Source organism: Ipomoea nil, unplaced genomic scaffold, assembly GCF_001879475.1.
Source record: "Ipomoea nil cultivar Tokyo-kokei standard unplaced genomic scaffold, Asagao_1.1 scaffold1848, whole genome shotgun sequence".
NCBI lineage: Eukaryota > Viridiplantae > Streptophyta > Magnoliopsida > Solanales > Convolvulaceae > Ipomoea > Ipomoea nil.
Window position 1 is genome coordinate 163,200 of NW_017618276.1, and position 144,179 is coordinate 307,378.

The window sequence follows — 144,179 nt, forward strand, 5'->3', positions numbered from 1 at the left end:
TGGTGCCCACATGGCCGAAACTACCATGTTTCGGCCATTATGGCCACAAGGTCGAACTTGTGGCATGTTGGAAAATGATACCGAAGTTTGACATAACTTAGCCCACAAGGCCAGCCAATTTCCGGACGACATTCGTGCGCCCAGGTGCTGGCGCGCACGAGCTCGGGCTTGAATCAAGCCTTTTTCAATCTCGTCTAGTTGGAATTTGATTTGCACCCCCCCCCCCCCCCCGCGCGCGAGAGAGCCTCTATGCTATACAATTCTACAAGCTTCAAAAGAGCTCTTGTATATAAGGGGGGCAAATCCTCTTTCGAAACCAATGTGTGACAAAAGCTCACTTTTTCCCTTCATTTTCCAACTCAAATGTGTCTACTTTGAGAATCAATATCTCATTCACCCCCTAGCCCTGGGTCGAGCCCTAAGCCTTGGGTCAGGCCTTGAGCCCCGGGCTGAGCCCCACCCCCTAGCCCGGGGTCGAACCCCCGAGTCTTGGGCGAAGCCACCCCCCACCCCGAACCCTGGGTCGAAGCCACCCCGAGCCCTGGGTCGAAACCCCCCCAAGCCCTGGGTCGAAGCCTGAGCCTTGAGCCTCCGCCCTGAGCCATGAGCCTCCCCGGTACCTTGGGTTGTATCATACCTTGTACCATGAGCCTCCCCAGCACCTCGGGTCTCCTTGTACCATGAGCCTCCCCAGTACCTCGGGTCTGTACCATGAGCCTCCCCATTACCTCGGGTCTGTACCACAAGCCAAACCCCAAGCCTTGAGCCTACCCCAATCGAAAGCCATGAGCCTGCCCTGAGCCCTGTGCCCTGTGCCATGAGCCTGCCCTGAGCCCTGTGCCCTGTGCCATGAGCCTGCCCTGAGCCTTGTGCCCTGTGCCATGAGCCTGCCTTGAGCCCTGAGCCTTTGACCCTGCTGAGCCTTGAACCCTTGAACATGGATCATAATAAGAAACCGGTCCTGGGTCCTTGAAAGTCCGAAATAAATGAAAAAAAAAACAAAAACAACAAAAAAAAAATTAAAAACAAAAAAAAACAAAAAAAAAAAAGAAAAAACAAAAAAAAATATATATAAAAAAAATATCTCATTCACCCATTATCCGTTTTGAGCGTACAATATATCGATCTCTTCGTCTCACTACGAAGAATCCGAATCCACTTTGACCCGACCCAAATCGAAAGTGGACCCCGCTGATAATTGTACCACAAAATAGCCACTTAACATGCCATTTTAAGCTATTTTTTCCCAACATAATACACCAAACAAGCGGACTCCGTTAACTATAACGGCGGGCCGTTTCTTTACTTAAAGAAACGACGCCGTTTTTGACCGCGGTGCATGTGCACTGCGGTCTATGATATAACGATTGATAATTTGTCCTGTAGGGCGAGGTAGGCCCACTACATAGCGAGAGTCTAGAGTACGATAGCATGCCCTTTCACCTTCCGGGGTGTTTGGTTGGGAGGAATGAATTAGGAATGAAATGAATTACAATTCGGTGGGAAAGAATAAGATAGGAATAATGTAGGAATTCAAATTACATTGTCTGGTAGGACGAATTGAATTATTGGGGATGATAAGAAAAAAAGTGATATAAAGACTAAAATGTCATCGTGTAATAAGAAAAATAACAATCATCAAGGGTATTTTTGACATTTCATCCATTTTTTCCTTTCCCAAAAGCATTGAATTGCAATTCATGGGGGTTATTATACACACTATATAATAACTACAGTTTAATTTGATAATATACACTCAATATGTGAGACTTGTTATTCAGTTTTGTTTTTTTTTTTTAATATATATACTGTAGTTTCATTTCAGCACAACTAAATATAATTTCAATTCAATTACAGTTTTATTTGACAATATACACTCAAAATGTGAGACATGTTATTCTGTTTTATTTTATACATACTGAGTTTCATTTCAACACAACAAAAGTATCATTTCAATTCAATTACAGTTTCATTTGATAATATGAATATAATATGTGAGACAAGTTATTAAATTTCATTATAAATACACTCTAATTTCATTTTGTTCTGAGCATACCAAAAATACGAGATTTGTTATGTATAACGACTACTGTTTCTTTATTTAAATAAACAACACTGTTTTCGAAACATGGTCCACATAGCTCCACCGTATAACAATTCTCTACACTCATCATATGTTGTTTACTCTCCTTGTGTTTTGTCTTTCATTTGCTTAGCTTTAATTTCTTGTTAATTGGCTCTGCAGATATTGATGAGTGTGAGGTTCGACAGAAGAACAATTGCTCCAAAAATTCTATTTGCACAAATACTGAAGGTGGTTATGAGTGCTCTTGTGAGAAGGGTTACGAAGGTAATCCATATCTCCACCCAGGTTGCCTAGGTACGTATATAAGCTTTACACTTTTATATGTACAATGTCTTTCTTCTTTGCCCTACCGGTCCCTTTAATTTACCTTTCTTGTTCATTGGCTCTACAGATATTGATGAATGCGAAAATGGACAAAACAATTGTTCTGAAAACTTCACTTGTAAGAATAAACCAGGCGGTTTTTCGTGTCATTGCAAGGATGGTTACGACAATGATGGGAAAGGTGGCTGCAAATTACCCAGTATACATGCAAACAATGTGCACATGATTGCTTTGGGTAAGCATCTTTTGCCATTTAACAACACTTCAAGTGATAGATACTACCATCAATACTTGTTTAAGTAATTAAAAAATGTTTGATTGCAGCCGATTTTTGAATTTTTGTGACCCCATTCTTGTAAATAAATGAGGCACTACCAAAAGTATAAGTGCAATATTTAAAATCAAACCATAAAAATCCTACTAACCTACTCTCTCCAAGTCCAAACAGACAAAAAAATTTTGTTTTAAAAAGTAAAACTACTTGGCTAGTGATTACTTGCTAGGCTGCCGCTATCGTTTGGAATGCAAGTAGAACGATCTATTAGGGGAAATAAGCATCTTTTGCCATTTAACAACACTTCAAGTGGGAAATAAGCATCTTTTGCCATTTAACAACACTTCAAGTGATTGATACATACTACCATCAACACATGTTTAAGTAATTAAGAAATATTGATTGCAGGTGCGGCTTTAGGTGCTATAATGCTGTTGATGGCCATTTGTTTTTCTCTGTACTTGGCATATCGACAAAGGAAATCAGTACAGATGAGAGAGAAGTTCTTTAGAGACAATGGAGGAATGATTCTGCAACAAAGAATTGCCCAAGGTGGTGAATTCTTTGGCGAAACAAGAATTTTTACTGCCGAGGAGCTTGAAAAAGCCACCAACAACTACGACCAAACTACAATTATTGGTCAAGGTTTTGGGATTGTATATAGAGGACACCTTCTTGATGGAAGAATAGTAGCAATTAAAAAGGCAAAGATGATGGACCCAACTCAAGTTGAGCAGTTCATCAATGAGGTAATTGTGCTCTCCCAAATCAGTCACAGAAACATTGTCAAACTCTATGGGTGTTGTTTAGAGACAGAAATTCCGTTGTTGGTTTACGAGTTCATAAGCAACGGGACGTTGTCCGAACATCTACACAACAAAGACAAGGCATCGGCATTACCTTGGTCGACCCGTTTAAGAATAGCAACAGAAACAGCTAAGGTCCTCTCTTATTTGCATTCTGTAGCTTATCCTCCAATCATCCACAGAGATGTTAAATCTGTAAATATTCTCCTTGATGAAGACTTCACCGCCAGGGTATCAGATTTTGGTGCGTCGAGATTAGTCCCTCAAGATCAAACTCAATTGACAACAATGGTGCAAGGAACATTTGGTTATCTAGATCCCGAGTACTTGCAAACCAACCATTTAACAGAAAAGAGTAATGTCTATAGTTTTGGAGTTATCCTCGTAGAGTTGCTTACGAGTAGAAGGGCTCTATCTTCTAATGGTCACGAGGAAGAGAGACTTCTATCTCAATATTTCCTTTCATTGTTGAAAGAGAATCAGTTGTTCCGAATTCTTGATGACAACATTATATGTGAGGGCAACACTGAAGAGTTACAAGAGACTGCCTTGCTTGCGAAAAGATGTTTAAATGTGAAGGGAGAGGATAGGCCAACAATGAAGGAAGTTGCTACAGAACTAAGTGGATTGAGGAGAGCAGAAACACATCCATTGACCAATAATCTAGAGACTTCTGTGGAGCAATAATCCACAGACTTCTATGGAATCAAAGGCACTACTTACTGAATAACCAATCCCTCTAATTACTGTATTTCAAATTTATATTATGTTGGATCATAATTTGAATATAATTCCATATTTGCTTATAATTCCATATTTGCTTATAATTCCATATTTGCTTTTGAACTTCAACTTTTTCTTTTATTAAATTAAACTATGAGTGCAATAATGTTATTACAAGCTTCTTATACATCGACAACAATCAATTGCAACTAATTTTTATATTTTAAATATTTGGAATAAGGTCCAAATTGGCCCCTGAACGAAACGTGAAAGTCCAATTAGGTCCCTGAACGTTAAAAAAAAAGTGCAATTACCCCCCTCAACACCTCAAATATGTGCAATTTGACCTGATAGCAGGTTAACATCCTATCTAGCAAGTTGCATGTGTGACATGGAAGATGACTTGGCGTTTTTTTTTTTTTTTTGGAAAGATGACTTGGCATTTTTTTTTATTTCCTTTCATTTCCTTCTTTTGTCTTCTTCTTTACAAAACAACTAACTCTATCAGTTGTAATATTCCACCGTCGATATCTTCTCTCCAATTTACAAGCAGGATAAATTTCATGAAAAAATATTCAATTTTACACAATTATATTCAGTGAAAAAGATAGACCAAAAACAATAAATATTCATTTTATATAACTAATACAATGAAAAAGATGGACCAAAAGCAGTAAATATTCAATTTATATAAGAAATATAAGATGTTAATACTTTTAAAATGAAAGATGATCCCCTTCAAAGTGCACTTCCTATCATTACAATCTGCCAAAAAGTTGCTGTTGTACCTAGTTCTTTTGTATGAACATACACCTAAAATTTAATATCCAGGAAGCACAATATTTTACAATGTAATCACAAGTTTCCACAGTTGGATCAAAATATAATTACAAAAATAATAGGTCACAAGTTTTTCCACTACTGATTCCAAATATAGACCAAAACATTCTAAATTGTTCCACTACTTATTATTCTTGCCCAATGCAGTTGCATTCCTTCTAACAGATAGCACTTGTTGTCCTTCTTGTCCAGGCTACATAATGCATAAAACGTAAAACATTAGTCATACTAATTAAAACATCTAAAACTATATTAGTTTAACATTATGATTCACTTACATTTAATATTTGTGCTCCACTGTTTGGGTTGATGTACACACCAAAGCCACCATACCTTTTTCTATTTTTAGTTGTCCTAGAACCGGAACCTGAAGCTGAAGCAGAACCAGCAACTGAAGCAGAACCAGAAACTGATGCAGAACTAGCAACTGAAGCAAAACCAGAAGCAGGTATAGAACTCTTAGCAGGACAAACTTTCTTTTGGTATCCCTTTTGTTTACAAATGGAACATGTCATAATTCGACCTTGCCTTGAAATTTTTCCAACTGGAGGTTCATTAGGTTCACGGGTTCTTTTTTTCTTTGGCCTACCAGTCATTGGCCTTGGTAAAGGGGCTAATATTTCTTCACTATTAGTCCTAAGCCAGCTGATGTCACCATTAAGTGGTTGGATAGTGTGACTGTAAATGTTCTTGTAAACATTCTTTGAGTAACATTCATGAATATACTGTTCTGGATATTGGCCTTTATCAAATATGGCACACAATGCACGGGCACAAGGTATACCTGTTAGATCCCAAGATCTACATGAGCACGTTCTCCTTTCCAACTTCACTTTGAATTGTTGCCTTCCCTTCTTGATCTCATATCCATAATCACCATTGAAGTCAACATGCAAACTATGTTCACATCTAGCTTTTTCATTATTCTAGGTCCAAAGTTACCGGGCCATTTCTCTACCTCTTTCCTACATCTTGCAACCCTTGTCATGGTAGCAACCCTTATATCTTCTAACATCTTGACTATTGGTTTGCTTCTTGCCTTGACAATTGTTCCATTAAATGCTTCACACATGTTGTTATCTACAGAATCCCATTTAACTTCGGCTCTCATAAATGCCTTGCACCAGAACTTTGCAGGATAATTGGCCAAATCAACTTTAGCTTGTGCATCTTTCAAACCCAATTGTTCAACCATATCATTGAAATGCTCTTCAGTTGTTGCATTTGCACACATCCAAAAGTACCTCTTCAATACCTTGCCTCTGTGTTTCTTGCTCCAATTAACATGTATATGTCTAGCACAGTTTCTATGTTCAACATTGGGTAGAAGTTCATGGATCACATTGACTAAACCCTGCACAAACAAAAATAGACTAAGTCAAACACAAATTGCCTGTTTTTTTTTTAAAAAAAATTGTGTATTTAGAGTTACCATTTTCAAATTGTATTTAGAGTTGCACCTATGCTCAAGTATGCATGTTTTCAGCAGCAAACATCTATATCTTTCTTCCCAACTACAATGACAAACAAAAGGACACCCCTCAACACATTTCACCCTCACCCTCATACTCTCATTTTTGCATAAGTATATATCTCTTTTAAAGTGCACTGCATACTTTATCATGGCAGTCTTAAATTGTTTTGCATCCTCAAATAACATCCCTGGTTCTAGCTCTGGAAAATCACATAATGGATTATAAGATGGAATGTTAAATTTCCTTGATAGAGGTTTTGCATCTTTTGAACCTTCTTCTTCTTCTGACTCACATGTTGGTGGGTCTGCCGAGTCATAATAATAATTATCACTACATACCTCACTCTCATCTTTTTTCTTTTACTTTTTTCTGGGTTCATATTAGTGCCCTTAGCCCTGACAATCTTAACCTTGCCCTTATACTTAACCTCATTTCCCTTACTCTTACCCTTACACTTAACATTACCATCATCTTCTCATTCATACTGCAACTCCACATTAATCTGTGTTTCATCCTCTTGTGTAATCCCTCCAATATCTTTCTCAAAGTCATTATCTTGACTATCTACCTCATCTACATCATAAAAATCATAGTCTTCTTCATCACCTTCATTTCCATCACCCTCATTTGTTTTCTCATTTCCCTCATCATTCCTGACACGTACATCTACATCACCCTCATCATTCCCTCCACATCCAGGTAAAAAATAGGTTGGAATTAATTCAGCATCATTTAATCCATGATCCACATATATATCACATGATCTAAATTTCATTGCTAGTGCAGTTAGGTCTAGGGTACTTGCATCATTCCACAAAACTCTTAGTTGTTCCAATGGCTCATGGGCTGCTTTATAATACAATGTCTCAAGTTTTCCATATTGACCTTCTTGGATGAACTTCACTAAATGTGGGTATGAAAGTAAATCTGGGTCAATGTTTACAGACCAAACATCCCCATGTATGTACTGCAAATCTTTTTCTTTAACAAAATTTCCCCCATGGTGTATTATTAGTTCTACACTGGTACACATGACTGAAAAACATAACAATAAACACTTCAGTCTAGGCAATTCAATTAAATAGAACATTATCAATTCAGTTAAATAGATGTATAGAACACTATATACACTAGTACAATAGCACCGTATCAATTCTAACAAATAGGTCATCTATAACAAAGTAACATTATACATACCCCACTAAACCCAAAGCAAACTAAGACATACAGAAGCAAATGCATCATACATAGAAATTATAAAGGCCACAGAAAATCCAGCATTCATGATTCATGTCTAATGCACCTAATTAGTATATGTTTAAACAAATTTATTTTATTCCCTGCCCATCTATCTAAAGCTCAAACAACCCTTAATTAAAACATTCAAAATTCATTCCAATGCAGGAAATGTATTTCTTTTGGGCATTTCATCAAACAGCATGGGGGAACACTCAATGTTCCATTCAACAAATAAGCAATTTTATTCTTTTTCCTTAGGGTTTTGGGACCACATGGCTGACTCAATGTTCCATTAAACAATGAAGCAATTTTCTTCTTTTTTTCTTATTTAGGGACCACAAGTGAGAGTCAAAGTTCAATAAAGACATACGACAAGCATGGACCACCATGTATAAAAACAAAGCAGAGATGTCGTGGTTTCAGATTACACCCAACACCCAACAGAACACATACTATAAAATAGAATGAAATTAGTGGAAAACACATACCCTAAGAAATTGAAAGTGCGAACTGATGAAGCTATGAACTGATGCAGGTACAAACTGCTGAAACCAAGAAGCAACAACGAACAAGTTAATAGCTTTCACGTGGTTTAGGAATTTATGATGCAGGTACACTGTGAATGGAATTTCTGATGCAGGTTTTGGAATTTCTGATGCGTGGTTTGGGAATTTCTTATTCAAGCTTTGCGTTATACACGGTGGGGTGAATGGAAGAAAGAGTAAAGGAAGGAAAGGAAAATAGGAAATAAAAGGAAATAAAAAAATAAAAAGAATCCAAGTCAGCATACACATCAACATATAACCGGTTGGATGGAATGTTAACCTATTATCAGGTTAAATTGCACATATTTGATGTGTTGAAAGGGGTAATTGTACTTTTTTTTTACGTTCAGGGACCTAATTGCCATTTCACGTTTCGTTCAGGGGTCAATTTGGACCTTATTCCTTAAATTAATGAATACATTATATACACTTAAAATATACTCTCTTTGTATCATTTTATGTGCTATCCTTTATATAATAAAGCTATATGGTTTGAGAAATAATTAATGTTACAATTAATACCACAACATCCTTTATTATAAAAAAAAAAAAAAAAACAAAAAAAAAAACAAAAAAAAACACAACATTTAAAAAATAAAATAGCTATATATTATATAATCATATAAAAAATATACTTTTGAAAAATAAAATAGCTATATATTATATAATCATATAAAAAATGTGTTCAATTAGAGTTTAAATTTACACATACAAAATTTGAAATTTGCTTTCCAAATGTAATTATCTTAGTTATTATCGTATTGTGAAAATTATAATATAGATGAAATACAATTAAGAATAAATCAATGTAATTATGTAAATTATCTCTATAAGTTTATTTGAATATGCACATAATTAGAGATTATATTAACCATACAAAATTATAATTTTAATTTTAATTTTAATTGTAATTTTGTATTCTATAAAAATAATAAATACTTGACCAATGGAAGTTCAAAAATATTATTATATTAAATAATTTAAAATATTTTAGTTTTTCTATTTTTTATTTATATTTATAATAACATAATTTTTTTCCGTGCATCGCGCGGGTGAATTACTAGTTATAATTAACAAAGATTGACTCAAATTATTTATAATTTAATTTTTGTATCATTTTGTTTAATATTAATATATAACATTTATATAGAAATCACATCAAATGTACTTTTAAGTACAAAATTTTGTTAGGCGACGGTTTTGAGGGTCGAGTCCAACATCCTACATTCCTACAATTGAAACGTGGTGCTGACTATTATGCAAGTTTAATAAATAAAGTTGTGTCTTCGCTTTTAGTATAGTACTTAGACGTGTCAATCGAGTCAGCCCGTTTAGTTTCGGCCAAATCGATTTTTTTTAGTTGGGTTCAAAATTCTTAGCCCTAACCCTAAAAATTTTCAACCAAACACTAACTACGATTTTGATTCCCATTCCTGGGGTGTAAACTCATGAATCAAACACACCCTTATTTTGTTTCGGTGACAAGAGAAACCCAGCTAGTCACTACAATCAAATGGTGCACATTGGGATAATCGTGCCTTCTAACCCTAGTCAGTAAATGATTATAAGGAGGTAAATTAGTCTAAACCAACTCAAACTAAAAAAAGCAAATAGGTCATCGAACAGGTTCGGGAAATTAGTTTAGTTATTTTGCAATAAAGTTTAGAAAATTATTAGTACCTACCATAGCATTAACAAAGTACACAAAGACATTAAAGGTGGTCGCTACTAGTGTAATATGCAAGCTGGCAGACTGTTACGGCGTATTGAACAATATTCCAAGTGGTGCATTTTGGAGCCACTCATTAATATGTGAGGGTTTTATTGGGACCGAGTCCATCATAAACTGGGTATAGAAATATAAAACGGGGGTAGGCAAATAATAACTTTATTACCCGGGGCGCTAGGCCCAAAATAGTACGTACAAGCCCGAGGTACAGGCCCAAATACAAAGAATGCGACCCAAGGAATTGAATAGGGACCAAAACAATAACTAAACAAGTTAAGGGAACTAATAAATGAAATAAATCTAAATATTTTATTGATACAACTCGTACTCTGGTGTGCCAACAGGGGGTTGAAGACTCAGACCAATAGACCGGGAGGGGTTTGGTGAACCAAGGGGTGCTTTTAAAATGGAGGGAATTGTGCCTATTTATACTGTTGAGTGATTCACGGATGGTTGACAAATGGACGGCATCTGGCAGCCTCCATTCTGGACCACACACGTGTCACCCCACTACCTTGTTTTTAGTGCATTCCCCTACCTAAGTGGAGCTTCCCACCCTTTAACACACAAGATCTTGATTGGCTTGGTGGTTTGGGACTTATGCTGTTATGCTTGAAGTCGTGGGTCCGATACCCTGTAGTAATAATTCTAATAATATTTTGTTCCAAGCTTCCTTCTTTCCTTAGCCCGATAGAATTCCATTAATCTTGTTGGGCCAACACATCACCCATAAAGATGACACCCCGTTAGGGCGGTTGGGTCGACTTTCCCAATAAAATGGCCCCCTGGGGTCCCATATCGCCATCACAAGTCCCCTACTTTCTTTAGGCATCTCGATGCCTGAAGGAAGTATAATTCAATACCACCACCTCCTCCCTTTTCCAAACTCAACTTCTAGTTCCAAATTTTCCAGATATTTTTCGTTCCCCCACCATCGTACGTTGCTACCACACGCCACGCCATTACCGCGCGTCGCTATCGCACGGCCCTGACGGCCATTGACTCATTACTTGCTTCATCGCCTCGCCTTCAGGATCTGGTTTTCTGGACACACTTCTTGCATTGGATATCTTCCATGCTAGTTAGTACACGGCTTCTTTTGAATATTTTGTTGTTTTACACTGTTCTCCCTTGCTGCTTAGTCCTGCGTTTGTTGATTTCTCCATGCTGCACGTGCATGCTTCTTTCGAATAATCACTGGATGTCTTTGCTCCTTCTCCATGCTGTACCTGCACGCACCTTTTTTTTAATCGATGAATATAACCGATGGTTGCAGGATGGGGTAGTGTGGGTGGCGATAACCCACATGCCCCATCCGCCAAAAACCATGCGGCTTGCCGAGGGCAAGTCCGCGCATGTGGGTTGCGATAACCCACACGCCCCATCTGCCAAAAACCATGCAGCTTTCCAGGGGCAAGTCTGCGCATGTGGGTAGCGATAACCCACACGCCCCATCTGCAAAAAACCATGCAGATTGCCGAGGGCAAGTCTGCGCATGTGGGTTGCGATAACCCACACACCCCATCCACCAAAAACCATGCTGCTTGCCGGGGGGAAGTCCGCGCATGTGGGTTGCGATAACCCACACGCCACATTTGCCAAAACCATGCGGCTTGCCGGGGGCAAGTCTGCGCATGTGGGTTGCGATAACCCAACGCCCCATCCGCCAAAACCATGCAGCTTGCTAGGGGCAAGTCCGCGCATGTGAGTTGCGATAACCCACACGCCCCATCCGCTAAAACCATGCGGCTTGCCACGGGAAAGTCCGCGCATGTGGGTTGCGATAACCCACACGCCCCATCCGGCAAAACCATGCGACTTGCCGGGGGCAAGTCCGCGCATGTGGGTTGCGATAACCCACACGCCCCATCCGCCAAAACCATTCGGCTTTTCGGGGGAAAGTCCGCCCATGTGGGTTGCGATAACCCACATGCCCCAGCCACCAAATGTACACGGACTGCCTACCTTGCCATGCAAGTCTGGTACTCGAGCATCCCAATGGCCGTAGGGCCAACATGCATAGCACACAGGAGCACATATGAGCACATAGTTGAGGTGGTCGTGGGCCAAGCATGCATTGCACATAGGAGTACATAGGAACACATAGTTGAGGTGACCGTATGCCAGGCATGCATAGCATATAGGAGCACATAGTTGAGGTGGTCGTAGGCCAAGCATGCATAGCACATAGGAGCACATAGTCCAGGAAAATAAACATAATCTTTACTTAACAAAGTGTAAAAGTGCACTCACCAGGGTAGAGTTTCAATGTGTTAAGTGTGTTACCTCGTAGGGTAGCTCATCATGCGAATCAGTCATTTGGGTATTACCTCGGAATCTTGCTCAAATAATAGAGACTACAAACACGGTTTAATCTTAGCGATCCCCACAGACGGCGCCAATGATGGTTTTATTGGGACCGGAGGCACCATAAACCAGGTATAGAAATATAGAACGGGAGGTAGGCAAATAATAACTTTATTACCAGGGGGGCTAGGCCCAAAATGGTACGTACAAGCCCAAGTACAGGCCCAAATGGCAGCCCAAATACAAAGAACGCGGCCCAAGGAATTGAATAGGCCCAAAATAATAACTAAACAAGTTAAGGGAACTAATAAATTAAATAAAACTAAATATGTTACCAATAGGACTCGAACCCTGGTGTGCGAACAGGGGGTTGAAGACTCAGACCAATGGACCGGGAGGGGTTTGGGGGGCCAAGGGGTGCCTTTAAAAGGGAGGGAATGGTGCATATTTATACCGTTGAGGGATTCACGGATGGTTGACAAATGGACGGCATCTGGCAGCCTCCATTCTGGACCACACACGTGCCACCCCACTACCTTGCTTCTAGCGCATTCCCCTGCCTAAGTGGAGCTTCCTACCCTATAGCACAGAGGATCTTGATTGGCTTGGTGGTTTGGGACTTGTGTTGTTATGCTTGATCGAGGTCGTGGGTTTGATACCCTATAGTAATAATTCTAATAATATTTTTCTCCAAGCTTCCTTCTTTCCTTAGCCCGATAGAATTTCATTTTTCTTGTTGGGCCAACACATCAACCATAAAGATGGACACCCCGTTAGGGTGGTTGGGCCGACTTTCCCAACAAAATGGCCCCACGGGGTCCCATTATTGGTCAGTTAGATTATAAAGAGTGTGTTAGAGCTTATTGTGTAACTGTTAGCTACTTATCTGCTAGACTCCTGTGTATAAATACCTTTGTATATTTCCCTATTAATTTTTCAATACATTCTATTCCTCAATCTGGTATTAGTTTGCTGTTTCGATCCTATGGCCACTGATGAGAACCCCTCCCCTACCCCCGACTCTACCGATGGCTCGACCGCGGTGGCTGCCGGCTCCGACCACCGCTCTCCTAACTTGTTATAACAAGCCCACCACTACGTCTTCGTCTCCTCCCATCCACCACTCCTGTTGTGCATGCGTTTTCTAACTCGGACTGGATAGGATGCTCCGTTGACCGCAAGTCCATATGTATGAAGAGAACACCACTTATTTGAGATGTGACTTGTTGATATTATAATACACATAATATTATTATACTTTAAATAAAATCCAAAGAGTGAAGAAAAGTCTCCTAGCTAATTAATTGCGTGAATAAGCTGTGGTCCAATTCTTATACCTTGAACCAGAGTTTACACTCCGTGAATCCTGATACAAAAATTATGTACTTTCCGTTAACATATTTTGTACATACAGTTAACAGTTTATTTACATATAAACAAATAATTTCTAATTGTTGACACATAATATGATAGTTACAGGTACAAAAACTATCAACTGCAAGTGTGTCAATTAGTATAAATATAGAGTCCTGAAAATTATTTTTGAACCAGAATCTATAATGAAGGTAGACCCCGATCCATAATATAATTTGCCGCTTTGGTCTTGGTTGTCTTGGGTGACTTGGTCTTTTGTTTTGAGCATGGTTGAAAAAATTGCTAGGCGCTCATCGGACGCCCGAGGAGTGCCTAGCGCCTACCGCGCCTAGACGACGATTAATCGGCGCCTAAGCGCTCGTGTATTTTTTAATTTATTATTTCTTTTTTAAAAATTTGTTTTAATTTTTTTAATTTTTTAAGACTTGATAATTAAAAAATATTTAATATTTTAATAGCTAATACTAAAATATTAAATATTAACCTAAAAACATCTAGAGTTTGAACAATTCACTACTGGAAATTATGGAATTTCCGACCACCTGAAAGTGATCTTAAATCAAGTCGAAAGCCTTGTTCCGACCACTTTTGGTATCCGGAAAAACCTTTGGTGCTATTTTCGCCCACTTTTTGCTTTCGACTTGATTTAAGATCACTTTCAAGTGATTGGAAATTCAATAATTTCCAGTAGTGAATTTCGAATTATTTTGCTCAAACTGATGTCGTTTTGAGTGAAATAATCAATTTTAAAAAAAGGGATCAATAGCTAACTGATCGACTAGGCGACCTAAACAGCGCCTAGGCGACTTAGTCGGTGCCTAGAAGGCCTAGGCAGTCAGCGTCTAGGCGTCCTAGGCGGCGCTTAGGTAGCCTAGTCAGCCGCCTAGCCGGCCAACTGCCTAGAACACCGATTATGGTGATACGCTAGGCGGCCGGCTAGCGCCTAGCGCCTACACGCCGATTAATCGGTGCCTAGGTGGGATATTTGCAACACTGATTTTGAGATTTGAGAGGGCAGGCCATACTACATATATAATATATATAGTAGCTGGAAAGCATGATACAGATCTAACACAAACCAAAACCAATCATTTATTATCATTATCATTTCGAAACTGTATAGTCCATCCAGTCCAGTCCAACAACATGAGCCGCAGCTTCCTTGTACTACTCCCACTTGTGTTATGGGCAGTACTAGGTTGTTTTGCACCTACCTATATGGCCGCGGCCACATCAAAAACAAATTATCCCATAGCCAAACCTAACTGCGTTGATCATTGTGGGAACGTAAGCATCCCATTCCCCTTTGGGTTGACGGAAGATTGTTATCTAAACGAGAACTTCCACATCAACTGCAGCACTACAGGCACTAATGGTAGTTCTCCTAAGCCATTTTTAAGGCAGAGTAATATTGATATAACAACAATATCAGTTGAAGGGAAATTGAGCATTATGAACTTGATAGCTCAAACTTGTGATAAAGACGACCCATCCGACTGGGCATCGTTCTCACTCTTGAAATTCTACATCAACCAGACCGCCAATAAGTTCGTGGCCGTGGGTTGCAACAATATAGCAACTATCTCTGGAGAGGAGGGTGAAAAGTCGTACCAAACAGGCTGTATAGCATCCTGTAACTGCCTCCAAGATGTCGTGACCAGTGTTGAGCATATAACCATTAATGTGCAATCCAACTATCAGCTTATGCTTTTAGTTGAGATGGGGCACATGCTTCAATTTGGTATTGAGAATTTAACCCAATTAATGGAACTTGCAATGGAATCGGGTGTTGTCAGACGACAGACATGCTTATCCTGGCGAGTAATTTTAATTTGATGTTGCAAAACATGACGAGAAATGATCAGTATATAGAAGAAGAAGAAGAAGAAGATGGGGTTTATTGCAGCTACGCGTTCGCGGTGAAAAAGGATGAGTTCAACTTCTCCTCGGATATGCTAACCAAGAAATGGGAAATAGAGGAGCTGCCGTTGGTAATTGATTGGATGGTCAGCAAGGAGAAGTGCAATAGCAGTAGCGTATGCTGTTAAAGATTCAGAATTTGAGAGACCTGGCGGGTGGAGAATATCCACCACCCGCCAGTAAGGCGGAAGCAATATATGTGATAACCAAAGAACAAGAGAATAGATTATATTGAAATAATACAATAGATTGTCTCTCTCTCTCTCTTCTATACTTCTATGGACCTCTATATATACTAAACTAGATACTAAATTAGTCTAGGAAACTACTAATTAATAAGAATAGGAAAGGAAGAGAATAGGAAAGTAAGACAACTTTTCTAATATTCAACACTTGTGATTTCTTTCCTTAACACCCCCCCTCAAGTTGGAGCATGTAACAGATAAATGCCCAACTTGGGAATAAGAGACTTTTGATTGAAGGCACCAAGGGTAAAGATCAACACGAACACCATCACAGCAACATAAGCACCCTAGGATAGATGGCTTCAAAAGAGATTGCGCTATGTCTGACCCTTCATTGGGAAGACGAAGGCACCAATAATGGAGCTGAACACAATCCCGGGATATCACTGGGAGAAAAATCATATGGAGAGATACGACGACGACGTACCATCGTGACATCGTCGTCGTTGTTGCCAGCGTCCCTCTTGTCGGCGTCGACGACCTCTGTGTCTAAATCTCTAAGACTGCCTAATCTATAGAGATTCCAAATATTATATTTATATTCCATAACATTACAAATATATCACATGAGCCATAGGACTTCACATCTAGATTCATAACCTTCGAGATCAACACCCATGTCTCGAACCACTTGATCAATCTTCAAACCACGTTGTGCCAAATCAGTCCACTGTTGAATTTGTTGCACTAACTAAGCTTCCACGAAGCCAAAAAACAGGCCAAACACCACAGCGCACCTGCCACTCACACCCCACACCGTTATCAACACTGCCTAACACCACAGCGCTCTTGCCTCTCGCACCACAAATCATCATTAGCGCTGCCCAACACAGTGTTTTCCTGTTTTTCTGGTGCACACAATTGGTTCATCCCGAACCAATTGTTCTTCAACCATCGGCCTCCCATAACTGCCGTGGCATATGCCAGGTCCACATCCCTCCTAGCATCCGTGCTGCCCATCACTGCAGCACCCTGACAATTGGTTCATCCCAAATCAATTCTTCTTCAACCATCGGCCTCCCATAACTGCCGTGGCATATGCCAGGTCCGCATCCCTCCTAGCATCCGTGCTGCCCATCACTGCAGCACCTTGACAATTGGTTCATCCCGAAACCAATTCTTCTTCAACCATCGGCCTCCCATAACTTCCGTGGCATATGCCAGGTCCGCATCCCTCCTAGAATCCGTGCTGCCCATCACTGCAGCACCCTGACAATTGGTTCATCCCGAACCAATTCTTCTTCAACCATCGGCTTCCCATAACTGTCGTGGCTCTGATACCATGTTAAAGATTCAGAATTTGAGAGACCTGGCGGGTGGAGAATATCCACCACCTGCCAGTAAGGCGAAAGCAAGATATGTGAGAACCAAAGAACAAGAGAATAGATTATATTGAAAGAATACAATAGATTGTCTCTCTCTCTCTTCTATACTTCTATGGACCTCTATATATACTAAACTAGATACTAAATTAGTCTAGGAAACTACTAATTAATAAGAATAGGAAAGTAAGACAACTTTCCTAATATTCAACACTTGTGATTACTTTCCTTAACATGTGATTTCTGTGATTTCTTTCCTTAACATATGCAAAGGTAACACCACATGTGAAAATTATCCGGGTCCTGATGGTGGATACCGATGCTATTGTAAGAAGGGTTACCAAGGTAATCCATATCTTGATCCAGGTTGCCTAGGTACGTACCTATTGTCGGATAGTTATGCTGTGCATCCGTATGCACCATGCATGGTGCATACGGATGCAAAAACGACGTTGTTTTATTAAAAACGCGCATCCCACTTAAAAGAAAATTCAGTTTCGATTCCCCTCAACAGCATTATGTTGTTCATAGATTCTGGAATTTTAGTTCATAGATTCTGGAATTTTAGTTCATAGATTCTGGAATTTTAGTTCATAGATTCTGGATTTTTAGTTCATTGATTCTGAATTTGTAGTTCATCGATTATGGAATTTTAGTTCATCGATTATGGAATTTTAGTTCATAGATTTTGGAATTTTAGTTCATTCATTTTGGGATTTTAGTTCATAGATTCTGGAATTTTAGTTAATCGATTCTGAAATTTTAGTTCATCGATTCTAGAATTTTAGTTCATCAATTCTGGAAATTTAGTTCAAATTATGCACAATATAATGTTATTGTCGGGAATCGAAACTGATTTTTTTTTTAAAGTGAGACGCGCGTTTTTAATAAAACGACGTCGTTTTTGCATCCGTATGTACCATGCATGGTGCATACAGATGCACAGCATAATTTGCCCCTATTGTTTGCACCAGCCACTTTAATTATATGTGCCATTTCATTTTTTAGTTGATTGAATAAGTATCCGTAATCAGCGTGCACTCTCATTCTTTAAGAGAGGTCGGAAATTTGAACCCCTCTCGAATAGAAAAATCAATTTGGCCAACACTTTGTCACTTAATTGGGCCGGCCCAGTACGAATGAGAATTACTCTTAGTATGGTACAGGCGTAAATGTGCCTCCTATAGTTAGGTCTGCTCAGGCCACCTATTAGCCTAACAAAAAAAATAATAATAACAATAAGTGTGTGTTGAAAAAAAATGACATGACATTTTAAGCAGCTAGGGTATAGTTATTTAGGGGAATAAATATATGTAAGGTCCACTACCGATTTAGGTCACACATTGAAAAAGAAATGAATTTATACCATTATATATACAATACCCTTTTTAAAAAATTTAAATTTTGTAATTTAGAAGCTCTCTCGCACGCAAGGAGGTGCAAATTAAATCCTAGAATTAGAATGAGCTATACGATTCAAGCTTATAAAACTAGCTTCCTTTCATTCCTTGTGTGTTAAAGACAACTTTTAGCAAATTCTTTATTTTAATTTTTAAAATATGTTTTTTAAATAATTTTTAACTAAACCATCTCAAATCCCATTTTGCATGCTAAATCACAGACTAATTACCCAAAAAAAAAAAAAAAAATTTGTAGGCTTACACATAAAAAATGAACATTACACTTTTTTAAAAAAAAAAATCTTTTGATGTAATTGACATGTTCTAAATTTGATGATTTGTACAAATTAATAAATTTAATGACAATTTGACACTTATTTCATTCCTTATTTATTTACTTAGCTTTATTGATTATTGACTATGCAGATATTGATGAATGTGCAAATGGACAAAACAACTGCTCCAAAAACGACACTTGCTTGAATACACCAGGCAGTTACAAGTGCCCTCGCAAGGAACATTTCCAAGAAGATGGGAATGGAGGCTGCCAATTACCTATTAAAGATGAATGCAAAGAAAATGGAAAAGGATGTCATTCGTCTAACAGAGTGAACATGATTGCTTTGGGTAAGCATCTTTTGCCATTTAGGGCGTGTTTAGAAATCTGAAAAATGATTTATCAAAATTATTTTTCAAATTTTCAGTGTTTTCACGTGAAAGATATTACCATAAACACTTGTTTAAGTAATTAAAAAATGTTTGATTGCAGGTGCGACTTTAGGTACTGTAATGTTGCAGGTCATTTGTTTTTCTCTGTACTTGACATATAGACAGAGGAAATCTTTACAGATGAGAGAGAAGTTTTTCAGGGACAATGGAGGAATGATTCTGCAACAAAGGATTGCTCAAGGTGGTGCATCCTCTGGCACAACAAGAATTTTCACTATTGATGAGCTTAAAAAAGCCACCAACAACCAGTGGCGGACCCAGAAAAATTTTTGAGTAGGGGCAAAACATTATAGTGTGAAAAATAATGAAACACTTACGAAATATAGTCATAAATATTGTTGGATATAAACGAAAAAAAAAACATATTAAAATTTTATAAAAATATTCATAACAAAATATGAAATATAATTAATTTGATAAAATAATTCAAATAAAGAACACATTATAAATTACACATCTCATTATTAATATAAAAAAAAATTATATATTATATATATAAGAAGAAATTAAGAAGCTCAGTTGCAAAATAAGAAATTAATTAATTTGATAAAATAAGCAGCAGTTAAAAAACAAGGTATATTGGGAGACAAAGGATTCAAACCAATGACCTTTTCTAAAGTCAAACACGGCTCAACCAACTCAACCAATTCAGCTATTGTTTACATCTTTTAGTTTTCTTATATTTATATGTAAAACATGTACTATATATACATACATACATACATATATATATATATATATATATATATATATATATATATATATATATAAGGGCTATATATGGGGTGGGGTGGGGTGAGTGTGGGCAGGTGCCCCCACTGCCCCTACACTAGGTCCGCCACTGCCAACAACTATGACCAAACTAGAATCATTGGTCAAGGAGGTTTTGGCATTGTCTATAGAGGAAACCTTCTTGACGGAAGAATAGTAGCAGTTAAAAAGCCAAGATGATGGACCCAACACAAGTTGAGCAGTTCATCAATGAGGTAATTGTGCTGTCCCAAATCAATCGCAGAAACATTGTCAAACTCTTTGGGTGTTGTTTAGATACAGAAATTCCATTGTTGGTTTACGAGTTCATAAGCAACGGGACGTTGTCTGAACATCTACACAACAAAGACAAGGCATCAACACTACCCTGGTCGACCCGTTTAAGAATAGCAACAGAAACAACTGAGGTCCTCTCTTATTTACACTCTGCAGCTTCTCCTCCCATCATCCATAGAGATGTTAAATCTGTAAATATTCTCTTAGATGATGACTGCACTGCCAGAGTATCAGATTTTGGTGCATCCAGATTAGTCCCTCAAGATCAAACTCAATTGACAACAATGGTGCAAGGAACATTTGGCTATCTAGATCCTGAGTACTTGCAAACTAATCATTTAACGGAAAAGAGTGATGTTTATAGTCTCGGAGTTGTCCTATTGGAATTGCTAACGAGTAGGAGGGCTCTATCTTTTGATGGTCCAGAGAAAGAGAGACATCTATCTCAGTATTTCCATTCATTGTTGAAAGAGAATCAGCTGTTCAAAATTCTTGATGCCAAAATTGTATGTGAGGAAAACACTGAAGAGTTACAAGAGGTTGCCTTGCTTGTGAAAAGGTGTTTGAAAGTGAAGGGGGAGGATAGGCCGATCATGAAAGAAGTTGCAGTTGAACTATGTGGATTGCTGAGAAGAGCAGCAAAACATCCATATATGGACCAATAATTCGACTTCAATTGAATCAGAGGCTCTACTTATTGAGCAACAAATCCCCTTTGGATATGATGCTACTTTTAGTATAACAACAACTGAATATGATAGTTTAAAACATCATAAGGAGCTTCCCGTGGCTGCCGAAAGATAAACAACTACAACTAATAATTGTCGAGCATATATATAATATAGAGAAAAGGGTCAAATAGGCCCCTAAACTTTACCCTAAAGGTCAATTAGGCCCCTAAACTTTAAAAAAGTTCAATTAAACACTCAAACATATCAAATTGGGTCAATGAAGCCCAAAAACTGGTAAATGACCTGTTATTACAGGTCATTTTAATTCCGACGACGAATTCCGGCAACTATTGACATTTTCCGGCCACCGGCGACAATTTCCGGCCACCGATGACATTTTCTGGTCGTCCAGTCGTCTTCCACCGGAGAAGACGACCTGACAGCCGCCTTCTCCATTGGAGAAGCCAGCAGGCGGCCGTCTGCCGCCTTCTCCATTGGAGAAGACGACCGGAAAATGTCGCCGGTGATCAGAATCCGTCGCCGAAATTGAAATGTCCTGTAGTAACAGGTCATTTACCGGTTTTTGGGCTTCATTGACCCAATTTGACATGTTTGAGTGTTTAATTTAACTTTTTAAAGTTTAGGAGCCTGATTGACCTTTGGCGTAAAGTTTAGGGGCCTATTTGACCCTTTTCTCTATAATATATAAAAATAAATGTGTGGTCTAACTTTTAGTTGAGACAAACACATGCAAAATGTCAATATGTTTGTACTCCTACTTAAGGAAACTTTCATTTTAATATATGTCACAAATTAATTTCAAAACTTGTATTCATACTAAATTAAAGTCCATTTATAAATAACATCATAAATGTTATGATTAGCATGCATTCAATAAAAGACTAGTTTAATAAAATATTTTCAGTTTCAATCACATTACAATTTTTTGGAGTCAATATATGATCATATTAATAATTTTAAATTTATTTATTTTGTCATTTAAAATTTTTCAATTAAAATGTAAAAAATCCACAATTATATTCCATTAATCTAAGTTGTTATACCATGCTAGTCCTAAACGACATACAAATTGTGTATGTATTGGAATTGTGAACTTCTAGAATATAAATTGTGTTTATAAGTTAAAACACATAACAACTGTAGAACGAAATTTGTGAATGATAATCTATATATTCCTTTTTTTTTTTGACGAATAAAACGTGTAGTTATAATTTGAGAGTGTGCATTGTATAAGCATTCTTGTGTAATAGTTTTCAAACTATACAGAATAATTAAATCACACTAAGAAGGCCATGTGAGACGAGCTCAACCGAGAAGGTGTTAGGAAGAATATGATGGAATGGTTCAGTACATGAAGAGAAATGCAGGAAGCTTTATTACTGATGAGCTTTGTTACAGAGGGAAAGAATGAGAGCTTGAGTGTTTATGAATCTGTTCTTACAACTGAGCGGGAAGAAGACAAGAAGCTTTAAGTACAAATCAAGATACAAAAACGGTTATAACTTTGGTATAAAAGACATAAAAGCCCTCTTGACTTGTAGAATGTGATTCTCCTGAGCTTAAGAGAAGAAGAGGAGAGATGGTCAGGCTTCTTCTTACTTCATCACCCCCCCTCCCCCCCGTAAGTTGGAGCGTGGAGGCCCTGCAAGCCCAGCTTAACATGAAAAGCATCAAATGAGGGTTTTGGTAAAGCTTTTGTGAATCCATCTGCAGTTTGGTTTTGAGAAGTAATGCTTAGGAGTTTGATTACCCCTTCAAGAAACTTTTGCCAGACCAAATGACAATCTATTTCGATGTGCTTAGTACGCTCATGAAACACGATTCTCCCATATTGCAACAACAGAATTGTTATCGCAAAACAATGCCACAGGCTTGTGTACTTCTACCCTCAGATCTGCTAGTAAGTATAATAGCCACTGTATTTCACAGGTTGTTGAAGCCTAAGCCCTGTACTCTGCCTCTGAAGAAGACCTTGACACAGTTGCATGCTTCTTAGTTTTCCATGAAATCAAAGAATTCCCAAGGTAGACACAGTAGCCAGTTATGGATTTTCTAGTTTCACTGCAGGTTGCCAATCTGAATAAGAGAAGCCCTGCAGTTTAATGTGGTTGTTTGAAGGATAAAACAGGCCTTTTCCAGGTGACCCTTTAAGATACCTCAACACGTACCCTGTGGGCTGCAACCAAATGATTGTCCCTTGGCTTGTCTACAAACTGACTCAGCTGCTGGACTACATATGTTATACCTAATCTAGTGTTGGTTAGGTATAGGAGTTTGCCAACCAACCTTCTATAATCTTCAAGATGTTCAAGGAGAATCCCCTCAAGGGAAGTGAGCTTCTGACCAGGAACAGATGGAGTTTTTGCAGATTTTGCCTCTAAGAATTTATTTTCTTGGAGGATTTTAAGTGTGTATTTCCTTTGGCAAAGATTGATGCCCTTGGGGGTTCTAAAAGCTTCAATACCCAAGAAATAATTCAGATCACCAAGATCCTTGATCTTGAAGGATCTGTCCAACAGCTGTTTTAACTCTGTGATTTTGTTTGAATATGTCCCTGCAACAAGAATGCCATCTACATATACCAATAGGGCAGTAACAGATTTTTTTGTATGCTTAGTGAACAAAGATGGATCTGCTGAGGATTGAAGAAAACCATTGTCCTGCAAGGCTTTGGTTAAATTGGCATTCCACTGTTTATAGGCTTGCCTCAATCCATATAAAGATCTCATTAATTTGCAGATTTGGTTAGGCTTTATGGTTTGAAAACCTGGTGGCAGTAACATGTAAACCTCCTCTTCTAAATCTCCATGGAGGAATGCATTGTTAATGTCAAGTTGTTGGATTGTCCATCCTTTTGCAACAGCCACTGCTGAAAAGGTCTTGATTGTAGTCATTCTAGCCATATGTGAAAAAGTCTTGATGTAGTCCACACCTAGTTGTTGGGTGTAGCCTTTGGCAACCAATCTAGCCTTATATCTCTCTATAGAACCATCTGCTCTATGCTTGATTTTATACACCCATTTGCAGCCAATGGGAGTCTTACCTGCTGGCAGTTCTGTCAAGGTCCATGTATTATTGTGAACCAAAGCCTCTATCTCAGCTTCCATGGCCTGCCTCCATTCTACATTTTTGACAGCTTCTTTATATGACTTGGGCTCATGAACAGAAGCTATAGAGGATGCACAAATCCTATGATTAGGAGACAAATGATCATAGGAAATGACCTTACTAAGGGAATGTGGTGATGTCCTGGGACAGTTATTTTATATCATCTCAGAATGGCATAGGTAGTCCAGGAGTTTGGAGGGAACTGTCCTTGCTCTTGTTGACCTTCTGGGTTGAGGCTGATCAACCTGGTCCATTGGCAAGTGAATTTGAAGATGTTGTTGTTGACTATGAACAGAATCTTCTCCAGGAGATGATTGAGCAGTGGAATCCCTTGGAGAATTCCTCATAGTTGTCTCAGTACTATGATTCTGACTTTCTTCACTAGTTTTTCTATCTGTTTGTTCCAGTATGGCTATTTCAGTGGATATGGGAACCAGAGGCAAAGAAGGATTGAACTTCTCTGGTATGTCGTTGTTGCAATTGTTTCCAGGAACTTCATCTAGATAAGGAAAAACCCGTTCATAGAAGGCAACATCTCTAGACACAAAGGTAACCTTGTCAGCCAAATCATATAATATATAACCTTTTATAGCAGCTGGAAATCCCAAGAAGATACTCTTCCTGGCCCTTGACTGCATCTTGTTCCTCCCTTGTGAGATGGTAGCAGCAAAACATAAACAACCAAAAGATTTAAGCTGATTATAATCCACATCTTTCCCAAACAATACTTGAAAGGGACTGCTACCATGAAGAACCTCAGTAGGTAACCTGTTTATCAAAAAAGAAGCATGCAAAACACAGTGACCCCAAAAAACATCTGACAAACCAGACTGAAATTTCAATGCCCTGGTAGTGTTTAGAATATGTTGGTGCTTCCTCTCAGCCACCCCATTCTGTTGGGGTGTGTAAGCACAGGACTTTTGATGGATAATACCCCTTTCTTGGAACAAGCTGCTTAGCATGAATTCACCCCCATTGTCTGTTCTGAACACCTTAACTTTGGCTGTGAATTGAGTCCAAACATAGTTATAAAAATTCTGGAAGATGCTTCTCACTTCTGATTTATGTTTCATTAGGTGTAACCATGTGAACCTACTATGATCATCTACAATAGTTAAAAAATAATGATCCCCTTGCAAGGAAGGCACCGCAAATGGTCCCCAGACATCCATATGGATTAAGTCAAAATTTTATCAGCTTTGGTCATGCTAGTAGGAAAGCTAGACCTCTTATGTTTGGCAAAGTGGCAAGTGTCACATACAAGATCAAGGTGTTTATGAGAAGGAGCAAACTTTATTCCTTTCAACAATTGTATTTTGTTCACAGGATAATGACCTAGTATATTATGCCATAGTTCTATAGAGAGATTATTCCAAGAAGAGCTTAAAACTGCACAGGAAGGACATGTCCTCTTCTTGATAGGAGGGTTGGTGATTAGGTACAAGCCATCTTTTTCATTAGCAAAACCATCCTTTATCCCAAAGTGCCCCTATAGGGTACAAGAGTCAGCTTTCACAATAATCTCATAATTGGATTCCCTTGTCAATTTACTTGTAGAGATAATATTGAAGGTAAAAGATGGGATGAACAACACATTCTTCAGTATTAGGTCCATGTGTAGTTTGATTTCTCCTATGTGTGTAACTTGTACTGTGTCTCCATTTGGCAATTTAACCAACACTCCTTGAACATTATGAAAAGCATCAAAATAATCCAAAGAACACACAATGTGATATGTTGCTCCTGAGTCTAGGATCCAAACATTAGGAGAATTTAGGACAGTATTAACATAGGAGTTAGGAATGAACCTGCCTTCATTGGCTTCATTTGAGTTCCTGAAGTATGATTTGAGTCCAGGGCTATTCATTGTCACAGATGCACTGGTTGAGGCATGACCAACTTGATTTTGAGCTTGCAGCAGAGTTAAGAGCCTTTGGAACTGTTCAGTAGAAAGTCCTACATCACCAATTTGATTGACAGAGGCATTAAAGTTCTGGTGAGTGTCCTGATTCTGCTTGTTCTTAGCTTTGTAACCTGGGATCCAACCAGGAGGATATCCATGTTTCTTATAGCATTTTTCAATTGTATGACCTAGCATCCCACAAAATGTGCATTTAGGTACATTCCTTCCTGAACCTTTGCTGAATTTTTTTCTATTATTTGAAGCTGCTGCTGCCACCATGAGCTGGTCTTCTGTGCAATTATGCTGGTCATTCTGCACAGCATTAGCCTGAGCTAGATCACTGCATTTAATGTTAATTGAACTTTTGAGTTTCCTTTCGATTTTTAGGGTCATGTTTAACACATTTTCAATAACTGGCAAAGGCTCCATGACAAGAATTCCAGATTTGATGTTCTCATACTCCTCATTCAGGCCTTCTAGGAACCTAATAATCTGGTCTTCTTCCTTTTCCTTTTGAATCTTGCTCACAAGAGTGCACGAGCACTTGGGAACGCATTCACAGACAGGTATAGGACGCATAGCATTCTATTACATCTCCTCCAGATTGGATACCTAGAATCAATTTCTGCTGGTTTCACGATGCTTCCATCGACAAAACCATACTTGTTCTTGACCTCCAGTGCCATTTTCATCGATCCACTCCAAGAAGCGTAATTGATTTCTGACAGGAGTGGGGAAACGAGAACTAGATTCGGATTCTCAGTTATGTGTAGATTTTAAGGATCTTCTGATTCATCTGAACGCTGGATAGGGTTAGAGTTCGCCGGATTCTGATTCAAGTAGCTACCTCTTGGCTGTCCAGTGGTGTTTCCTACACCGTCTTCCGCCATTACCGTTGCAGCATAGCTACGATGCAGCTCTGATACCATGATGGAATGGTTCAGTACATGAAGATAAATGCAGGAAGCTTTATTACTGATGAGCTTTGTTACAGAGGGAAAAAATGAGAGCTTGAGTGTTTATGAATCTGTTCTTACAACTGAGCGGGAAGAAGACAAGAAGCTTTAAGTACAAATCAAGATACAAAAACGGTTATAACTAACTTTGGTAGAAAAGACATAAAAAGCCCTCTTGACTTGTTGACTGTGATTCCCCTGAGCTTAAGAGAAGAAGAGGAGAGATGGTGAGGCTTCTTCTTACTTCATCAAAATTGTCAGAACTAATTTTAATTTAGAACCACAGCAAAAAGAATATTATTATTATTAAAATAAAACTAAAATTAATGTATATTTGTCCATTAACTTTAATTTTAATGTTTTGATAATTCATTATAGTTTTTAAGTATATGTTTTAACTATTAAATAATAACAACAAAAACTATTAATATTAAACTATAATTTGTATTTGTAAGGTTATCTTTATTCCTATAATTCTCCCTCACTTTAAAAGGTGTCTTACTTTTATATCATCAAATTTACTATTTCATCGTAATTTTTTCTACATTCATGCAACTCCAAGTCACTTTCAAAATTGGATCCCAATTTCACACCACATTAAGATATTATTATCTTTTCTTAATAAATACTATTTTCCCTCCACAATTATTCTTTTGGTGCTTTTCTGAATATTTGACAGAGTTCTCATCTAATGTATCTTTTGTACAACAAAAATGTACCATTACGCTTGTTGTACAAATTGAGGGAGAAAGGAAATTACCAATATATATCAGACTTGTGCTTTGGGAATTAAAGCTATCATATTCAGTGATTTAGAATAATATTTAGTCTCCCTTAAGTGAACAATATTATAATTAGTTGTAGTCAATTGTTGTTACTTGGTGGTGTATACAAAGATTTTGTATTTAAAATTTTCAGTTTAATAATGTTTTTGTAAACATTATTACACTCGCAGAATAAATAAGACAAAAAAAAAACAAATAAAACTGAAATAACTAAAGAAAATCAAACGTTATTTCAATTGAATTACAATACATTTTTTTTTATTCGAAGGAATAATGGAAACAAATCACTATTTATAAGCAATTATCTTCCTGCAGCTACTGGTAATTTCATATGATGTTTTAAGCTATCATATTCAGTTGTTGTTATACTAAAAGTGACATCATATTCAAAGGGGATTGGTGGGTTAATAAGTAGAGCATCTGATTCCATAGAAGTTTCTGAATTATTATTAATCCATGGATGTTTTGCTACTCTCCTCAATCCACCTAGTTCAACTGCAACTTCCTTCATGGTTGGCCTATCTTCCCCCTTCACATTTAAACACCTTTTTGCAAGCAAAGCAACTTCTTGTAACTCTTCAGTGTTTCCTTCACATACAACGTTGTCATCAAGAATCATGGACAATCGATTCGCCTTCAACGACGAAAGGAAATGCAGAGATAAATTTCTTTCCTCCTCTGGACCATCATAAAATACTGCCCTCCTACCCGTTAACAACTCCACTAAGACAACTCCGAAACTGTAAACGTCACTCTTTTCTGTTAGTTGGTGGGTCTGCATGTATTCTGGATCGAGATAACCCCATGTTCCTTGCACCATGGTTATCAATTGAGTTTGATCTTGAAGAACTAATCTTGACGCACCGAAATCAGATACCTTAGCAGTGTAGTCGCTATCCAGGAGAATATTTGCTGGTTTAACATCTCTGTGGATGATGGGAGGAGAAGCTGCAGAGTGCAAATAAGAGAGAACCTCAGCGGTTTCCGAAGCTATTTTTAAACGGGTCAACCAAGGTAATTTTGATGCCTTCTCTTTGTTGTGTAGATGCTCGGACAATGTTCCGTTACTTATGAACTCATAAACCAACAACGGGATTTCTGTCTCTAAACAGCAACCAAAGAGTTTGACAATGTTTCTGTGATTGATTTGGGAGAGCACAATTACCTCATTGACAAACTGCTCGACTTGGGTTGGGTCCATCATCTTGGCCTTTTTAACGGCCACGATTCGGCCATCAAGAAGGTGTCCTTTGTAGACAATGCCAAAGCCTCCTTGACCAATGATTCTAGCTTGATCATAATTGTTGGTCGCTTTTTTAAGCTCCTCGGCAGTGAAAATTCTTGTCGTGCCAGAAGATACACCACCTTGAGCAATCCTTTGTTGCAGAATGAATCCTCCATTTTCCCTAAAGAATTTCTCTTTTATCTGTACTGATTTCCTCCGTCGATATCCCAAGTATAAACAAAAACTAGTGATCAACAACATTATAGTGCCTAAAGAAACACTCAAAACAATCACGTTCACATTTTTTTTATGTTTACTAGGTAATTGGCAACCACCTTCCCCATCTTCCTCGTAACCTTCCTTGCAATGGCATGAAAACCCGCCTAATTTATTCTCACAAATGGCGTTTTCAGAGCAGTTGTTCTTTCCCTTTTCACATTCATCAATATCTGTACAGCAGATAAATAACATATTAAAACTAATAAGTAAATAAATAAATGAAATTGTACATGATAGATATATTGCATTGGCAAATTATACCATAGACTAGGTCCACCTTACATTATGGACTCTTGTTCAAAAGGAATTCAAGGAAATTCAGATTATGTGTCTGCAGTTAACATATTATATGTCTTCTGTTAATAGATTATGTGTCTGTAAATAAATTAAAGACACATATTATGCTAACTACAAACACATAATATATTAACTACATACACAATATAATAATATTTTAATGACATGAACATAATATGAAATTAACACATTAGTCCGCATATATGTTAACATATTATTGTATGCTTCCAATTTATTTACAAACACATAATTTGTTAATTACAGACACATCATTTTTGGATCAATATCCACAATACAAGGTGGATCATGGTCCATGATATAACAAATTGAGATATATTGTAGTTAACCCAAGGCATATGTGGCCCACGACCTGACGGCACAAGAATAAGAGGGTGCTCCAAAGAAAGTTCTAAGGATCGGGGGACACGACGCAATATGACGAAACCCGAGCTGGGGGCAAAAGGCCTCGGGGCAGGCAACCAATTTTGCCCCAGAGCACGTCTCTGGGCTCGAAATGGTGGGGCTTGACCTAGTCTCTTGGCCCACCACATTTGAAGAATATTATTGGGCTTTACTTTGAATAAATTAGCTTGTGTAGGCCAAAGCACAATCATGTAAAACTAAATAAATAAAGGAATGAAATTGTACATATAGACCCTATTGGTAAAATAGTTAGCCTATCAGCTAATTTTGGCTTGTTTGGCCACTATTAGCTATGTTAGACTTGGTTAAACAACTAATATAGATGTTTGATTAATTAGTTTTTCTATCAGCTTATTGATTCAAAACACAAAATTCAAAATACTGCTCAAAACAACTTTTTCCATTAATATTTTTAAAAAGTCATTCTGTATGTAATCAGATATAGTTAATTTACGAGACATTATTCTACAATCATGCTACAAATAACTTGTCAAATCCACCAACTCAATCAGCTAATAGCAATTTACCAAACACCTATAAAATGTATACTAGACAATACTTACCTAGGCAACCTGGATGGAGATATGGATTCCCTTCATAACCCTTCTCACAAGCACATCTGTATCCATTATCAGGGCCTTCAAAAGGGACACAGGTGGTGTTACCTTGGCAAGTACTGCTAGAATTACTGCACGTATCGTTGAAGATGACCCAGTCAATCACCATCGGCAATCGTCTGACTTTCCATTTCTTGGTAAGCAAATCGGAGGAAAATTCAAACTCATCCTTTTTCACCACCGCCGCATAGCTGCAATTCGTAGCCCCTTCCGTACTCCGATTCCTCGCCAACCTTTGCAACGTGAAATTAACGTTGCTGGCCAAGATAGGAATGTCGGTGGTCTGGCAACACCCGATCCCCGAGCAAGCCCCATTCGCCGCATCTTGGAAGCGGTTACACGACGCTATACAGCCTGTTGTTAAATAAATGCGAAAGCACAATTAACAATGAATCACATGTAAATCAAATCAATAAACTAAACAGTTTTCATCACTAGTGAAAATTATGAAATTTTCGATCACCTAAAAGTGATCTTAAATCAATTCGAAAGCAAAAAGTTGTCAGAAATAGCAATAAAGGTTTTTTCGGATACCAAAGTGGTCGAAAAAAGACTTTTAACTTGATTTAAGATAGGAAATTCCATAATTTCCAGCAGTGCATGATCATGAATTTGTAATTAAATTGAAGTAGAAATAATTATTTCCTAACACCTGTCTGGTACGACAGTCCTTTGTCGGTCCCGGAGACCGTGGCGATGGTGTTGCAACCGACGGCGATGAATTTATTGGCGGTTTGGTTGACGTAGAATCTTGATAATCTCAGCGATGCCCATCCGACATCTTGGTCGCAAGTTTCAGCTACGCGGCTCAAAACGCTCAACTGCCCTTCAACTGATATTTGGTTGATCTCTATGTTAGTGCTCCTTGCAAATGGCTTAGGAGAGCCATCAATGGAAGTACTTGTGGTGCAATTGATGAAGAAGTCCTTGTTTAGGTAACAATCTGGGGTCAACCCAAAGGGGAATGGGATGCTTATGTTCCCACAATGATCGGCGCAGTTGGGTTTGGCTATGGGATGATTGGTTTTTGAGGTGGCGGTGGGGGCAAAACATCCTAGTACTGCCCACAACACAAGTATGAGTACAAGGAAGCAGTTCATGTTGTTGGATTGAACAGGCCGGCCGGCATTGAAATGGGATTCGATCATGAATGGTTTCCAACTACATATTATATATGATTATTGAATGGCCTGCTACCTGCTCCCCTCTGCCCTCTTCAAACAAAAGACCAAGTCACCCGGCCAAGACAGCCAATTTAGTCCAAAGGTTATATATATAAAAACTATATTAAGACAATTCCTTATACCATGGAACAATTCACATTGCATTGTAGACCATGGTACATGTGTATGTGTCTTATTGTATCTTATGTTGTGAAATTTTGTACTTGAAATATGAATTCTATACCTGAAACAAATTTGTAATTGTGTCTTATGTTATGAATTTTTGTGTCGTTGTGTTGTGAATTCTATGTCTATATACACAAATTATGTACCTAAATCATATTTTAAAAATAAATAAATATATAAGTATATAACATGTGTATGTGTCTTGTGTTGTAATTTTTTATATCTTGTATTATGTAATTCTGCACCTTGTGAATGTGAATTCGATCTGTACCTCATCGTTTTGATTCAAGGATTATAATGCTATGGCCCCTCGTTCATGATATAAATCGTCATAATAAGAACATCCGGCCAATTTGACAAATTTTGCATATTTAATTAAATTTCCGACAATGTCTGATCCATAATATAATATTACATTATATATGCTTGATTTCTTCAAAGTCTCCCCCAGCTATATACTACAACCGTACCGGTGGGATAAAAACAAGAAAAGGTATACACTGCGATGGGACGGCTGTCACGGCACACAAATGAAAACATTATATATTGAAATAGATTCGTGTGTCCTAATACAAGTTGAAACTTGATTTTAATTAGCAAATTAACTTACCATTAATTAAATTATTTTTTGAAAAGAGAAAAAAATAAATTAAAAGATAAGAAAGCAGAACCAGGGACACATCAATTGTTTATCCAGTTTGGAGCTAAACTCCTACGTTTGCGGGGCAACTCATGCCAGCTATGTTAAGAACAAGTGTACTTAGATTTTGATGATACTAATCTTGCTAGGATCGTAGACCTCTTTTCTTTTTTTTTTTTCTTTTTTTTTCTTTATCATAGAACTTTCGTGTTAGACGAAAGCAATAGCAACTCACCATGTGATTCGGTCAAGTAGCATACAACACGAATCTGAGTTGTGTTTAGTAGTTTAAGTCTATGAGAAGAAGTGAAGAAGAAGAGAAGACCGAGAGAACAACGTACACCAAAAGAAGATGGAAGGGTCTAGCTCTCGTTTAAACATCAAATGATAAAGAAAGTCATTTGATCAGCGAAGACAACGAAAGATAAAGACAATCTTTCGTGTAGCTCCCCTGGGACCATCCATTAAGTCTAAGACAGACTTAAAGAGACAAATTCAATACACGAGCAAAGAGAATGTTGTCTATGTCTCACAGTTGGGCAAACATCCTAGACAAAAGGAGTCCTAGGAATGATATTCACAAAATCAAGGAGCATTAAATTATTAGTACTTCCTGTCAGAGAAAAAGGACAAAAGCCACAATGCTTTTTGACACCAACGGCTACACAGTACAGCCGCAATAAATGCTCCATGCCCAATGGTTTTTACACACTGGTTAATAGGTTTGAAATTCATCTCCCTCCAACAGATTAATTTTTCTTCACCTATAAATACCTCTCTTCACCACTGAAGAAGGGGCTGGTTGTTCAACTAATTCAATCTAAGAAAAGCAGTTCAAACAAAGATCATCCTAAAAGCATTTCATAACCAATGTTTGTGATTGTGAAGTTTTCAAAGAATTCATCCAGATTCATTTTTCACAATCCTCAAAGAAGTCTTGCATCTGTATAAGAAGATTCATCTGATCATCAAGTCAAGACTTTAAACTCTAGGAGTTGAAAAACCTTCCAAGTAGCTGTCCGGCTTAGTGATCAAGGAAGCTAGCTTGAGTAGTTTGTACTAGGAGTGATGATGCAAACCTTTTCACGATTTGTGAAAGAAGAGTGGAGTAGCTTTGTTAATATCCGAACCACTATAAAAATTGCTCTCTCTATGTCTCCTTACTTTTGTGCAACTTTTTATCTGGCATTGCATGCATATGGACTACATACTAAACTTTCATAACAAAATCATGCAAATTTCATCTTAAAACAAACATTCGATTTCCGTTGTGCATAACCCCGAAAGGAGTTAATTTGAAAAATCGATTAGAGTCTATTCACCCCCCCCCCCTTCTCTAGACTCTCTTTCGACCCTAACGGGACCTACAAAAGGCCTCAATCACATAAACCATCTTAATCTTCAAAACATCTATCGTTGGAAGGAACGTGCATGCCGAAATACACCATCACGATTCTATCACACTGAACTTGCTTCAGGAAGATTCGCTGAACTTGCTTCAGGAAGATTCGCTAAACTTGCTTCAGGAAGATTCGCAGAACTTACTTCAGGAAGATAGCCACGAAGATATCACCATCTTAATACATGTTAATAACCTGAAATAGTCTGTTTAAAATAGAGAGATAGTCCTTCTAATTATAGCTTGGGAAATCCATGAATAAGAAGACCAAAAACCTTCACTCTTATACTCAAAAGTGTCTAACCAACTTCCCTCAAATAAGCTGACTAGAAATCCAATAAATAATGATCACCACCCATTCAAATTCAGACTGAAAACTAGTTCAACACAACTGAATTATGTTAGAGAATATTGCTGAGATGCGCTGACACTGATTCAGACGAAGAATGAATGAAATCCCGAGACAACAACCTAAAATAGATCCAGATAGGGGTACAGTCGAAAAATATTATAACTAGATTATAACCTAGCTAAGATTTGTCAAATAAATTAGTCAATAAAATTAAGGTAAAATGTTTATCATTTGTACACTTATATTTATATATATATATATATATATATATATATATATATATATATATATATAAATAAATAGAGTTAGTACTCAACTATAGTGATTTTTTTTCTATTTAGTCTTAGACGATTTTTTGTGCTTAATTAGATCCTAGACTTTCATTATTTTACCTAATTGAGTTCTCGATTATTAGAATCATGAACTAAATCGAGAAAAATCGTTATAGCTGATGACTAAATTGGGTAAAATCACTATAATCAAAGACCAGCTTTTTGTAAAACTACTATACTAAATTAGCCATTAGCCTATTAATAGAGGTGAAATTACAAAGCTATATTAACAAAGATCGAATTCAATTGTTAAAACCATCAAAGTTCAGGACCTAATTAAGCAAATAAAGTTGTTTTTAGAACTAAATAAAAAAATCACTTTAAGTCGCATTTTGTTGTCTCAATTATTTCAAATATCATTAATTTGATAATTTAGTAATTTATAGTACAGTGGTTGGCTTTCCGTAATCAAAGAAATTAGTAATAATATATTTTTGTATGATATCAAAGCAAGTAAGTAGTCATTATCAAAATATATTTTAATATAATTGACAGACATTAAAAATAAATTGTTATCAAGTTATGATAAAAAAAAAATTACTTTGTTGAGACCTATTTAAAAAGACTTAACATTAAAATAATTAATGTATGTATATGTATAAAAAGATTAAGGAGCTCCAGGGAATGGTGTAATTGATAATAATACAAATAAAATGACAAGCCACCCAAGCTGACCACAATTTCAATTGTTTTTTTCTTTAAATATAATGGATAAGTGTCAAATAAGTCATCAAACTTATCTAAAAATATAATACAATTAATCCTTTGAATTATTTTTAAAAAGTGTAATTTAAATTTTTTTTTTTTTTTTTGGATGCTATTGGCTCTATTACAATGTCATATACTTTCTTAACCTACTGAAACACAAAGAACTAATAACACCTCCACTGAGGCTCGAATTTATAACCTTCCAAATTAAAATCCAATCCGAGTGCCATTAAACCACATAGTCCTGGTAGTGTAATTTAATTCATTTTACCTTCTATTACAAATAACAAAAGGTATGTAATTGCTAAGTTGACGTTACTTTTTTTTTTTTTTTACTTTTCTTTTGTGACGAGAGAAACTCGAAACCAATATTTAAGAATGTGTATTGAATAAATAACTTCTTGTAACTCTAGTTGGCAGCCACTTCATTTTCTTGTTGATTTGGATGCCAAGAGGAAAAAAATTATCCCACCCTCTTAAAGGGAATACAAATAAAATGTCAAGCCACCCAATTAAGACGACCAAGACCAAAAATTATATATTTCTATCAACACGTCCAAAATTTAAAAATCACCTATTTGGCTACATGCACACATCCCAATCGTTATATCGTGGACTATGATCTAAAACTGCAGACGTTTCTTTAAATAGAGAAACGACTGTCGTTACATATTAACGTAACTCGTATTTTTAGTGTGTTAATTACAAAATGTAACTACATTGTATCTAAAATGAAACTGTCTCACATATTGTTTTTATATTATCAAATGAAACTGTAATTGAAATGAAATGTAGTTGTGTTGAAATGAAACTGTAGTGTATATAAAATGAAATCGAATAACAATTTCACATATTTAAGTGTATATTGTCCAATGAAACTATAGTTATATCGAAATGATACTGTAGTTGTGTTGTAATGAAACTATAGTGTATATAAAATAAAACTGAATAACAGTTTCACATATTTGAGTATATACCACTTGTTGGTCCCGGTGGGGTAGAAAGAGAGTCTAGAGGGGGGGGGGGGTGAATAGACTCTAATCGATTTTTCAAAGTTACTCATTTCGGAGTGATGCACAGCAGAATAAGGTTTTGTCTTAGTTATACTTTGCACACTTTCGTTAGAAGCTTTTAGCATTTGGTCGATATGATATGCAATGCACGAAAGATAAAGAGCAGTATTTAAAGAGATATGGAGAGAGAGATTTTTATAGTGGTTCGGCTGTTAACAAAGCCTACTCCACTCTTCTTTCACAACTTGTGAAAGGGTTTGCACTATCACTCCTAGTATAAACTACTTCAAGCTGGCTTCCTTGATCACTAAGCTAGACAGCTACTTGATAGGTTTTTCAACTCCTCGAGTTTACTCCGCCTCGATCAACTTCTTCCTAAGAGTTGAGTGTTGGAAAGATGATGTTGTGTTTCTCCAACAGGTTGAAGCCTTGTCTTGATATCTGGATGAATCTTCACGTGAAAATATGCAAGACTTCTTCAAATTTTGTGAAGTGTGGATGATGAATGAGCCTTTTGAAAACATCACAAATACACTGGTTATCAAAAGCTTTAAGAGATGAAACTGTTTGAAGAGCTTTTCGTTGGATAGCAATAGTTGAATAACCAGCACCTTCTTCAATGGTGAAGAGTGGTATTTATAGGTGGGGAAAAATTCATCCGTTGGAAGGAGATGAAGATTTCAAACCTAATAACCAGTGTGTATTGACCATTGGGCACCGAGCATTTATTGCGCTTGTACTATGTAGTCGTTGGTGTCAAAAAGGATTATGGGTTTTGTCCTTGCTCTCTTACAAGATGGTACAAGTCTTTTAATGCTCCTTGTCTTTTGTGAAAATCATTCCTATGACACTTTTGTCCCGAATGATTGCCCATTTATGAGTCATAGACAACATTCTTATTGCTTCACTTAATGAAGGTTGTCCTTACAAGTTTGACTTAAACTTGTTTTCTCGGAGAAGATCTTCGAAAGATTGTCTTTATCTTTCGACTTTTCACTTAGACGAGAGATCCTCTTTGTCAAATGATGCCTATTCGAGAGTTGGTCATTTCATCTTTTGTCTACAATGATCTTTCATCTGTCTTGTTGTCTTCATGTCTTCAAGTAGACATATTTTGCTAATCGCAACATGATTCGTACACTACATAGTGTGAATCATTTGTTGAGTTACAACAACTTTCGTTTGTAACAAAAGTCCTAACTACGAAAGGAAAAATAGGGGTCTACAATCCTAGAGAGTTTGGTATCATCAAAATCTAATTACACTTGTTCCTAACATAATGTTGAAATAAACTGTAGTTATATCGAAATGAAACTGCAGTGTATATTGTCTAATGAAATTGTAGTTATATCGAAATGATACTGTAGTTGTGTTGTAATGAAACTATAGTGTATATGAAATGAAATTGAATAACAATTTTACATATTTGTGTGTATAATGTTGAATGAAACTGTAGTTATATTGAAATGAAACTGTAGTTGTGTTGAAATGAAACTGTAGTGTATATAAAATGAAACTGAATATGTTATACAAACAGAGCTACTTTATGCGGAACAGCGCGGAACGGGTGCCGTTTCTTTTCATTAGAAGAAACGACGTCATTTTGGACCATGCTCCACAATGCTTTGTTGTCCGCGATCCACGATATAATTTGCCCACACATCCTACCATGTCAATTTGGCAATTTTTCTTTATTTTCATCAATAACGTAACCTGGGTGTGATTTAATGAAAGGGACACATCCATCCTTAACCAAATTCGAAGAGTTCGATCCTTGGCTTGGGTATGGAACAACCTTAAATCTCCATGTCAGCTGTCTCACCCAATAGAGGTGCCTACAATTAAGCGAGAGAATTAGTCATTATGTCTGACAATAAAAATCCTGAACTACACCAAAAAAAAAAAAAAAATCAATAATTGCGAATATGACTTTATTCTAGATTTCTTAAGACTTCCGTGTTCGACAACCCATTGGATAAAAACAAGAAAATGTCATAGGTACCCATTAAACGGGCAAAAAAGTACAATTAAATCACAATCTTAAATATTTAGCAGGTGATCGCAAACTAAACTCTTACATGTACTATAATTCAAATGCAGCAATGATTTAGCATAAATTGAACAGTTATGCACAAAATATTTTTAAAAATAATATAAAATGTTAGATAGGCATAGCCACGGCTATCTATGGCTGTCTTCATCTAACACCATAGCTAAAGTTGATGATGGCCGCTCCTCATCTTAGTGTGGAAAAGGGTGGTGTTGGTTTTTCTCGTCTTTGAATTGACAATCAAGATAGCTAATAGCTGTCCAACGGTACGGTATTTGACAAAGACAACCATATGATGTTTTATTATTTATTATTTCAAATTTTTTAATGACATTATTCCATTTATGTTAAGTCACCATTGAAAGAATAGTATTTCATGACTATAGTAGTTGTTACATATTAGAACAAAAAATAAAAGTCAAATCACTATTTTGTTTACAGAATTGAACATGGCTAATTGGCTGATCAAGCTGAAGTGGTTGTACTTATCTTCCGGTAGCTACTGATAATTCCATATGATGTTTTAGACTATCATATGCAGTTGTTATACTAAAAGTAGCATCATTGCCGGTGGAGATAGGTGGCTCAATAAGTAGTGATTGTGACTCCATATAAGTTTCTGAATTATTAACCCATGGATGTTTTGATGCTCTCAGTAACCCACTTAGTTCTACTGCAACTTCCTTCATCGTCGGTCTATCCTCCCCCTTGACATTTAAACACCTCTCTGCAAGCAAGGAAACCTCCATTAACTCTTCAGTGTTTCCCTCACATACAACGTTGTCATCAAAAATCCTGAATAGCCGATTCTCTTTGAGCGAGGAAAGGAAATATAGTGATAGGTTTCTCTCCTCCTCTGGACCATTGTAAAATATTGCCCTCCTACCTGTTAACAACTCCACTAGAACAACTCCGAAGCTGTAAACATCACTCTTTTCTGTTAATTGGTGGGTTTGCATGTATTCTGGGTCGAGATAACCCAGTGTTCCTTGCACCATAGTTATCAATTGAGTTTGATCGTGCGGAACTAATCTTGATGTACCAAAATCAGATACCCTAGCAGTATAGTCATTATCCAGGAGAATATTTGCGGGTTTAACATCTCTATGGATTATGGGAGGAGAAGCTGCAGTGTGCAAATAAGAGAGGACCTCAGCTGTTTCTGTAGCTATTCTTAAACGGATCGACCAAGGTATTTTAGATGCTTTGTTTTGGCCATGTAGATGATCAGACAATGTTCCATTATCTATGAATTCATAAACCAGGAATGGAACTTCTGTCTCTAAACAGCAACCAAAGAGTTTGACTATGTTTTTGTGATTGATTTGGGAGAGCACAATTACCTCATTGATGAACTGTTCAACCTGGGTTGTGTCCATCATTTTGGGTTTTTTAACAGCTACTGTTTGGCCATCAAGAAGGTGTCCTCTATAAACAATGCCAAAACCTCCTTCACCAACTATTAATGTTTGGTCATAGTTGTTGGTTGCTTTTTTAAGCTCTCCAGCTGTGAAAATTCTTGTTGTTCCAGAAGATGCAGTGCCTTGGACAATCCTTTGTTGCAGAATCAATCCTCCATTTTCCCTAAAGAATTTCTCTTTTATCTGCACTGATTTCATCCGTCGATATCCCAAGTACGCACAAAAACCACTTATCAAAAGCGTTATAGTGCCCAACGAAACACCTGCAACCAACATTTCTCGAATTCTTTAGTAACTATTGATGAGTGATGAAAATATCAATCATATAAAAAGAGTTAATTAATAGCAAAGAGTGTTTACCCAAAACAATTGCATTCACATTGACTTCTTTTCCATCTTTACTAGGTAAGTGGCAGCCACCTTTCGCCTTATCTTCTTGGAAACCTTCCTTGCAATGGCACGAAAACCCCTGCAGTTTATTCTCGCAAATGGCGTTTATGGAGCAGTTGCTCTGCCCATTTTCACATTCATCTATATCTGCAAAGCCATCAATAAACAAGAAATCTAAATAAATGACAAACAAAAACACCCTAGCCTGATTGAAACAAATTAGTCAGGCTGATTTATAATCACAAGATTACAAGTTCAACTTCTAACAAAAGTGCAACCAATTGACCTTTTTGATCGATTTGAGAAGGTCAACTATGGTCAACCTAAGATGATTTATCTCTGTGTGATACTTTGTGGGTTAGGATAACACACTACCAGAAAAATGGTCATAGGCAACAATTAAACACCATTGTCTATTAGATAAATTTTTTGTTATTGAAACTAATGTTGTTGTAAGTCCCGCGCAAAAAACAACATTTTTTTAATCGTTGTCTTAAATAGAAAAGACAACGGTTAAAAACCATTGTCTATTGAGTGTTGTTGAAAGTCACGCTCATAGACAACGGTTTTTAACCGTTGTCTTTTTTTTATTTAAGACAACGGTTCAAAAGCGTTGTCTATTGAGTGTTGTTGAAAGTTACTCACATAGACAACAGTTAAAAATAATTGACTATTGAATGTTGTTAAAACTTTTGTTGTTGAAAGTTATGTGTATAAACCGTTGTCTTTAACTTGTTTTATTTTGAAGTATAATATAATAATAACAATTTATCAAAACATCATAAATACAAAAGTATCAATTCATTAGTACAATCGATCATCTTCTACAAAATAATCATGTAAAAAATAACCATGCATGGCCATTTATAATTAAAAAGGCACAACAAGACAATGAACTTTTAAACCCGTTGTCGTAGAAGTGTTGTGCATTCAAGGTGTGTTTAAAGACAACACACTGACAACAACGGATAAATAAAATTATCATCCTTTTTTAAAAAATACTTTTAATAAAAACCGCATAAATACAACATTTTTTAAAAAAAAAAAATCGTTGTCTTTTTATAAAAATGCACAAAGACAACATTGAAATGTTATATATTGAGTGAGCGTCTGTTTAAAGAGAACACACTAATGAAAACAAATTAAATAAGATTGTTGTCTTTATTTAAACAACGCACAAAGACAACTTGACTTTTAAAACCTTGTTGTTGAAGTGTTGTACTCAAAGTACCCTTAAAAACAACACATCAACAACAACGGATAAATAAAATCGTTGTAAGGTAAAAAATGCACATAGACAAACACACTAAAAACAACATTTTGATAAAAACGAGTTGCTGCTATAGAATAACGAGGTGAGATTTACCCCACTCTAATAGTGGCTACGAATTTCACTCTTTGTCATTCAAAAAACATGTAGATCATACGTACCTAGGCAACCTGGATGGAGATATGGATTGCCTTCATAGCCCTTGTCACAAGCGCATCTGTATCCATAATCAGGACCTTCAAAAGGGACACAGGTGGTGTTACCTTGGCATGTACTGCCAGAGTTACTGCACGTATCGTTGAAGATGACCCAGTCAATTACCATTGGCATTCTCTTCTCTTTTTGCCATTCTTGGGTAAGCATATCGGAGGAGAAGTTGAACTCATCCTTTTTCACCACAAACGCGTAGCTACAATTAGTAATATTGCCATCTGCATTCGTCGCCATGGTTTTCGATGTAAAATTCACGTTCCTGGCCACGATAGGAATGTTATTCATCTGGCAACACCCGATTCCCGAGCAAGTCCCATTCGCCACATCTTCCAAGCGGTTACAGGTGGCTTTACAACCAGTTTGGTACGACCATTCATTGTCTTCTCCCCAGAAAGTGGCAGTAGTGTTGCAGCCGACAGCGACGAACTTATTGGCGGTCTGGTTGACGTACATTTTTGATAATTTGATCCATGATGTATCGGCCTGTGGTGTGTTAACTTGATCGCAATTTTTAGCTATGAGTTTCATGACGATCAACTGCCCTTCAACTGATATCCTTCTTACCCGTATATTACTGTGCCCTAAAAGTGGCATAGGAGAACCATCAATGGAAGTGGTGCAATTGATGAAGAAATCTGAGTTTATAGAACAATCTTGGGTCAAACCAAAGGGAAATGGGATGCTTACGTTCCCACAATGATCAACACAGTTGGGTTTGGCTATGGGATAATCACTTTTTGATGTAGCGGTAGAAGCAAAACTCAGTACTGCCGACAACACAAGAACTACTACAAGGAAGCTCATGTTGTTCGACAACAATACAAAGTACAAACGGTTGGTCTGTGTTGGATGTGTAACTTTCTTAATTTACAGCTACTATATATGCAAGTCCATGCACTCTAATCTTGAGGGAATACAAACCAAAAATACCAAATCACCTAGACCTAGTCCAAAACAACACGTTAAGAGACTTTTTTTTTTTTTTTTTTTTTTTTTTTTTTTAAAGATGTCCAAAGACTATTTGTAGTGAGAATATGAAAGCAATAGTCCCAATTAAATTGAGCAATCAAAACATGTCAAATCATGAATAGGACTTAGGAGTACATGTAGAATTACTCATTTAACTCCTAGGGGACCAGCCTATTAGGCTCTTGTTTTGAGTCAAACAGCTTTTGATTTGAACCTATCAATTATGGTCAATTTAGGTTAGTTTACCACTTGTGATCTTTTGACAACTAGGATTACAAGGTTAGATTTGCTTGATACACATCTTTAAGTCCTGATTGTAGATTTTTCATGTCATTAAAAAAAAAAAAAAAAAAAAGCCAAGGCAACCAAGTCCAAAGGTTTTATGTATAAACCATAATAAGAACACCCAATTTGACACTATTTTACTTGTTTCCGTCAATGTCTTGATCCGTAATGTTACGTTATATATGCTTGATTTCTTCTAAGTCTCCCCCCAACTATATACGACAACCCATGGGTTAAAATTTAAAAACAAGAAAAGGTATACATTGTGATGGGACAGCACACAAATAAAAACATTATATAAAAAAAGTCTAATTTTTATTTCTCGATTATTTCAAATATTATTAATTTGGTAATTTTGATCTTTCGGGTAGCGAGCTATCGGAAAATTAGAGAAATGATTAATAATATATTTTGTGTGATATCAAAGCAAGTAAACAGTCATCATCAAAATATATTTTAATATTTGGCACGCATTAGGAAAATAATAATATTTCTGAAAATTTATTTCTTAACACCGACTTAAAAAGACTTTTAACATAAAAATAAATAATCCATGTATATCGTTATCATGGACTAAAATTTTAATAAAATGAAGTAAATATCTCAATGTATAAAAAAGATGGAGCCAAAGCGCAATACTCTAAGGGATGAGAAATTTAGAAGTCTTATTTAAAACCTATTTCTAGCAATAGGGTGGGTTTTTTTTTTTTTTTTTTTTTAACTGATTTTTTTATTATTATTATAAAGAAGAGGATACCCTACACAATAGGGTGAGTTTCATTCTTAGTTTGGATTGGACTAATTATTAAGGGTGTTAGGCTGTTAGCGAATATAGCTTTCGACAAACTACTTGTGTTCGTGTTCGCTAAGCTAAGTGTTCGTTTATTAAGGTAAACGAACATAATGAACCAATTTTATAGCTCGGTTCATAAACGAACAGAGTCTAAACAGTTGTAGGCGCATTTGCTAAGAGCTCGTAATCAAGCTCGTTTGTTCTCGGTTAATAATTTTCATGGACAAGCTCGTTTAGTCCGTATGGTTTTTGGTGGATGGGGCATGTGGGTTATCGCAACCCACATGTGCGAACTCCCATGACTAGGTAATCCGCATAACTTTTGGTGGATGGGTCATGTGGGTTCTCGCAACCCACATGCGCGGACTTTCCAGACTCGGCAGTCCGCATGGCTTTTGGTGGATGAGGCATGTAGGTTATCGCAACCCACATGCGCGAACTTGTCGGACTCGGCAATCCGCATGGATATTGGTGAATGGGGCATGTGAGTTATCGCAACCAACATGCGCGGACTCACCGCACACCGGCAGACCGCATGGTTTTTTTCTGGATCGGGCATCTGGGTTAACGCAACCCACATGCGCGGACTTGCCAGACTCGGCAGTCTGCATGGCTTTTGTTGGATGAGGCATGTGGGTTATCGCAACCCACATGCGCTGACTCGGCAGTCCGCTTGGCTTTTGGTGGATGGGGCATGTGGGTTATCGCAACCCACATGCGCGGATTTTCCAGACTTGGCTGTCCGCATGGCTTTTGGTAGAGGGGGCATGTGGGTTATCGCAACCCACATGCGCGGATTTGCCAGACTTGGTTGTCCGCATGGCTTTTGGTGGATGGAGCATGTGGGTTATCGCAAACCCAAATGCGCGAACTCGCCAGACCTGGTAGTCCGTATGGTTTTTGGTGGATGGGGCATGTGGGTTATCGCAACCCACATGTGCGAACTCCCCAGACTCGGTAATCCGCATTACTTTTGGTGGATGGGGCATGTGGGTTCTCGCAACCCACATGCGCGGACTTTCCAGACTCGACAGTCCGCATGGCTTTTGGTGGATGGGGCATGTAGGTTATCGCAACCCACATGCGCGAACTTGTCGGACTCGGCAATCCGCATGGCTTTTGGTGAATGGGGCAAGTGAGTTATCGCAACCAACATGCGCGGACTTGCCAGACACGGCAGACCGCATGGCTTTTTGGTGGATGGGGCATCTGGGTTAACGCAACCCACATGCGCGGACTTGCCAGACTCGGCAGTCCGCATGGCTTTTGTTGGATGGGGCATGTGGGTTATCGCAACCCACATGCACGGACTCGCTAGACTCGGCAGTCCAAATGGCTTTTGGTGGATGGGGCATGTGGGTTATCGCAACCCACATGCGCGGATTTTCCAGACATGGCTTCCGCATGGCTTTTGGTGGATGGGGCATGTGGGTTATCGCAACCCACATGCGCGAACTCGCCAGACTCGGTAGTCCGCATGACTTTTGGTGGATGGGGCATGTGGGTTGTCTCAACCCACATGCGCGAACTCGCCAGACACGGTAGTCCGCATGACTTTTGGTGGATGGGGCATGTGGGTTCTTGCAACCCACATGCGCGGACTTGCCAGACTCGGCAATCCACATGGCTTTTGGTGGATGGGGCTTGTGGGTTATCGTAACCCACATGCGCGGACTTGCCAGACTTGGAAGTCCGCATGCCTTTTGGTGGATGGGGGATGTGAGTTATTGCAACCTACATGCGCGGACTTGCCTGACTTGGTAGTCCGCATGCCTTTTGGTGGATGGGGCATGTGGGTTATCGCAACCCACATGCGCAGACTTGCCAGACTTGGCAGCTCGCATGGCTTTTGGTCAGGGGCGGAGCCAGAAAACCTGAGTTGGGGGACCAATGTAGTAAAAAAAATTTACAATGTTAGTCGACAATAAAATTAATCGTACCATATTATTATATATACCATACATTCACTACAAGAACAAAGACATTTAGTGACAATTTTTTTGTGACGCTTCATAATTTAGTCACAAATAATACACTATTTGTGACCAAAAAAATAATTCAACACTATTGTGTGGTGTAATTGTGTTAACTTTTTTTTGTTCATAGATAATATGGTAATTGTGACAAGTAAGTATTTGTTACGAATAAGTTGTCACTGCTATTAGAATAATTGTGTCGTAACATGCGTTGTCACTAAATGTATGTTTATTTTGGCGGCATTATAATTAAGGCGGGAACGAATGTAATTGTGACAAAAAACAATGTTGACACGTGGACAACCAAAGGGGTTGGGGGGCCTGCTATAAATAGAGGCACTATATCTTTGGCTAAGGGCAACTCGAACACTATCAGCACTATGGTCTAGTGGTCTTGATCTCTTATTCTCAACCCAGCCACCTGGATTCGATTCCTATTGGTAATAGTTAGCAATAGCCCACCCCGTGGGCCTTGTTCTTTGTATTTGGGCATGTACGTTCTATTTTGGGGAATAACGTCCCGGGTAATAAACCCAATGTTTTCTACCCCCGTCTTGTGTCTCTATACCGGATTTATGGTGGATCAGGTCCCAATAAAACCATCAATTCCAATGTGAATTTAATTGCCAAAAATTAAGTTTTGTATTGTCTTCATGTGAACTTGGTTATGAATTGGATGAAATTGAGTGGAATCTTTCATAGTTATGGCCAAATTATGCAAGAGATATTCGGAATTAGTGATTCACCTATGAGAATAGGGCTAAACCATAGCCTAGATGAGATTCAAGGCGTTGAAACGAAAATGCCCACCATATGTGTTTCATCCTTAGGACGTCATCAGTGCCTTTTACGGGGGATTAACTGACGAGAATAAGACGTTGTTAAATTCATCGTCAAAGGGGGCATTTGTGTCCTCATTGCCAGAAGAAGCTGAGAAATTGATTGAGACTATTTCAATCAACACTTCTTGTTGGTATAACAAAAGGGACTCTAAGTTCGGATTATATGAGGTGAGTAACAGTACAGCTTCTGATGCCAGAGTTGAAGCAATGGGGTATGAAATCTTGAGGCTTCAAGCAAAGATTGAGAAAATGGGTAAGCAACCACAATAGGGAAATCCGTGTATGTCACTAGCTCTTTACTGTGACATATGTGGTGGACCCCGTGAGACCCAAGAGTGCACTTCTACATATGATGATCCCGGTTATGAACAAGTTAGTGTTGTGGGTTACCAAAAGCCTCAAAACTTCAATTCATATGGTAAAAACAACCAAAACTGGAGGCAAGGTCAAGAGTGGCAACGATGAATGCGATGAATTCAATTAACCGTAACAGAATGAATTACAGATAGTATATCAGAAGTCTACACTAAAGACTCCTAACTATTAGGCTAGTAGAATTAGACTTAATCTCCTACCACAAACTAATATACTATAGACATAACAATAATAATAATAATAATAATATAAACCATACTAACACACCCCCTCAAGCACAAGGTGGGTGAAGCACAACATTGAGCTTGTCCCGTAGTAGTGTGAACCTCGGTCCTGGTAGCGGTTTGGTGAGAACATCTGCTAGCTGATCTTTGGTAGATATGAAGTTAACCAGTAAGTCCCCCGAAGCAACTTTGTCACGGACGAAATGGTAATCAATCTCCACATGTTTCGTCTTAGCATGGAACACCGGATTAGCGCAGAGATATGTAGCACCCAAGTTATCACACCATAAAGTAGACGGTTGTCCAGAGTGCAGCCCTAGCTCACGAAGTAGAGATACAATCCATGTGACTTTAGCTGCAACTTCTGCTAGAGCTTTATACTCGGCTTCAGTAGAGGAGCGGGCTACCGTGAGTTGTTTCCGAGAGAGCCAGGAAACAAGGTTAGTCCCTAGGAAAACAGCAAACCCACTTGTACTCTTTCTGTCAACAGGACAACCGGCCCAATCCGAGTCTAAATAAGCATGAATGGCTGTAGTCGAGGATGGTGATAGCCGTAACCCATAATCAATAGTTCCCTTGATGTATCGTAACACACGTTTGACCATAGCTCAGTGCTCCGTAGTGGGTGAATGCATAAACTGACAGAGGCGGTTTACTGCATAGGAGAGATCAGGACGTGTGATAGTAAGGTACTGCAGTGCCCCTACTATACGCTGATACTGTGTGGGATTATCAAACGGTTCATCTGACGGAGATACAACATGAGTTACAGAGGCTGGTGCCGCAAGTGGTTTGCAATCCAACATCCCGGAGCGATTTAATAAGTCATTCATATAGCGCCGCTGTGACAGAACCATGCCCGAGTCTGAGTGTACTGTTTCAATCCCCAAGAAGAAACCTGGTCTTCCGAGGTCCCGGATCTTGAAGACAGAAGCTAGACGCTGGAGCAAGGAGTTGATTAAGACTGCATCACTGCCCATCATAATTATGTCGTCAACGTACACTAACAGATAAACCTGTGAAGTAGACGTGGTGTAGTAAAAAAGCGAGACATCGGTTTTGGATGACGAAAAACCGACTGAAATTAGGAAATCATGCAGCCGTTTAAACCAAGCCCTCGGAGCCTGTTTGAGGCCATATAGAGAGTGCTGTAAGAGGCACACATGGCCTGGGTGTGCCAGATCTTCATACCCTGGAGACTGCTTCATATATACTGTTTCAGCTAGATGCCCGTTTAGGAAGGCATTATGGACATCCAGCTGCCGTAATGCCCAGTTGTTCGTTATAGCCATAGAGAAAAGGATACGAACCGTGGTTGGTTTGACAACCGGGCTAAAGGTGTCAAAAAAATCTTCACCAGCCACCTGATTAAACCCTTTGGCTACGAGTCGCGCTTTGTAACGCTCGACCGAGCCGTCTGCTTTCCGCTTAGTGCGGAAGACCCACTTGCACCCAATGATGTTCATAGTTGGATCCGGTGGCACTAGACGCCAAGTGTTGTTATGGAGTAGAGCATTGAACTCTTGGTCCATAGCGTCACGCCACTGTGGATGTCCAACTGCTTGGGAGTAGCACGTTGGATCAGTCGTTGCAGTTAGGGCCTGAAACGACTCAGCAGTTCCTTTTGTCATGTGATGAAGGCGCATGACATGCCCTCTATCTTGAGGATGTGTCCGCCTTACTCGTTTACGAGGCCGAACTGGTGGTGCGGCGGGCCCAATAGCCAACATAGGTGCCTCTTGAGCCAAAGGAATAGGCTCAGCTATTGGGGGCACAGTCCCTGTAGGTATAATGGGACTAGAAGCCCACAACATAGCTATCGGTGTTGCAACTGTTTGTTGAGAACCTGTAGCAAAAGGGAAAACAGATTCGTTAAACCGCACATGGCAACAGATATAGGTTTTCCCGCTGGTTAGGTACATGCACCTGTATCCCCTATAAGAAGGTGGGTAACCTAAGAAGACACAAGGTGTTGAGCGATAATCCATCTTATGCCGATTATATGGTCGTAGATGGGGAAAACACTCACACCCAAAAACCCGGAGAAATTGATAAGGTGGGGGCTTTTTATAGAGACGGTAGTAGGGACTTTCATAATTTAGGACAGAGGATGGAAGATAATTTATTAAACACGTGACAGCTTCAAAGGCGTAGTCCCAATATTGTTGTGGGACGGACCCTTGAGCGAGGAGAGCCAAGCCCGTTTCGACAACATGCCTGTTTCGGCGCTCAACACTCCCGTTTTGTTCATGCGTGTAGGTACATGATTGCCGGTGATTAATTCCCAAGTTTTGAAACGTGGTGTGTAGTTTTCTGTATTCACCCCCTAGGTCCGACTGTATAGATTTGATAGAGCGCGAAAATTGTCGCTTTACCAAGACGCGAAAAGAATCAAACGTTTTATAAATGTCAGATTTTACCCGTAATGGGTAAAACCAGCAGTAGCGGGAGAAATCATCAACAAATGATAAAAAGTACCGAAAACCACTAGAAGAGATTATCGGGGCAGGCCCCCAGATATCTGTATATAATAGATCCAGTACATTTTCACTATTGTTATTTACTCTATCTAGCTTGAAACGTGATGATTTGCTAAGGTGGCAAGCTGAACATGATCCGACTGCGTGGCTATTTGACGTGACCGAAACATGTGGCATGATTTTATTTTGCACCATATTGTGAGGATGACCAAGCCTGCGGTGCCACACGGCCGGCGTAGCTCGAGACGAGACAAAAGCGAACGGACTCCAGGAAACAGATAATGCATATAGACCTCCCGAGGCGGGACCCTTAAGCAGAACTTCCTTGGTTTTGGAATCCTTCACAAATAAGCAATTGTCATGAAACTCAAAAAATACTCGATTTTCTTTAGCAAACTTTTGAACGGACAATAATGGTACGGTTAATTTCGGTACATATAAGACATTAGACATATGTAAGAGTTTTGACACGGAATGAATGGATACACGACCAACCCGCGAGATAACCAAACCTGTACCATTTCCCACGCGCAGGGTGTCCGGGCCACCATATTCATCAGAGTTAGACAGCATGTTCACGTCAGGCGTTGCATGTGACGAGGCCCCGGAGTCCGGGTACCACGCATCCGGAGGCGGTGCGGCTGCCGTAGTGTCGCCGGAGACAGCGACGTTGGCTTGGGCGGGCGGTTGGGTGGTGTAGCGCTTGTAGCAATAAATCGCCGAGTGACCGTGAGACCTACAGATTTGGCATCTTGGAGATCCCCGGCCACCATTTCGTCCACCACGGTTGTTATTCCGACCACCATTGCGACCGCGGCGACCACCATCCGCATTCTGATTGCCATTGCTACGCCCACGCCCTGCATACATGGCAGTATGGTTGCTGCCACTGCCGATATCCGCCGGAGCAGCGAGGTCGTCACCCAGAATGAAATCTGCCGCCTGCAGACAATCCGAGAGGGTGGGCAGACCGACTGGAGCGTTGGCAGTAAGAGATGCGACGTAGGACCTGTACTCCGGGCGCAGACCACGCAGAACATATAAGTTCTGTTCGGCCAGGGAGAGGGGTGAGCCGGCTTGCGCAAGAGCTTCCACTAAAATCTCCGCACGCCCGAGATAGTCCGCAGGAGATGCGTTGCCCTGCCGGAGCGCTTGGAACTGACCAAGCAAATTCATGCATCTCGCCTGAGTGTTGGAGCCTAGAGCCGTAGTGATCGACCGCCACACGTCCGCCGCCGTATTCCGGCCAACCGCCAAATGGAGCACCTCATCTGACATTGAGGAGATAAGGAGGGAGAGGATCGACTGATCCTGTTGCATCCATGCCTTATACGCCAGATTAGGAGTAGGCTCGGCGGTGGGGATTACCGAACTGGATTCGCCGGCGGAGGAAGTGACCATGGCCGCCGGACAGGGATGACTCCCGTCGATGAACCCGATGAGATCATGGCTACGCAAAAAGGGGAGCAACTGGGTACGCCAGAAGAGGAAATTGCGTTGCGTGAGCTTCATTGAGATAAAATGATGAGCTCCGGCAAGTGGGTTGACGCCGGCCGGGGAGGAGCCACCGGCGGCGGAGGGGGTTCTTTCGGAGGAGTTGGAAGACATGATCGGAGTCGGAGGGGGTTGCGGATAATTTGGAGAGAGGATCGTTTAGTTAGGCTGATACCAGATGAATGCGATGAATTCAATTAACCGTAACAGAATGAATTACAGATAGTATATCAGAAGTCTACCACTAAAGACTCCTAACTATTAGGCTAGTAGAATTAGACTTAATCTCCTACCACAAACTAATATACTATAGACATAACAATAATAATAATAATATAAACCATACTAACAGCAACAACACCCACCTTAGAGCCAAGGGTGGCAAAACCAGTGGCAAGGAGGAAATCAGGGTGGAAATTCTTCTTACAACACCTACAGAGGTAACTTTCACATTCAAAACCCACCTCAAAGAGGGGGGGCCCTATAGACCACCGCCCACACAGCAAGTGGGAGGTTATCCTCCTAGAGATGAGCCACCGAGGGAGAATTTTGAAGAGAAAATGGTAAGAATGATGTCTGAAATTAAGCAAGACATGGGACACATGATGCAAGAATGGAAACGAAGACATAAGCAAGAAGTTTCTGCTGTGAGACAAGAGGTCTCAAACTACAGGCAAGAGTCCACTTCATAAATTCGCAATCTGGAGACTCAGCTAGCCCAAGTTACTAAAACAATGGCAGAGAGGCCTCGGGGAACACTTCCTAGTACCACAAAGAATAACCCTCGAGAGAGAGTGCAAGCCATTATCTTGAGAAGTGGCAAAGAGCTTCCAGATCCTGTTTTGCAAAAGGGCTCAATTTCAAATGGCCCAATTGAGGAAGCAAATTTGAAGGACCCTATTGAGACAATCATTATTGCATGGACCATGGTCCACACAATTGTATATTATTTAAGGGTATATTATTTATGTACGTAAATAAAAAATATATTTTTAATATACTAAGGGTATATTATTTATGTACGTAAGGTACATTTTTTGAAAATACATTTCTAATATACTAAGGTTACATTATTTTATATAATGTACCTTCAGTACAAAAATATTGTACTTTTAATATATTAAAAATATACCTGATATTCATGGTCCACACAGTTCATGTAATAATTTGCCATCATTATTGTATGGACCATATTTTGTATACTATAAAATAATGTATATTTAATTCAAAAATATTATACTTTTAGTATATTAAAAATGTACTTTCTTTTATGATCCATACAACACTAGGTAAACCATGATCCACACAATAATCTACCCCCTCTACTACATGTACTTTGATCTAAGAATTTAGGACAACTTTTACTAGAAGTGAGAAAATAATTCATTCGGTTAATTGTCAATTGACCTTTTCCTAAACTGATTTTACCTAAATTCTAAATATTCTAAACATTAAATAAAAATTTCATTTAAACTACAGTAATTGTTACATATTAGAACAAAAAATAAAAATCAAATCGTTATTTTGTTTACAGAATTGAACATAGCTAATTTGCTGACCAAGCTGAAGTGATTGTACTTATCTTCCAGTAGCTACTGATAATTCCATATGATGTTTTAAACTATCATATGCAGTTGTTATACTAAAAGTAGCATCATAGCCGGTCGAGATAGGTGGCTCAATAAGTAGAGCTTGTGATTCCATATAAGTTTCTGAATTATTAACCCATGGATGTTTTGATGCTCTCATTAATCCACCTAGTTCTACTGCAACTTCCTTCATCGTCGGTCTATCCTCCCCCTTGACATTTAAACACCTCTCTGCAAGCAAGGAAACCTCCATTAACTCTTCAGTGTTTCCCTCACATACAACGTTGTCATCAAAAATCCTGAATAGCCGATTCTCTTTGAGCGAGGAAAGGAAATATAGTGATAGGTTTCTCTCCTCCTCTGGACCATTGTAAAATATTGCCCTCCTACCTGTTAACAACTCCACCAGAACAACTCCGAAACTGTAAACATCACTCTTTTCTGTTAGTTGGTGGGTTTGCATGTATTCTGGGTCAAGATAACCCAGTGTTCCTTGCACCATAGTTATCAATTGAGTTTGATCTTGCAGAACTAATCTTGACGTACCAAAATCAGATACCTTAGCAGTGTAGTCATTATCCAGGAGAATATTTGCGGGTTTAACATCTCTATGGATGATGGGAGGAGAAGCTGCAGTGTGCAAATAAGAGAGGACCTCAGCTGTTTCTGTTGCTATTCTTAAACGGATCGACCAAGGTATTTTAGATGCTTTGTTTTTGTCATGTAGATGATCAGACAATGTTCCATTATCTATGAATTCATAAACCAGGAATGGAACTTTTGTCTCTAAACAGCAACCAAAGAGTTTGACTATGTTTCTGTGATTGATTTGGGAGAGCACAATTACCTCATTGATGAACTGTTCAACCTGGGTTGGGTCCATCATTTTTGGTTTTTTAACAGCTACAGTTTGGCCATCAAGAAGGTGTCCTCTGTAAACAATACCAAAACCTCCTTCACCAACGATTCTAGTTTGGTCATAGTTGTTGGTTGCTTTTTTAAGCTCTTCAGCTGTGAATATTTTTGTTGTTCCAGAAGATGAAGTGCCTTGAGCAATCTTTTGTTGCAGAATCAATCCTCCATTTTCCCTAAAGCATTTCTCTTTCATCCGTACTGATTTCCTCCGTCGATATCCAAAGTACACACAAAAACCACTTATCAACAACGTTATAGTACCTAAAGAAACACCTGCATATATGCAACAAACATTTCATGATTTCTTTAATAAGTGTTTATGAGTGATGACAATATCAATCATATAGCAAAGGCTGCTTACCCAAACCAATCACGTTGACTTTGTTTCCATCTTTACTAGGTAACTGGCAGCCACCTTTCCCATCTTCACGGTAACCTTCCTTGCAATGGCACGAAAAACCACCTGGTTTATTCTTGCAAGTGGCATTTTCAGAACAGTTGTTCTGTCCATTTGCACATTCATCAATATCTGCAGATCGAGCCATCAATAAACAAAAAATCTAAATAAATGACAAACAAAATAAAGGGTCAAAGTCAAACAATTGGTAGTTAAAAGGATTGTTAGGCGGAGGCTGGTGAAAGGCCAAGTCCAGCACCTAGTCTCTAGAAAATGCACTTTAGCTAATAGCTATAGTTTTTGGCCACTGGCAAAGGCTTATCCTAATGTAATGTTTTCCTATAATTATTATTATAAGTTTAAGATAAGTTATGATAATATTAAGTTGTAGATCATACGTACCTAGGCAACCTGGATGGAGATATGGATTGCCTTCATAACCCTTCTCACAAGCGCATCTGTATCCCCCATCAGGACCTTCAAAAGGGACACAGGTCGTATTACCTTTGCATGTGCTCCCAGACTTACTACACGTATCATTGGAGATGATCCAGTCAATTACTATAGGAAGTTTCTCCACTTCCCACTTTCTGGTAAGTATATCGCTGGAGAAGTTAAACTCATCCTTTTTCACCACAAAAGCATAGCTGCAGTTAACAACACCTTTTGTGTACCGATTCGCCGCCATTCTATCCAACGTAAAATTAACGTTCTTGGCCAAGATAGGAATGTCTGTCATCTGGCAACACCCGATCCCCGAGCAGGTCCCGTTCACGACATCCTTGAAGCGGTTACAGGAGGCAATACAACCTGTTTCATAGGACCGTTCATCCTCGTACCCTGAGACAGTGGCGACAGTGTTGCAACCCACGGCGACGAACTTGTTGGCGGTCTGGTTAACGTAGAATTTGCTTAAGGTGATCCACGCCACGTCCGATGAGACATCTTCGTCAAGTGGCCTGAAAAGTACTCTGACTTCTTCAACACACTTTCGAGCTATGCCCTTCATAACGCTCAACTGCCCTTCAACTGAAACTGATCTCACCTCTATATCGCTGCGCCTTAACAATGGCTTAGGAGAACCATCAGGGCCAGTGGTGCAATTGATGAAGAAGTCTTGGTTTAGATAACAATCTTCATTCAAACCAAAGGGAAACGGGAGGCTTACGTTCCCACAATGGTCATCGCAGTTGGGTTTGGCTATGGGATAATTAGTTTTTGATGTGGTGGTGGAAGGAGCGAAAACCAGTATTGCTGACAACACAAGTAGTACTAGGAACCTCATCTTCATCTTCTGCTATACATTGAATTGGTTTGTGTTGAATTGGATGTGATCTGAAACTTGGTTTAATTTTCTGTTTTCAGCCACTATATATAAATAAAAGATGAAGTCACCAAGACGACCAAGACAAAAGGTGAATCTAAACCACGTCCAAATTTTAAAAGTCACCCTTTTGGCTATTTAATTCCAAAAATCCTACCAAGTACCAAGTCAATTTGACAATTTTCTTTATTTTCGTCAATGTCTGCAATATGATGTTATTCTTGATTTCTTAATTCTCCTCCAAGTTCTAGGAACCAACTGGAAAAAAAAAAAATAAAAACGGGAAAAGTTATACAATGTGATGCGATGGGTCCCAGTTGGTTTTTAAAGCTTTAAATAATCCTTCTTTTTTCTCTGCTTTTAGTTTATTAGTGGATGATATTAAAAAATTAGCATCCTTGATAAATGATGTTGAGTTTCGTTTTGTGAAGCGATCTGCGAATCGTGCCGTCCACACTGTTGCTAGGGATCGGAGGCTGTTTCTATGTCAGGTTGCGGAGAGTGATTTGACACCCCTCTTCCTTTCCTTGTGAACTGTCTTATTGCTGATTTAATGAATTAATCTTTTATCTCCAAAAAAAAAAAGATGGGGTTGCTTAGAGAGGAAACGGACGTTTCATTACTACTAGAAGCTTACCCTGGGGTGTTAAGCCTATATGTGGCTTGTTGTAACCTATTAGCTCAAACATGATTGATTGATCAAAGAAACTGCAGAGAGTGAAAGTAAGAGACAAGGCCAAGAGGATATTCTTATTCATTCATATCTGTGTTTTCCATATTACATCCAACCACAACATATATAATACACAAATGTAACGGAAGATATAATGTAGTCATAAATCTCCTGACCGTTACATAATCAATACTAATATGGCCACACTAAATACATATTTATAACACTCTCCCTTGGACATTATTTGGCCACGATCTTGCCTCATTAAAAACTTGCTAGGAAAACCCTGTGGGAAAAACCTAGACAATAAGAGAGTACAATAGAAAATAGATTCATGCCTCATTAAAAACTTCACTAGGAAAACCACGTGGGAAAAAAACCTAGTTGAAGAAAAGAGTACTTGGGGTTATAGCCAGCTTTGGCTAGAAACTTATAAGCGTTAGGGTCGAAACCCTCAGTACGTTTAGCGGGGAATATTTGGCCCACTTTATCACCACCTTTCTCTTCGGATGATTTTGCTGCATTTACTTTGAGTGTATCAATCCTTGCAAGCGGGAAGATGAGTTTCGTGTTGTGTTGATCTCCCTCTACAACTTGTTTTCCCTTTGACTTTGATTGGGAACACTACAAAAAATTAGATATTTAGCGACATATATTTAATGGCGGTTATATATAACCGCCACTAAATATTTATTTAGTGGCAGTTTGAACGACCGCTACTATTTTTTTAATGAAACATCACTTCTAAATGTTATTGGCGAATACCGATGGTTTACCGCGATTTGTTAATCTATTTTAGTGGCTATCGGACTAATATATTTTGCAATGAACATCAAAATCCCTTCTCTAGTTTCTTCTCCAAACTCGATCTTCTCAACCTAATTTTCTTTCGCCAGTCTCTCTCATCCAAATCTCTGTTGGTTTATGAGATATAAAGAAGTACTTCGTAATAGCCATTGAGTCATTCATTTAAAGGAAGAAGAGGGGAGGGAGCGAGAGATGAAGGCTGTTTCAAGACCTAGCGAGAATGGCGAAAATGGAGAAAATTTTATGTCAGAACATGTCAAAGAAGATGAAAGTGAATTTTTCAAAGCCGTGATTTTGTGGATCTGAATGCCATGTGTGTAAACATCAGTTTGCTGATAGAGGTACTATTATGAAACTGCTTATTGTTATTTTTTCTTGAAATTTATGCTCTCGGGGATTGTAGATATCTAATGGAGTGATAAACTGAATGATAATGAGCTTTCTTTTTTGGTCTGTGTAGTCATAAGGCTAATAATTTGTTGGAATTATTGTTTTTTCATTTGTTTGTTTGTTTGTTTTTTTCAGTGAAAAAAGGAATCTAAAAGAGTTTTGGTAGATACTCCTTAAATACTTTCTGTAATGTCGGCATTGATAGTAGATAGAGCCATAAACGTAAAAAAAACCGCCGCTAAATGTCTGATTTGGTGTAGTGGAAGGTGGATCGTCATTGCTTTCCTTAATATCTTCAACAATAACTTGCCTTTTAATGTAGAACTTTGCGTCTGCAAAGTAAGACTCAGCCTCTGTGAAAGGGCTTTCATCGGCGACAACCTTTTCAACTACGTCGTTTCTTTCAAACATGAGGCATTGACGCCAAGAAGAGGGTACCACCCCATTTTCATGTATCCACGGTCTTCCAAGTAACAAGTTATAAGATGTCCTTGTATCTATGACATGGCAGAGGACACCGGAACTTAGGCTTCCAATTCTTAAGTCAAGTCAGATGATGCCGATTGCTCTTTGCCCTCCCTGGTTGAAGCCTTGTATCATTAGACGCCTTTAGGCAAGCTCATCTGTAGATATACCAAGGTCCTTCACAGCTCTAAGGGATAGGATGTTGACAGCTGAGCCTTGATCAACCATAATTCTTTTGAGCTTTTGCCCACGGGTATAGCCTTCAACAAATAGTGGGCGATTGTGTGGCGTGCCTCCAAGTAACAAGTTTTCATCCTTGAAGGTAATTTCTGTGGAGTAGGAAGTAGCCTTATGCATTAACATTTCCTCATCCTCGATGTGTTTAGAAGATGAACATTCACCTCCATCTTTTGTCTTGTCATTTGTATTTAGGCAGGAGCTAGAAGTGCCTGCCCCTTGAAGATCAAATCCCTTTGGCATATATTGAGCCAAAGGAACTGGTGCACGTGGCTGTTTGACATGCCCCTTCGTCTTTGATTTGCGGGCATGGGTATTTTTTGAGGTTTTCTCAACCCAACTTTTCACTATGTGCTTTTGATGCTTCACAGGCTCGAATTTCTTCTTTCTATGAGTGACAATCACCCATTTACCTTCGGATGCGTTATTATTCCGCTGTGGTTCTGAACTTTGACTGACAACGTGCTTAACAATGAAGGGGAGTGGACGCTTCCGTTGTTTCCCATCTTCCTTTTCAGTACACAGCGGAGCGAACCATTCGGGTGTAATCGAGATTTGATTTGAGCTCGCTTTGGCATCGGCAAGCTCAATTTTTCCATCTCTGGCCAGTGCCATTACTTTATCTTTGAAGATAAAACACTTCTCAATCGGATGACCAAGAAGACGATGGTACTTGCAATAGTGTGGATCATCCACCCTTGATGCTTCCTCAGGATGTTTCATTTCTGGCAACTCAATGAGTCTAAGTTTGAGTAGCTCATCAAACATGGGAGATACATCGGAATCCATGAAAGGATAAGTCTTCTCCTGCCTTTCTTCAATTGTCGGCCTTCTACCACCCCTTGACGGGCCAGAAAATGGTCTTGGCCTAGGCCTTTCAGTTGCCTTAGTGAAGACTTTCATAGGATTAGCCGTCACATTCATCACTTCTTTCTTTTCTTGCTTTGGAAAAGGTTTGTTCCACTTTTTAACTTCTTGTTTTCCAGGTGCATTGGAGGAGCTAGGGAAGTTCAATATGTTTAGCCCTCCGCTAGCTTCTATGCTCAATTCCATGTCGTGAGCACGACTGGATAACTCCTCAAAGGACTTTGGCTTAATCCCTTGTAGGATATAGGAGAGTTCAAAGTGCATGCCTTGGATGCACATCTCAATTGCAGAAATTTGAGATATTCTTTCTTTGCAATTCAGGCATAGTTCCCTCCACCTTTCGATGTAGGCACCGGCGCGTTCACCCTTCCATTGGTGAGTAGTGGTGAGTTCCAAGAAGCTAACCGTTCTCCTCGTGCTATAGAAACGGGTTAAGAACTCACGTTCCATATCATGCCAGCTATCAATGCAGCCGGGCGCGATGTCAGTGTACCAATCAAACGCAGTTCCCTTTAATGAACGGACAAACTGCTTTACCAACAGATCACCATAAGTCCCGGCATCATAGCATGTCTCCACAAAGTGGGCAATGTGCTGTCGAGGGTTTCCCTTACCATCGAATTGTTGGAACATAGGAGGTTGATAGCCGTATGGCATTTTCAACTCCTCAATTCTTTGTGTATAGGGTTTAGCATATGAATATGAGGGCTGGCCGTCATCCAACTTGCCTTTGATAGCCCCCATTGTGTAGTCTTTCAACTGATCCACCGGTATCATGCCTTCAGTGACTGGTATAGATTTCTCAGTTACGGGTAAGTGGGAAGCAGCTTCTCCTACCACATGGCTAACATAAGGTGGTGGTGATTGCTGACCAACCTCTTCTTGCCCTTCAGGTTGCTTTCCTGGAGCACGACTTCCTTGTCCCTACATGATGCTTCCTACCCTATTATCGAGGGTGTTAAGCCGTTTCTCTTGATTTTGGAGAGCGACAGCCATTCCTTCCAAAGACTTAGCAATTCTAGCTAATTTCTCCTCCACAGACTCTGTGTTTGTCGCCATGGCCGGCATGACATTGTAGACATGCGACCACTCAGGTGCAGCCTTCCATAATGGATGTGGCGGGGTTACAGGGGAAGTGCTCCCGCTACTAGCGCTCCCTTGCATGGAAGTTGGACTAACACCATCGGTAGCTCCCTTAGGAGAGGGTGGACCTCCAGCATGAACATTTGCCTTTGAGGTGGTAGGGGCCTTGTCTAGCCTTCGAACTACCCGTCGTGCCATGGACTGAGGTTCAGGCACTTGGACCCCCAAATCCTTTGCGCGGTTCCTTGTCAGCGGACCATGCATTTTTGGGGTAGTGCCAGAGCTAGCTACAGGCCTAGACTTGGACTTGGTAGCTTGGGCATAGGTCCTCCTGAACATGGGATTGTTCGATGCCATTTGATGCACAGGTAGAGATATAGTAGTAGTATAGAGATGAGAGGCAGAGCTATCCCACTGGGCGTGCCAAAATATGTAAACGCGAAAAACTCGAATTGTATATATTCAAAATTCAAAGTATCGGTTACAAGTAGTATCAAGTATATATCAATCAAGAAGGGGTACAATCTCTGTATACGAGAAGTCCTCTGATTCTCTACTAGAAGTATGCCTGTTGGAAGTGTGCCAAATTCGGAGTATGCCGAATTGGAAGTGTGCTGAGTTCGGGAGTGTGCCGAACTTGAAGTAGTTCCTTGCCGGAAGTATGCCGAGCTGGAAGTATGCCGAGTTTGGGAGTGCGCCGAACTGGAAGTATGCCAAGTTCGGGAGTGTGCCGAATTGGAAGTATGCCGAGTTCAAAGTATGTTGAACTGGAAGTATGCCAAGTTCGGGAATATGCCGAACTGGGAGTAGTTCCTTACTGAAGGGCCTCCGGGGTTATGTAGCTTGTTCTTCAATGAAGGGCTAATATGCAGCTTGATCTTCAAAGAAGGGCTTCCGGTGTTCAAATGGCGTATTCCTCAGCGCAATATACGCAGTATATATAACTGCGGGCGTGTTCCAGACGATATCCCGACGAGATTTCGGCAGAGCTTCGATATGCAGATTTCCAGAGCTTCCTTCTTTGAAAATGAAACCACTATTTATAGTGGTGAGGGTGAGGGAAAATCTCCAACCAACTCTTAATTCCCAATTTAATTTAATTATTTTAATTAAATTAAGGAACGTATCGGGACACCATTGCGTCCAGGTTCATGATTTCATTAAATTTCCAAATAATATCAAATATTCAAATTTCCTAAAATTATATAATCCACATATAATTTTGATGGGCCAAGACCAAGTCAAACCCGCTAATTAGGCAACCCAATTCATCCAATCAGCTTGGTCCAACTCGATTAAATATTTCATCATCTCGGGCCGAACAATCCATCATTCAATTACATTTAATTAAGTAATTAAACTAATTAATTATTCAATGGGTCATTTAATTAACCCAATTAAATAAATATTAGTCCAATTAGCCTAATTAAAGTAATTAATTTAATGACCAATTATCCATCACGGTCCAACAATATTATTTAAATTTTCAATGCTTACAATGATTAGCATGCATTCAATAAAAGACTAGTTTAATAAAACATTTTCAGTTTCAAACACATTACAATATTTTTGGAGTCAATATATCTAAGATCATATTAATAATTTTAAATTAATTTATTTTGTCATTTAAATTTTTTCAATAAAAATATAAAAAATCCACAATTCCATTATTAATCTAAGTTGTTATACCATGATGGTCCTAAATGACATATAAATCGTGTATGTTTAGTATTGGAATTGTGAACTTTTAGAATATATAAATTGTGTTTCTAAGTCAAAACACATAACAGCGGTAGAAAGAAATTTGTGAATGATAATCTATATATACCTTTTTTTTTATGACGAATAAAATGTGCAGTTATTATTTGAGAGTGTGCATTGTATAAACATTAGTCTTGTGTAATAGTTTGCAAAGTATATAGAAAATTTAAATCACACTAAGAAGACCCCCTGTAATCAGACGAGCTCAACCGAGAAGATGTTAGGAAGAATCATCAGAACTAATTTTAATTTAGAACAACAGCAAAAAGAATATTATTATATTATTATTAAAATAAAACTTACAAAATTAATGTATATTTGTCCATTAACTTTAATTTTAATGTTTTGATAATTCATTATAGTTTTTAAGTATATGTTTTAACTATATTAAATAATAACAACAAAAACTATTAATATTAAACTATAATTTTTGTATTTGTAAGATTATCTTTATTCCTACAATTCTCCCTCGCTTTAAAAGGTGTCCAACTTTTATATCATCAAATTTACTATTTCATCATTTTTTTTCTACATCCATGTAACTCCAAATCACTTTCAAAATTGGTCACACCACATTAAGGTATTATTATCTTTTCTTTAAAAAAATAAATAAATAAGTCAAACGTTATTTCAATTGAATTACAATACATTTTTTTTATTCCAAAGGAATAATGGAAACAAATCATTATTTATAAGCAATTATCTTTCTGCAACTACTGGTAACTTCATATGATGTTTTAAACTATCATATTCAGTTGTTGTTATACTAAAAATGACATCATATTCAAAGGGGATTGGTGGGTTAATAAGTACGTAAAGCATGTGATTCCATGGAAGTTTCTGAATTATTATTAATCCATGGATGTTTTGCTGCTCTCCTCAATCCACCTAATTCAACTGCAACATTCTTCATGATTGGCCTATCTCCTCCCTTCACATTTAAACACCTTTCTGCAAGCAAACCAACTTCTTGTAACTCTTCAGTGTTTCCTTCGCATACAACGTTGTCATCAACAATCATGAACAATCGATTAGCCTTCAAGGATGAAAGGAAATGCAGAGATAAATTTCTCTCCTCCTCTGGACCATCATAAAATACTGCCCTCCTACTCGTTAACAACTCCACTAAGACAACCCCAAAGCTGTAAACATCACTCTTTTCCATTAATTGGTGGGTCTACATGTATTATGGATCGAGATAACCCCATGTTCCTTGCACCATGGTTATCAATTGCGTTTGATCTTGTAGCACTAATCTTGACGAACCAAAATTAGATACCTTAGCAGTGTAGCCGCTATCCAGGAGAATATTTGCTGGTTTAACATCTCTGTGGATGATGGGAGGAGAGGCTGCAGGTGCAAATAAAAGAGAACTTCAGCGGTTTCCAAAGCTATTTTTAAACGGGTCAACCAAGGAATTTTTTATGCCTTCTCTTTGTTGTGCAGATGCTCAGACAATGTTCCGGTACTTATGAACTCGTAAACCAACAACGGGATTTCTGTCTCAAAAGAGCAACCAAAGAGTTTAACAATGTTTCTGTGATTGATTTGGGAGAGCACAATTACCTCATTGACGAACGGCTCGACTTGGGTTGGGTCCATCATCGTGGCCTTTTTGACGGCCACGATTCGGCCATCAAGAAGGTGTCCTTTGTAGACAATGCCAAAGCCTCCTTGACCAATGATTCTAACTTGATCATAATTGTTGGTGGCTCTTTTAAGCTCATCCGTGATGAAAATTCTTGTCGTGCCAGAATATATACCACCTTGAACAATCCTTTGTTGCAGAATGAATCCTCCATTTTCCCTAAAGAATTTCTCTTATCTGTACTGATTTCCTCCGTCGATATCCCAAGTATAGTCAAAAACTAGTGATCAACAACATTATATGCCTAAAGCAACACCCAAAACAATCACGTTCACATTTTTTTTTTATGTTTACTAGGTAATTGGCAACCACCTTCCCCATCTTCCTGGTAACCTTCCTTGCAATGGTATGAAAACCCGCCTGGTTTATTCTCACAATCTTCTTTCAAACCAAAGGGAAACGGGAGGCTTATGTTCCCACAATGGTCATCGCAGTTGGGTTTGGCTATGGGATAATTAGTTTTTGATGTGGTGGTGGAAGGAGCGAAAACCAGTATTGCTGACAGCACAAGTAGTACTAGGAACCTCATCTTCATCTTCTGCTATACATTGAATTATGGTTTGTGTTGAATTGGATGTGATCTGTAACTTGGTTTAATTTTCTGTTTTCAGCTACTATATATAAATAAAAGATGAAGTCACTAAGACGACCAAGACAAAAGGCTAATCTAAACCACGTCAAAATTTTAAAAGTCACCCTTTTGGCTATTTCCAAACATCACCAAGTCAATTTACAATTTATTCCCCTATTGAACCAAATACTAGAATATTATTCCTATTATATTCCGTACTTAATCCAATTCCGCAAGGTCAGTTCTGGTCATGTGCTGCCAAGGCAATGGCATAGGGTCACAAATTTTGAGGGTCTAATTTTTTTTTTTTTAAATATTTTATATATATAGTCTTTTATTTTTTTTTTTTTTGAACTTGATAATGTGTTTTTAAAATCTATAGATTAGTCTTAATTGTAACGGGACAATAGACGTTTCATTGCTATTAGAACCTTACATTGGGAGGGTGTGTTCCAGTCTAAGGAGACTAAAGCTAGGGGGTTAGGGAGGTTCTCAATTTTCTTAAAGAGATGAACAGAGATTATGTCTAAGTAGAAATTGATGTCCTTCAGTTTTTCCAGGATATTCATTTGACTTCTACGATATCACCTTCTAGCATTAATGGCTTTCCAAGACTAAAGGCCGGTACTCTAATAAGAACACGTCCAAATTTTTAAAAAATCACCCATTTGGCTATTTCCAAACATCCTACCAAGTACCAAGTCAATTTGGCAATTTTTCTTTATTTTCGTCAATGTCGATCTCCAATATGATGTTATTCTAGCTTGATTTCTTAATTCTCTTCCAAGTATTAACATATTTTATTATACATTTATACAAACTAACGATTTCAATCTCGATTGACTTTTGGATTCTTGACATTTCAATTTTACGAGGTAATTAATGGTTTTGATCCCTCATTTCACAATGTGTCAATTTTGATAGTTCTGGGTGCTTGACCAATTAACGATTTAGAATTGCAAATTACAATTTTAACTTTATGTTGACTAATAGCTTGCACATGTAATTTAAAAGTGACAAACTTTAACTATCCATGTTGATGTCGCCTTACAAACAATTGGAAAGTCAATAATGCTAACTTCAACAATTGAGAGATTGGAATTGTTATTCCATCTACTATCTATTATACATCTAATAAAAGCTAATGAAGTTAGGCCTATGACGAGAAATTAAAAAAATATTGATTCAATTGTTTGTTGAAATGAATAGTACATATTATTTTGATTTTAGTATTTTTTTTAAATTATTTTTTTTAACTTTACCCTCTAATATTATTTACTTTTCCTAAATACATATGCATTCCGTCGGTGTAAACTTTTAGTAATCAAATATTCCCCAATCAGAGTTGACATAATTATTGAACATATACTATCAATAGGTTAGAATATATTAAAAAAATACAATATAAAATGTAACATAAACTTTGATCAATTAATTACTCAGATTATATAAATGGCATTCAAAATTGAGCATAAAAAATTACAAATAAGAAACTTTGAAAATCATTTTCTTGCATTTAATAAAAAAAAAATCTAGGTTAAGTTGTTTTTTTTTTTTTCGTTTGAATTGGTCAAAGGTGCAATCACTAAAATTAATGGTCTTTAGAATTTTAAAGGGAGGATGATACATAAAAATGGAAGGAAATATTAGGAGAATAAATTCAAAAAAAAAAAAAAAAAAACCATTGGATTGCAAAAATAATTTAGAAATCTACAACTATTATTACTCCCTGGCCGACTCAGGTACGGTACCTTACTCGTTTGGGAGTAAGAGAGCTGGTGATAGGATAATTGGTCTCAAATTCGAAATAGAGAACTGAGCCAAAAGATCAAGTGTAACGGATGTCTGATATTATTACATTGAGCATCATTGGAGCCATTGTATATATACTCATTTAGTACTCAGAACTAAACAATACAAACTTCTTTCCAAATATGTTTTGGGTAACATTATTATTGTCAAATACAAATAACAGGATAAACACTTAATACAATTTATACCACGAACACAATTTTATTTCAATTAAGCACTAACATCATTGACTCTTATTAAATTTTAGATTACAGATTTAGATATTAGATATATGTTGCAGTGCAATAAAAAGTTATTTCTGATGGGGTGTAAGTCTGACAGGAAGGCCATTTACCGGACTCGGCGCTGCATTATTATATACTATCTTCTCATCCGGCATCAGTTTCTCCATTTTGAAATTGGTGACAACGTTGTGCATGAACACAAGTATTTCCAGTCGGGCATACTCTTTTCCGGGACACATTCTCGGCCCGCTGCCAAATGGCACAAAGGTAAAGGGTGCCGGTCCACTTCCTTCGAACCTTGACGGATCAAACTTCTCTGGTTCTGTGAAATATTTGGGATTCTTGTGTGTTGAATACACATTCCAAAACGTCTGTACAAATGTCATTCAAAAAAAAAGTTATAAGTTTAGACTTATTTTTGAAGTCAAGTGGTAGAAAATTAATTATTGGTAATATGGTATAATGGCACATTAACCCATGGTTAAAAAATTTCAGTTTATCACGAAAACTTATCAGAAACAATGTTTTTTTTTTTTTAATATCAAAAGTGGCATATCGTCTGACCATATTAGGGATCTAATGAAAAAAAATATTCCATTGCTATTATTTTTTACCATCAATCAAAAGTGTGCCTATAACACCAATCACTGCACCAGTAACGATAAGAGGCTAAAAAATTTGGACGAATATACTAACCAAGACAACTAGTGATAGCAAACAATTTTTGACAATTGTGTTGTCGAAAATTTAAAAAAAAATAAAAATAAATAAATAGATTAGCGCCATGGTCAAGCATGGCTATGCACAGCTAATTTGCAATGTTGCAAAATACGCTAAGCGCTTGTCGGGCGTTAGAGGCTCGCCTAGCATCTAGGCGGAGTCTAAGAAAAAGGATTGTGTGTGTGTGTGTGTGTGTGTGTATATATATATATATATATATAATATTGGATCAAATGAAAAAAAGTTCTTAAAAAAAATAAAGAACTAAATATGGAAAAATCAAACGGATCAGATCAAATTTTTTTTAAAAAAATATGATGATATTTTCATAATTATCACCATATTTACTATGCAATATAGAACATTGTACAATGCACTTTTTAAAATTTTTCAGGAATGCACATTTAGTTGTTACAAAGTGTATGTTTGAACAAAGTGCATGTTTAGTATTAAAAAATTCTACTTGCAAAAGTGCATTGCACTTACGTTTGGATTTTAGAGTTTATGATTGAGTTTTTTAATTTTATTTGATTTAGGGGTTCACTTTTTATTGCTCAGGGTTTGACATTAACCATTTAGATTTAAATTTTAGTTTTTTTTTTAATTGAGTTTTTAAAAGTTATCTAGGAATGCACATTTAGTTGTTACAAAGTGTATAGTACTATACGGGGTGTGTGTGTATATATATATATATATATATATATATATATATATATATATATATATATATATATATATATATATATATATTATTTGGGCCGTTTGGGCCAATATCTCGGGATTTGTACATACCTTTTTGGGCCTAGAGCCCCGAGCAATAAAACTATTATTTTCCTATCCCGTTTTGTACTTCCATACTCGGTTTATGATGAACATGGTCCTAACAAAACCTACATTGGCTCCGTCTTTGATGAACACTACGAAAAGGAAGTTTATCGGCCGTCAAGTTGAAAAGGCGGTGAAAATCCTAATTGGGCCTGCATGGAGGGAAGACAGCCCAACAGGTCCGCATGTAGGGTAGGCGGCTAAAAATCAATCCTTGTACTATGGACCAGGGTTCACACTGCACTATGGACTATGATTCATGTGTATGTGTTTTGTGTTATGATTTTTTTGTGTCATACGTTATGAAATTTTGTACCTTAAGAGTATGAGTTATGTACTTGGAACAAATTAGTGATTATGTATGTAATGAATTTTTGTGTCTTGTGTTGTGAAATTATGTCCCTATGAACAAAAATTATGTACCTAAATCATATTTGAAAAATATGTAAATACGAAGTATATAACATGTGTATGTGTCTTGTGTTGTGAATTTTTGCGTTTTGTGTATGAAATTCTGTATCCTACGAGTTTGAATTTTATATCTCGTCGTTTCAATCCAAGGTCCATATATGTGTCTTGTGTTGTGATTTTTTGTGTTTTGTGTATGAAATTCTATGCCTTAAGAATATGCATTTTGTACCTTGTCGTTTCAATCTAGGGTCTATAATGCTATGTGGACTCTTGTCCATGGTATAAATTACTATGAAAAATCTTAGTTGGGCCTGCGTGGAGGAAAGACAGCCCAACAGGTTCGCATGTAGGGAATGTAGTGAAAAATCCTAGTTGGGCCTGCATGGAGGGAAGGCAACCCAACAGGTTCGCATGTTGGGAAGGCGGTAAAAATCCTCGTTGGGCCCACACGGAGGGAAGGCGGTGAAAAAATCCTAATTCGGCCTGCATGAAGGGAAGGCAACCCAACAAGTTTGCACGGGGGGAAGGCGGTGAAAGATCTTAGTTGGGCCCGCACAAAGGGATGGCGGCCCAACGAGCCTGCAAGTAGTGATGGCAACAAAAATCTTTTTTCTTTTTTTTTTTTTTTTTTTTTTTTTTTTTTTACATTCATGGTACGTGCGAGAGTTAAATCATCTTGATGTGACCTCAGGGTCTATTTTATTTGGAAAATTTTGACCCAAAAACATAGCATAATGTAAATGTCACCGCATTTTTTTTTAAATTTATCTGATTATATATATGTGGCATATCTATAATCTATGATGTTGATGACTAACCTTCCATCCTTTTGGAATAGTAAATCCAGCGTAGGTAAACTCACTGACAGTCTCTCTAAAGCCACCTTGTCCTGGTGGGAATAGCCTTAGTGCTTCACATACTACATTCCATGAATATTTCATCTTTTGAACGTCTTCCCAACTCAATCTCTCATTTGGTCCCTTCGACTTGGCAATTTCAATTTGTTCTGCAGAAAAATATTAGCAAAGATCAAACTCGTAATCTTCATATGCAAAAATGATATTTCGATCACCTACTTAACTATGATTTGTAAAAATTATAGATGATTATTTGAACGCCAAGTACGCGGTAAGGAGGTAATTTGCTACAATTGTCTCAAAACAAGAAAATAGAATATCATGAATCAAAATATAAATACAATTAAAATGTAATATTTGCTAGGAATATAATCATAGAAAAGTATTACGGAGTACATTTTAATTTTTTAAAATATCACAAAAGATGTTATTTATTTACCTTTGTAGACTTGTTGATAAATATGGGGAAGTTCAGCAAGAAACTTCAATACAAAGGTTATGGCGGCACTGATAGAATGGTAGGTGGGAAGGAGAATTCCGATAATATAATGGTAAATCTCGAACTCGTTCAAGTGTTGTCCCTCCTCATCGGTGAGGTTAAGGAGGCGACCCAACACGTCTCGCCCCTCGTTCTCCACCTTACCTGAACTACTCATCATGGCCTCTGCCTTCCTCTCCTTAATCACCTCCAGGAGCTGACGGCGCACCATGCTACCGCCTTTCATGGCGCGATTGTAGGCAGTGCCGGGGAAGTTGAGCGGCAAGCTGAACATGCCGGAGCTAACGATGATTATTGGGTCTAATAGCCTTTTAACCTCGTCGCGGCCCTCAATGCTCAAGAACAGCTTACACGCCAGCGTGAAGGTGTAACATTTGGAGAGAGCATAAACCTTGACTTCTCTGAATGGGGCCCACTCCTCGGCGATATGTTCCTTGTGTAAGCACATAAACCATTTTAGTTAGCATGAGTGTCTACCGACTTTCAGAGAAGTCCCTTTAATTACGTTGATCTGGTGTGAATAGAAATTAGTTGCATACAAATTTTAAGGTGCTTACTATAGTTGACTTACTCAAAATTTCTCGAGGTCTAACTATTTAAAAAAAAAAAAAAAAAGATAACTCTACTAATCTCGAGAAAATTAAGAACCCTCATACCAATTATAGTCTACAAATCTACAAATATAATAAGAGCCAATAAAGTTAGGCCCTTAACCGGAGCTAAAAAATATTTGTGTAATTGTTGGTTGAAATTAATGGTTCATATTATTTTTATTTTAATATTTTTTTTTAAAAGAAAATGGTCAAATAGACCCTTAAACTTTCTTCAAAAAGACAATTAGGCCATTGAACTTTACAGAAGTGCAATCACACGCTCGAACTTGTCATTTTGAGGCATATAACCCCAGTAACCGGTTATTCACCTGGAATAACCAGTCATTCAAGATTCCGACAACATTCCGACTGGCACAATTTTTTTTTAAAAAAAATCAGATGGTCTTAACCGGAGAAGAAGACCTCCGGTGGAGAAGGAAACCAGATATGATCGTCTCCTCCTTTGGAGATTGTGACCTCTGGTCGTCCTCTCCAATCGAGAAGACGACCAGATATGGTCGTCTTCCCCAACGTAGAGGGCTACCAAAGAGGTCTGGTCGCCCTCTCCAATAGAGAAGGCGACCAAATTTGGTCGCCTTCTCCACTGGAGAAGACGGCCAGATCTGGTCATCTTCTCCAGTGGTTGGAGAAGAAGACCAATCCGGTCATCTTCTCCAGTGGAGAAGACGACCAGTCCGGTCATCTTCTCCGATAGAAATGGTCACCGGAATTTTTTTTTTTTTTTTTTTTTGTTTTGAACGGCGGTGAATAGTAATTAGTGACGGTCAACTACGACGAACATCAATAATTTACCGGTAACCTGTTGGTTACCGGTAAATTAGACTTATTTGACTCATTTTCACAAGTTCGAGTGTGTAATTGCACTTTTGTAAAGTTCAAAGGCCTAATTGCCATTTTGAAGAAAGTTCAACAGTCTATTTAACCATTTTCTCTTTTTCTTTTTTTTCTTTTTTTTTTTTATAATATTTTTCCTATTTTGCCCTCTACCATATCATTTACTTTTTCCTAAATACTCGTGTATTCCGTTAGTGTAAACTTTAGTAACGGAGTATTCTGTTAACTATTTATATTCTTAACTTACCCATTGATTTTCATAAGAATGATCGTCGTCTTAGGTTCGAACCCCATCCAAATAAAAATTGACATAATTGTTAAACATATATTATGAATATGTTAGAGTATATTAAAAAACTACAATATAAAATTTAACATGAACTTTGGTTAATTAATTAGAATCACCCACGGGGCATTGATGAAACGGTGCACCTAATTTATAGTATATATTTAATACAGATGAGAAACTATGTCTATTATCATGGTCTTTTTGAAAAATAAGGATTTGATTCTGTTTTTGAAAGATGCATTGTGCCAAAGTACTAAAATTGTAGTAAAGCACATTAGGGGACTACATGTCTACATCAAATCAAGAATTCATTTCTAGTGGATGTGGCAAGAAGAGGAATGATGGATCACACCAATTAATAAGATTTTGTGTTGCAAAATCTATACTTAGGGTATCCTAGTGAGGTTGCTTTCCCTTAAAATTGCTATTGCAGCACTTAATCCAACATTTCTGCCAAAGGTTATAGTTATACATTCAGCTAAAATACACATTAAACATCAACAATATATTAATACTAATTGCAAATTAAAATGTTATACCTTGGCCATGGAATCTATGGTGGGGATGTAGTGTTTGAGATTCTCCGGTTTGAAAATCTCGTGGATGTTGTTCCGGTTGAGAGTCGAGATCTTTCGGAGGGTGTTTTGGGTGGGGAACATCAGCGGCTTTATCACCGACTGCGGCCACCACGTAGTCAGGAGGGTGTTCTCGTTGGTGAACAAGAACTTGTTCCCGGCGGCGCCGCAGAACACCGCCACTTTCTCCCCAAGTATCGAGGTCTTGAAAACCTCCGACGAATACTTCTTCATCCTGTCGGATATGTATTTATCCGGCACCATCAGGTCAATGCTTTCTCCGATCACCGGCCAGCCGGTGGAGCCTGGCGGGAGGTTGGGTTTTGAGGTATTGGCCTTAGTGATGAAGTAAATGATGGAAAGGGACACGTAAAGGACTGAAAAGAAAAGTGAGTAAAGGAGAAAAGTATCCATATTTTCAGTTGTCTTCTTCAATCAATCACAGATAGTGAGATAGATATACGAAGAAGACGAAGAGAATGGTTCTCAGTGTACTCTTTTTGCCTCTTTAGGAGCCTATTTATAAGGCTGAAGTTACCCTGCAAATATGGTATTGATAAAGTGAGGTGGAAGATGACATGGAATATGATATTAATTTTCTTTTGTTTTAATGCTAATTTTGCAAGTCAGTCTTTTGGCAGTTTTTGCTTGGCAAAAGCATTTTGCAAGCCAATTGCTTGGTGAAAATTATGGAATTTTTGACTACTTGAAAGTGATCTTAAATCAAGTCAAAAGTTCACTTTTGGTATCTGAAAAAATTTTTGTTGTTATTTCCGACCACTTTTTGCTTTCGACTTAATTTAAGATCACTTTCAGGTGGTCAGAAATTTCATAATTTTTAGCAGTGGCAACATTTGCTCCGAGCAGTTGACTTTTTTTTTCTTTTATTACTATTTTATTATTATATTTATAATATAATATGAATGTGGGACCCATTTTTGGGAGTGAGATGAATTTGTAAGAATGTAGTGTAAATAGTAGATAATTTGCAAATGAGATGATGTGGAAGTGAGATCCATTTTTGAGAGTGAGAGAGATTTGCAAGGATAATGTTAGTGTAAGTCCTCAGAAACCACAATAATAGGGAAAAGGGTGAAATGAGTTATACTAGGACTCCCAAATTTTACTGCATCAATTATACTTCATTATGTAGCAAGTATTTATAGGACATTTTCATTTTGTGGTCTAGAAAAAATTGTTTACCTTCAAAATTTGTAAGTAAAAATTGGTGAGGCACTTAGACCATTTTTGAGATTTCAACAACTGTTGTCGCTAGCATCTTGACCTTACTTTTCAGTAAATTTGTTAAAAATGCACGTTGATGTGTATAAAAATGTGCTTATTTTGTATGCAGCAGGATAAAACAAATTATATAAGTCTAAAATAATGCACAAACAAATCCTCAATAGTTTGCACAATTAATGATAAATGTTTGCACATTTAATAGTCAATGTTTGTATAGTTAGGAGACCATGTTTTTAGATGTAATGGTAAATGTTTGCACACTTTTAGTTGTCAATGTTTGCATACTTAGTTGTCAACTTGAGCGCTACGTACGTTTGTAAGAATCCCGTGTTTCACTCACGAATGAGGCATCTAGTCTTGGATTGCTTCTTTGTTCGGGATATGGTTGCAAATGGTACGCTGGTAGTCCAGCACGTTTAGTCTTCGGCTCAATTGGTTGATCTTCTCACCAAGTCACTGGGTCGTCGCCTTTTTCTTCAGCTTCGGTCTAAGATTGGAGTCTCCGACGGATCCTGCACCTTGCGGGGGCGTGTTAAGCCTATATGTGGCTAGAATGATATTCAGTTATTATTTGTTCTATTTATGTTATTTTAGACTAGTTATGTTTGAATAGTGGTTACAACTCCTTGCTATTTACTCTCTTGTATGTACTATTGATGTGAGCCTAATTGTGCATATTTTTAGTATTGATTTAATTATATTTGTTAGGCTTGGGTCCATAATTTTGGTATTTAATTGCATAATTCATTGTTTTTATTATTTAATTATGGTTCACACTTGTTTTGAATGTTTTACGATGTTTGTTAGTGTTTTGGAACCATTATAGGGCAAGTGCAAAAGCAAGGAAAATTCTAAGACGAGTTTGTAGCCAAAACAAAGTCAAGGTGAAGCTAAGGAGGTGGCTAAAATGCTCTAAAGAGAGACAAATGGTGGTACTTCTAATGGATTTGATCACAAGAACCAAACAAGGGAAAAGTGGAGAAAAAAACCAAAGAGTTGTAATTCCCGCTTAATTCGGCGGCAGCTTAGTATTTTGATCATATCTCATGCTAGCCAAGCATGGCTAAATTATTAGGTGATTCTTGCACCATGGGAAAGAAGGCTCGAAGGGATACAATCTGGTATGCAGCGCAAAACTCGACGCGTCAAGGTCCAGACTCGACGTATCAAAAATTTCCAGTGAAGTTTCATCAGTAAAAGTTTTTGCAAAGATTGGCGACAGTTCGGTTTTTAGACCATATCTTAGCCTAGGAATGTCCGATTCAGGTCATTCTTGCGCCATTGGAAAGACGACTCGAAGAGATACAACTCTTATCAAGACATAGAACTCCAAAACGGACGGGAAAATGGTCAAAATAAGCCTGCAAATCGGACCTATGTCCTGGGCGAGAATTTAAGTTACGGAAATTTCCTATTTTATCCTTATTGGGCTCCCACTATAAAAAGCCATCTTCCCTCAACCCTAGGAGGATTCCTATTCTCTCCGGGTTTGGTTCCAACTATAAAGTCTCACCTTCCTCAACCCTAAAATTATTCAGAGATCTTTGGAGACACGAAAGTGGAGAAAATCAAGAGCCACAAGTTATCTTGGGAATCAAGAAGAAGACTAGGGAAATTTGAGAAAATTGTCTGGTTCATTCTTGTACTCTTTTGATAATTTGTATTTCATTTATTATTATTTGCTATGTATAATTTAGTCATGCTTGGCTAAATTCAATTAGAGATTCTTGGGTAAAAGTGTTTATGAACCTATGTGTCTAAGCTCTCAGATTCTTTAATATACTACGGAGTATTATTTGGGTTTAATATCTGTGTTGCAATTGTGATTTTATTGTTTGTTGCTTGTAATTAGTGGTCATAATTACTTGCTTTGGTTGCTTTCTTTGTGTCACAACGAGAGTTGGACATAATTTAGGGCACACATAATTGCACCTAATTGTTGCACCTTGAGAAAGAGTAATTTATTTATGGAGTTTAATTCTTGATTATTGCACATCGAGAGATGATAGTAGTTAGGAATTTATGATGCTTGATCTTGTTTTATTGGGTGTTTAAGCCACAAGAGTGGAAATTCACTAGCGTTAGTGACTACGAGAGTAGCTCTATACCACCTTGCATTCTCACAGTCGTATGAACCCAGATTTAATATTACATAAGGTTAGGCACTAGGGGACTAAACAATTGAATCCCAGGAATCTCAATCTCTCTATTTTGTTTTTAAAACCCTGAATCACCGCTTTATTTTATTTATTTAATGCAACCATCCAAGTCTATCATTAGGATTATCTTTAATGAATAAATTAGTAACTAGTGCGTAATACAACCACTTCTTGTGGATCGATTACCCGATACTCCGGGTATTATTTGTTTGCAAATATACTGCAATCAAATTGGCGCCGTTGCCGAGGAAGTGACGTTTAGTGTTAATATTAGTGAAGGTTTTATTCTAGGAGTCTAATCCATTATTTTTATTTATTTATTTTATTTATTTGCTTTTTATCTTTATTAACAATTTTTTTTTTAGTTTATGGATGGATATGAATTCCAAGGAACCATGCCACCATTCTAGCTACCCTCATTCTCTGGATTATGAGATGAGTTGGAATACGAATCATGAATATGGAGGATTGGAACAATAATTCTCTTTCTCAAATTTTGCCAACTCAAGTCAGGGATATTTTCAAGAAAGTTCATCTCATGCATCCATATCCCAACCCTAATGGTGCTCTTTTATGGTGGGAATCACTTTGTGGAGAATTGCTACATATTCCACAACATCCTCCCCACCAACCATGTTCCTCAATGTTGGTCCCGGTAGGGTCAAACGAGAGTCTAGAGGGGGGGGGGGTGTTGCATAGACTCTAATCGATTTTTCAAAGTAACTCATTTCGGAGCTATGCACAGCAGAAATTACGATTCGTCTTAGATACACTTTGCACACTTTCGTTATGAAGTTTTAGCGTTTGGTCGATATGATATGTAATGCACGAAAGTAAACAGATATGGAGAGAGAGATTTTTATAGTGGTTCGGCTATTAACGAAGCTTACTCCACTCTTCTTTCACAACTCGTGAAAGGGTTTGCACTATCACTCCTAGTACAAACTACTTCAAGCTGGCTTCCTTGATCACTAAGCCGGACAGCCACTTGATAGATTTTTCAACTCCTCAAGTTTACTTCGCCTCTATCAACTTCTTCCTATGTTGAGATGTTGGAAGGATAATCTGGTGTTTCTCCAACTGGTTGAAGCCTTGTCTTGAGATCTGGATGAATCTTCACTTGAAAATATGCAAGACTGCTTCGAGTTGTGAAGTATGGAAATGGATGAGCCTTTGAAAAGCTTCACAAGATCAGTGGTTATGAAAAGCTTTTGAAGATGGAACTATTTTAAGAGCTTTTCTTTAGATAGCAAGAGTGAAAATAACCAGCACCTTCTTCAATGGTGAAGAGAGGTATTTATAGGTGGAAAAATCCATCCGTTGGAGGGGGATGAAGATTTCAAACTTAATAACCAGTGTGTATTAACCATTGGACATCAAGCATTTAATGCACTTGTACTGTGTAGCCGTTGGAGCCAAAAGTGTTTTAACTTTTGTTCTTGTTCTCTGACAAGATGGTACAAGTCTTTTAATGCTTCTTGTCTTTTGTGAAGATCATTCCTAGGACACTTTTTGTACGAATGATTTGCCCATCTAAGTCATAGACAACGTTCTCATTGCTTCACTTAAATGAATATTTTCTTTTACAAGTCTGTCTTTGACTTGTTTACTCAGAGATGATGATCGAAAGATTAACTTTATCTTTCATCATTTCTCTTTGACGAGAGATCCTTTTTGTCAAAAGAGATCTGTCTGAGACTTGCTCAATCCATCTTTCACCTGGAAGCATCTTTCGATCATCTTTTCGTCTTCAAGTCTTCATATAGACCTATTATGCTAGGCTCGAGTAAGATTCGTACACCTCATGGTGTGAATCAAACGTTGAGTTACAGTAACTTTCGTTTGTCACAAGAGACCTATCCACGAAAGGAAAAATAGGGGTCTACAATCCTAGACAGTTTGATATCATCAAAATCTAATTATTATACACTTGTTCCTAACACTCAACAACCTACTCAAGGATTTTGTGCCAATATGAGTCAAGCTACTTATCAAGGAGGAACATAACCGACTTCGCAACCCTTATGGTGTTTCATATGTGGAGGACCTCATGAGGCGGAGAATTGCTTCATCTTGGATCCCAATTATCAAATTTTTGGGAACGAGTTTAGGCAAATGTACTCTAAATTAACGGAGCAAAATGCTCAAGTAGATAACAAGATAGCTCAATGGAAATATTTTGACAATTCAAGAGCCACTTCAAGATTCATTTAATGGAGAGGTTCTAGAAGAGCTGCTTTTGCCAAATGAAGGTCATGAGGTTAATAAGAAGGATGGTGAGGACCTTGAAAACGATGATGATGAGGTTATTGATGAATGCATTGAGATGGATGCACCAAGTTGAGAAGAAAGTGTAGAGTTGCAAGGTAATGCAAGCAATGAACACATGGATAGTTGCCCATTAGATGAGGAAGTTTTTGATGGAGCACATGATTTGAATGGGGATGTCTCACCAATGGAGAACACTTCCCTTGGAGAGAACTTTAAAGAAATTTTGAATTTGGGAGGCATTGGAGTTCTTAAGAATGATGGCACACAACTGCCTATTTATATATCTAATGACTCCCAATTCTTGTTGATTCAAGTGGATGACCCGAGACTCTCATCACTTTTTGAACAAGAGGATGTTGAGAATGGAAGCATAATTCTTGACTTGGGTGAATGTGGTTCCTTACATGATGATATGAAGAATTCAAGCTTAAGCGAGTTTATAGATGGATATCACTTGAAGAAATATTTGGAAGAGAAAGTTGATGGAAAGAGAGAGATTTTCAATTTCAGATCTTTTGATGGCTAGTACTTGAGAGGTAATGTCGAGCTAGCGACGTTAAATTTAGCGCTTCATGGGAGGCACCCCATGTTATCTTTTATTGCTTTCAAGCTTAGTTTTATTGCTTTTTAGTTTCGTATTATTTTAGTTTTATTGCTTTTTAGTTCGGGTTATTTTCTTTTTTCTTTCTCTTTTCTCTTGTTCTCCTTTCTTTTGTTTTGCATCAGGGACGATGCAAATTTTTAAGTGTGGGAGAGGGGTCAATAATTGGGGATAATTTTAAAATTTTTACTTTTGCTTGGATGACTCATATGCTATTTTTGGTGAATAAGTTACTTGTCTCAGCATGCAATTGCAATTACTCTCTCTTGTTGGTTTGTGGTTTGTTTTAGTGGTACTTGCTGCATCTCAATTTGTGATTGATGATTTGAGGTGTAACACATAATTGATCTATTCCCTTGACAATAGATTTGTTAACCACTCAATAATTGGATTAATTCTTGATCTTGTGTGTTATGCATTGCTAGTGAAGGCTTATGAGAGATTTCGGTCATGGGTGTTTTGCTAGAACTTGCCTCATTACTCCCTAAGTGAAGTTTAAGTTTTGCATGTTTTGAAGTGATTTAGGCCAATTTTGTTTAGCCATAGCCTTTAAACCTGTCCTTACATATGTTTTTATCCTTTGTGTCCCCATTGTACCTCTCATTTGTTTAAATAAGTGCTAAGCATTTATCTGCTCATTGTGATTGTTTTTCTTTGATTTATCCTCGTTATTATAACCCTTAGACCTTGGCCAAATGTTTCACTTCCACCCTTTGAGAGAATGAAACTTTTATCTTTATTATTTCTGTAAAAAGAGTTTTATAGAGTTCTGCCAAAAAGCACCTGATATCACAAATGTTCAAGTGTGGGGGTCATGAATGAATGGATTTAAATTATCTTGCTGAATCCAAAAGAAATCCAAAGAAAATAAAAGAAAAGAATGGAAAAAAAAGATTGAAATTTTTTGAGTTTGGACCCCCACTTTACCAAAGAGTTGTTTTGTTCTTAAAAGAAATTTGCTCCTTGAATTATGATTGTCTCATCTCTTCCAAATTTTGAAAAGATAGATAATTGTGACATTCTCTCTTTTTGATTAATTTTTCCATACCACTTCTTTGTTAGCCATCACCCGTAACCCCATTACAAGCTAAATAAAGTCCTATTTGATCTTAGCATGCATTCTTAGATCTAAACTAGGGGAGTATGAAGGGCAAGCCTATGAGATCTCATTCATGAGCAGTGTTTTGCATTGTCTCAACTAAGTATTTGTGCACACTTGATCCTCACATACTTTAATAATTCTTGGTGCTTGGTTATTGGCTTGAGAATGGGTCTTATGTGCCAAACCGATTTGATTCTTGAAACTTGTTGTCTTGTAGCGAAGTTGGTTGGTGGTATGAACGGTTGTGCAAGAGATAGTAGGAGTAATTTGTGTGTTTTAACTTGTGATTTATTTCATGTTTTTGCTTGAGGACAAGCAAAGGCTTAAGTGTGAGGGAGTTGATGTGAGCCTAATTGTGCATATTTTTAGTATTGATTTAATTATGTTTGTTAGGCTTGGGTCCATAATTTTGGTATTTAATGGTATAATTTCTTGTTTTATTATTTAATTATGGTTCACACTTGTTTTGAATGTTTTACGGTATTTGTTAGTGTTTTGAAACCATTATTGGTCAAGTGCAAAAGCAAGGAAAATTCTAGGACGAGTTTGTAGCCAAAACAAAGTCAATGTGAAACTAAGGAGGTGGCTAAAATGCTTCAAAGAGAGCCAAAGGGTGGTACTTTCAATGAATTTGATCACAAGAACCAAACAAGGGAAAAGTGGAGAAAAAGACCAAAGAGTTGTAATTCCCGCTGAATTCGGCGACAGCTTAGTATTTTGATCATATCTCATGCTAGGAATGTCCAATTTAGGTGATTCTTGCGCCATTGGAAAGAAGAATCGAAGGTCTACAATCTGGTATGCAGCACCAAACTCGACGCGTCGAAAATTTCTAGTGAAGTTTCATCAGTAAAAGTTTTCGCATATATTGGCGACAATTTGGGTTTTGGACCATATCTCAGCCTATGAATGTCTGATTCAGGTGATTCTTGCGCTATTGGAAAGAAGACTCGAAGGGATACAACTTTTATCAAAACATCAAAGTCCAAATCGGAGGGTAAAATTGTCAAAATAAGCCTGCAAATCGGATCTATATCCTGGGCGAGAATTTAAGTTGCGGAAATTTCCTATTTTACACCTATTGGGCTCCCACTATAAAAAGTCCATCTTCCCTCAACCCCAGGAGGATTCCTATTCTCTCCGGGTTTGGTTCCAACTATAAAATGTCACCTTCCTTAACCCTAAAATTATTCAGAGATCTTTGGAGACACGAAAGTGGAGAAAATAAAGAGTCACAAGTTATCTTGGGAATCAAGAAGAAGACTAGGGAAATTTGAGAGAATTGTCTGGTTCATTCTTGTACTCTTTTGATAATTTGTATTTCATTTATTATTATTTGCTATGTATAATTTAGCCATGCTTGGCTAAATTCAATTAGAAATTCTTGGGTAAAGGTGTTTATGAACCTATGTGCCTGAACTCTCAGATTCTTTAATATATTATTATTTGGGTTTAATACCTGTGTTGCAATTGTAATTTTATTGTTTGTTGCTTGTAATTAGTGGCTATAGTTACTTGCTTCGTTCGCTTTCTTTGTGTCACAACGAGAGTTGGGCACAATTTAGAGCACACATAATTACATCTAATTATTGCACCTTGAGAAATGGTAATTTATTTAGGGAGTTTAATTCTTGATTGTTGCACATCGAGTGATGGTAGTAGTTAGGAATTTATGATGCTTGATCTTGTTTTATTGGATGTTTAAGCCACGAGAGTGGAAATTCACCAGTGTTAGTGACTACGAGAGTAGCTCTATACCACCTTGCATTCTCACAGTCGTATGAACCCAGATTTAATATTACATAAGGTTAGGCAGTATGAGATTAAACACTTGAATCTCAGGAATCTCAATCTCTCTATTTTGTTTTCAAAACCTTGAATCACTGCTTTATTTTATTTATTTAATACAACCATCCAAGTCTATCGTTAGGATTAGCTTTAATGAATAAATTAGTAACTAGTGCTTAATAAAACCACTTCCATGTGGATCGATTACCCGATAATCCAGGTATTATTTGTTTGCAAATATACTACAATCAACTATATATAGATGATAGTTTACATCAATAAAGGTACAGTTAATTCCCTCTCTCTCTCTCTCTCTCTCACACACACACACACACACACATCAGGTGCGGGAGGGACTTCCCGTGCGGTTGGACGCACATTAAGCATTAACTGGCGCATTTTAAGTAAACAACACACGCACATTAAGCACATAAACAAAACACCTTTAGAACACAAACCCGCGCACATTAAGTACAAAACTCACTCATGTAAATCACCAGCCTCACACATGTTAAGCACAAGCCTCACGCACAGAACTCAGACACCTTTTAAGTTTCAACAACTACTAACATTAAGCATAAACCCACACACGTTAAGCAAAAAACTCACGCATGTTAAGCACAAAACTCACGCACCGTAAGCACAAAACTCATGCACTTAAGTACAAAACTCATGCACTTAAGCACAAAACTCACTCACTTAAGTTTCAACAACAACTCACATTAAGCACATACCCACGCACATTAAGCACAAACCTCACGCACATTAAGCACAAGACTCACGCACTTGAAGTACAAAACTGAAGCACGTTAAAACCGCACAACCGCACGGGAAACATTTAAATGCACTGGAACTTAATATTATATATATATATATATATATATATATATATATATATATATATATATATATATATATGAGGGTTCCAATGAGAACACTTGCTTAGGTGAGAACGTGAGAACAAATTGTGTGCATCCGTCTAATATTTTTTAATGGTCTAGATTAGATTAAGTGTGTGCGAACACGGATTAAATGTGTGCAAACGCGAATTAAGTGCGTTTGCACACATCTAATTCACGTTCGCACACACTTAATCTAATCTAGATCACCAATAAAAAATATTATATGGATGCACACGATTTGTTCTCACGTTCTCACCTAAGCAAGTGTTTTCATATGATCATAAATAAATATATATATATATATATATATATATATATATATATATATATATATATATATATATATATATATATATATATATATATATATATATATAGAGAGAGAGAGAGAGAGGGGGGAGGGGGGGAAGGGATCAGGTGCATTTGAGGTTTTTCGTGCAGTTGTGCGGGTGGACGCACATTAAGCATTAATCTGACGCACTTAAAGTACACAACACACGCACATTAAGCACACAAACAAAAACACCTTCAGAACACAATCTCACGCATGTTAAGCACAAGCCTCACGCATATTAAGTACAATTCTTACGCATGTTAAGCATAAACCTCACGCATTTTAAGCATAAAAACACACGCACCTTAAGTTTTAAAAACAACTCACATTAAGTACACACTCAGGCACATTAAGTATAAAACTCAGCACCTTAAGCACACGACTCACGCACATTAAGCACAAAACTCACGCACATTAAACATAAAACTCATGCACTTGAAAGTTTCAACAACAACTCACATTAATTACACACTCACACACATTAAGCACAAAACTCACGCACATTACGCACAAGACTCACGCACATTAAGTACAAAACTCACACACATTAAACATTACACACTCATGCATATTAAACACAAATCCCACGCACATTAAGCACAAGACTCACGCGCATTAAGTACAAAACTCGTGAACATTAATCACCCACACAACCGCACGGGAAATACTTAAATGCACCTGAACCTATATGTTGACTCAAAGTGTTTTGTCAAAGTTATGTGCAAAAAGAATTCCAGTTCTATAAATGAATACCAGTCATAAGAGGAATAGCTAATGAAGAATACTAGTTCTAAAGGGAATTATTATTGAAGTTTTTCTAGTTCTAGTTTGATTAGGAATAACTTTGTTATTCACGAATCTGTTAGGAGTAGTTACTATAAATAGGGATTGTCCTTTATTGTAGAGATCAAGCATTCAACATTAATCTTGTAAGGTATGAGAGTCTTTGAGAATAGGATACTAAATTCCCCTAGAAAGTAGTACACAAGTTTAGGTTTCAATAGTTTGGTAGGAAAGATCATTCTATTGTGTAATCTTAGGTTCCAAACAGTGTACTTTAAATATTGAGCTTTTAGTGGATTTAGGCAAGTTCTCAAATTGAGAAGTGCCTCACAGATTAGGGTTGTTTGCCCGAACTGCGCTACAGATCGTTTGTGTTACAACGTCAGTTTCAACATCACTGTGTGCTGCGCTTTAAAAATTTCAATTGGTATCAGAGCCAAACTACTTAAGTTATTAGCAGGATCCTAATGGAGTTTCCCAAAGAAGGACTGTCAAACACCAGACCCCCTGCCCTAATTGGTACAAACTTCTCCTACCGGCAAAGGAATTGCGTTCCAATCAAAACGAGAAGGAGGAATCCAAAAACTGAAGGAATTCAGTGCTACGAGTGCAAAAGGTTTGGACACATCCAGTCAGAATGTCCAACATACTTTAAAAGGAAGAACAAAACATATGTGACAACACTAAACGGTGACTCAGACAGTGAAGATGACACCAACACTAATTTCGTAGCATTCACCACAAATCATGAGAATGACAACGAAAACCAAAATGATATACAAGAACTGCTAGAATCATATACCCAACTGCATGCTAAATGGGAACATATCATCAAAGTGAATCTAGAGCTCATGCAAGAAAATCAGTTTCTAAAAGATGAAAAAGAGAGTAATGAAAAACGCCTTAAAGATACTCAGAATGAATTAATGGAGTCGAAAGGTAGAGAGACCAAACTGTTACAAGAGATCAAGACACTAACTGAGAGGCCTAGATCTCCAAATCCAGCATCCAATGAAAGTCATTCTTCTGAAATTCCTGAAGTGTCGCAACATCACTTCCAACATCGAAGGAGGATCAGATGTTATTACTGTCACAGACTGGGGCACATAAAAGCATATTGCTTCAAAAGACAAAATGATCTGTATTACAGACAAATCAACAGAGATTGGTCAGTACAAAGCAAGAAAATCTGAGTAAGAAAAGATCAGAATGTTGCCTACACCTCAAAAACTAGCAAAGAACAAAACGTATGGTATTTTGACAGCGGGTGTTCAAGGCATATGACTGGAAATCCAGAAAATCTGGAAAACATTCAGTATAAGAATGAAGGACATATTAACTTTGGAGATGGAGGAAAAGGCCAGATCATTGCGAGTAGCATCTTGAATGTCCATGGGTTGCCTAGGTTGCCAAAAGTCCTCCTAGTACAAAGTCTAAAAACAAATCTAATCAGCATAAGTCAGCTTTGTGAAGATAAACTCAAAGTAGAATTCTCTAAAGACAATTGCACTGTGTTTAATCAGAATCACAAGTGTGTCATGATAGGAAAAAGGTCCGCAAACAAATGCTATACATGGGATGATGACCTATCTGGTTTACAGACAACCAACAAGCAAAAACAATCACGGCACCAACATATGGGACACATAAATTCTCATGACATCAAATGGGACCAAGAAATATTCCTAGACTATTCAGGTTATTCATCAAACAGTAAGACTTTCAGTGTGGACAGTACAATGGAATCCATGAATGTGGTTATTTGTTGGTCCCAAAAGAGGTAAAGTGAAAGTCTAGAAGGGGGGGGGGGGTGAATAGACTTTCAAACTTTTTCGCACAACACAACAATTGCTAAGCCAGAGATAAACCAAAACTCTTAACTAGATTGTTAGAGTATGGTGCACAGCGGAAATAAATAAACATAAAGTGTGTGTGAGATTGTGTGAGCAGTATATCTCGTGTAGAGCGAATATGTAAAGAGCAGTAAGTAAAGAAAGCAGTAAAGAACACAAGACAATTATAGTGGTTCGCGAGGTGGTGTAATCCTCCTACTCCACTTGCTCTTATCTCCAAGAGCAATTCACTATATCTACCACTCCTTGGTTCCAAGATACAATGAATTTCCGTGATCTAGTGCTTTGATCACAAAGCCCGCACTAATCACGCCCAGTGACACCACACTGCTGCTTCGGGTTTCACGTTGCCGCGCTACTATTCCAGGATTTCACGACTCCGCGTTACTTTCCCCTTGTCTTCCACACTCCGGTAGAAACGTATCCCGTGATCTAGTGCTTTGATCACAAAGCCTACACTAATCACGTCCAGTGCCTCCGACACTGCTGCTTCGGATCTCACAGCTCCGTGTGACAATCCAGGATTTCACAGCTCCGTGCTACTTTCCTCCCTTCTCTTGTTTTGCTCCAAAACAAGTGTTGTCTTGCTTCCAACTTTTGAGACTCTGTAGATGATCTTCAACGATGCGCAGGTCTCTTTGATGAAGATAAACACTCTGGAATGATTTCTCTTGATAGCTCTGAGTGTTTTCTCTCTTTGAATGTATCAAGTAAAACACTTGATTTTTTTGCTCTGTTTAAGAACTCTCAGAATATTTCTCTTTTGAAGCTCTCTGAGTTCTTTTTCTTTTCTCACTTCTCACTTGAAGATTTTTGGTATGCTCTGTACCAAAATGAGATTTTTGCTCTATGCTCTTTCAAGCTTAATTGCTCTATTCGTTCCCCTTGATGGGTTCGAATTTTCTCAACTGCTCTATTGCTCTTCACAAGTTTGTTCACTTCTCTTCTTTTTTTTTTTTTAGTCAAGTCTTCATATCTTCATCATTTTATAGCTGGTAATGAGAATCTGTCCGTTGGAAAGAGACGCTCTCATTTTTGAAATCTTGTATCTTTTTGTCAGAGATCTTATCTTATCTTCTGCAAAGATGTCAGAAAGGATAAGCTAGCCGTTTGATGGATCTTCATCTCCATGTAAATGAGCTCCCAAACTTCATCTGATATTCCTCTGGTTTAACGTTGAGTGGGAATATCTGGGTCTCTGTTTTGGTGTAGAATGACTTCTCTGATCAGCTCTGAAGTGGTCTTTGTATCTTTGGGATTTAAAAATATTCATTAATTTAATCCCATACCAGTTAAACTAGTATTATTCCTTGTGAGAATATTTTCACTGTAAGTTCATCTTCATCTTTTCTTCATTCTCACGTCTGGGTGTTCTCAGACTTCAAATTGGTTTTGAACTTCCACCCAATTTGAATTTCTTCTTTGTAATTGAGACCCAATTTCAATTGGCTTGTAATTGGCACCCAATTTGAATTTCTCCATTGTAATTGGCTCCCAATTGACTTTGACTTGTAATTGGCTCCCAATCTACTCATGGTGCTTTCAATTGCTTGTGCTTTCAATTGCTTCCCAATTTGAATTGCTTGTGCTTTCAATTGCTTCCCAATTTGAATTGTTGACTTTGACTTCGAAATTGGCTCCCAGACTTCTCCTGGTATTGAATTTTATCTCAATTCAATTTGATCTCCATGTCTTCTTTGAATCTCCAACTACAACCTCTATTGAATTTATTGAATTTCATCTCAATTCAATTTGATCTCCATGTCTTCTTTGAATCGGTCTCCAACTTTGAAATTGCATCCCAATCTCAATTCAATTTTATCTCCATGTCTTCTTTGAATCGGTCTCCAACTTTGAAATTGCATCCCATACGGTCTCCAACTTTGAAATTGCATCCCAATCTCAATTCAATTTGATCTCCATGTCTTCTTTGAATCGGCTCCAACTTTGAAATTGCATCCCATACGGTCTCCAACTTTGAAATTGCATCCCAATCTCAATTCAATTTGATCTCCATGTCTTCTTTGAATCGGCTCCAACTTTGAAATTGCATCCCATACGGTCTCCAACTTTGAAATTGCATCCCAATCTCAATAATTGCTTCCCAATTTCAATTGCTATGAAATCGGCTCCCAAGTGCAATTGCATCTCAATTGCCACCCAAGTGAAATTGCTTCCCAATTTCAATTGCTATGAAATCGGCTCCCAAGTGCAATTGCATCTCAATTGCCACCCAAGAAGACTTAAACTAGTGCCCAACTCCATCAGATTAATTTAATTTGGCTTCTCAAATTTTACCTTGTAAAATTATTAATGGTGAGTTTCGAACCTGAGCCATTTTGCATAATATATCAAGCATCATCCACTTCGTCCGTACAACTATTGATTAAATCTCCAATCTTCTTTGATGTACTCCTTTCTTTTCTTAGATGCTTGATCTCCAAGTCAATTTCATGCATTCTTCCAATATTAATTTTTCTTCACGAAAATTCTTCTGGGATATCTTCTTTGAGTAGTAGCATTGACGTGAATATTGTATCATTCATCTTCTTCTTCAATTTGTCATTTTCTCCAGACAAATTCTTGATTTTAGGCTTTATATCTTCTTCTTCTATTTTCATCCATCTTCCTCTGTTTTTCTCTTTTCAAATTTAAATAAATTCCCGATCATGGTCTAAGACTCTACTAGACCTAATAAAATAAAATTGGGGGATCTACAAATACATATTTGGCATATCAAAACCATTACACTTTATTCCTAACATTATTAATGACATAATTTCAAGAATAACCACTAATGATGACGAAAGTCCCAGAGTTGTTAATACAACTGTTCTAACACCTCTAACTATTGTTATACAGAATCACAAAACAGAAACTGAACCAGATGAAGAAAAGGATGATGGCGAACGATCATTATGAGCCATGTTCTGATTTCACAGGAACCCTACCAAAATATTCAAGACGAACACGAACCACCTCCAACCTGTTTGTGCGAGACAGCCCTAGAGGGCGAGGGTGGTCTGGCGGTGGCAACGGAGCATTTTCCGGCTATGATTATGTCACCGGAAATTGGAGAAATTCCAGTTTCGTCTAAGTTATCCCATGAAGATCAGATCGGATATTTTAGAGATCATTTGGAAGAGCTTTCACTGGATTTTGTGCTATTTCCAGAAATTAATGATGGCGCAGAGTTAGTACGTTCGAAATTCCGGTCAGGAAATCTAGAAGCAATTGTAAGGCAGAAGAGACCGAAAGATGGAATCTCAGTGGATTCATGTTTGCATGGCCAGAATACATCTCCGATTAAAAGAATTCTCGACAGATTGTCTCAGATTTGGCGTCGCGCTCCTCTGATGTGCAATTTCCCTTCGGGATGTTGCGATTGAGGAGAAGTGATGAAATCAAAGGCGTTGGCAGTAATAACAGAGGAAGAATAAATCAGAGGAGAAATTAGCCGTGATAGGCTGATTTAATTGGGGTTTGTTTTTAAACAAATCATACTCAACGATAGCACCCACCAATAACAGAGATACATGAAATCAATTAAGGGGGAGATGAGTCAGAAGTCAAAATTTTTTACATGGAATCAATTAAGGGGGAGATGAGTCAGAAGTCAAAGCTTTTTATGAATCAAGATTTTTGCCAAAAATTTGACAAAGGGGGAGAATGTTGACTCAAAGTGTTTTGTCAAAGTTATGTGCAAAAAGAATTCCAATTCTATAAAGAAATACCAGTCATAAGAGGAATAGCTAATGAAGAATACTAGTTCTAAAGGGAATTGTTATTGAAGTTTTTCTAGTTCTAGTTTGATTAGGAATAACTTTGTTATTCACGAATCTGTTAGGAGTAGTTACTATAAATAAGGATTGTCCTTTATTGTAGAGATCAAGCATTCAACATTAATCTTGTGAGGTATGAGAGCCTTTGAGAATAGGATACTAAATTCCCCTAGAAAGTAGTACACAAGTTTAGGTTTCAATAGTTTGGTAGGAAAGATCATTCTATTGTGTAATCTTAGGTTCCAAACAGTGTACTTTAAATGTTGAGCTTTTAGTGGATTTAGGCAAGTTCTCAAATTGAGAAGTGCCTCGCAGATTAGCGTTGTTTGCCCGAACTGCGTTACAGATCGTTTGTATTACAATGTCAGTTTCAACATCACTGTGTGCTGTGCTTTAAAAATTTCAATATATATATATATATATATATATATATATATATATATATAGTGTCGAGCTAGAGACGAGCGTCAATTCAGATGTCAAATTGTATGCCAATTATTATGATATTAAAAATATAAATTTAAATAAAAATTTAATAACGTGATGTTAATAGTGTTGCAGTGGACATCAAAGAATTTATAGGCGGTCTGGTTGACGTACAATGTTAATAATGTGATGCTTGAATTTGCCCATGATGGGTTGTCTTTATCATAACTCCCTGGGACGGAGTCAGAAAATTATTTGAGTGGGGTAAAGTTTAAATGACAATGAAAATTTCAATTACAAAATATTAAACAAGCATAATAAAGTTAAAATACAAAAGACATTATAAATTAAAATAGAATGTTTTTAATAGATTACAGGATAGTTAGAGCCGAATCCAAAAATATACTTGAGTAGGGTGAATATGTGAAAATATTTATGACAAAATATGAAAGATGAAGTAATTTGTATAACACTATATTCATAAATACTTTTAAATTTTAATTTTTTTAGTTAGATCAACTTTAAGTTTTTTCTAAATAAATTTGAATACAATGAAGTAGACTAATGAAGTATATCAACTAGTAAATTAATTCGAATAAGTTTATATGAAGTATAATATAAACTTGTATACTATATTAATTAAATGATTCATAAAAATTAGGCTAAAATAGCATTTAATTTGTTAATTAAATGATTCATAAAATTAGTAGACTAAACAATATTTAATTTATCTTGGGAAAGAATGAAAGAAATAAAATAAACAAGTGAAGATAAGGAAAAGTGTTGTTAATGAGATTTGAACCTATGACCATATAATTTTTAATACTCCATTCATCTCATTCTATGTGTCTGGCTAGGTTAAAGAGCCTTGACTAAAATTATTTTTAATTCAATTTTTCATAATATTAAGTTTAGTATTAACTTTCAAAAAAAAAAAAGTTTAGTATTAGTATACAAAATTTATATATTTAGAAATTATACTAAATGTACTATTTAATAATCCATTCATGTTATTCTATGTGATTTAATGGTACCCGGGTTGAACTTCCATTTGGAAGATTGTGAGTTCAAGCCTCAGTGGAGGTGTTATTGGCTCTTTGTGTTTTAGTAGGTTGAGATGAATTATCAAATTTGGAGTGGTTCAACAAACTAAGCTACTCAAACTATTATTAATTTAAACATAAATATGAATTTTATATAACACTTAATGCTATATATGTGTATGTATACATGCATATATATATAAGGTTAAAGTACCTATGAAGTCACAGTACTATAGTGTTTTGTTCAATTTAGTCCTTGTACCTTTATTCTGTTCAATATAGTCCCTCTACTTTAAAAAGTGATAAAACTAAGGACAATTGTCCAAATCTCATTACGAACATGATCGTAATTATATATTTTGGACATAATAATTAGATATATTGGTGGTAAAAATAATAAATTTTAAATATTTATAAAGTAATATATGAGTAGGAATATAAATATCATCAGCGCCACGTAACCTAAGTTAACGATAATATTAACATCGTTAACTATTCTCTTTAATTGCACCACTTTTGAAAGTACAGGGACTAAATTGAACAAAATAAAAGTATGAGGACTAAATTGAACAAAACACTATAGTACAAGGATCTCGTAGGTACTTTAACCTATATATAAAGGGGTGGGGTGGGGGAGTGGTGTAGCTGCCCCATAGTAGTTCCGTCCATGCTCCGAGCTATATAGTTGGTAAGTGGTAACGCTCAACAGCCCTTCAACTGATAGGATTTAGGCAAATTTTACGGTGGATGATGGTTCATGTAGCAGCGTGAATAATGAATTATGTTTCATTTAAATTATAATTCAGTTTTATTTGATAATATTGCTATGTTTTTTAGTTTCATTTTTCATCTACACTAGTTTCATTATAGCAATACTAAAGTATCATTTTAATTCTACTATAGTTTCATTTGATAATATATATTATTGCTTGAACTCTATTTTTTTTTTTCATTTTCCACACACACTAGCTTAATTATAGTAATGTTGAAGTATTATTTTGATTGCACTTTAGGTCATTTGACAATATATGTTATTGTATGGCTCTGGATTTTAGTTTCATTTTTCACGCACACTAGTTTCATTTATAACAATAGTACAATACTAAAGTATCATTTTAATTATACTACAGTTTCATTTGACAATAATATGCTCTGTTTTTTAGTTTCATTTTCCATACACACTAGTTTCATTATAGTAACACTAAAATATCATTTTAATTGTACTATAGTTTCATTCGGCTATCATGATCCACACAAGGATGTGTGAACCATGTTCCATTGTATAATAATTGTATGATTTACTCGTTGTTCCCTCTATATTAGTGTGTTACCTCGACCGGCTCGACGAATCCTCCCATATCAACAGTTATAAGCTCTTGGTGGGAGACTATGCTACGTATATAGTGTGCAGTAATTTCGAGGACAATAATTTCACTGTAGATTTTGCATTTATTACTTGTGCATGTATACATAGGGATGACAATTTCAATCCGACCCGTGGATATCCACCCGAATCCACCCCACATGGATCGGGTTTTTTTGGGTGATGGTGGGTGGTGGGTCGGGGGTGGGTCTTAAAAAAGCAAACCCGCAGTGGGTCGGGTTGGATTCGGGTTCTATGTACAAGACCCGCCTAGAACCCCACCCGACCCACCATGTGTGTGTATATATATATATATAATAGTAAAATAAATACTAGTATGTAGTTATTTATAAAAGTTTATATAACTTCGTGTATTTTTTTACTATTTTTTATATCAAAACTACTAAGTTTATTTTTAAAAATTAACAATTTAGTTATTATATTTAAATATTTTCATTATTTATGTTTTAGTACCCCTAATGGATTTTATTTTTTTTATTATGTGTAAATAATTTAAATATTATTTTTGGAAAAACATAATAAGATGATAAGTGGTGGGTACCCGTAGTGGGCACCCGCACCCGGTGGGGGTGGGGGTGGGTTCTGAAAAAGTCCACCCGATGCGGGTTGGAGGTGGGGGTGGGTGGAGAAAATATAAGGTGGGTCGGGTGATGGATGTAGCCCTCCCCGACCCACACCCGACCCATTGCCATCATACAATAGTATGATACTCGTGCAATGCACGATCTATAAATTTGTAGTAGTTAATATAATATATTTTTTTACATTGTTAAAGTATGTATATTATGTATATTGTAAATAATGGAATTGACAGCTACATACGTTCATATGGAATAATTATTATATAAATAAATATCCTGCCTTTTAATAGACTATTTTTTATATATGTTAATTAATTTCGTAATTACAAATAAAAATTATTAATTGCAGGGAGACTTTTGCTACATTTCAATCATCTGTCGAATAATTTTAAAATAATTTATTACATCATTTCAAACATTTGAATAGGTTACTTTTAAATTAATATATATAATTAAATTATTCTACTCAATTACATATATATATATATATATATATATATATATATATCATTCCTAAATACGAACCTAATAACTCTATATGATGTACGATATATAAATATAGTATTATCCTATTATACCTATAAATAATTAATACTAATACTCCTAATAATAATATTAACAAAAAGATTATTTAAATGTATATATCATTTAAATATTAAAACAGTGAGCATATTGAATAATTATGCTTATTTTTTACTTTAATTTAATTGTGTTATTTACTGGAATCTTTATATGTGATTAGTCTTTTTGAAGAATATCATTCTATTTATAAATTTCTACTTATTGCCAAAAACTCTCACAAAAAATATCTTTGATGTTACCCCGACTCCTAACTCTATTTTGTGATTAGAGGAATACATTTTCCCATCAATAACAAAATGTCATGTATTGTGCATGTTAAAGCTTAACAATATTATTACATAGAATACATGTCCTACACTATTCTATCATAACATTTTTTTTATAGGAAAAAAAAAAAAAACTATTTTTTGTGTCTTCATGCATGATATATGTGTTGGGAACATTTAATGAGGCATTCATTGAGTTTGTCTTCATCCATTTGTCCCACATTGCTTGGCTAACCTACTTTTTCCCACCTTTTATATACCAAGCCTTTTTAAAATGCTTGAAGTGTTATGGAGAGGGAATAAGGGGAAATCTCGCGCTTGTTGTCGCTGCTCGCTCGGTTTGGTTTGGTTAAGTTTTGCACTCCCATTATTATTTTTACCCCCATTTTTGTGGTTTATTTGACCACCTTGTCCGCACTACTTTCTGAAACATGTGAACGTGCGTGCAAGGTTGTGCTGTGCTGTGCTCCACTTCTATCGCTTCTCTCCAAGGCACCCCTATTTTTGTGGTTTATTTGACCACCTTGTCCGCACTACTTTCTGAAACATGTGAACGTGCGTGCAAGGCTGTGCTGTGCTCTACTTCTGTCGCTTCTCTCCAAGGCTGGTAAGGAATGGGCAGTTATAACTCCCAATATATAATTCGTCCTTTCCCTGCACTCAATACACGAAAATTCTTCTTATGCCTGAGTTCGTATTATCTGTGAAAGCCTGTCGATAGCATGCGATACCCTGGTCGTAAATGCTTTTAAGGCAGTGTTCAAGAATACGACACAGATTTTATTTTCCTTCCTCTAATACTACTATCCAGCCATATCAAACAGTGACATATAGCCTACTACATTTCTGTTTTCGCAAATCCAGACTACTGCTTTGTATAAAAGCACTACAGTTAAAAGCATTTACTATGAAACAGCTATGTCTCAATCGTCGAATCTCATTTCTGATGTCACTCCGATTGAACCACTCACTAGTGGTTTAAATTACAAAAGATGGGCTGCCAAAATTATGATGCCGCTGGAGTCCAAAGATGTGGACTACGTGATCTTTGAGGATCTTGAGAAATACACTGCATTTGGAGTCCAGGCTTCTACGCATACTGCAACAAAAGAAACGCAAGCCACCTCTGACGCCTCAAGTGCTCCAAAGTCGACCTCAATTCGACATGTTCTCACCGCACAAGTTTTCCAAACTAATTTGGGAGTTAATGCAAGAGAAATATGGCGCTGACAATGTTGGAAGGCGAAAGTACGCTGTAGGTCGCAGGCTGCATTTCACAATGACGGATGCCAAATCAATCACTGAACAGGTACATGACTTTGAAAATCTTGTTGCTGACATGAAAGCAGAAGGGGGTGAAGTGAATGATGTGGTCCTGTGTGATTCACTGGTTGATAAGCTGCCAGATTCGTTGGTGGACTTAAAAAACAAGATGAAACATGATCACCACAATTAATATTACACCTTGCAACAGCTAATCAACAGCCTCAACATTGATGAAGAAAACTGTATGGTACAAAGGTCAAGTGTTCTTTCTGATACTGTTAAAGCTAATGTAGTTGAAACAAATGTTGGTTCTGATAGGCCAAAAATAGGCGAAAGTTCTAGAAATAAAAAACAAAACTCAAAACCGAATAGCAACAATCATTTCAAAAATGGGAAAATTCAGAAAAAAGGGAAAAACAATAACGAATGTTTCCTTTGTGGAAAATGAGGCCACCGTGCTGCACAATGTTATCACAAGAAAGGCAACACAAACCAGACTGGTCAGAAGCCTAATAATGAAGGGCCAAAGAACCAGGCTCACTTGCTGGAAAACACTGAAAACACAGACATTGTAGTAGCTGTGATAACCGAAGTCAATATGGTGGGAGATCCAGACGAATGGGTTGTGGACACTGAGGCATCTCGCCACTTCTGCAACAACAAGGACTTGTTCAAGGTGCTTGAGCCCAACACTAGAGAAGAACAAGTATTCATGGGATCGGAAACTCCAGCATCTCTAAGGTAAGTGGTAGAGGAAAAATAGAGTTAAAGCTTTATTCTGGGAAACTACTATTATTGAAAAATGTGCTTTTTGTCCCTTGCCTTCGTAGAAACCTTATTTTCGAAGGCCCGCTTAATAAGGTTGGAATAAAATTGGTTTTTGAGTCTGACTGACTGGTTTTGACTCATTGTGGGAAATATTTGGGAAATGGGTATTTACGTAGAGGCCTTTTTTTTGTTAGATGCTTCTGTAGCTAGAAATCATACTGTTGTAGATGGTTCCCCATCAATTAGTCTTGATTTCATCCCAAATAATGCTAATAATAAAGCTACTTCTTCTGCTTACATTGATGTCTCAATTAATCTTTGGCATGGTAGATTAGGACATGTTGGTACAAAGTGTTTAAATAGACTCAAAAGCATGAACTTATTATCAAAATTTTCTAATGATGCATGCACACAATCTTAAACTTGTGCTGAAGCTAAGTTTGCTAGAAATTCGTTTTCAAAAGTGAGTAATCGAACTTCATCAATTCTAGAACTTATTCACACTGACTTGACAGATTTCAAATCCACTGAAAGTAGAGGTGGAAAACGTTACTACATAATGTTTATTGATGACTTCTCACGTTTCACAAAAATTTACTTATTGAGAACAAAAGACGAAGTCGAACAAAAATTTGTAGTTTTTAAAACTGAAGTAGAAAATCAGTTAGATAATAAAATCAAAAGGCTTCGATCCGATAGAGGAGGAGAATATGAATCAAATAATCTTAAAAGTTTGTGTGAAAAATCTAGCATTATTCATGAAGTAACAACATCGTATACTCCCCAACAAAATGGCATTGCTGAGAGGAAAAATAGAACTCTCAAAGAAACGATCAATGCAATGCTGATCAGTTCAGGTCGGTGCTCCGGACTCTTTGTTGGGGGAAGCTGCTCTAACAGCAAACCACATTTTAAATAGAGTGTCGCACAAAGGGTTTGAAAAAACCCCATATGAACTGTGGAAAGGGCATGCCCCTAATCTTAACTATTTTAAGGTATGGGGCTGCTTAGTAAAAGTAGGATTGTCGTCCTCCAAGAGGCCCAATCTGGGACCTAAAACTCTAGATGCCATCTTTGTTGGCTATGCTGAAAATAGTGTTGCATACAGATTTATGTGTTTAGAAAATCATGCAATGTGTGAATATAGTGTTGGTCCCGGTAGGGTCGAAAGAGAGTCTAGAGGTGGGGAAGAGTCGGGGTGAATAGACTCTAATCGATTTTTCAAAGTTACTCCTTTCGGAGTGATGTACAACGGAATAAAATGTTTCGTTTTAGATTTACTTTGCACACTTTCATTATGAGCTCTTAATGTTTGGTCGATATGATATGCAATGCATGAAAGATAAAGAGCAGTATTTAAAGAGATATGGAGAGAGAGATATTTATAGTGGTTCGGCTATTAACAAAGCCTTCTCCACTCTTCTTTCGCAACTTGTGAAATGGTTTGCACTATCACTCCTAGTACAAAATACTTCAAGCTAGCTTCCTTGATCACTAAGCCGGACAGCCACTTGGTAGGTTTTTCAACTCCTCGAGTTTACTCCTCCTCTATCAACTTCTTCCTAAGAGTTGAGTGTTGGAAAGATGATATTGTGTTTCTCCAACAGGTTGAAGCCTTGTCTTGATGTCTGGATGAATCTTCACGTAGGAAAAGATGCAAGACTTCTTCAAATTTGTGAAGTGTAGATGATGGATAAGCCTTTTGAAAACTTCACAAATACAATACACTGGTTATGAAAAGCTTTAGAGATGATAATGTTTGAAGAGCTTTTCTTATGATTGCAACATTTGAACAACCAGCACCTTCTTCAATGGTGAAGAGAGGTATTTTTAGGTGAGGAAAAATTTATCCGTTGGAGGGAGATGATGATTTCGAACCTATTAACCAGTGTGTTATAACCAGTGGGCATAGAGCATTTAATGTACTTGTACTGTGTAGCCGTTGGTGTCAAAAGCATTATGGCTTTTGTCCTTGTTCTCTAACAAGATGGTACAAGTCTTTTAATGCTCCTTGTCTTTTGTGAAAATCATTCCTAGGACACCTTTTGTCCCGGATGATTGCCCATCTGTGAGTCATAGACAACATTCTTATTGCTTCACTTAATGAAGGTTGTCTTTACAAGTTTGACTTAAACTTGTTTCCTCAGAGAGGTTCTTCGAAAGATTAACCTTATCTTTTGACCTTTCTCTTAGACGAGAAATCCTTCTTGTCATATGATGCTTATCAGAGAGTTTGACCTTTCATCTTTCGTCTGCAACAAACTTTCGTCCGTCTCGTTGTCTCCATGTCTTCAAGTAGACCTATCATGTTATCCTCAACTAAGATTCGTACACTACATAGTGTGAATCATTCATTGAGTTACAATGACCTTCGTTTATAACGAAAGTTCTAATTATAAAATGAAAAATAGGGGTCTACAATCCTAGTGAGTTTGGTATCATCAAAATCTAATTACACTTGTTCCTAACATATAGAGATGCCATTGTCTTTGAAAACATATTTCCGATGACAAATTCTTGTACTTCACCTGTTGATAGCATTTGTCAAAATTCTCCTACTATATTTCCTAGCTTAACAAGTTGTTCTGAAGAGCCTAGAAGAAGTAAAAGGCCTAGAATTGAGACAAATTTTGGTTCTGATTTCATAACATATGTGACAGAAATACAAGACCTGGATGAACTTTGTGATCAATTCATATGTCATCTAGTCTTAGAAGAAGAACTAAAAACCTTTCAAGAAGCTATGTGTTTGGTAGATTCCACGATGTGGAAAGAAGCTATTAAGAGTGAATTAGATTCTATACAATCTAACCACACATGGGAATTGGTAAATCTACCAAAGGGCTGTAAACCAATTGGGTGTAAGTGGATCTTTAAAAGAAAATTGAGACCAGATGGTTCAATTGAAAGATTTAAGGCCAGGCTAGTAGCCAAAGGCTATACTTAAAAATTCGGTGAAGACTACTTCTATACATACTCACCAGTAATAAAGGTAGCAACCATTCGTATTCTATTTGCTTTGGCATCTTTACACAGGTTGATAGTTCACCAAATGGATGTCATAACCTCATTCCTCAATGGTGAACTAGAAGAAAAAATGTACATGGAACAACCCCCTGGATGTGTTGATCCATGTCAAGAAGGGAAAGTATGTAAACTCAAGAGATCTCTATATGGCTTGAAACAAGTTCCGAAACAGTGGTATGAAAATTTTCATAAAACTCATTTACATCTGGGTTATTCTACCAACCGATCAGATCCCTGCCTATACACTAAAGAGATAGAGTCTAGCATAGTAATCATATGTCTCTATGTAGATGATATGTTAATCTTTAGCTCTAATATTGAGGCTATAAATGTGACCAAAAGAACTCTATGTGACAACTTTGACATGAAAGATCTTGGGGAAGCGGATGTAATACTTGGGATAAAAGTCACAAAAATTGAGACAGATTATCTTTTATCTCAAAGTCATTACACGGAGAAACTGCTAAAGAAGTTTGCAAGTAATGATGTAACTCCGGCCAAAACCCCTTTCGATCCTAGTGTAAAACTGTCAAAAAACGTAGAGGTTAGTGTGTCACAAGAAGAGTATGCGAAGATAATCGGAAGTCTAATGTTCCTTATGAACTACACCAGACCCGATATTGCATACGCAGTAAACAAGCTCAGTCGCTACACACACAACCCAAGTGCCATACATGGGATGCACTGAAAAGAGTACTTCGATATCTAAGAGGCACAATAAACTAGGGTCTTGACTATAAAGGGTTCCCAGCTGTGCTAGAAGGGTATTGTGATGTGAATTGGGTAAATGGCACCGATGATGTAAGCTCAACTAGTGGATACGTATTCACTATGTGTGGAGCTGCTATGTCATGGAAGTCAACTAAACAATCATGCATTGCCAGATCAACTACAGAAGCTGAGTTTATAGCTGTAGATCTGGCAAGCCAAGATGCCGAGTGGTTAAGAAACCTAGTGGCAAACGTACCATTGTGGGGGTGCTTAGCACCTGCTGTTCCTATACATTGTGATTCCCAAACTGTCATCTGTGTTGCGCAAAATAGTGTCTATAATGGCAAGAGACGACGCATAAGAGTCAGACATGAGTCTGTACGACAGTTGATACTAAATGGGGTGATTATAATGGAGTTTGTGAGATCTGAAAAGAACATTGCAGATCCATTCACACAAGGTCTAAATCGGAAAACCGTCTTTGATACTTCAAGGGAGATGGGTTTAAAACCTAATGAGGTAAGAAATTCATGATGGAAACCACCTCAGTGTCCAACCAAAGTCACGGAAAGACTTACATCAAAAGGGACTGGAGAAAATAGTGCCTACTCTGTAGCCTGCTATGGGTGGTCTATATTGAGATAGACTTGACAGAGTGAAATGTCTATGTTGAGATAGACTTGACAAAGTGAAGTGTCTATGTTGAGATAGACTAAACAGGGAATCGTCAGGACTAATGAGTGCTTTTAAGTTCAAAACTCAATTAACCGAGGAGTTCAAGATACAATTCACTCACTGGTAACATGTTACTTAATATCACTACATGTCAGTTCAAGTATAATACACTGATATGGAAGTTATCTCCTGTGCAGACTCAGGTATTAGTGGGTCTAGCCTTGCCACCTTAAATGTGTGGGGGATTGTTGGGAATATTTAATGAGGCATTTATTGAGTTTGCTTTCATCCATTTGTCCCACATTGCTTGGCTAACCAACTTTTTTCCGACCTTATATATACCAAGCCTTTTTAAAAGGGTTGAAGTGTTATGGAGAGGGAATAAGGGGAAATCCCGCGCACGTCATCGCCCGCTCGGTTCGGTTTGCGCGGTGTGGTGGGGTCAAAGTTTTGCACTCCCATCATTATTTTTACCCTTATTCTTTCTTAAACATGTGAACGTGCGTGCAAGGTTGTGCTGTGCAACTCCCAGTATATAATTCATCCTTTCCCTGGACTCAATACATGAAAATTCTTCTTATGCCTGAGTCCGTATTATCTGTGAAAGCCTATCGATAGCATGCGATACTCTGGTGGTAAATGCTTTTAAGGCAGTGTTCGAGAACATGACACAGATTTTATTTTCCTTCCTCTAATACTACTGTCCAGCCATATCAAATATTGACATATAGCATACAACATTTCTATTTTCGCAAATCCAGACTACTGCTTTGTATAAAAACACTACAATATGTGCTATTGAAATTGGTTGTTTCACACTGTTTGCCATGGTCCTCTCATTTGCTGTGTGATGTGTTCTTGTATATGTACTCCAAAACCTGCAAAATAAAAACCCTAAGCCAAAAGGAAGCACTGTTTGTTACCTAATTCTAATTGGTAATAAGGAATCAGGAATAACTTAGAGAGATCCACCTTGAAATATAGATAAGGATAATAAAATTCTATCAGTTTTTCGAGTCCTCTCATTTGCTATGTGTGATGTGTTCTTGTATATGTACGTACTTCTAAACCTGCAAAATATTATGAAATAGCATAGAAAACACTGTTGCTACCTCATTCTAAATAGTAATAAGAATTTAGGAATAACTTAGACAGGTCCATCATGAAATATAGAAAAACATAATAAAATGTCTATATGATTCGAAGTAGGAATGACATCTCATCCCCATTGAAATGCCTTAGACAAAAAATGTTTATATGTTCATTGTTCAGCACACAAAAAACCAAAACCACCATCATTCAATTGTTTAAAATTCAAAATTCAGACACACAAAGATCCCATCCTGATGTTTGATAAGCCTTGATTTAGCCCATAATTAAGCTTCATTTGTACTCATTTTTAAGTTAATGTTAGGTGTTTATGCGTGAAGGAAGCACATTTCAGATGTTCATAGCTTGAGGAAGGAAAATGTAGATCGGAGTATACAAGAGCTCAAAATGAGGACAAATCAAGATGATATTGAGGCAAGGTGGTCCACAAATGGAAGAGCAGGATGACAACAACAACTAACATAGCATCGGATCGAAGGAGAAGACACAACAAGGAACACTCTGGTTGGCTTTCAGATGGTCAGGTGTCACGCTGGGGGTCACGCCGTGACCCGCAGCGTGACCCATCTGAAAGTAGTGCTGGTCACGGTGGAGGTCACGCCGTGACCCCCATCGTGACTAGCAGACTACTTCCCGGATCCCAGGCGTCATGCTGCTGGTCACGCCGTGACCTGCAACGTGACATCCTGGGACCTGCGAATCATTGGCCTGGTCACGATGGGTGTCACGTCGTGACCCCCATCGTGACCAGGCGTCCCGGAAGTAGTTATTTGGTGCGTTGACTTTAGTATAAATAGGAGGGAGGAGTTATTTAGAAGTTCTCTGGCAGTTTTTTTTTTTTTTTTTTTTAAGCTTTTCCTTAGATTTTCTCTCCACAAATCCATCCTAGAACATCCCTCCATTATAAATCCATCAATTCGTGGAAGATTTAGGGAAACGTTACGACTTATAACTACAATTTCTACTTCAATTTCAAATTTAACGTATTTATATTCAATCAAGTAAGGGTTCATTTCTTATTCTCCTATTTTGAAAATTACTTTGGTACTTGAATTTATTGCATATTATTTCAATTGTTTTAATTTATCAATTTCATTATGAGTAGTTAAACTAGTTAGGGATTTAGATTGAATTGCTTTGTATGAATGTCAACATGAATTAAATTAGAAAACCTATGGCTTGCAATATCTTTAGAATGAATTTGATTGTGAATTCGGTAAAATGTTTTAACACTTGCTTAGTTAGGGCCCAACTTTGTTAGGGAATTTTGGATTTGGTGCTTCACCTATGAGAACAGGGATTCACCATAGCCAAACCTATCACAATTCTAACTCACTCTTGAGAAAGGGGAGTTGGAAGAGATAGAGCACACAAGATATTTGATTTAATGCTTCACCTAATCTAATTGCTATGAGAATGGAATTAGAACTTAGGTGATAGCCCAATGACCATAAGAATGGCATTGGCACTAGCTAAACGCCTTCACTTTCATTATTGATATTTGTTTGCCTTAGAATTTTGAACACTAAGAAGCATTTGTACATCGCTATTTAATCTAAGTCCTATCTTTTATCCTTGTTTGTCACTTAATTATTTATTTGTTTTATAATTGTCTCTATGCAACAAAACATTTCAATTTGATTAGCTTTCAAACACTTAATGATGTTGTGTTTAACCCCTCTTGCTCAATTCCCTTCTGGCTATTCCTAGAGGATGACACTCACTTAAACATCACCACTAAAATCAATTTTCAATGTTCACAATTCCTTCAGTTTCTCAGTTTTCATTGAATAAAGCTTTTAACATGGTATTGTATAAACTGATTGATGTAGCCTGATTTGAATTGAGATTTGTAAAAGAACTTACCTGCTGGTCATGGAAGACAACTTCCATGGATTTGATTATGGATGACGATTTTCTCTCGGGGATTTCATACGCTCTCACAACTCGCAAGTGGAGAGTGTTTCTGGATTTCATACGCTATCACAACTTCCTTGATAGTGTTTGTATTGCAGAGGATGTGAAATATATATAGATGTTTAGATATATACGGTCTGCCCTTTCGTTAGAAAACAAAAGGCGGACTAATTAATCGCTAAAAATAATCTTAGTAATTGATTTGATTGGCTAAAACTTAGTAATTGATTTTAATTGGCTGGCTTAATGTTAGTAATTGATTTGATTGGCTTAAACTTAGTAATTGATTTTGATTGGCTGGTTTAAACTTAGTAATTGATTTTGATTGGCTGGTTTAAACTTAGTAATCGATTTTGATTGGGCGGGAAATTTTTGCAGTATCTCATTTTGCTTTAATATATATAGAGATTTGAACCCAAAACAATGACCCCTCACCACACCTGCTCCGAGGACAGGTGAGAATAAGGTAAATTTTAGTTCTGCTTGGCTGAGCTTATTTAGGAGTTTATAGCTTATTTTAAGCTATTATTAAGCTATAAGTTGTTTGGTATTGTTCCGAAAATAAGCTAGTAGTTTGAAATGAGAACTTATTTTGAAATGCTACCTTTTAAGTAGAGTTCCAAAAATAAGCTAGTAGCTTCTTAACTTTTTTTCCTTCTTTATCATTATTATTTAAATTAATGAGATTCTTTACCCCTCACAATTAAAATAACCTTCGAATCTGGTGTAACCCCTATACTAGATGAGATCATGAGATCTCATGATATCCATTGATTCATTTTCCATGAATGATTGAGATTATAAGAGAGTGTGAAAGTAATTAAGGATATATTGAAATCAAAATGATTAAATAGTAATTGTAGATACATGTTTAATTATGGATATAATTCAATTGGAATCTTAAGTGTTATACTAGTTAGATTATGAATGGAAATTGATATTTTAAACTATTAGGGACCCTATTAATGGTAATAATTAATTATATTTTGTACATTTGAAAATTTTAATTATGGAGAATTTTACGGTGGTGTGTGCATGGGTGTGGAATGGTGTGGGCCATGGTGTACACCTCCTGTTACAGAAAACCGCACACGCCATTCCACACCCGCGTACACACCACCGTAAAATTCCCCACAATTTAAAAAAAAAAAACACACAACAAGCCCAATACTATATCTATTACGCACTGATTATCTACTCGAAATACAAAAGCCGATGCCCAAATTAGATTTGTATATTTTTGTTTTCTTTTGGATACGTTTCTCACACGCACGAAACTAGTAACACACAAACCAAAATATACATGCCTGTATCACGAAACGCACATACCAAAACGCATAATTTTATGAAAAAAAAAAACAGCACGCCATGGTGTATGAGCCCTGTTACAGTAAAACGCACACACCATTCCACACCCACGCACACACAATCGTAAAATTCCCCATAATTTAAAATTACAAATGTACAAAATATAATTAAATATTACTATTGATAGGTTCCCTAATATTCTGATAAGATTCTATTTTAAATATAACCAAAATTAAAAACCAAAATACAATTACTCTTTCATCCTTGTCTTTCAAACCTATCCTTATTTAATTATTGTTGTTTGACTTTCAATCCTATCCATCAATTGAAACTTTATCAATGGATGAGATGAGATCTCATCCATGATCTCACCTGATTGGGGTGGTCTCACTGGATTCAATATATATATATATATATATATATATATATATATATATATATATATATTAGAAGATTATTATTATTATTATTATTATTATTATTATTATTATTATTATTATTATTATTCATGTAATAATATCTCCATCAACAAAAATTTAAGTGAGATCTCTATTGAGATGAAGGAGATTCGCAACAATATTACTACTTCATTATGGGTACTACTTCATTATGGGATGCTAGATCATGATTATGCTAATAGTTTTATTTCAAACTGTTAAATTTTAATATGTAAAGAAACCTATTTAAATTTAAAACTATTTAAATTTTATGAATATGTCCTTTTTAGTCTTTTTTACATTTATCAGTTTATCAAAAAACTAATTTTACCAAACACTTTTAAACATAATCAACTAGCTTAACAACTCTTTCGTTTTCAGCTTCTAACTTATAGCTTTTCAGCTAGGTTTGCCAAACATAGCTTTTATGATGTGTCTCAAATCTCAAAAGACCTTCAAGTCCCAAATGTTTGTACAATTGTGCTACATCAATGTCAAATTCATACCTCCCGTTTTTAGTCCTTAATTGATAGGAACTTATGAACTTATTTTGGATTGGTTGACCAGTTAAACAAACTTATTATTTATATATCTAATTTGAATGTAAGACTAATCAATAAAAACATTTTAAAAATTATTTAAATTACAAAAATAATATTTAAAAACAAATTCTAGAGCACCAAAAACTCTAGTTATCTTTATAATATCTAAGCCTACTTTACGATAATTTAATTGATCAGATCATGACAAATTTGTCTTTTTCCAGAAAACTTATTACTGATATAAACACCTTGAAAAATGACATATATCTGTAAGGTTGTCTAAGTAATCGTAGTACTATAAGTGTGTGGTGGATTTGGAAATGGAGGGTGCAACATGGCTTTCGAAGGTGAAGAATGGGAGTGGCGTACAGGTGGCAGGCAGCTTCAGGATGATTGGATGCTACATTCATTGCTCCACAACTACATACTCACTGGTTGTGGGGAGTCATGCGCAACCGTAAAGGTGATTGGGTTGGAGGCTTCAGTTGCTTTATGAAGGAGAAGGTTGGGCAGGGTGGTTTTTAAAATTTTTGTGGTTCCGTTGTTGTAAATAAATGAAGCTTAAATTTAGGAGTTTGATACATAAAAATTGAATATTTGATTGAGAAGAAAGTTGAATTATTTCAAAGATTTTGAATGATTTTGTCATAATTATGCTCAATTAATTAGGAGAGAGAAGTGAAAATTGAATTGTAACTTTGATAATAAAAGAAATTTGGAGGAAAGTTGTAAAATTAATGGAGGAAGAAAAAATCTTGCGCTTTTCAATGGTAGTGCGTGATTTGGAAAAAAATCTGATGAGTTTCAAGCAAGAAAGAAAGATGCGTGAAGGAATATAATGTGGGCTTAAGGCCATCTCCAACTCATTACACTAAATTCTGCACTAAATTTTGGACCAAAATGAATATTTCCAACATATTCTTACACCAGTTAAAGTTGCTTGAATAACTTTTGGACTCCACTGTACACATAGAGGAGCATGATTTAGCCTGATAATACTATGTGGCTTCGAGGTTCCAAACGCATCTACAAAAGTGTTTTATTTAGTCTTAATACATAAAAAGCAGAATAAATATGTACTAAAAGATTGATCAGATCAAGTTTACAAAACATAATGGGAGAATATCACTTACGAATTACAATCATGTGAAACAGTAACTATTTTGTTGGATTTTATACTCCAGTCTATCCCTGAAACAATTTGGTCATGCTACCAGATGTTGCAACAATGACAATCAAAGGTATTATCAGTAAAACTATCCCTGTAAATGATTTAGATAGGGAAATGAAGTTTGAAGCAAACAAGAGAATCAACCAAAGTTATAGGCAACATTAACTTCAAGAGAATCTTGTTAAAGTTATTACCTTTTTTTTTTTAAGTAACGAAAAGCTTTATTAATTCCGAACAGAACGGTGGGAGGCAAAGCCTCTCAAGTCATACATGATAGCCAATTTGGCTTTAGCAGGCAAACCATCGATCGAGGTAAAAATTCTTGACGAACTACAGCTAAGACCGGCCTTTGCCAGAGCATCTGGTGCATGATTAGCTTCCCGGTAGATGTGTCTAACTGTGGAAGCCCACGCTTTCAGACAAGAGCGGACGTATAGTATTGCTTCTTTAATCATCCACGGGATCCTCGTTGTATCGGAGGTCACCAAGTTAGCAAGGGCCAGAGAATCAACCTCAATTGCATAGGGCCGTTTGGCAAAAGCAGCGCACCATTGTAAGGCATAATGAAGCGCTTTCGTCTCGGCCTCCAGAGCTGATACCGCGTCGTAGCTAGGGGTGTGCAGTCGGGGCGAATCGGACGAATTGGGTGGCGGATGGTGTCCTCCGATCGGATTTCGGATATCGATTTTGACTACCCTATCCGTTTTATTTTGTTGACTTATCCGTTCAGTTATTTGGTTGTTCGGGTAGGATCGGATCGGTCGGATATCCGGTTGGTATTTCGGTTTTTTAACAATGTACAAATCAAATAATCAATTCATGGAACACTTAACTAATTAACTACTTAAGTACTATAAGCCCCTAACTAGTAATTAGTAACTACTTAACAGCAAAAATAACGTAAGTGCACTAGTACAGAAACAGTCATTCGCGTCCAAAGTTAAGGCTAATTCGCGTCCAAAGTAGCTGGGACGCAGATGTCGGAGACGCTGATTGTATAAACAATCCGCGTCCAAAGTAGCTTTGGACGCGAAAAATGATAATTCGCGTACAAAGTTGAAGAACTTTGGACGCGTATAGTATTTTTTATTAAAATATAAACACTATACGCGTCCAAAGTTCTTCAACTTCGGACGCGAATTAGTCGATTAAAAAATGCCACCGCACTACACTTTAGGCGTCCAAAGTTCTAACTTTGGACGCGAATTAGTCGATTTTATTGATATTTTTTGTACTAGTGGTAAACTTATAAAACTTTAAACATATAATCAAATTAACAAAATTACAAGTTAGAAGCTAGAATTGAAATTTCAAAACGTACAAATTTACTTATTAGCTTACAAATTTAAAACTTTTAATGAGAAGTTCAATTCTTCATAGCAAAATATAACAATCAACAATTCAGCAATCAGCATCATTCTCCAATCTCCAAGCAGGCAAGCATGCAGCAGCATCATTCTCCAATCAGCACATCAGCATTCAGCTTTCAAGTTTCAGCCATTGAGCAAAAGAAAACCAGAAATCCAAAACTCCAAAACTAATATATGAATATATGATTTATATAATATTGAGTACTCTATGTCTATATTAGTCTATTGTTCTTCCTGATAAGTGAAGACATAAAAACACAATAAGTTCAAAACATTTCATAACTTACTGTCATTCAATATTGGAACAATGGATTGACACAAACTGTCAAAGACTAAAAGAGTGCTCAGATAGCTTTTTTTCCATATCAAGTTAGGATTGGGGGCACACTACTCAATGAGTATGGCATAAACACCACACTTCATAGGCAACATACCAAACCCAATTCTATATATTCAGAGAACATGGTGGAAGCATCATCATTGCACAATAATACTTATACTGGAACAATTAATGGATTATATTTAAACTGTAAAAGACTAAAAGAGTGCTCAGATAGCTTTTTTTCCATATCAAGTTAGGATTGGGGGAACACTACTCAATGAGTATGGCATAAACACCACACTTCATAGGCAACATACCAAACCCAATTCTATATATTCAAAGAACATGGTGGAAGCATCATCATTGCACAATAATGAATAGTTATACACTTATAAGTATAGTGAGTCACAAGTCACAAGTCACATTTAGTCAATACTTATACTGATACCTGAGCTCAATGGCAGCAACATTTAAAATGTCACCTAGCCATGAGCACTTTCCAGTTCCAGTTCCCACTTCCCAGCCTCATGAGGGACATTGATCTGAATCATTGATAATTTGATACACATACATGATACACTGATACAGAGAGGCATTAATTTATCATGAAATCAAATAAGTAATCACAAATTTAGAATAAGAATTCATAAAAGAAAAATAAATATATAAATTGTAAACATACAAGAATTGTAGGCAATGAAGATCCAACTCCAATGTTGGATGTGCTGCACAACTCTGCAGTACAAATACAAAATGGAAATTAAAACTTAAACAAATAGTTAATAGTTAATATAGTTTATAAACAATTAAACAGATACAAAATGGAAGTTAGAAGTATATACCTTTCTCAATCCTTTCAACATCACCAATATTTTCTTCAATAGAGATAGGTTGATTGGTTAACCTTAGCCAATCCTGTGCACACACCAATGCCTCAACAATTCTAGGAGTTAGGGAACTCCTAAAGCCATCAAGTACCCTTCCACTTGTACTGAATGTTGATTCTGAAGCAACAGTTGATATTGGAACAGCTAGAACATCCCTTGCCATTTTAGATAAGACAGGGAACCTTTCAGATTGTTGCTTCCACCATCTTAGAAGGTCAAAAGAATCATCCTCATCCACAATAACCTCAGAGAGATATACTTCCAACTCAGTTTTTTTCCTAGACAAATCCCCACTCACCAATTTTTGCTTCTTAATCTGAGATTTCAGTAATGATTGAGGTCTCCCAACAGAAACAGAATCAGATATTGTTATTGAGGGAGAAGATTTGTCAGATTGTTCAACAGACTGGACAGGGAAGCATGCAACATAATCTTCAAACAACTCCTTAAGGCCAACAATAACCTTATCAAACATTGTTTTACCCTTGTCCTCACCATATAACTGGTTAAACTGAATGGGCATATATACTCAATTTTGTCCCTGGGGTCTAAGATATTTGCATAGAATATCAAAAAATTCATTTTTTCAGGCTCACCCCAATACTTATCAAATTTTGCCCTCATATTTTTACCCATCAATTTAACACTATCTTCTGTAGTTTCCTTCATATTTTTCAACAAGCAAGACAAATCAGAAATCTCAGAGAAGAAGGTATTAGAAGTCACATACAATGAACCAGAAATCCTAACAGTAATTTCATAAAAAGATTTCAGAATCATAACCAAAGATTGAATGGATTCCCAATCCAAGAAATCAGGTACACTTCCACCCAAATCAGATTTAAATGAACTGTCATGATCATCATAGGCTTCAAATACCTTCTGAAACAATAATGCAGTATTAAGCATCATATATGTGGAATTCCACCTTGTAGGGACATCTAGACACAGAGAATTCTTAGCTTCCACCCCAATTAGATCAGCTAGTGATTTAAACTTCTGCAACCTAGCAGGTGAGCTCCTCACATACCTACAGCATCCCTGACTTTCTTAACAGAATTGTCACATTCTTTCAACCCATCCTGTACCACCAAGTTAAGGATGTGAGCAATGCACCTCAAGTGCAAATACTTACACCTAACAGTAGTACAACCCCAAGATACCAACTTCTTCTTTAAGAATCCTAGGGCAGTGTCATTGTTGGAAGCATTATCTACTGTCACACTAAACACTGATTTTAGACCCCAGTCCAAAAGGCAACTCTCTAAAGCCTTTGCAATACTTTCCCCCTTGTGGGAATATATAGGAACAAATGAAATGATTTTCTTTTGCAGCTTCCACCCACTATCAATGAAATGTGCAGTTATGCACATGTAGTTTATTCTCTTGACTGAGGTCCAAGTGTCAGTTGTGATACTTACCCTCTGACTGCTAGTCCTAAAAAACTTCTTCAAGTTCACCCTCTCATCAGAAAATATCTTGAAAATGTCCATACTGATAGTCCATCTTGAAGGGATTTTAAACCTAGGACAGCAAACTAAAACAAACTTTCTAAAACCCTGTCCCTCAACAATCCTAAAAAGAAGTTCATCTAAAATAATCATCTCAGCTAAGGCCCTCCTTATCAGGTCTTGATCAAACACCCAAGTACCCAACACCCCTTCAGTTCCTTCACTACTTTGAGTTCCAGCAGAAGAAGGTGCAGGTTGGAATGTAAGTAGGGACTGCCTTGTCTCCATAGAGTGAGGATTTTTAAGGCAGCTTTTTATGTGATTCCTCAGAGAAGAAGTCCCATGTTTCTTGGTCTCACATGCATACACTTTTGCACAATATATACATTTTCCTTGGATGACAATGGCCTTAGTGTCTTTGATCTTTTCAACATATGTATATGGGATACCCATCTACCCCTAAGTATATGGGATACCAGCCATTTACCAATAAAATAAACTATCAATCTAAACCCTTCAAATATAGAAATGGATGCTCATGATTGAATCTCACGATCTCACCTGAATATAGTGACCTCACTGGATCCAAAATCTATATATATATATATATATATATATATATGGGAGGATATGGTAGGAACCAGACATAACCGAGGGTCTCAACAGCGAAGAACAGGCAGAAGAACTGCCTAAGATAGTCTCCACGGGTTAAACCCTCCTTTCGCGCCAAATATATATATATATATATATATATATATATATATATATATATATATATATACACACACACACATATATATAATTTTAAATGTATTTCATACTTAATAATATATTAATTCTCAAAAGTCTCTTAATTAGTAATTAGTATTTTATCTTATTTTTAGACCGATAGTATATGAAAAAATATAAATATAAAAAGAATAAAATCATTAAAAAGCTCAAAATTTATAAAAATATTATATCCAAACTAACCCGAAATAATTTCACCGAACCGAATATAGCCGAATAATTAAATTTTGTTCGGATATCGGGTGTCAAAAACATCACCCGAAATTTCAGATATTCGAAATATATTCGGGTGTCGTGCGAACCAAACCGACACCCACCCCTATGTTCACGGGCGGATTTTAGGGTGTGCAAAATGCTCAAGAGCACAGGACCTCAATATTTAGAGGGTGCAACATTTATTTTTGACCTAGCTACCTAAGAAATTTAAAAAAAAAAAAAAAAAAAAATTAGCTGAAACTCATCAATTATTTTCCCCAAATCGCTTCTTCCTCCTAATAATTAGGACCTAATTAATTGAATATGCCCCATGGTAAAATCGTTCTGTTTCCCCAACGATGCAAATGATGTCTCAAGCCTTAAATCTGTAGAGATACCTTGAAATATGTACCATTTATCAGTTCACCACCAATACAACCTAAAAATTTGATTTTTTTCTTCTAATAGATATATTAGTAAAATTCTTATGCTTTAATTTTAAAGATTAGACTTTTACTTTTGGTAAGGTTTCATTTATTTATAAGAAATGGGATACAAAAATCCAAAAAAGGTCATCTTTGTGATTCCATATTTTATCATTCCTAGCCAACCACATGAACCAGCACATAATAGCGAGAAGGCACCCGTACGTTATACTCATCAAGAAGGTGAGCGCAGTATACCATCCAATCTGCAAAAGCATTTAATCCTGTGGGTCCCACTACTCTTTCGCTGCTTCGCATCCAACCAAGATGTGAAAAATAGATGTTAGGGACTAGGGGGGACAAGATATGCAAGCTTGCCACAAAAAAAAAAAAAAAAAAAAAAAAAAAAAAACAATAAAAAAAATTGACATATGGGCACTAATGCTTTCACATGTTCCCATAAAACAAATCTCTATTTCTCTCTCCTTTTTATGGGAATTATGGGCACTAATGCTTTCACATGTTTATAATTAATAATTTTAACTTTATAATTCGGAATCTAATAAAAACAATTTATGAAACTTTTTTTTTTAAACTTCTGATTCTATTACATTGTAGTATTTGTTTATACATACCTTCTCAATTTGTTAAAGCACAAATAGTCAACACTATTTTCCACTGAGGCTCGACCTCATGATTTCCTATATGAAAGAATTACTACATGCCATATGAGCACAAGGTGTTTGGCAAACTTATGAAACTTAAATAGACTCACAATTAATATAATAAAAAATTGTAAAAATAAATTAAACACAAAATTTTAAAAGATATTAAAAATAAAGGAAAAATGATCAAATAGACACTTGAACTTTACCGGATAAAACAATTAAAACTTTAAACTCTTAAAAGTTGTAGTTAAATAAGTCTATTTTACCCGTAACAAACATGTTACCGATAAAATTATGATGTTGATCGTCGTTGACCACTGTCTTTTAGAACAAAAATCATTGTCATTCACAAAATGGATACCAAGTCAACCGCCAGTGAACCGAACTAGTTGCTTTCATCGATTGAAGAAGGCAACCAAAATCTAGTCACCTTCTAGGCTTTTAGAAGGCGACCAATCTAGTCGCCTTCCATTGCCAGAATTTTATTAATCGGTTATTCTAGGTGGATAATTGGTTATTGGATCTAAATGCACCAAAATAAAATGTTAGAGTATTTAAATGCAATTTTTAAAAGTTTAGAAACCTAATTAATTTATCGTGTAAAGTTTAAAGATCTATTGAACACTTTTCTCTTAATTTAGTGATTGCTTTTTTTTTTTTTTTTTTTGGGGGGGGGGGGGGGGGGGTTGGGGGATGAGAGAGGAGTGGGGGAGAGGGAGGGGGTACCCTACTAAACTATCGACTATCACACTCGATACCCTTTTGGAGTGTTGCCTTTGCTCTGTCTTATTCGAGTCGTCCCATGATTTTCATTGGCGGGTTCTGAAATTCAATCAAGTCACAGTTTCTTCTAGAGGCCAGGCCAGCTTGGCAATCTCATTTGCAACTGTGTTCAGGTTACGGGGGATGAATTCAATAGCCACCTCCAGTCCTTGAACATCCCATCTCTACACCCAGGGGCCTTGCAGGATAAGTCCTTATTCACCCCGGTCACGACCTCTTTCACACACTTTCCACTTCTCCCGTTCCATACCTACTTGAGGCTGGGGCCGATTTTTGACCCGTGCATAATGCCCAGCAACACAAGGCCTCAATTTCAGAGTTTTTGACCTAGTTGCTTAAGAATTAAAAAAATCTGTAGTTAAGTCCAAATTTCTTCAAGCATCTTTCTTTCTTGCTTAAAATTCATCAGATATTTTTTCCAAATCATGCACTACCATTGAAGAGTGCAAGATTTTTTCTTCCTCCATTAATTTTACAACTTTTCTCTAAATTTTTTTGATTACCAAAGTTACAATTAAATTTTTACTTCTCTCTCATAATTAATTGAGCATGATTACTTTTGTGCATGCATGACTCCCCCACAACCCGTGAGTAGCTGTGGAGCAATGAATGTAGCATCCAATCATCCTGAAGCTGCCTGACACCTGTAAAAACATCAAACATGTTATTGTTACTTGATTGTCTTCCGCTCGCAAAGGCCTTTTTCACTTCCCTTATTTGTTCGAAGATCCAATTCACCTTGGTACGCAACTCCCATTTCTTCACCTTCGAAAGCCATGTTGCACCTTCCAATTAATGCACCAAACAGTTATAGTAACCTTACAGATATGTCATTTTTCATGGTTCTCTAGAATTTTTTTAAAATATTATTTTTGTAATTTAAATAATTTTTAAAATATTTTTATCGATTAGTCTTACATGCAAATAAGTTATATAAATAATAAGTCTGCTCAACTGGTCAACCCCAATCCAAAATAAGTTCATAAGTTTCTATCAAGGACTAAAAACGAAAGGTATGAATTTGACATTACTATAGTACAACTGTACAAACATTTGGGACTCGAAGGTCTTTTGAGATTTGAGACACATCATAAAAGCTATGTTTGGCAAACCTAGCTGAAAGCTGAAAAGTTATAAGTTAGAAGCTAAAAACAGAAGAGTTGTTAAGCTAGCTGATTATGTTTAAAAGTGTTTGCTAAATTAGCTTTTTGATAAATTGATAAATGTAAAAAAACTAAAAAGGACATCTTAAAATAAAATTTAAATAGTTTTAAATTTAAATAGGTTTATTTACCTATTAAAATTTAACAATTTGAAATAAAACTATATATTAGCATAATCGTGATCTAGCATCCTATAATGAAGTAGCAATATTGTTGCGACTCTCCTTCATCTCAATAGAGATGCCACCTAAATTTTCGTTGATAGAGATATTACTACATGAATAATAATAATAATAATAATAATAATAATAATAATAATAATAATAATAATAATAATAATAATAATAATAATATGAGAAGAGAAAATGCCAAAAGAATTTTAATTGGGAGGGGTAAAGGATGTTATTAATTTAAAATAATAAGGATAAAGATAAAAAAAGTTAAAAAGCTACAAGCTTATTTTTGAAACACTACCTTGGTAGCGTTTCAAAATAAGCTCTTATTTTAAACTACTAGCTTATTTTGAGAACATTACGAAACAGTTTATAATTTATTAGTACATGAAAATAAATTATAAGCTTCTAAATAAGCTCTGCCAAATAGAGGGACAGAATCAAAATTTACCTTATTCTCACCCGTCCTCGGAGCAGGTGTGGTGAGGGGTCATTGTAAATGTATACATAAGTAATAAATAAATGTGATAAATGTAAAATCTACAGTGAAATTATTTGTCCTCCAAATTACTGCACACTATATACGTAGCATAGTCTACCACCAAGAGCTTATAAGTTATAACTGTTGATATGGGAGGATTCGTCGAGGTAACACAATAATATAGACGGAACAACTAGTAAATCATACAGTTATTGTAGAATGGACTATGATCATCATTGTGTAGACTATGATCGCCAAATAAAACTATAATAGAACTAAAATAATATTTTAATTTTACTATAATGAAACTAGTGTGTGGAAAATAAACCTAAAAAAGAGAGCATATTATTGTCAAATAAAACTATAGTATAATTAAAATGATACTTTAGCGTTGCAATAATGAAATTAGTGTGCGTGAAAAATGAAACTAAAATTAAGAACCATTCAATAACATATATTGTCAAATGATCTGAAGTGCAATCAAAATAATACTTCAACATTACTATAATTAAACTAGTGTGTGCAAAATGAAACAAAAAAATAGAGCTCAAGCAATAATATATATTATCAAATGAAACTATAATAAAATTAAAATGATACTTTAATATTGATATAATGAAATTAGTGTGGAGGAAACATGAAACTAAAAAAACGTAACAATATTATCAAATAAAACTAAATTATAATTAAAATTATACATAATTCATTATTCGCGCTGTTACAAAAACCATGATCTACAGTAAAATTTTCCTAAATCATATCAGTTGAAGGGCTGTTGAGCGTTACCACGTATACCAACTATATAGCTCGGAGTTATGATGAAGATAACCCATCATGGGTAAATTCAAGGATCACATTATTAACATTGTACGTCAACCAGACCGCCAATAAATTCTTCGATGTCCACTGCAACACTATTAACATCACGTTATTAAATTTTTATTTAAATTTATATTTTTAATATCCTATCATTGTTTGCTACATCATGAAATAAAAGTAATGTAGTAGAATTTGGGAGTACAATGTAGTAGAACTCATATTCATATATATATATATATATATATATATATATATATATATATATATATATATAAAATAAAGTTCAAATGCGGCGGGTCTTCCCGTGCGGCGGTGTGGCGGAATTCCAGAATACACCAACAATGTTAACAATATGCACCAACAGTGTTAGAAAAACACACCACAATGAAATGCAATAAAACATCACAGAATACACAACAACTCAAAAAAATACACCATATAACTCACCACCCCAATGGTGTATTTCTGAACAGTGTATGGTGTTTTTACTCACACCTAATGGTGTGTGTTTGGTGATGCAGGGCTCTGTTTACTCTGTTTTTATGTGGTGTATTTTCCTAACGTTGATGGTGCATATTTGTTGAACTATTGGTGTTGCCGCACCGTAAGAAATCGCCGCACCGTAAGACACTGCCGCACCTGAACTCGTCTCTCTCTCTCTCTCTCTATATATATATATATATATATATATATATATATATATATATATATATATATATATATATATATATATTGCGGATCAAATAAAACAGCTTCAATAGGTTAAAAATGGGGACATATTCTAGCCATTGATGCAATCCAAATCAACAGCTAGCCCAAATTGAATTTTAATTAAAAAACACGCGGTGGCATATTTGTAATTTTGAGTAAATAAGTCAGCTTGTGTATTATTTCCGAATGAGTTAATACCTAAAATGGTCCCTCGACTATGCCATAATTAGCAATTTGGTCCTCAACTACCATTCTTACTCAATTAAGTCCTCAACTATGTAACTTTTACTCAATTAAGTCCTCAACTATACAATTCTTACCTAATTTAGTCCTCAACTATACAATTCTTACCCAATTTAGTCCTCTGTATTAATTTGACTGTTTGTTGACTGTCAAAAGTCGGGATAAAATTATAATTTTACAAGATTTCTCCTTCCTCTCCATTTAGCAGCGCCAAACCATGCAGCAATACACTCCGATCAGATTTCGATCGTCAAAAAATCGTTGAAAATCAAATTCATGGGCTATCCGATGCACAACCACTACTTCGATACTGACAGGTTTAGAACCCAACCGGAGCTTATTGCTACATGGTTTAGCACTGCTAAATGCGGAGGAAGGAGAAAACTTGTAAAATTACAACTTTATTTCCACTTTTGACAGTCAACAAACAGTCAAATTGACAAAGGACTAAATTGGGTAAAAATTGTATAATTGAGGACTTAATTGGGTAAGAATGATAGTTGAGGACCAAATTGGTAATTACGACATAGTCGAGGGACTATTTTGGGTATTAACTCTTTCCGAATGCACATTTGTTTTGTCCTTCTTCGAGTGCATATTTTTCCTTCTTCAAGTGCATACTTTTACTTCTTCGAGTGCATCACTTTTATTTCAGTACTTTAATTTCTATTCTGAGTGCACATCTTTGTGTCTTTGAGTGCAAATCTTTTGGCCTTCAAGTGCACGTTTTCAAGTGCATGTTTTCCTTTCTAAGAGTGCATAATTAATTTCCTTCATCTTCAAAAAAATAATAATAATAATAATAATTTCCTTCGAATTTTCTCTTCTTTTTTTTTTCCTCTTCTTGCCTTCTAGTGATCCTCTTTTTGCTTTCAAGTGCTCAATTTAATGCCTAAAAGTGTATGTGTCTTACATTGTGTAAAAAATTATTTTACAAAAACTTAGCATTCAAGTAAATCCTTTCTTCCTTCGGTGCAGATTTTTTGCCTTCAAGTGCACAGTTTTATGCCTCCAAGTGCATGTTTCTTTGTCTTTAAGTGCACAACTTCTGGGCAATATTTGTTATATCTTGGACATTCTTTTTTTTTTTTTTTTTCAATAACATATTACTAAATTTTTAATGAAATTTGTGAGATTTACAAATGATTTGTATGGGTAATTGGTTTAATAACACTTAAGTTCAATAACCTCCCTTTTTGGCACTATAAATTACATCGATTGCACATCTATTTGGCTTCAAATGAACATTTTTGACCTTCAAGCCCATGGTTTTAAGTCTTCAAGTGCACATATCGCATTTTCGCACGGGAAGTGGTATGTGCACCTGATCCTAAACCTATATATACTCACAAATTTTGAAGGTAAACAACTTTTTCTGGACTCACAGAATGAAAATGTCCTATAAATACTTGTCACGTAATGAAGTATAATTGATGCAATAGAATTTGGGAGTCCTATAGTATAACTCATTTCACCCAAGGCGGATCTAGAAAAATAGTTGAGTGGGGGCGAAGTTCAAATAATAAAAAATGTCTATAAGTCTTATAACAAAATGTCAAGCATCGAGATCTTCTAAATCAGGGATATGTCCAGAATTTTTTTTCAATGGGGACGGTGAAACATTAAAACAAAGGAGATAACTTAATAAAAGAAAATGAAACACTTAAGAAATTAATCATGAATATTGTTAGATATGAACGAAAAATAAAACATATCAAACCTTTATAAAAATATTTATAACAAAATATGAAACATAATTAATTTTATAAAATAATTCTAATAGAAAACATATTATAAATTACGCATCTCATTATTAATATATATATATATATATATATATATATATATATATATATATATCACCATTAATTTGTTTTTTGAAAGCCTCACCAGCCACCATTATTAAAAACTCTCACCATTAATTTGTTTTTTGAAATATTATTATTCTCACCATTAAGCCTCACCAGTCACCATTATTATTATTCAAATACCCATAAAAACTACATTCACGCCCTAAAATGAATTCAAACCCTTGACCTTTCATAGGCTGACATGCACACTCTGCAATCAAAACTATGTCCATTTTTTATTAACATTAGTTGTTTTCTTTTATTTATACTAAACGTTCATATATATATATATATATATATATATATATATATATATATATATATATATATATATATGGGGTGATAGTAGACTAGTAGAGTGAGTGAGACAGCTACCCCAACTGTCCACTGTAGCTCTGCCCCTGATTTCACCCTTTCCCTATTATTGTGGTTTCTGAGACTTATAAATAACCTCGTAAAGAAGCTAAAAGTACACTGAGAACCCTTCTCTTAGCCTTCTTCGTTTATCTATCTGTGATTGATTGAAGAAGACAAGCGAAAACATGGATGCTTTTCTCCTTTACTCAGGTGCGCCTACAGTCTTATAGATGATGGTTCCTTTGCACGAGGGACAGGCAGAACTAGAAGTACCCCCTAGAAGGGCAAAGTAACCAGGTTTTGGATAAATCCTGCCTGCCCGTTTTGAAGAAAGCTTCTTCTATGTAAGAGCAACCACACCAATGCATAATGGGAGAATAATGTCAGAAATTAGTGCCATGTGGAAGAGAGAGAAGCAAGACAGAGAAAAATGGGATCTTCCTGCAAATGTGGGGAGATTTCAGAAATGTGGGACCCACCACAATTTTTAACCATGTGTGACAGCCATGCGTGGCTGTCACCTCTGCGCCCAGCTGGCGCGTGCAGTGCACGCGCCAGACAGTAAATAAAATAGTATTATTTTTATTTAATTTTTCTTTTTCTTTTTTTTTCCTTTTTTCTTTCTCTTCCCATTTTCTCTATCCTAATCACTCTTACATTATCCCCAATTCTCCCCAACCATTGTGGATGCTCTAACAAAGTCGCTTGTGGCCACCAGTCTTGACCACAAAAATACTACATGTACTCCATTTCTTACTCCCACTTTGTACTCCCACTCACAAATTTTTGATATTGACACATTTTCTGGGACCCACATGATGAAAATATCTAATCTTTGTTTACCATGTCATGGAGTACAAGTGAAGGGGTAGAATTTGAGAGTACATGTAGTAGAACTCCTTATAAATAGCCCAGTAGAGAATGGTAAAAGCACACTGAATCTGTCGGTGATTGATTGAAAAAGACAATTAAGTGAAAACATGGATGCTTTTCTCCTTTACTCACTTTTCTTTTCAGTCTGGAAATGCAACCGGAACCTTAAAAACCCGACGATGGACCATGAAATTACATATATATCCTCAAAAATCACAGTCAACAAATGGTCAAATAGACATATGACCAAATTGTGTTAAAATTGTAAAGTTAAGGACTTAATTGGCTGAAATTGAAAGTCGGAACCAATTTATGAATTTAGCAATATTCGAGGGACCATTTTAAGTATTTACTCTAAAAGAAATGTACTTGATGGTGTAGAATTTGGGACTCGGGAAACTCATTTCACCCTTTCCCTATTATTATGGTTTTCGAGGACTTATAAATAGCCTCGTAGAGAAAAGCACACTGATTCTGATTGTGATTGATTGAAGAAGACAATTAAGTGAAAACATGGATGATTTTCTCCTTTACTCACTTTTCTTTTCAGTCCTTTACGTGTCCCTTTCCATCATTTACTTCATCACTAAGGCCAATACCTCAAAACCAAACCTCCCGCCAGGCTCCACCGGCTGGCCGGTGATCGGAGAAAACATTGACCTGATGGTGCCGGAGAAATACATATCCGACAGGATGAAGAAGTATTCGCCGGAGGTTTTCAAGACCTCGATACTTGGGGAGAAAGTGGCGGTGTTCTGCGGCGCCGCCGGGAACAAGTTCTTTTTCACCAACGAGAACACCCTCCTGACCACGTGGTGGCCGCAGTCGGTGACGAAGCCGCTGATGTTCCCCACCGACGCCCAAAACACCCTCCGGAAGATCACAATTCTCAACCGGACCAACATCCACGAGATTTTCAAACTGGAGAATCTCAAACACTACATCCCCACCATGGATTCCATGGCCAAGGTATAACATTTTAATGTACAATTAGTATTAATATAATATATGTTGGTTATTATTAGGATTACTCGTTACCACATAGGCTCATAGTTTGATGCTCAATGTATATTTTTAAAGAGTAAATACTCAAAATGGTCCCTCGACTATAGTTAAATTCACAAATTGGTCATTGACTTTCAATTTCAACCAATTAAGTCTTTAATTTTGTAATTTTGACACCATTTGGTCCTCCATCTATTTGACCGTTTGTTGACCGTGATCGACGATCTCCAGAAGAACCTTTAGCTCTCGTCAGAGCACGTGGAGGCCTCTAGGATGACGTTGCACCGGTTCGGAAACACGTCGTTTTCTTCGCTCTGGTACGAACTCAACTACATTGAATCCAAAGGGATGATGAAGAAAGGCGACCGGATTTGGTAGATTGCTTTCGGCAGTAGATTCGAATGTAACAGTGCGGTCTGGAAATGCAACCGGAACCTTAAAAAACCGACTATGGATCATGAAAGTACATATATATCCTCAAAAATCACAGTCAACAAACGGTCAAATAGACAGAGGACCAAATTGTGTTAAAATTACAAAGTTAAGGACTTAATTGGTCGAAATTGAAAGTCGATGACCAATTTGTGAATTTAGCTATAGTCGAGGGACCATTTTGGGTATTTACTCATTTTTAAATTAGTATTTCAGAATTTATCAAAGTATCATTCGGTAATCGGTATCCTAGGGTATATCACTGCAAGATTATTAAACTTTTCATAAATGCAAATGTTTCAAGAATGCATAACTATGACCCGTGCTAGAAAATTGGATTAAGTGGTTCAATAGCAATTTTTAGGGAAAACACTCTCATCGGATAGTACCCTAAGCATAGTTTTTGCAACACAAAACTCTATTAATTGGCGTGATCCATCATTATATTCCTCTTGTTGCCACTTCCGTCAGAAATGAATTCTTAATTTGATGTAGTCTCCTAATGTGTTCATTGCAATTTTAGCACCTTGGCGCAGTGCATCTTCAAAAACAGAACTAAATCCTTATTTTCCAAAAAGACAATTGATAATGGGCATAGTGTCTCATTTGTATTGAATATATACGGTAAATTAGGTGTACGTTTCATCAATGTCCAATGTGTGATTCTAATTAATTGACCAAAGTTTATGTTAAATTTTATATTGTAGTTTTTTAATACACTCTAACATATTCATAATATATGTTTAACAACTATGTCAATTTTGATTTGGATGGGGTTCGAACCGAAGACGACGACCTTCCTTATAAAAATCAATGGGTAAGTTAAGAATAATAAATAGTTTACGGAATATTCCGTTACTAAAGTTTACACTGATGTAATACATGAGTATTTAGAAAAAGTAAATGATATAATAGAGGGCAAAATAGAAAAAATAATAAATGTTTTCAAAAAAAAAAGAAGAGGAAAATAATAAAAAAATACTAAAATCAAAATAATATGAACCATTCATTTCAGCCAACAATTACATTAACATTTTTTTTGCTCCTGTTCAGGCTTAACTTTATTAGCTCTTATTAAATGCTTAGATTATAATTGGTATAAGGGTTCCTAATTATTTCGAGATTATTAGAGTTATCTTTATCTAAAAATAAATAAAAAATTAGACCACAAACTATTTTGAGTAGGTCATAACTATAGAAAGCACCTTAAAATTTGTATCAAACTAATTTCTATACGCACCAGATCAACCTAATTAAATGACCTCTTTGAAAATCTACCGTCACTCATGCTAACTGAAATGATTTATGTGCTTACACAAGGAACATATCGCCGAGGAGTGGGCCCCATTCAGAGAAGTCAAGGTTTATGCTCTCTCCAAATATTACACCTTCGCGCTGGCGTGCAAGCTGTTCTTGAGCATTGAGGACCGCGACGAGGTTAAAAGGTTGTTAGACCCAATAATCCTCGTTAGCACAGGCATGTTCAGCCTGCCACTCAACTTCCCCGGCACGGCCTACAATCGCGCCATGAAAGGCGGTAGCATGGTGCGCCGTCAGCTCGTGGAGGTGATTAAGGAGAGGAAGGCAAAGGCGATGATGAATAGTTTAGGTAAGGTGGAGGATGAGGGGCGAGACGTGTTGGGTCGCCTCCTTAGCGTCACCGATGAGGAGGGACAACACTTGAACGAGTTCGAGATTTACCATTATATTATCGGAATTCTCCTCCCCACCTACCATTCTACCAGTGCCGCCATAACCTTTGTATTGAAGTTTCTTGCTGAACTTCCCCATATTTATCAACAAGTCTACAAAGGTAAATAAATAACATCTTTTGTGATTTTTTTTAAAAAAAATTAAAATGTAATACTTTTTTTTTTTTTTTTTTTTTTTTTTTTTATGTATTATATTGAGTTAATTCCACCGGAGGTCCATTGTCTTTGGTGGCAATTCCAAATTTAGTCCCAGACTATCATTTTTGTCATTTTACATCTCAGACTATCATTTTTTAGACACTTTTAGTCATTCTCATGATTTTTTTTTTTAGTAAGAGCATTTTTGTTTCTTCATATTTTTCTTTTGTTATTTTTCCGGCTTCAACTAGTTTAATTAGTTTAGAACTTTAGGTAACCTCTAATTTTTAGTAATCATATTTTTCAACCAATTCTTAGTAAAGTCCTAAACCAATTAAACTGGTTGAAACTGGGAAAATAACAAAAGAAAAATATGAAGAGACAAAAATGCCCTTACTAAAAATAGAAAAAAAAGCATGAGAAAGACTAAAAGTGTCCAAAAAACGATAGTCTGGAATGTAAAATGGCAAATACGATAGTCTGGGACAATTTGAAATTGTCACCAAAGACAAGGGACCTCCGGTGAAATTAACTCTATTATATTCCTAGCAAATATTACATTTTAATTGTATTTATATTTTGATTCATGATGTTATGTTTTCCTGTTTTGAGATAATTGTAGCAGATTACCTACTTACTTGGCGTTCACATAGTCATCTATAATTCTTAGAAATTATAGTTAAGTGGGTGATCCAAATATAATTTTTTCATCTGAAGATTATGAGTTCTATTTTTGTTAATATTTGTTCTGCAGAACAAATTGAAATTGCCAAGTCGAAGGGACCAAATGAGAGATTAAGTTGGGAAGACATTCAAAAGATGAAATATTCATGGAATGTGGCATGTGAAGCACTAAGGCTATTCCCACCAGGACAAGGTGGCTTTAGAGAGACTGTCACTGATTTTACCTACGCTGGATTTACTATCCCAAAAGGATGGAAGGTTAGTCATCAACATCATAGATTATAGTTGCCATATATATATATATATATATATATATATATATATATATATATATATATATATGGTTTTGTCTGGAGTTGGTCTATCATAAACGGGAATGGAAGTTCAAAACGGGGAAAAATAATTACTCGGGGCGCTATGCCCAAAAAGGTATGTATAAAGCCCAAAACAGTGGTCCAGATATTAATAATACAAGGAAAAACAATTACTCGGGGCACTATGCTGCCCAAAACAACGATCCAAATATTAATAATACAAGTTATAGCCCAAATAGCAGTCTAGAAATAACAATATGCTACTGTTAGGAATCAAACAGTGGTGTATGAATTAAAGGTTAGGACCATAAGCCACTAAGCTATGGGTATTATAAAGATCTTAGGTGTGATCTCTGAAGAGGAAATATGGGTGTCTATTTATAGGGTAGAGGCTTCGTCACCCAGATGCTCGACAAATGTCACTAGTACAGATTTGCAAATCCGCTACCCTTGTACAGGGCTATCCGCTACCCTTGTACAAGGGTAGCGTATACGAGGGATGCGGAAACCCTATATGTTTTCGCGTCCCTTGTAGAGTCGTAGCGGATTACTAGAATATCCGCTGCCCTTCTTCCGACAGAAGGGTAGCGGATTTCTCTTCATTTTACTACTTCATTCGCTACTCTTTCTTCCTAGAAAGGGTAGCAGATTTGTTTTTTTTTTATATTTTAAAAATAATTTATTATTTTTAAAATTCCCATTTTTTTTTAAAAATCTTGTACAAAATTATATTCAGAAATTAAATATATATCAACACAATATTATAAAAAGAATATTCCCATCGATCAACCTAACACAATATTATCAATAATATACTTTCAACACTATCTTAATCCATCCAAATACTTTCAACACATACAATACTCTCACAATCCATCCTAATAGTTAACACATGCATTACCTAAAAACTTTTAATTAACCAACTAGCAAAAAAATAAGTTAATTACATGCACTTTTTCAAGAAGTACTTTGCCCAATAGTCTCGAATCTCATCAATTTCATTGGTAGAATACGGATTGCTTTCAAATACCTACAAAATAATTTAAGTAATCAAATTATTAAATATATTAATTAATAAAATATAATTTAACTATAAATACTTCTACTTAAATTCACTTACCTCATCTAATTTATCAACAGTAGAATATTTTGTCACAATATCAAACATGTATCGCATCACATAATATCCACACTCATAACCTCCCACTTGTTGTGGACACTACAAAATACATATATATATTTTAGTATTTTAAACAATAAAAATTCAAACTATCACATTAAAACTTTAATTAATTAATTTTCATACTTTGCATGTTTTCTAGTTGATATTTTTAGTCGCTCGTCCATCATTAGTAGGAATAGAACGAAATGCCCTATATTAAATATTAATTATAAACATATATATACATAAAAAATTATAATTAATATAAATTAAAATACTATAATTGTCATACATGTGTCTCCCTACTACTTGGATGCCAGTGGTCTTCACACGGGTAAATAGAGCATTCTACCATTTAATACATGATATCTTCAGTGACTTGGATGATTGGTGTTTGTGTTGTTATCCCTAGAGTTTAGGTTCAAATCTTGCTAGTTACACCTAATCTTCGATTTAGCATTTTATTCCTTATCCCCCCCGCCCCCCACCCCCCTCTCCCCCTCTGGGCCAAGATTTTCCAAATAAAATGGGCCCTGAGTTCCCATCAAGAGGACTTAGCTCCCGCACGTACCTTGAAAGAAAAAAAAAAGAAGAAGAAGAGATTTTTGATGTCTTCCCTACTTGCAAGACCGTTGGGCCACCATCCCTCAATGCGGGACCAACTAAGATTTTTCTAACGCCTTCCCTAATTCAAACCCGTTGGGCTGCCTTTCCTCCGTCTATATCCAATTAGGATTTTTTTCAGCGCCTTCCTTCTATGCGGACCCGTTAGGTAGCTTTTTCTCCATGCGGACCCAACTAGGATTTTTAACCGCCTTTCTTACATGTTAACTTGTCGAGTTGCCTTCCCTCCATCCAGGCCTAACTAGGAAATTTTCATCGCTTTTACTTCGTGTGGACCCATTGGTCAGCCTTCCCTCTGTGTGGGCCCAACTAGGATTTTTTACCACCTTCCTTACATGCGGACCCGTTGGGCTACCTTCCCTCCATGCAGGTCCAACTAGGATTTTCACCACCTTTTCTACTTGCGGGCCGATAAACTGCCTTTTCGTAGCATTCATCACAAACGGAGCCAATGTATGTTTTGATAGGACCATGTTCACCATAAATCGGGTATGGAAGCATAGAACGGGGGAAGAAAAATAATAGTTTTATTGCTCTGGGTGCTAGGCCTAAAAAGGTATATATATATATATATATATATATATATATATATATATATATATATGGTGTTGCTCCCCTATGAGAACCCTTCCCACATAAGAACAAATCTAAGCCATAGAAATCAAGAGATCAATGATTGATTTAAAAGCAATACCCTAAATTTATGCGTCTAATAAACAATTCAAAGTCCCCCATAATATCAATTAAGAGACAAATCTATCCAAGGTAAATTCTAAAATAATTTCATTACTGTATATCCTTTTTTATTTTTTTTTTATTTTTTTTTATGTTCTTTAATTTATTTCTTTTCATGTAAGCACACAATTAACCCCTTTTTTTCTAGATAACAAAGACAAATATGGGTCATGTCTAACAAATCTGTGCATGTATGTATAAATTTTTGTGCATTAATGAATGAGTTCATAATTTGAGCGCAAATCAAACCAGCACGAGTGCACACCTATAAAACACCGCACAATATGTAAGTGCACGCATGCACCATAGCACGTGTGCACATATGAACCTAAAGACAAGAGAAACAGACAACGACTTCACATAAATGACGACATGCACACTTAAAAATTAGCAGTGTTGTAAACATTGTGCCTAGGCATTGCCCAACCGTGGTGCTTTTTCATTTTGATGTTAATTCGGCCGAGTTAACTTGACCGACTCAACAGAATTATTATTTTGTTATTTTTTATTTTATTTTGCAATTCCTAGAGCCATGTGTAATAATATATATATATATATATATATATATATATATATATATATATATATAAAATCCTTTTTGTAGACTTCTGCCTAGGTGGCCTAGGCGCTAGGCGGGCCTCTGGTGCCCGACTAGCGCTTAGCGTATTTTGCAACCTTGCAAATCAGCAGTGCATAGCCATGGTTGACCATGGCGCTAATCTTTTTTTTTTTTTTTTTTTTTTTTTTTTTTTTGAGTTTTCGACCACACAGTTGTCAAAAATTGTTTGCAATCGCTACTTGTGTTGGTTATTACATTCTTCCAATTTTTTTGGCCTCTTATATTTACTGGTGATTGGTGTCTACGACACACTTTTGATCGATGGTAAAAAATAATAGCAATATAATGGAATTATTAATTTTTTTTTTTCATCAGATCCCTAACATGGTCAGATATGCCACTTTTGATATTTATTTTTTTTAAAAAAACATTGTTTCTTATAAGTTTTCATGATAAAAAATCTGAAATTTTTAAACCATGCATGGATTAATGTGCCATTATGCCATATTTCCATTACTTAATTTACTACCACTTCAACTTATAACTTTTTGTGAATGACATTTGTATAGACATTTTGGAATGTGTATTCAACACACAAGAATCCCAAATATTTCTCAGAACCAGATAAATTTGATCCATCGAGGTACGAGGGAAATGGGCCGGCACCCTTCACCTTTGTGCCATTTGGCGGTGGGCCGAGAATGTGTCCCGGAAAAGAGTACGCCCGGCTAGAAGTACTTGTGTTCATGCACAACGTTGTCACCAACTTCAAAATGGAGAAACTAGTGCCGAATGAGAAGATAGTCTATAATAGTGCATCGCCAATTCCAGTCAATGGCCTTCCTGTCAGACTTACACCCCATCAGAACTAACTTTTTGTTGCACTGCAATGACGTTAAGAGTCAATGATGTTAGTGCTTAATTGAAATAAATTTGTGTTGGTAAGTTGTATTAAGTGTTTATTATTTGTGTTATTTGTATTTGACAATAATAATGTTACCCGAACCGTATTTGTAAAGAAGTAGTTTGTATTGCTGAGTTCTAAGTACTAAATGAGTACAATGTTGGAAACTTAGATAGTAATGAAAATTAATCTTTCAGATGTACTACCATGAAAACTTAAATAATAATTGGAGTTGTGATTAGCAGGAAGTTAAACTGATATATATATATATATATATATATATATTCGTTTAGCTAACGCGCATCCGTTTTCTTGTGAAATTGAGAGCTTCGCTCGCTCGCTCTAACGCTAGAGCTCACATTTTCCGTACCTTCCCTTCTACATATGCAATTTGATTTCTGTAGTTGGCAGTTCGAGTTCTGGATGGATGGGACCTGAAGCTCACAAGTAATGACAAGTCAGTGTGATCTCCATTCAAGATAAATGAATGAGGAAGTGGTTATTAACTTCACACCGAAAACTAGTGGATTTTTCATTTCCCCTTAGACAAAAAACAAGCAACAGATTCAAGTTAGCCGGATAAAGCGCGGTGGGGGGGGGGGGGGGGGTGACAGAGGACGTGCTTGTAAGGTTCTCAGCTAGGGCTGTTCCTCTCTCCGATGGATGAGCGGAGAATAGACCATTCTTCTCGCCGAGGATGGCTAGTGTGTTGGCAGATGGGATTGGTATGCCAAAAAGCTCAGGAACAAATATGTATGGAATAGAAAGATTCCAACCCCTATATATATCAGTCGTTATATTATAGACCGCGGTGCACGTCAAAAACGACGCCGTTTCTTTAAGTGTAAAGAAACGGCCCGCCGTTAGAGTTAACGGAGTCCGTTTGTTTGGTGTATTAAACACCAATTGACACTACAGTATATCCAAACCGACACTGCAGTTATATCAAAATGATACTGTAGTTATAGTGAAATGAAACTGCAGTGTATATAAACTGAAACTGAATAACATTTCACATATTTGAGTGTATATTATACAATGAAGCTGTAATTATATCAAAATGATCATGTAGTTGTGTTTTAATGAAACTATAGTGTATATAAAATAAAATTAAATAACATTTTCACATATTTGAGTCTATAAATATCGAATGAAACTATAGTTATATCGAAATGAAACTGTAGTTGTGTTCAACTGAAACTGCAGTTCATACAAAATGACACTGAATAACAGAGTTACTTTTTGCAAAAGGGTGCGAAACGGCGGAAATAAACACTGTTAATTTTCATTTTAAAAAAAGACGCGCGGTGCATAATCGATTATGCACCGCGGTGCATAATATAATTTGCCTATATATATGGGATGGGTGGTGTTGCATCCCCCACCCACTTTTTAACTTTAACATTCTTGTTTATCGGGGCGGGGTGTGGGGGCCCTTAGGGTTGGGGTTCAGTCTTTGGAAGAATATATATATATATATATATATATATATATATATATATATATATATATATACACACAATCCTTTTTTCTTTAGACTTCTGCCTAGGTGGGCCTCTGGCACCCGACTAGCTCTTAGCGGATTTTGCAACCTTGCAAATCACCAGTGCATAGCGGATTTTGCAACCGACCATGGCGCTAATCTTTTCCTCTTTTTTTTTTTTTTTTTTTTTTTTTTTTTTTCGACCACAAAATTGTTTGCAATCGCTAGTTGTCTTAATTGGTTAGTACATTACTGGTGATTGGTGTTATAGACACACTTTTGAATATTTGTCCAAATATTTTTGCCTTTTATCTTTACTGGTGATTGGTGTTACTTTTGATTGATGGTAAAAAATAATAGCAATGGAATTTTATTTATTTTTTATTAGATCCCTAACATGCAATGGTCAGATATGCCACTTTTGATATTAAAAAAATATATATATTTGTTTCAAATAAGTTTTCGTGAAAAAAAATCAGAATTTTTTTAGGTATATCCAAGGATCCAAAGTTTTCACCGTCGAACATATTAACAAATTTCCTGGCTATTTTTTTTTTTATTTTTTTTAACTATGGGTTAATGTGCCATTATACCATATTACCTTTAAGTAATTCACTACCACTTGACTTCAACAATAAGTCTAAACTTATAACTTTTTATGAATGACATTTGTACAGACGTTATAGAATATGTATTCAACACCCAAGAATCCCAAATATTTCACAGAACGACAGACGTTATGGAATGTGTATACCTTTGTGCCATTCGGCAGCGAGTCGAGAATGTGTCCATGCATGCACAACGTTGTCATCAACTTCAAATTGGAGATACTGGTGCCGGACGAGAAGATAGTCCATAATGCATCACCGATTCCAGCCAATGGCCTTCGTGTAAGACTTACACCCCATTAGAACTAATATATCTAATATATAAATCTCTATTTCTAAAATTTAATAAGAGTCAATGATGTGAGTGCTTCATTGAAATACAATTGTGTTGGTAGTATAAGTTGTATTAATTGTTTATTCTTTGTGTTATTTGTATTTGACAATAATATGTTACTCGAAACGTATTTGGAAAGAAGTAGTTTGTATTGCTGAGTTCTGAGTACTAAATGAGTACAACGCCTCCTATGCTCAGCGGAGCTTGTAATAACTACTGTATCCCTAATAACTACGCGCTCTCCTCATTAGGTGTCCGCACCCTTTCATAACTTTGCTTCTTTAATAAGGCGCTGCACTGCTCTGTAATAATGGCATCCGTTACACATGATCTTCCGGGTCGGTTATCTATGTCGAGTTTGAGACTAATTATCTTGTCGCCGGCTCCCCTATTCCCGAACGACTAAGGTACACTAGTCGGCTAGCAGGGAATAATAATACACTAATAGTTGTAGATTTCTAAATTATTTTTGGAATCCAAGGAGGTTTTTTTTTTTTTTTTTTTTTTTTTTTTTTTTTTTTAAATTGTATTTTTTTATGTATCCCCTTCCCTTTAAAATTCTAAAGAGCATTAATTTTAGTGACTGCTCTTCCACCAATTCCAACGAAAAAAAAAAAAAAAACTTAACCTACATTTTTCTTTTAAAAAATGAAAGAAAATGATTTTCAAGGTTTTCTTATTTGTAATATTTGATGCTTAATTTTGAATGCTATTTATATAGTCTAGCTAATTAATTGATCAAAGTTCATGTTAAATTTTATGTTATAGTTTTTTAATACACTCTATAATATTCATAGTATATGTTCAACAATTATGCCAACTCTGATAAGAATATGGTTCGAACCTAAGACCTTCTTTATGAAAATCAATGAATAAGTTAAGAATAATAAATAGTTAACGGAATATCCGTTACTAAAGTTTATACTAACTGAATGTAGTGTTATTTAAGTGAAGAAAATAATATAATAGAGGGTAAATAAGGAAAGTCATAAAAAATACTAAAATCAAAATAATATGAACCATTCATTTCAACCAAAAATTACACCAACATTTTTTTGTTCCCTTTAAGGGCCTAACTTTATTGGGTCTTATTAGATTTGTAGACGTAGACTGTAACACCCACAACTCAAGCATACGAAATCTAAAATAAAGCATCTAATAAAGCATAATCTGAAAGGTTCAATACGTTGCGAAAGCTAAATAAAAAACATCGGTAACGGGTGTTATGCCACATCTAGGCTAAACAAACCTAAATGCTAAGGCTGATCAAAACTAATCCATAACAATATCATAATCCAACAAGACACGTCAACAACTAGTCAAAACATAATCAAAGGCTCACAGGCCAAAGTCTAAACAAAACATAGCAACGAGCTAGAGATATGAATCGAGGATGCAACTAGCGCGCTCTCAAACGAATCTACTCCATACCTAAAAACAAGGTTTAAATAAATTAGAAAAGGAGTGCTAAGTAAGATTCCAATCCAACCCGTAAAACCATATAGATATACATTTGTATACAAATAGGTTTTGAAACTATATAGATATATTCAACGAAACCAACTCAAATACTTTTTCCAAAACGGATTCAAGATAAGGATAAACCATCCACAATACAAGGGATTAAACAATGTCATAACCAAAGGACACGAATCTAGAAGGACAATGAGATACTAACTCAATCTCAATTTGAATACAAGGACCAACACAAAGGATATCATTACAATTCAAGGACAACACCAAAATAACGGGAATAGTCCAATAACGAGATTTCCCAAGTACTCAATAGCGTAGTGATATAAGCATATACAACCAAGGAATACATATCAAGTAGCAAACATATATACAATATCCAACCTTTACTCCAAGTGGGGTCAAAGCCCTCCAAAGTGGAGCCGAAGCTCTCCAAAGTGGGGTCAAGCCCTCCAAAGTGGGACCAAAGTCCTCCAAAGTGGAGACGAAGCTCTCCAAAGTGGGATCAAGCCATCCAAAGTGGGACCAAAGTCCTTCAAAGTGGAGCCGAAGCTCTCCAAAGTGGGGTCAAGCCCTCCAAAGTGGAGCCGAAACGCTTCAATTCCACCAATCAATACTATATATATACAACTAAGGAAGTTCATATACATAGGTAAAGTAGGGTCAAGACCCTCCAAATTCCGCCAATCAATACAATATATAATCAAGGAATTCATATAAATAAATACCACTTCAAAAGGGAACAACCAACTCAACATCAACTGGCAGAGGTTCAAGGCAATTTGCTGTTCAACAACAAGGTTATACAATACTCTGGGATTATTCAATAATGCTCAACATTATTGCACAAGGAGTTGAAGAACAATGCACCAAAGCTGCTGGACAAAATGTCAATAAAGAAGAAGACTGGCAGGAAACCCACCTTGAACACACGGGTGTGTCTGGTGGGCACTACTTGCCCACAGACACTCCCTTGAGGAACTTGTGGGTGTGCCTCACGGGTGAGTGACACCCACGAGTTGCACCCGCAAGAATAACAACATGAACAGACAGAGTTACTTCCAGAACAGCAAAATCGACAACACAGCAAGAAAATATGATCAAACTAGAAGCAATCTCAACAAGAAATCACAAGGAAATAAGGCTAGATGATAACCAACACAATATAGGAATCAATAGTAAGGCAATAGAGCAGAAAACAACACAAATACCACTGTCAAACACCAAACCAAGCTCAGGATTGCAACATATATGCTCAGGAATCCAAAAATCTTTTCAGTATCAAAGTTGGAATGAAAATACATTTTGTTGGACATGGAACTTACCTCAAGCTAGCTTTCCAACCTCAAACTCCCAAGTCTAAGTCACCCTAAAGCCTCTTCTTCACCTTGCCATTCTAAACTCCCACAACCCCATGAAAAGATAAATGAATGCAAAAGTAAAGGTAGTGAGAATATGGAAGAAAATGCAGATTGGTTTTAGATCTTACCAAAGAGTGTGATGGAGAAGAAGAAAAGGCAAATCTTGACAAGCTTCCTCTTAGCTAAGATGGAGGTGGTTTTTTCTATGGTGGAGGTAGGAAATGGCATATAGGATGGAGTGAAGAGGAAGTCAAGTTTTCAGGCATTGGTTTTATAGAATAAGATATATACAGACATATACACTACAAGAAAAACAGTTTTTAGAGACAAAAAATTAGTGACGGGTATAAAAACCCCTCACTAAATGTATTATTTACATAGTTTTTGTGAGGGTTAAAAATTACTCTAGCTAAAAGTATATGATTTAGTGACGGAATTTTAATTTAATACTTATTTTAAAAATATACTCTCGCTATTGGTACGAAAGATGTTGTTACTCTCGCAATTGGTGTCTGAAAATTATTTCACTAAAATCTAATTCCCACCAAAATCTAAAATCTAAAATCTAATTCCCACCAAAATCTAAAATAAAAAATCTGTTAGCATACAACATGTTGTAAATTAGGGTTTAATTCCTTATTATTCTCTTCGTTCTTCTCTTCTCACTGTAGCTGACCTCTTCTCTTTTCTCGGTGTTCTCTCATTGTTTTCTCCCGACGACTACGCCGTCCTCAACCGCCATATGTCGCCGCATCCACTGCCATCCGCGACTGCCCCAGCTACATCCGCGACCGCCTCACCTCACCTGCTGCTAGTCACCGTCGCCACCAGCCCTTCCACCTACATTGTGAGTTTTGATTTATTTTAAAGAATATTTTTCAAATTTAGTACCTGAATTCAACCCTATTTTGCTAACTTATCTATTTGTTCCAAATTGACTTTTGTGTACAAATATGAGATTTAGTGAAGAATGCAATGGTATCTGCCTAGACATAGATGTTTCAGAATTGGTACGACATCTTCATTCTGTTTTTCAATGTTAATTTCCTAATAGTGTAACTCACTGGAGGAAAATTTTGAGTTAGTTGCCCAACGAATTTTATTTTATAGTCATGTTTATTTTCAATGGTATAGAATACAAAAAGAAAAAAAAAACATTGCTGATGTTGAATTGGTTCTTGTGCTTGGGGATCCGTGTTTCTTTGAATGTTGGATAATTAACAATTAAAAATTGCTAATGGATGTATACCTTGTTTCCAGTTATTGCCCTATGCCCGAACAAAAGTGAAGTTGACATCTATACATTATCAGAAGAGAAGTGGGAGAAGGTCCATTTTCTTCTAAAGGTAATAACTTTAACGCGGATCATTGCATCGCATTTGAGTCCAATGCTGCCAAAGTTGATCTCCAGGGAGCAAGCAGGTTTTATTAAAGGCCGAAATATTCGTGACAACGTCCTTCTGGCGTTTGAACTATTGCAATATATAGATAAGAAATGCCGAGGATCGAATATTGTAATTAAGCTGGATATGATGAAGGCCTTTGATAGGGTCTCATGGCCCTACCTTCGCGCGGTGCTTTTCAGGCTAGGCTTCCCGGCCTCCTTTATTAACATTGTTATGAATAATTTGAGTGTCACTAGACTATCAGTTTTGGTCAATGGTTTCAGCTGCGGGTTCTTCCAACCAAATAGAGGTGTCAAACAAGGAGACCCACTCTCTCCGCTCCTTTTTATCCTTGCCTCAGAAGCCCTCTCCCGTTCCCTCATACTTAAGATAGGGACTGGAATGCTGTCCCCTTATTCGTCATCTCTGGGCTGTCCATTAATCACTCATTTAGCATTTGCAGACGACATTATAATTTTTGTGAACGGGCTTCAAGCTCTCTAAGGGCCCTGGCACAGGTGTTGACTGTTGACGCAGTACCAAGAGGGATCGGGGCAGAAGATCAACTTTAGCAAAAGCTGTAACACCCCGAAATTTTTAAACTTTTGAAGCTTATATAATAAAGGTAAATTCTCATTAGATCCCCAAACATAATATAAAGAGTACGGGGTGCTATGCCACACCTGAGCTAGAGAACTCAGGTGCACAGGCTAACTAACTAATATCCTCAATAATGTAAATGCATAAGCATGGCACGCAGGCCGAAAGGGAAACTATCTACTTCTATGCTCCAAGGCTCTAGCGCGCTCCAGTGTCTACTCCTCTGTGCCTGAAAGCCAAATATATCTGTTCAGCGAGAGATGCTGGTAACCTACTCCAACGCGTTGAAATACAATACATATAGATATATACATAGATATATGAAAAACCATTTCGAAGCATGAAGGTATATCCTAAGAGACTCTAGCTTTCAAAACAGGGAATAGACTCGACAGATAGGGATAAGCGCAGCCAACAGTCATAATCAAGCATATACAATTCACAGAGATAGAGATAAGCACAGCCAATAGTCATAACCAAGCATATACGGTTTACTAGCATGTATCATATGGTCATGATTTCATAACGTTTATAACATCAAACCATCCATATCTCATCACATAGCACACTTTGTTGGCGCCACAGGACCAATCGAATGCCCATACACGAGGGTCAGCGCATATAGCTCTGACACGGCCCCGCAGCACCTTGCCCCGTATCGCAACACGGAGGGGTCGATCGCAACCGACCGATGAACCGCAGCTCATCATAATGTTTGATCGCAACCAAACAGTGGACCGCAGCCCAAGAGTAGTCATCTGACCGCAGCCAGGAATATGAACCGCAGCTCATGTAAAACGTTTGATCGCAACCAAACGGTGGACCGCAGCCCGAGAGTGTAAATCTGACCGCAGCTCAGGAATAACCAATTTGATCGCAACCAAATTGGGGTATCATGCACACATAACACATAGCAAGCACATGCAACCCACATTAACACATTGGGAACGGGGAGAAAACGTATAATGAAACCTATGCGTGGTCATCCACATACTAGGAATAATCCTAAGAGGTTCATACTTCCTTCACCTAGGCCAACGGGATACCAATTCACTAGCATGCGATATATAAGACTCATTTATCCTATGAACGGTACCCGAAACATCAAACTAGACATAGGCACGATGGACGGAGTCTGTTGGGACACCACGGGGGTCGGGGGAACATCAAACGGGGAAGCCGGGATCCCGAAGTGGGAGAATTTCCAGCGGGTAGCCGGTGGGTGAAGGGTCACCCGCCGGCTGCCCGTCGGCGACGTGATTCCGGGCGGCGGGTGCCCGGCGGGCAGTCGCCTGCCCGCTGCCGACGACGTCCAAACTGGCCGCGGGTAGGTGGCGGGTCCCCTACCCCCACCTACCCCCCACTGACTCTTTTTCACAAATAACGCCCCGGGAACCTTTGTGGAACCCGAAACCATGCTTAGACACCTTTAAATGTAATTGATGATAACACGTAGACAATTAACGGATCAAAAGCAAGAAACATACGGCACATATCCTATCATGCTTTCTAAACATAATTAACACCCAAACATACGAATTCTCACCCAATATATCAAGAATAACACCATACGAATTTCACGATACATCCTAGGGCTCTAATTGTATTTAAATCATCAATAACGTAATTCATCTTTTAACACTAAGAAACAATACGATTTATCAAGAATATCACACAATCATTAGGAATTCTAGGTTTATCAAGAATATCACACAATCATCAAGAATCTCTTTCCATCATCAAGATTATCAAGATTACCCAAGAAAGCATAACATCAATTATCAAGATCACACCATCAATATCATAAACGAATCATCAATACACAAGAATGTAGAGGGATGCCTAGAGGGAGATCATAGCTAAGAAAATAGGTTTTGTTGAGACATGGGTTACCTCTTAGCCTTAATTAATTTCCTTGGCTATGAAGGGTCTTTCTCTAAGTCTTCCTTCTTTCTTGATTTCTCCTAGGGGAATTCTTGGAGCTCCTTGTGTGGTGAGGGATTATTGTGGTGTGGGTTCTAGGTGCTTTCTACGTCCCCTATTTATATATCTAAGAGTCCTAATTAAGGCCCAAATACTATAGGCTTGCTAACTCTATTCCTTTTAGGACTAGGGGTTGGGTTTTTAGGGGTGAGGCCCACGGACTATGGTGGGCCTTTTCCTAATTAATTATTGTGATTTAATTCTTCCTTTGGATAATTGGTTAAATGATTAATTGGTTTTAGGGGTCGTAACACGGGGTGTTACAAAAGCTTTTTTGTAACTTCCAGGTTTAGTACAAGCAGATCAGCAGCTAACATGTCACAAATCTTGGGAATGCAACGTTCAAGCCTGGCCTTTTGTTATCTAGGTGTGAATCTTTTCAAAGGCCGGAATCGCCCAATTTATTATCAGCATCCGATTGAAAAAGTCGATGGTAAACTGCTTGGTTGGCAACGCAAATTACTCTCGTCGAGATGCCGTCTAACTCTAATCAAGCATGTGCTCTCTATTATTCCTCTCTACACTACCGCCTCGGTCCTTTTACCACGAGGGATTGTAAAGACTCTGGAATCCCGTTTTGCTAACTTTCTGTGGGGGATGGAGAATGGCAAGCCAAAGAGACACTAGGCGTCTTGGGATAAATTATGCTTCCCCACTGAAGAGGGAGGACTGGGCGTAAGATCCATCGACTCAATTCAGAGAGCCTTCTTGGCCAAAATTAACTTCAACTTTATTCAAGGTGGTTCGCTATGGAGCGACTTTCTACGTGCACGATATCCCGACGATCAGAACCTGAGATCCACTTCGCTCACATGTAGGCGAATGCAACCCCTGCGGGATTTTGTCAAGGATCATGTTACGTTTGGCTCGGATGGAATCTGGATCTGGTCGCCCTCTCTGTACGGTGACTTCACCTTCTCCACAGTCTATAACGAGCTTCGACCAAGAGCTGGACATAACCTGTCTTCATCACACATCTGGGGAAAGGGATTGCCTTCGAAGATCTCCTTTTTTATGTGGAAATTGCTTCGATGTTTGCTGCCTTTTCCAGACGTTATTCAACATTTTGGGTACTGCTTACCCTCTGTTTGCCCTCTCTGTTGGAATGAAGCTGCTGCAATGGATCATTGCCTGTACAGCTGCAACAAGGCTCAGCAGGTCTGGGCACATTTTCGTGGGATTTTTGGTCTGGCAGACACGACTGCTAGCTCTATTCGATCGGAGTGTCATGCGTGGTGGCTCATGGCGGCTCCGCGTTCCACAACGGACTGTCTGGCACAACTCATACCTTGTTTTATCCTCTGGTTTATATGGTGCTCTTACAATCAATGGGTCTATGGCGGATTACCATTCTCATCAGTTGGAGTAATCAAAAAGGTAAAGCAGGAGGTCTTTCTTATTTTTTGCTCTCGACCCTTTAAACATGACTCTGATGCCCAGCTGCTTGTCTCTACTGGTTTGGTAACTAGATTTGTGGCCCCGCCGCGGAGAACTACAATTTGGGTGAAGTGGCCGCGCCGCCCGCGAGAAGACTCAAACTGAATACAGATGCTACTTACTGTTCGTTTGCAGCCGCAGGAGGTGCTTGTCTATGTGACTCTAACGGAAAACTTGTTGTGGGTTTATGTTTTCGCTACGACTAGGGTGTGCATGACCCGAAATTTCCGACCCACCCGTCCGACCCGAAATCCGGCGGGTGAACCCGTGGAGCAGTCCGTATCCGAAGACCATATCCGACCCGAGGCTACGTTATAAGACGGATGAAGAGGGTCCGGGTTGGAGGCAATAAACGCCACCCGAACCTGTCCGAATATCCGACATAACCTAGGGTTTTTTTACCGTATGTAATACGACGTCGTTTGGTTTATATATATACATATATATATATATATATATATATATATATATATATAGATTTTGGATCCAGTGAGGTCACTATATTCAGGTGAGATCGTGAGATTCAATCATGAGCATCCATTTCTATATTTGAAGGGTTTAGATTGATAGTTTATTTTATTGGTAAATGGCTGGTATCCCATATACTTAGGGGTAGATGGGTAATTTTATAATGTCATTAATTGTATTACCGTGTGTAGATCACTCGTGATTCTCCTTTCCTTATGCGTTACATTTTCTGTTCTTTTCAAAAGTCGCACCTTTTTGCGTTTTTCTCGGTGAATATGCAGTACACGAGTCGTGGCCCAGGATTCTGAAATTCTTCCTGCCGGTGTCCATAGCCCTTCAATCTCCATGGCTGGCTCAACCACCAGGCAATCTAAGCGTCGAATGAGTACTTCTTCAATTGTTGTTCAAGGTATTTTCCTGCTTATTTGTTGTTGTTCGTCGTTTTTGGTGTTCGCTTGATCGCATGATGGGTTTGGGGTTGTGGGTAGGGTTGGTTTCCGGTAGGCACTCACCGCTCGCCAGCAGGAGTCGACACCGGTCGTTTGTGGGCGATGTAGCCGGCAGTAGTCGACACTCGCCGGAGTTTTATGGAGTCCGACAGTGTCTGACTCTGGCGCTGGTGAATGTCGTTCTCTAGCGACGGCAGTTGTCGGCGGTGCTCCGGTGATTGTGAACCACTGTAGGGTTTTATCTCCAGGGTTCATAGTGTTTTTTTTTTTTTTTTTTTTTTTTTTTTTTTTTTTTAATTTATGTTCCTGTTTAATAATCTGGTTTTCTTTAGAGTCTGTATTTTTTAGGTGGGTGCATGTGTGTTTTGTGGTCTGTGCTTTGGTGAATTAGGTGTGTGCGTATGAATAGATGTCATTTGATTTTGGTTTGTGTGAGATATATTCATATATTCTTAAGATGGGTTGAATATCAATGCTACATAACCTGAAAACCAATTAGCTGAAATTCATGTTCCTTAGTCTAGCTATTATCTGGAAACATTCTTTATTTATTTAATTTTTAAATAACTCAGTCTAGCTATATGGATCTTTTTGACAATACACGGCTGTATATATGCTTTTATGATATTACCAGCCATTTGAATTTAGAATTATCATACAGTGCAGGATTGGGAAGATGGATTTAATGATACAGCAACCTTATGCAAGAAAATATATGCTGAGCATGAAAACCATTGGTAAGAAGTTTGGTGCAGTAGTCTCTGAATAATTGTTACATGAATCAAACTAGTAGAAATGCCAGGATCACTACAAACAACTTAGCATGCATCATCTGTTAAAACCAATGCCTGCATATCACCATATTTTTATTTATATCTGCATGAAAACCTTTGGTAAGAAGTTTGGTGCAGTAGTCTCTGAATAATTGTTACATGAATCAAACTAGTAGAAATGCCAGGATCACTACAAACAACTTAGCATGCATCATCTGTTAAAACCAATGCCTGCATATCACCATATTTTTATTTATATCTGGGTTTCCCTATACAATCATTTCCTGTTGATCAATTTACAATAACCTTAAAGTTGTTTCATCTTATCCACTATTAACATATTCTGATGTTGATAGTACATGGCATACTTGTAGTTGTGCTAGGTGGAGAACTAGCACAAGCCCAACTGCAATAACGCACACGCCAAAAACTCAAAAATGATCCGTGTGCGCTATACTGGTTGGGTGTGTGCTCGGAGTTCCTAATTGTTACACATCATTCACTCTACAGTCTACACTTGCCATCCCTACCGTGTTATGCATACGCCAATTTGCGTAAATGTAAACTAAAAAATGTTGATAGTAAATGTAATATTTTTCTTTTCGTTTACTGTTTAAAGATGACAGTACAGTGTAAAATAATTTATAATTGTGTTTTTTTCTTTTTGATGTGCTAGCTTGTCGTATGTGCATTAACGTAGGTAGTTTTTTGTTTTTATGTTTTGTGGGGACTACCCTTTATTTTTTTTAGGTGTATATTATCACATTTTGCTATGTGCATGTCGTTTACATGACCGCGTTTTGCTGTGTGCATGGTAGTTATGGCGTGTGTGCGCAATGGAATATGTTGCACACTACGTTATCATTTATTATTATTATTATTATTATTATTATTATTATTATTATTATTTGTTTTCTTGATGTGTTTGTGTTTAGACCCTTTTTTGTGTGTTTGTGCATTAAGCTTGGGTATTAGTAGGGAACAATGTTGAAGAGAATCCAGATGTTGTGGTAGCTATCTCATCGACCGATGACTTTGTTTCTCCCCCTGTTGTCATGTCCAATCTTACCCAAGTAGACCCGCGCTTCGAACGCTTCAGATGATGGGCTTGCTGTGGATGGCGTAAAACTTTTCCCGGCTTCACGTTTCCTGGGATTTCCCTTGCACGGTTGTGTATTGTTCCTTTTTTTTTTCCTGGTAAAAAATGATGTTATAGCCTCGCGCACATGCCCAACTGTACTACTGCACACGCCAAAAACTCAAAAAGAAATAAGATGGGTATCATATGCACTGTAATGGGGTTTTCTTATTTTTGGATTTGGGAACACATTTTGGATTCTGGATGGCGATATCAGGGTTAGGGGTTTTTTTTTTTTTTTTTTTTTTTTTGGGTTCTCCTCATTTTGCATTCTTGTTTATTTTTGTTTTTAGTAGATAAGGATTATCTTTTATACCAAGATGGATATAATTTTGTTATAATTATAATTCGTACACTACTTAAATTTTGGACAAAATCAAAGCATTGAAGCAATTTTAGTTCTATTTTTGTAATTACTTTTTTTTTTATTGCTAAGAATGTAAATGTAATCTAGAGGATACTCCTGCTTACTCTTATCTACTATTAACAGAGTGGCATACTTGTAGTTGTGCTAGGTGGAGAACTAGCACAGGCCCAACTGCAATAACGCACACGCCAAAAACTCAAAATGATTTGTGCGCTATAGTGGTTGGGTGTGTGCTCGGAGTTCCTAATTGTTACACATAATTCACTCTACACTTGCCATCCCTATCGTGTTATGCACACGCCAATTTGCGTAAATGTAAACTCAAAAATGTTGATAGTAAATGTAATATTTTTCTTTTCGTTTTCTATTTAAAAATGACGCTATAGTGTAATGCACAAGCCCAAATGTTCTAACGCACACGCCTAATATTATTCTAACGCACACGCCTAAAATAAATGAACACACCATACAACATAACTGCATACACCTACCACCTCCAAAAGAAAAAAAAAATCACTTACACACGCCATACCTCTAAATAGCACACACAAAGACCTACCAATTGCAAACCCACTACGTACGAAATTTAAAAAAAAAAAAAAACACACACACACACACACACACACACACACCAACGTAAAACTGCACACGCAGTATACCATACATGCTCACACCACCATTTTATATTCTTGCTGGTCGATATGTTACAATGTTCCATTGAAAAAAAAAAAAGGACAGGTCATTCCCATAAATGAACAACCCACTTGTAAAAAAAATCGTGGCCTACATGTTACAAAGTACCATTATAAAAAATTTGCAAACGTCTTTCCACATAAAAGCACACACCACCGTCAAAAAACAAAAAAAAAAAAAAAATCTCAGAATTTTGCACACGTCATACCACACAAACGCACACGCATCTCTAAAACGTTCACACACCTACGTAGGAATTTGAAAGAAAAAAATAATTGACAAGCACAATACTAGAGCTACTATGCACTTACTATCTATTCAAAATGCAAACGCCTGTACAAACAATTTTTTTTTTATTGGTTACGTAATTCCAATAAACTTGCACAAGACCAAAAAAAAAAAAAAAACATAAAAATACACACTCAATGTTATAGTAGTTACCAAAAACACAGTGTTATGCACACGACCGAATAAAGTAACGCACACACCGACAAATAAAAATCATCGTAACATTAAGCTAAATTAAAATTACAGATTTATCATTTCAAAAAAAAAATAAATTATAGATTTACATTCATGTGTTGGCACGTTACTGCTTCAATGGACTTAATTATTACAATCCCTTATATTATGGTAAATATTCTATTTTAATTATAACCAAAATTAAACACCATAATAGAATTACTCTTTCACCCTTCCCTTTTAAATTTATTCTTAATTAATTGATATTTGACTTTCAATCCTATCCATCCATTGAAAATTTATTAATGGATAAGATGAGATCTCATGATCTCATCTATCAAGAGGACCTCATGGGATCCAAAGCCTATATATATATATATATATATATATATATATATATATATATATATATATATATATATATATATAGACAGAGGATCAAATGAGGTCATGTTTCCACTTGAGGATTGTGGACGGATATTGACCCTTGATTTTAGTTTGATATGTGACTCTAGTTTTTTGGTTTATTTTAGGGATGATTTTTTGGGTTATTGCCGTCACTCTATGTTAGGGGTTATTTAGTCTTTGCATTTTTTTCCCTTTATTTGTTTATTTATTTTTGACTGATCTGCATGTTTTTAGTTGGCTTAAATAAGGTAATTAAGGATACTATGGATTCCAATTCCCATCCCAACTAGCAAATTTAAGATTGATTTTGCAGCTGAATTATTATCTTATTGGGCTTTAGCACTTCCTTCTTTTTTTTTTTTTTTTTTTTTTTAGAATTTCTCCCATGCGTTGTGACTATCCTCGTTGTTTGCTTTGGTATTAACATAATGAGTTTGAATTTGTCTTGTAGTATTCTTTATCCTTTTTTTCTTGTTAATTTTCCTTATTGCGCACTGTATAATCTCGTCGCGCAAACAGTATTTGGATAGTTTAACAGTCTTGCACGATGCAAAACTCTATAATTGCACATCCTAGTATCCTACTGCACCCTCAATTTCAGAAAAACAGGTCCTAGTCTACTTCACAGTTGTTAGGTTTTTAAATTTAATTTGCATTTACATAATTACTTAGGTTGCACAAATTCGTCACTCAAATTCGTTATCATTTACACTGCTTATTAATTCCTCGTTGCACAACTTCTTAATGGTGTAATAACCATTTAGCCAATCTTTGGTCATTGTCAACTACACTTAAAATTGCATTAATATAAACATCATCATTGCACATACCGATCTGAGAGGTATTTCGTATTTGCACATTATCCTCCACCATGGTTGCACGATTCCTAAATAATGAATATCCATTTCTCGTTAACCAAATTTGAATTTGTATTAAGCCTCAAACATTAGCTAGTAGCATGTTTTTGTGTAGTTTTGTCACTTTCTGTCAGTAACAATAATGCTACAACTTTTAAACTAAAACAAATTATTGCACATAAAACTGAATAAATAGAAATCACTACGTTGCACAAGCCTTTACTGGAAATTTATCCATTTCTGCACATTGTACTACTTCACCGATGCATTACTTCTAAAGCATGATTAAGCATTTTGCGATTCTTTAACAAAATATAATTACTAGCAAATTTAAATTGTCTAGTAGTATGGTACTTTACGTACTTCTTGGCACTTAAAGTCATCAAAACTAATGTCATAATCGCA

The 144,179-nt window shown here is 36.9% G+C and overlaps 5 protein-coding genes, 2 long non-coding RNA genes and 1 pseudogene across 8 annotated transcripts in view; 4 read left to right on the plus strand and 4 right to left on the minus strand.

Moving 5' to 3' along the window:
* LOC109193255 (wall-associated receptor kinase 3-like) overlaps nucleotides 1-4,239 on the plus strand; it is a 13,353-nt gene extending 9,114 nt beyond the window's left edge. Inside the window, exons 2-4 of the mRNA XM_019344095.1 lie at nucleotides 2,246-2,378; nucleotides 2,478-2,645; nucleotides 3,093-4,239. Coding sequence (XP_019199640.1) covers nucleotides 2,246-2,378; nucleotides 2,478-2,645; nucleotides 3,093-4,177 — 1,386 coding nt within the window. The 3' untranslated portion in view covers nucleotides 4,178-4,239. The remainder of the gene's footprint in view (nucleotides 1-2,245; nucleotides 2,379-2,477; nucleotides 2,646-3,092) is intronic.
* A 15,219-nt stretch (nucleotides 4,240-19,458) lies between these two features.
* LOC109193256 lies at nucleotides 19,459-21,189 on the plus strand (annotated as a pseudogene).
* A 6,871-nt stretch (nucleotides 21,190-28,060) lies between these two features.
* LOC109193270 (putative wall-associated receptor kinase-like 16) lies at nucleotides 28,061-42,643 on the minus strand. 2 transcript variants are annotated; one of them, XM_019344116.1, is made up of 3 exons: nucleotides 31,323-31,851; nucleotides 30,617-31,024; nucleotides 28,061-29,503 (listed from the first exon to the last, which is right to left on the minus strand). In XM_019344116.1, the coding sequence occupies exons 1-3, from the start codon at nucleotides 31,816-31,818 to the stop codon at nucleotides 28,131-28,133; spliced, it is 2,277 nt and encodes a 758-aa protein (XP_019199661.1). In that variant the 5' UTR covers nucleotides 31,819-31,851; the 3' UTR covers nucleotides 28,061-28,130. The 2 variants fall into 2 exon arrangements, with proteins under 2 accessions (XP_019199661.1, XP_019199662.1); XM_019344117.1 differs by lacking the exons at nucleotides 30,617-31,024; nucleotides 31,323-31,851 and adding an exon at nucleotides 41,756-42,643 and having other exon boundaries at nucleotides 28,064-29,503.
* A 3,315-nt stretch (nucleotides 42,644-45,958) lies between these two features.
* LOC109193273 lies at nucleotides 45,959-62,525 on the plus strand. Its single transcript, XR_002056238.1, has 3 exons — nucleotides 45,959-45,968; nucleotides 47,812-47,815; nucleotides 62,450-62,525. It is a non-coding gene; the product is annotated as an uncharacterized LOC109193273 (long non-coding RNA).
* On the minus strand, nucleotides 52,768-55,444 carry LOC109193271 (wall-associated receptor kinase 3-like). The gene is made up of 3 exons (XM_019344119.1): nucleotides 54,549-55,444; nucleotides 54,111-54,278; nucleotides 52,768-54,022 (listed from the first exon to the last, which is right to left on the minus strand). Exons 1-3 carry the CDS (start codon nucleotides 55,435-55,437, stop codon nucleotides 52,824-52,826), a joined length of 2,256 nt encoding a protein of 751 aa, XP_019199664.1. The 5' UTR covers nucleotides 55,438-55,444; the 3' UTR covers nucleotides 52,768-52,823.
* A 3,348-nt stretch (nucleotides 62,526-65,873) lies between the features above and the next one.
* Nucleotides 65,874-72,104, minus strand: LOC109193272 (beta-amyrin 28-oxidase-like). Its single transcript, XM_019344120.1, has 4 exons — nucleotides 71,597-72,104; nucleotides 69,261-69,753; nucleotides 68,783-68,970; nucleotides 65,874-66,379 (listed from the first exon to the last, which is right to left on the minus strand). Exons 1-4 carry the CDS (start codon nucleotides 72,044-72,046, stop codon nucleotides 66,077-66,079), a joined length of 1,434 nt encoding a protein of 477 aa, XP_019199665.1. The 5' UTR covers nucleotides 72,047-72,104; the 3' UTR covers nucleotides 65,874-66,076.
* Nucleotides 72,105-119,696: 47,592 nt separating this feature from the next.
* LOC109193247 (beta-amyrin 28-oxidase-like) lies at nucleotides 119,697-127,624 on the plus strand. Its single transcript, XM_019344087.1, has 4 exons — nucleotides 119,697-120,195; nucleotides 121,984-122,476; nucleotides 123,268-123,455; nucleotides 127,161-127,624. The coding sequence occupies exons 1-4, from the start codon at nucleotides 119,740-119,742 to the stop codon at nucleotides 127,461-127,463; spliced, it is 1,440 nt and encodes a 479-aa protein (XP_019199632.1). The 5' UTR covers nucleotides 119,697-119,739; the 3' UTR covers nucleotides 127,464-127,624.
* LOC109193248 lies at nucleotides 124,513-124,897 on the minus strand. The gene is made up of 3 exons (XR_002056237.1): nucleotides 124,818-124,897; nucleotides 124,632-124,730; nucleotides 124,513-124,541 (listed from the first exon to the last, which is right to left on the minus strand). It is a non-coding gene; the product is annotated as an uncharacterized LOC109193248 (long non-coding RNA).
* Nucleotides 127,625-144,179: the final 16,555 nt, after the last annotated feature.

Coding starts and splice junctions, on each gene's coding strand:
- LOC109193272 (XM_019344120.1), bottom strand. CDS start 72,046: ATGGATACTTTTCTCCTTTACTCACTTTTCTTTTCAGTCCTTTACGTG. Junction 69,754..71,596: donor CCATAGATTCCATGGCCAAG/GTATAACATTTT, acceptor TGCTTACACAAG/GAACATATCGCCGAGGAGTG. Junction 66,380..68,782: donor CTATTCCAAAAGGATGGAAG/GTTAGTCATCAA, acceptor ACATTTGTACAG/ACGTTTTGGAATGTGTATTC.
- LOC109193271 (XM_019344119.1), bottom strand. CDS start 55,437: ATGAAGATGAGGTTCCTAGTACTACTTGTGTTGTCAGCAATACTGGTT. Junction 54,279..54,548: donor TCTCCATCCAGGTTGCCTAG/GTACGTATGATC, acceptor CTCGATCTGCAG/ATATTGATGAATGTGCAAAT. Junction 54,023..54,110: donor AGTCAACGTGATTGGTTTGG/GTAAGCAGCCTT, acceptor GCATATATGCAG/GTGTTTCTTTAGGTACTATA.
- LOC109193270 (XM_019344116.1), bottom strand. CDS start 31,818: ATGATCGAATCCCATTTCAATGCCGGCCGGCCTGTTCAATCCAACAAC. Junction 31,025..31,322: donor AGGACTGTCGTACCAGACAG/GTGTTAGGAAAT, acceptor ATTTAACAACAG/GCTGTATAGCGTCGTGTAAC. Junction 29,504..30,616: donor TCTCCATCCAGGTTGCCTAG/GTAAGTATTGTC, acceptor TCTGCTGTACAG/ATATTGATGAATGTGAAAAG.
- LOC109193247 (XM_019344087.1), top strand. CDS start 119,740: ATGGATGATTTTCTCCTTTACTCACTTTTCTTTTCAGTCCTTTACGTG. Junction 122,477..123,267: donor TTATCAACAAGTCTACAAAG/GTAAATAAATAA, acceptor TTTGTTCTGCAG/AACAAATTGAAATTGCCAAG. Junction 123,456..127,160: donor CTATCCCAAAAGGATGGAAG/GTTAGTCATCAA, acceptor ACATTTGTATAG/ACATTTTGGAATGTGTATTC.